The following is a 144179-nucleotide window of genomic DNA, read 5'->3' as shown; positions in this document are numbered from 1 at the left end:
TTTGGAAGTTTTCCTTCCATTTCTATTATTGGAACAGTTTCAAAAGAATAGGTTTTAATTCTTCTTTCAATATTTGATAGACTTCCCCTGGGAAGCCATCCAGTCCTGGACTCTTGTTTGTCAGGAGATTTTTGATGACCAATTAAATTTCTTTACTGGTTATGGACTGTTCAAATTTTTTATTTCTTCCTGTTTTAGTTTTGATAGTTTATACGTTTCTGGGAATTTAACCATTTATTCCAGATTGCCCAATGTGTTGGCATATATTTGCTCATAATACTCTCTTATAATTGTACTTCTGCAGTGTTGGTTGTGATCTTAACTCTTTCATTATGATTTTATTTTTTGGGTCCTTTCCTTTTTCTTTTTGATAAGTCAGGATAGGGGTTTATTATTTTGTTAATTCTTTCAAAGAGTCAGCTCCTAGTTTTGTTGCTCTGTTCTACTATTTTTTCATTTTGATATCATTTATTTCTGCCCTAATCTTTATTATTCCCCTTCTTTTGCTGGTTTGGGGATACCTTTGCTGTTCTTTTTCCAGCTCCTTTAGGTGTAAGGGTAGGTTGTGCATTTGAGACATTTCTTCCTTCTTCAGGAAGGCCTGGATTGCTATATGCTTCCCTCTTAAGACTGCCTTTGCTGCATCCCAAAGGTTTTGGGCTGTCATATTTTCATGATACTCTACATGGAAACCCTGAAATACTCCACAAAAAGTTGCTAGAACTGATACATGAATTCAGCCAAGCAGCAGAATATAAAATCAACATAAAGAAATAGGTTGCATTTCTATACACCAATAATGAAGCGGCAGAAAGAGAAATCAAAGAATTGTTCCCATTTACAATTGTACCAAAAACATAGATACCTAGGAATAAACCTAACCAATGAGGTAAAAGATCTGTACACTAAAAACTATAGAATACTTATGAAAGAAATTGAAGAAGACGTAAAGAAATGGAAGAACATTCCATGTTCAAGGACTGGAAGAATAAATATTGTTAAAATGTCTATATTACCCAAAGCAATCTACACATTCACTGCTATCCCTATCAAAATAACATCAGCATTCTACACTGAGGTAGAACAAACCATTCTAAAACTGTACAGAACCAGAAAAGACCCCAAATAGCCAAAGTAATATTGAAAAAAAAAACCAAAGATGTGGGCATCACGATTCTGGACTTCGAGCTGTGTTACAAAGCTGTAATCATCAAAACAGTATGGTACTGGCATGAAAATAGCCACATAGATCAATGGAACACAACAGAGAACCCAGAAACGGACCCACAAATGTATGGTGAACAAATTTTCAACAAAGCAAGAAAGAATAGCCAATGGAAAAAAGACAGTCTCTTCAGCAAATGGTGCTGGGTAAACTGGACAGCGACATGAAGAAGAATGAAACTGGACCACTTTCTAAACATGGTACGCAAAAATAAATTCAAAATGGTTGAAAGACCTAAGTGTGAGAGCGGAAACCATCAAAATCCTAGAGGAGAAAACAGGAAACAACCTCTTTGACCTTGTCTGCAACAACTTCTTACTAGACATGTCTCCAGAAGCAAGGGAAACAAAAGCAAAAATGAACTATTGGGACTTCATCAGGATAAAAAGCTGCTGCACAGTAAAAGAAACAATCAACAAAACTGAAAGGCAACTTATGAAATGGGAGAAGATATTTACAAATGACATATCAGATAAAGGGTTAGTAACCAAAACCAATAAAGAACTTACCAAATTCAACACATAAAAATCAAATAATCCAGTGAAGTAATGGGTAGAAGACATGACACTTATTCAAAGAAGGTATCCAGATGGCTAACAGACACATGAAAAGATGCTCAATATCACTCATCATCAGGAAACAGCAAATCAAAGCCACAATGAGATACCATCTCACACTTGTCAGAATGGCTAAAATTAACAACTCGAAACAATAGATGTTGGCTAAAATGAAGAGAAAGGGGAACCCTCTTACACTGTTGCAAACTGGTGCAGCCACTCTGGAAAACAGTATGGATGGAGGTTCCTCGGAAAGGTAAAAATAGAACTACCCTAGGACCCAGCAATTGCACTGCTAAGTATTTATCCAGGGGATACCAAAATGCTGATTCAAAGGGGCACATGCACCCTGATGTTTATAGCAGCGCTATCAACAATAGCCAAACTATGGAAAGAGCCCAAATGTCTGTTATCTGATGAATGGATAAAGAAGATGTGATGTATATATACAATGAAAAATTACTCAGAGATCAAACAGAATGAAATCTTGTCATTTGCAACAATATGAAGGGAACTAGAGTGTATTATGCTAAGGGAAACAAGTTAGTCAGAGAAGGACAAATATAATACAATTTCACTCATGTGTAGAATTTAATAAAACAGATGAACATGGGGAAAGGGAAGGAAAAGTTAAATAAGACAAAAACAGAGAGGGAGGCAAACCACAAGAGACTCTTAAATGTAGAGAACAAACTAAGGGTTACTGGAGGGGAAGTGGGTGAGGGATGGGCTAAATGGGTGATGGGCTTTAAAGAGGGCACTTGTTAGGATGAGCACTGGGTGCTACAAGTAAGTGATGAATCACTAGAAGCCACTCCTGAAACCAATGTTAGCTAATTTGAACCTAAATAAAAGAAAAAAAAGAGAAAACACCAAAACATAATAATAAAAATAATAAAACAAAAGCCCCAAAACAAAGCAAAACAGAAAATAAAACAGTGAAATGCAAGTATTTGGCTGTACATCTACATTATCTGGCTGTAAAGTAAATATTGATAATCATAGCAATGCAATACAACTGATTTTCAACTTTGAAAATTATGGGATGGAGAAAGCATGTAAAATTAGAAGACTATAAAAAAGTTTTGAAGACATAAATATGCTGGACTATGTAATATGGCAGCTGCTAACTATTGAAATTTAAATCTTAATTAAAAAATCAGTTCCACAGTCAACCCTAGCCACATTTCCAGTGCTCAATACCTCTTGTGTCTAATAACTCCCATCTTGGACCGCACAGGTCTAGAACATTTCCACTAAGACAAAATTCCACTGGACAACACTGGGAATTTGGGAAGTAGAGAGAGAAGTTTGGGGTTCTGACTGCATGAGGAGTCAGGAGACGCTGTACAAGCAAGAAATGGAACTGTAAGCATATCGTTTAAAAAGTCACCCAAGGAACTGACTGAAGCACTAAAAATGGAGGTTTAATTTTAATGTGAGGTGAATGGAGATGAGGGAGTTCTCAAGGAAGCCAAACCATCATCTCTTGTTCCCTGAAGCCGATAAAGAGTGTCTGAAATTAACAAAGAGCATGAAGACAGTATATGGAAATCCCGAGAAGAAATGCAAAACAAGGGAGCTAAAGAGGAAGCCTGCAGTCAGGTTGCAGAGGTGAGGGGCAGCCGGGAGGCTACTCTTCCCTCAGCTGCGCTGGTCCCGGTCACCCCAGCCCTTCCAGATGTCCATCCTCCAAAGTTCAGCCCACACATCATACTCCTCATATTTTATTATGTTTATAAGCACAGAGGACAATGTACCTTCTCAAGTCCCCATCCTTAGAAGGGACCCCATGCTTTGTTTAAGGCTCCGATGTCACCCTTTTGAAATTCCTTAATAATCTGTGAGCAAGGAGCGCCATGCCATGTTTTCATCTTGAACTGCACCCTGCAAATTATGTAGCCGTCCATTTATATGTTTGGCTCCTAACTGAACTATCAGCTCTTTGAAAGCAGGAATGGGTGCTTTCGGAGATTTGTATCCCCATGAACCAGTATAAAGCCTTCAGTAAACGACCACTTGCCTAACTGATACTCCTATATATTTTACTTCTGAGGACCATAATTTCTTAAAGTTTATTTTTATTTATTTTGAGAAAGAGGAACAGAGAGAGCAAGCAGAGGAGGTAAAGACAGAAAGACTGAGATAGAGAGAGAATCCTGAGCAGGTTCCATACTGCCAGTGCAGAGCCTGATGCAGGGCTCAAACCCACAAACTATGAGATCGTGACCTGAGCTGAAATCAAGAGCCAGAAGCCACCCAGGTGCTTCTGAGGACCATAATTGTTTATTCTAATATCCAAGAACACAATCCATCTTTCAGGAAAGCTATGGAGTCACGCTAACACTACCCATGAAATATCTCTGATTCATTCTCTGATGCCTGAAATGCCAAAATTACAATTTTATTCCTTTTTTGGTGGGTGGATGGGGAGGGGAAGCATTTCCTCCTCTCGCACTGTCAAAAGTCTCTGGGAGAGGCAATCTTTAAGTTTCACTAACTAACCTTAACTAATATGAATTTGTCACATTCCTTCAGACAGAACCTTTCAATTCATACTTTGAACACATAACATGGAGCTGTGTTACTGATTATGGGCTATGTCGGCGAAACATGTATACAAATAACTCAAATCACTTTCTGAGCTTCAACCATTGCAAATCAGTGAAAGTGAACATTTCAATGTCATATGTGCAGATCAGTGAAAGTGAATCTTTCAATGTTACATGTGCAAATATATCGATACCCAAAGTTTTTTGGGGAAAGATATGCATTATCTCTAATGAGCATACCATCTTCTAATTTCTGCCTGGAATATTTTTTCACCATTCCACCAATCAGATATAAAAACCTTTACCTGCTTATTTATCTTTCAGTGTATTCATAGGATGCATTCTTGACTGTTGATGTGCTAGACGATGTGTTACCTGAGGGCTGCGCAGCTAGGAAAGGAGGAGGGGGCAGAGACCCAAGTAGACAAAGAGAATCCGAGACAGCCTGGGATAGACATTGCCTAATAGAAGGAGTAGGAGAGATCAGAGATGGAAGAAAGGAATCTGGTTGGATCTACTAGAGATAATTTCTCAAAAGAGAGTGCACATGCTGATCCTTGAAGTACAAGAGAAATACTGACAGCACAGATGGGCCAGGAGATGACAATCCACGTAGTGGGTGAAGGTTCAGGAGATCAGCAGGTCGATGATGAGACTGGAGGTCCTCACTGAGCTGGTACAGCCCCATGAGGGGCATTTTGCAGGTCCATAGAGGTTATGGTTTGTCACAGTGACTGAGAGTTGCTCCTGGCATTTAGTTGACAGGGTGTGGGCATGGAACCTCACTGAGATACCACCTCACGCCAGTCAGAGTGGCCAAAATAAACAAATCAGGAGACTCTAGATGCTGGTGAGGATGTGGAGAAATGGGCACCCTCCTACACTGTTGGTGGGAATGTAAGCTGGTGCAACCCCTCTGGAAAACAGTATGGAGATTCCTCAAAAAGTTAACAATAGAGCTCCCCTATGACCCAGCAGTTGCACTGCTAAGAATTTACCCAAGGGATACAGGAGTGCTGATGCATAGGGGCACATGTACCCCAAGGTTCATAGCAGCACTCTCAACAATAGCCAAAACATGGAAAGAGCCTAAGTGTCCATCAACTGACAAATGGAGTTTGCTTTGCCATGTGAAATAACATATTCACAGGTCCTGGGGATTAGAACATGGACATTAGTCAGCCTACTAAGAATCCAGTGGGGTAGACTCTTTTTTCCTCCACCTAATTTTTTTTAAGATTTTATTTTTTTAAGCAATCTGTACACCCAACGTGGGGCTTGAACTCACAACCCCAAGATCAAGAGTCACATGTTCCACAGACTGAGCCAGCCAGGTGCCTCCTTCTCTCACCTAATTCTAATAGTTTGTAATGCACTGGTTTTATATTCCATAAGTGGCTAGATCTCACCCAGAATGGGAGATATGTTAACATCTTCCAAATGCCTAGCTCAGCGACTGACATCAACTAAACCAAAGCAGAGGAGTCATTAGGTTTCTCCCAGATCCCTATCTACCCCCACAAGTAAATCACCAAAATTTATCAATGTTATTTTCCATAATTCCCAAATCCATGTCCTTCTTCCACACCTGCCTGCCACCTCACTCCACCTTCAGACCTCATCCTCTGCAGAATTGCAGTACCTTTCCAGCCGGACTCCTAACCTCTCAGTAGATCTCCCTAAAGCCATTCTCCAAAATTCTGAGTCCTCAAACATGCAAATGTGTCACTCCTCAGGGGCTGCACACAGACCTTGAGAAACATTTGCTGAAATACTTATTAAACAGAACTAGTGATAATAGATATATTGATTTGAAAAAATGTTGTCCATAAAACAGATCCTAGAATCTAAGATCAGCTACATCCTTATTTGTGGGGGATTATTTTGATTTGAGTTTCACCTGTTTCTACCACACGGCTCCCTTTTGTACGGAAGCCCCATTCCTCTGGTCAGTCAGTTCATGTGTAATTCACTTGAGTGGAAACCACATATTGATGACATTACATTTCTAAGATTGAGGAGACAAATCAGACGAGTTTGTGACTGACTCCTCAGCCTGGACTAAACTGATCACTGCCACCAAGTGGCAAATGTTGTCATTGAAACAAACAAGCAAAAGGACACAGTCGCCTCTTATGTTCATTCTTTCCATCGCAAGCGGCGGATGAGTAAGTGAGGCCACGAAATATATTTCACACCTTCATTGGCCCAGTGGGGCACCGTTTAGAACAGCAGCTTGCAGGAATTTTATATCACAACAGGAAAAAACAAAGTAAAAATACTTGTCAGCTTCGCCATAGAAATTATTTTTAACTCCTACTCTCCTTCCCACGTTCAGCTTTGCAAAACATAGTAGTACCTTGTTTACTTGACATGAAAGGGAACAGGATAATCTGGAAGGTTATTTTCAAGGTAAACTCAAGCTACGTCTTTAAGAATCAATACTTATTTTTACAATTTAACCATCTATAATGGGCATGTCTGGATGCCTCTCTGCAGTAGAAGTTAGAATAAAACGGTATGTCTGTGTCTCTCAGTGCAGCGGTGACAAGCCTGTGTGGCTGAGGGCGGGCTCCTGCTGTGTCACATTCTCCGCTGTCCAGGGTCAGGCCCATCCTTGCCAGCACAGAAAATCCATTTTGTCCCTGCTTTGGGGTTTCCTGGCCACACCGGTGCTGACTTATCCTAACTGAGTCACATACAAAAACCTGAAAGCAAATGTAGGTGTTTATTTGAGATAAGAAATCCAACACATGATACACTGACATTAACCTGACTGCTCTTTTCTGAGCCTGTATCAGGGGTGGGGGTCAAGGGTGGGAGGGAAGAAGGGGGGAGGTCATAGATCACCCTTAGCAGAGAGAAACAGAGAGCTCTATTCGGACGAGATTTCTGCTCCTGTTCTAGTTCATGTCGCTTAGCAAATACTCCCTTTATTCTGAGATAAATTCCATGACTCTCTGTTTCTTGAGAACAAAAGGTTGAGCTAAAAATACTATTAAACATGAAAGTCATTAAGGACAGTGTTTTGTTTTATATATTCGCTTTTAACTTGGGAGCATTTGGGTATTTTTTGGTTTTGTTTAAGTTTTTGCTGTTTATTTATAAGTTTATTTCAAAATAGTAAGAGAATGTAAACTGTGTAATTTATTCTTTATAAAATAGATGTATAATTCTTATTGTCCAATGAGATGGGTAATTATTGTATATCTTCAATGAACATTTTAATAAAAGGTCAGTACTCTGTATTGTAAATAATTTATATCCATTAATTCAGTTTTGAAATTTGTCACTGCTCTTAACCTGTGTCTAATTCGTCTACTTGATCTGTCAAAGACTGTGGGAAGTATGTTAATTTCTATGGCATTTGGATATTTGCCAGTTTCTTTTTATATTTCCAGTAGAAGTTGTTTTATATGCTTTAAGTTCATGTACTTGGGCATATACAGGTTTTTGACTATTATTACACCTTTGACTATTACATCTATTAAAGGTAGACTGTACCTTTTATCTAAAATGACACTCCGGGGAAATGCAAATCAAAACCACAATGATATACCACCTTATACTTGTCAGAATGGCTAGTATCAAAAAGACAAGAAATAACAAGTGTTGGTGAGGATGTGGAGAAAGGGGACCCTCTTGCTTTGTTGATGGGAGTGAAAATTGATGCAACCACCATGGAAACCAGTGTAGACAGAGGTTCCTCAAAAATTAAAGATAGAAACACCGCACGATCCAGTGATTCCATTATGGGGTATTTACCCGAGGAAAACAGAACACTAATTTGAAAAGGTATGTGCACCCTGGTGTCTATTGCAGCGATAGCCAAGATATGGAAGCAACCCAGGTGTCCATCAGTAGATAAATGGATAAAGAAGATGTGGTCAATATATGCAATCGATTTTTATTCAGCCATAAAAAAGAATCAGATCTTGCCATTTGAGGCAACATGATTAAAAGGCATCAGTCAGTCAGAGAAAGACAAATACTATACGATTTCACTTTCATGTGGGACTTGAGTAACGAAACTAAACAGGTGGTTGCCAGAAAAGAGAAGGCTCTGGGTGGGCAAAATAAGTGAATGGAGATTAAAAGGAACAAACTTTAATATTACATGTCAACCATGCTTCAATAATTAAAAAAATTTAAGGAATTTTATTCATTAAAGGTAAATGAATAAATGACAGTTCGTCTCTGCTTTTGCCTTGGAATTTTTCTCATCCGAAATAAATATTGCTATTTCCTGTCCTCTTTCGTCTGCACAACTAATCTTAGCCTTCCTTTCTTTAATCCTTTCACCTGTATCTGATTTCATATTTGATTTTTTTCATCGTTGTTTGTAGCGTATAGTTTGGTACTTTATACAAACACACTTTAAGATTTTGTTTCGGCTTCTCTGTCACAACTGCTGTACCTGCTCTTTTGTCAGCTTGTTTCATGCTTTCCACGAGTCTGTGCTCAGCTGATACGCCAGGGTCCAGGGCTAGACATGTGACTGGCCCTAAGCCAATCAGAAGATTCCACCTGTTCAGAGCTGGTCCAGTCAGAGAGAGATACCAGCATTTGTACAGGATTCTCTTTCATGCTGAACCTAAATTTGTCAAAATGTGAGGTTAGAGCTGCTAAGACCACTTTGCGGGACTGAGAACAAACCAACACAATAGAAAAAAAATAGTTGAGAGGCAAAAAAAAAAAAAAGAAAAAGAACTCCCAAAATGCAGCTACACTTAAAGATAAATCTACTCTTAGGCCCAGCACTGTCCATACAACTTCCTGCAAGGATGGAAACGTTTTATGATTTGTGCTATCCAATATGGTAGCCACTAGCCACATTGTACCTATTGAAATGGGGCTAGAGCAACTAAGGGGGTGCCTGGCTGTCTTAGTGGTAAAGCATGTATCTCTTGATCTCAAGGTTTTGAGTTCGAGCCCCACATTGGGCATAGAGCCTACTTTAAAAAAAATTTTTTTAAGTGGGTCTGGAGCAACTAAGGAATCAATAAAGACGGTGCATTATTAACAGAGAAATGGAAACAAAGACTAAGCATCTTGAATGAATTCATAGAATTTGTAGCAGGGCCAAAGCTATAGCCAGGTGTCCTAAAATTGACTTCTATACTGTGAATATATGAGCTGAGGTTTGTAGCAATTCATTAACAAGGCAGAGATGAAGAACTAAAAAATAAGGCCCATACATGATGTGTAGATTTCTGACCATTTCCTTTCTATTTTTTTATTGCTTATGTTCACTGGCATCAAATATAAATAAGTCTTTGGAACTAAATAATCTCTAATTATACCAAGGATAAATAAATTGCTCTTATTACGTGTCCAGCTATAAAACTGATGTGCCAGACATGAGGGTGATCTGGCTGCAATATTTGTCACCCCACTGATTGCCAGTGTTCATTCAGCTAATCTGGGTAGCCGTGTGGCGGTCCCCTTCTTCCCCCACCCGACCTTGTGCATCCCTCCCCAGGCTGGGCACTCTGTCTGAGAGGATGACCTTTCTCGATAGAGGAGGATCATCTTTGGCCAAGAGTATATGAGTTGTTGTGCTCTCCTGCTAGAACCTTGTAGGAGAAGGTGGGGCAGTCGAGCTTCTAAGACTCAGCACATCCAAATAAAACACTGCATGCGGCAGTCTGCCTATCTTTAAAATAAAACAAAACTAAGGTACCAATTGTTTCTTAAGATATGCTTAGGGGTCCTGTTTAGAAAACTTGAAATGATTCTGATTCCATATTTTAATTCATAGTTTACAGTGAATACTTATTCTGACATTTAAAGTAATGTGATGTGAAGTGGGCTGGGACTGAACGGTCAGGAGAGAATTCTTGAGGCATTTCCAGTGCAAAATGGTGTTTTTATTAAAGCCTGGGGACAGGATCCATGGGCAGAAGGAACTGCACTGAGATTGTGAGGAGAATGATTATACACTTTGAAGTTGGGGAAGGAAGATTCCAAGAGGCTTTTGATACATTACAAAAGATTTACAGGATTCTGAAGTTCTGGCTATTGTAAAACTAACCTTGTTTTTTGTTTGTTTGTTTGTTTGTTTGTTTGTTTTTGCCTCTAGCAAAGCAATGATGTTATGGCAGTGGTGGGTTCCTTGAGAAATGCCACACTCTGCCCGTCTCAGGTATTTGTCAATGGGCTACAGGTTGTAAGGATATTAATTTTATCTGCATTTCTTTTGCCTTCGTTCTGTTCGTCAAGATGGAAAATGTGACTCTTGAAAACTAAGTAGTTCTGGAACAGCCTATCTAGGCTTCTTGCAAGTATCTGTTGTAAGGAGCTGCTACTGCCTCTCTTCCTGATTATACTGAGGGGTAGCCTGTCTGAACAGCCACATGGCTCATTTTCTCTTCTGTATGGGCATGGTCCATTATCTTTTGCCTTTTGCCTGTCTCTTGCTTGAGTCTATATTTAGAGATTTTAAAAATATTTATAATAATATTTTGGTATATTTGGGTTATAATTCTTGATAAAATGCCAGCTTTCAATTTTGTTCACACATAGCTAGCAACTCAGGAAATTTCTGGAAATTTTAGGAAATTTCTGAAGCCCAAAATATTCACCTATGACCTCTCAATGATTATGCTGTTACTGCCTCAAATATGCCTTAAATGGGTTGCCAAGAAGCCAAGAAATGCACATAGCAGCCAAAATTGAAGTGAGCTAAAGTGTAGCTGAGGTTTTTTGGGGTTTTTTTCTTCTTTTTTTGGACATGACAGTTCTGATTTAAAATTCTGCAGTCCCAAGTGAAGAGGATAAGATTTTTACATGTTGATAATAAGCAGGAAAAAAATTTTGAGACTCAGAGCCAAACCACTCAGATTTAGGCCCCAGCCAAGAAGGCAACAGAAAAGGAGAAACATGGACCCCAGAGAGACCAGACAGCTGGAGGGGCTGGTCTTCTCTGCAAGGACAGACCCAGAAAACACCCAGGACTGAGTCAGACAACCCTCCAGTTAATTGTCAGCAAGTTCTCTAATAAAATCTCCCTTGGAAAAAAATTCTTTTGTTATCAACATCCTTGCAATAAAATAATCTAATCCTACTTTTCCCTTTTTTTCCTTTTCTTCTTGAGATGGGACTATTGCTCTACAGTCTGCACTGATGGAGGAAATAACAGCAGAGCATCTGTCTGAAGTTCACTGCTCTCCACCTTGTACAACGCCTGGGCTGCCCTGCTTTAACATCTGTCCACACAGCAAGGAAGGAACCAGCGCTAGACTCACAAAACACACCTTGAGCATCACCAGCAAGCAGGAGGCAGAACTTCATTTCCCACCACAGGGAGAGTAGCTCCCCAGGTCTCTGCAGCCAAAGTCAAGCAGCCCTCCTAGTGGGTGGTCCCAGCATCTCTCTCTGGAATCTGCACATCCTGCTCCTGACAGGAGTTTACAGAGAGCCTCTCAAAGGCCCTGGGAGAAGGAAGGGGGAAATTCCTAGCTCTGTTTGAAAGACTGAGTCCAGACTGAGAAGAGAGCAAACTGAGCGTTGATGGGGGTGGGGGGGTGGAGACAAGGAAGGGGGGACATGGGTGATGTGTATTGAGGAGGGCACTTGTTGGGATGAGCACTGAGTGTTGTATGTAAGTGATAAATCATAGGAATCTACCCCCAAAACCAAAAGCACATTGTACACGCTCTATGTTAGCTAACTTGACAAATTATATTTAATTAATTTTTTTTAAAAAGGCCATGATTGACAGCAAGTGCATTGAAGGATAAATTAACATAACATTAAGCTCAATGTGGATTTCAAGATCATGTCAGTAAGCTTCACATCGGTAAGTTGTTTTTGAAATTAAGAATGCTGGAAGACAAACGCTATTAAGGTCATATTTGACCCAGAGAAAGAAAAAGTTTGGGGAGAAATTATATCTGGGATTAACTCAATCAGTAATGATAGCTTTTGGTAAATAAACTTAAAAATGTATATGAGAATGATAATATGTAAGTGGCTTTATTGTATAATTGTCATTCCAGAAGTTAAGATATAAAACCCATCCTCATATACAAGCATGCTTTGTAAGTTTCCATTATGCACGAATTTCAGGTACTATGGTTTAAATGACCCCCGTTGTGCAATGACACAATGGAAATTGCAGTTACGGAAGGAACTGTGAAAAATTACATGAAGCACAAACTGTTGGGAGCTTCTCAGTCCCCTGCTCACTATAGTAACAGGTATCTCATGGTCAGTGATCAGTCATGCCCCTTCTTCCATGTCTGTTAGTGATCAATCACTGCATCTGGGATTCAGTTCACTCACAGCCAGCAAGGTGTGCACAGAAAGGAATAATCAAAAGCCTCAAAACAAAAGGGCAGCAAAAAACCAAAAAGTAATAAGGCTGGAAGTAAATTTCCAATCAAATAAATGTAAGTGGAGTTAGCGAAGAAACAGCCAGCCATGGGAATGTGGACACTGCTCTCGTCCTAAGAGGCAGCCAGAGGGTTAATGAAAGTGAATTCACCCACGTAAGTGAGGACAGTAGGTGTGACACAAAATATGAAGATGTCCTAAAAGAAGTGATGTGGCCTAAATAAGTAAATAAAATTGCATTGTAGTTTGGAGTGTAGTTGCCATTTTCATGCCAGTTTTTGACCTCACAACAAGGGATATGTAGCATTTGTCCCTTCAGTCTAAGCTCCTGTGGGACATGTTGCACGTATTATCCTTCTGTGCTCAATAACTAGCCTGAAAGCCTTACTGTCTCACAGCCTAGGTTATCCACAGAGTCATTTCCTCTCATAGAATGCCTTTGCCACTCCCACTATCAGATTCCCAAATCAGAAACCTGTTTATCTTATACTCTTGGTCTCTATCACGGTGCCTATCAAATAGTATTTGGTAAATTCCATTATGAATGAATGAATGAATGAATGAATCCTGAAGTCTTGCCTCCAGTCACACCTCTGAGAAGCCTCCTCCTCCTCCACCAAATGGACCATAGACTGGACAACTCTCTCCCCTGCACCCATACCTTTGTATCTTTGTTGTGATCAGTACCCTGTTATCCTTCAAAAGTAAGTTGAAATCAATGTCCTTTTTAAAATTGTTTTTAATGTTTTATTATTTATTTTAGAGAGAGTGAGTGAGCCAGAGTGTGAACATGGAGGGGCAGAGAGAGAGAGAGGGAGAAACAGAACAGGAAACAGGCTCCAGGCACTGAGCTGTCAGCCCAGAGCCTGATGCGGGACTTGACCCCATGAACTGTGAGATCATGACTTGAGCCCAAGTCAGACGTTTAACCAACTGAGCCACCCAAGCATCCTTCAATGTCCTTTTTTTTTTTTTTAAATCCTTTTCCAGGTCTTCAATACCTCACCTAAAGTTCAAACTCCTTTGTTGGTGTTCTCTATGTATTCATTCCTTCACTCAACTAGGATTCATCAATCACTGGGTGTTTTATGAACAAGTTGAGGGCCCTTTTCTCAAAGAGTTACCCACATGGACCGGCTGACGGATGCACAGATAATTGTGGCACAATTGTGGTGACAAGGATGTGCACAATGTATTTTAATAGCAGAGGGGAGGGGCACCTAATCCATCTTGAGAAAGAGTGGAAAGGAAAGCTTTTTTCTGAGAAGGCAGTTGTTTGGACTGTTTTAAGGACAAGTCAGGATCTGCCCACCAAAGAAAGGTGAAGAGGAAAGGGGACAGGCATACCTTGTTTGCATATCCTTAATATATCAGGAGACATACTGTGTCAGGAGATGACACCCCAGCAGTATAGAGAGAGCTTCATCATCCCTACTGCTTGGTGGGATCGCATTACGGGGATCAACCAGTCCCCTACTGGTGGACGTTAATATTTCCCATGCCATTATCTGCGATTTTAAGTAATGCTGCAATGAATGACATTGTGCATATTTGTCGCATTTTGTATTTTTACCAGTTGTAACTCTGGGATAAATTCTTGACAGTGTGTGTATGTTAACTACACTGAGATTAAAATTTTTAAAACCTAGGAAAAAATCCCTAGAAGCATGATTGCTGGATCAAAGGGTAGACAGAGATATTAGGGTGCTAAACATTGCCAAATTGCCCTGAGTAGGGTTTGTGCCATTTGCATTCTCATTAGCAAGGTAGGAGACCAAAAGACAGTTTACAGGCAGTTGAAGAAAGAGTTGATGTAAAAACCCAGGTCCCAAAACTGTACTCCAGCAGCATGCAGGAGAAAGGACAAGTTCAAAGGTATAATAAAGTACTAGCAACTCAGAGCTGTAGAGGCTGAATCATAAAATCAGAGCATATATTTAAATGCATAATGTAGTGTGGAGCAATAAACAGGCTTCTTCTCTCACTACTTCTTGTCATGCAACAGAACAAATCAAATACACCACCTCTCCTGAAAGCTGTCGGGGGAGGGGGGTGAGGTCCTTATCCATCAAGTAGGAGTAGTGGAAGGAATTAACAGCACATTACCCCTTATTACTAATAAAGTATTCCTCCATTCCCCAACTGCGTTTTTCCATCCAAATGAATCTCACAGCTACAAAACTTTTCTGCCCCAGTTTTCCAGATCTTTACTTCCAATTAGGGAGACCTGTCATATTTATTTCTGCTCCTCCCCCAACCCTCAGGTCCTAATTTTCTCTGAAGCAGAAGTGGTCGGGACAGCTCAAAAGTTTAGCAATATGAACCAGATAACTCAACTCCTACACCTGATCTCACCTGCCTGAACCCCTCAAACTGTACTCTGGGTTTTTTCGTTTGCGGGGACAGGTAAAGAAGGCAGATAGCGTTGTTTTATTTAGTTGTGTATCTACATTCGGTTTAAAAAAAAATGCTATGTATACATGTAAATACAAGCATGACCTAGCCTGCTACGTAAGAAACAGAATATGACAATAGACTGGAAGCTTCCTGAGTGTTGCTGCTTGGTCCCATCTCCTTCCTTTCCCCAAGCCTCTTCTGAAGAAGATGTGTGTCCACATTTGCTGAGCGTTAGGTGATCACAGGGGCCACTTTTAACTCCTTTAGTCCTAACAGGTGAGCCTGCGTTGTACGGAAGAGACTTAGGCCCCGCACCCCAGGGCTGAGGTATGAATTTGTCCTGGAGCACTTGACTGTCCTTTTTCCACTCATCATTTTCAGCTCACGGTTGGAGGTCCTGTGCATCCTCACAGATCCATCAGGGCTTTGTGAAACATCTCCACCGTGTTTAGTGCAAGAATTAGCTGTGCTGTAGTGCGAGGGCTCTCCTTGACATCCAGCAGCCCAAGCTGCTGTGAGTGGAACTCTGCGGTTCATAGCTCTTGCCTCTGGTCTTGAGATAGTATCTCCCTTCCTTGTTATATTCCAAGGAAGGATAATAGCAAATCCTATTTCAGGTGCCACTATCCCTTAAGAGTTTAATTACCTCTGACAGTTTCAAACAGTTGGCAGTGGTTACCTGAAATTCTGTCTTGAAGAAGTTGAGATTTGTTTTCTAAGCACTTCAGGAATGCAAGGTCAATCTCTACTGTGAGTAGGTATGTGATGAGTGACGATCTCACAGGAGTTCAACCTTGACAACCTACGTTCCAACATCTGCATTTTTCAGATGAATGTCTATTTTTACTCTTCAAGGATTAGCCCTTGACTATCTAGATCTACCTTCAGAGCCCTAGTCATTATTAAGGTTGTAGGAATTTTAAAGACAAACATCTCTCTCCCCACCCCCTTGTTGATCTCATCCTTCATTCATTCCCGCCACACTCTAACTCATGCTCCGCTTATAAATCAGCCTCCCCAAACTCAAACTCCTTGCATCCCCTTGATTTCCTAATCCCAGTCCTAATTTAGGATTTCCTAAATCCTAGCAGAACTTATGCACTGCAGAAACCTTTATTATCTGAATATATGCGTCAGCTCAGGCCCTGTTCTGACCATTCAGTGACTAATTCTAATTCCAAGTTAATACTCATCACTTGGTATATTAGTTATTTGTCGCTGTATAACAAAGCCTCTAAAATTTAACAGTCTGGAAAAGCAATAAACATTTATTTTCCCACCCGGTGTCTGTTAATCAGAAATTTGGGGATGGGAGTGCCTGGCTGGTTCAGTCGGTGAAGCATGTGACTCTTGATCTTGGGGTTGTTAGTTCAAGCCACACGTTGGGTGTAGATATTACTTTTTTTTTAATGTTTTTATTTATTTCTGAGAGAGACAGCGTGAGCAGGGGAGGGTCAGAGAGGGAGACACAGAATCCGAAACAGGCTCCAGGCTCCGAGCCGGCCATCAGCACAGAGCCCGACACAGGGCTCAAACCCATGAACTGTGAGATCATGACCTGAGCTGAAGTCGGACACTCAATCGACTGAGCCACCCAGGTGCCCCAGGTGTAGATATTTACTTTTAAAAAATCTTTTAAAAAAAGGAAATTTGGGGAGGGTCAGTTGGGTGGCTAGGGATCTCAGGTGGGGTTCTGTTGAAACATTCTACTGTTGGAATGGCATCTGGGACTGGTCATCTGAAGATGACCAGATGATTCAGGTCAGGGCTGAATGCGACAGGAAACTTCAATTTCTCAGCACATGGTCCTCTGCAAAGGACTGCTTAAGCGCCCTTTCACATGGCAACCAGATTCCCCCACATTTAGTGGTCCAAGAGAGAGCAAGGTGGAAGCGTCAACATCTTCTATGACCTACCTCAGAAGTCACACGCTGTCATTTCCATTGTATCACCATTGGTATCCCCGGTCCTCTCTATTCAGAGTGTGAAGAAATTACACAGTGGGATGATGGAGAAATTACACACTTGATGGAGGAGGTCAGTGGAGGTCTTCCTGCAGGCTGAGTACTACCCCTGGCAAATATGTTTCCTTGGAGAGAGGTGTAGAGCCAAAGATCGCCAAAGCCTGACACTTGCTAGTTTGTGAACTATTCCAATGTAGTTGAGTCAAGAGCAGAAAGTAAGTTTTTACCTTTCCTGTCCACATTTTTGCAAGAAGTGTCATAGCTTTGGGGCTTATTGCCTTACATCTTTCTTGAGATTGCAAAAATGAAATTACATTTCATGATTAAAGAGTGAGGAGCCGCAGAGCGGAGAGAAACAATGGGATCATGGCAGAAAGTTGTTACTCAAACGTTCCTAAGTATTCCTCCTGAGAGTCTTCTGGTTCAGTAATTTTCCAGCGAATAAGCTCCATTCAATGAAAAATTTTCTTGCCCTTCTGCTTCTGACAGTAACTGTCATCATAGAATAATGGTAGACTACACTTTGTTTTGTTTTGCTTTGCTCTCTGGAATGCTCGATATGATAGCACCCGCAGAGTTTCTGGAATTTCCTTATAATCTTCTAAGGAGGTAGAAAGCCATAAGTCTAATTATAAAACAATGTTAGCCTTGTCATTGCTAGGTTAGCAAGCCAGAAATCTGGCAAAGTTCAACAAGGCAGTGGCTCAAAAATATTTATATAAAACTTTGTTTAACTGCCAAACTCCTGAAGAAGAAGGAGGTTCTTCAAGGAGCATCAATATGACCAAGGAATATTTTCTAAGTTCTCTCCTCCTGCTGAATAATCAAATTCAAGAGACACTTACAAGAGAATCTATCACCGGAATATGCCAGACATGTTTTTAGACTTCTAGGGGCTATCAGGAAAGCTAAACCTCACCCTCCTGGAGCTAACAGATTTCTGCATGGTGTGGGAAACCTCTTAGACTCATTGTGGGTTTTCATGATGTCCCCTCCTTTTATCACTTCATAATAAGACAAAATCCAGGGATACAGGGATTCAGTTTGGAAACCTCTTCCTTACTCTTTCTTTTCTACCCTCTGCCCCCTACTTTCCTGGGAACAGCACAGCCAGAGAGGACTCTCCAGTAAGCACCTGGCTCTAGAATGTTTCTCCCTACAAAGCTCACATATTTGGAGTCTTGTTCCACCTAACTCTTCCCCACATCCACTCAATGTGCACTGTGAGTCTGCTCAGACATTACTTTCAGATTTTAGACGCTTTCATCCTGCTAGTGTTGTAGGAAGCAAATCTCAGCCCTTGGTGATTTATGCAGAAGGAGTGTGTCCAGGGCTCCACCACAGCCTTGAGAGTCAGGAATACTGGTGACAGAGGACGATAACCTTCCCAAGAGTGATGCGTAAGAGTAGGGGAGCCAACAGCTTTTTCCAATAGACTCTCTGAGCTTACATCCACCCTAGGAGCTTTCTTCTTTTCCCCTTGGCTCCAGCCAAGCTAAAGATTCACTCAATTTTTTAATCCTATTTATAGGTATCAACTTTCCTCCTCTATTATCTATCCCTCAAATCATTGAGAACTCTTTGAAAAGGCACAGTCTAAAAGCAGCTAGGTTTATGAAGTAGAGCACTTTGTCTATTCCACCTTGAAATATCTAAGTTTCCTAAAGATATCTTTCTTTTTCTAGTTGGGGATAGTTTACATATAACAAACATTATATTAGTTTCAGGTTTACTACATAATGATTCATTTGTATATATTATGAAATCATTACCATAGTAAATCTAGTTAACATTTATCACCAAACACAATTACAAATTTTTTTTCTTGTAATGAAGACTTTTAAGGTCTACCCTCTTAGTGACTTCAAAATATGCATGTACAGTATTATTACCTAGAGTCAGCATGCTGTGAATTACCTCCCCAGGACTGACTTATTTTATAACTGGAAGTTTATTGCTCCTGAGACCCTTCACCCATCTCACCCACCCTCCATCCCCGCCACTGGCAACCACCCATCTGATCTCTGTATCCATGAGCTAATGTTTTTTTTTTCTTTTTTTTTTTTTTAAGATTCAATGTGTAAATGAGATCATGCATTATTAGCTAAAGATATCTTCCTATATTACAGATTAATGATCTTAAAACCTTCCACTAAAAAGCAGTCTTAAAGCACTTATGAATCACAAGGGGACTCCTGGGTGGCTCAGTTGGTTAAGTGTCCAACTCTTGATTTTGGCTCAGGTCATGATCTCATGAACCATAAGATGGACCCCTGCACCAGGCTCTGCACTGACAGTAGGGAGCCTGCTTGGGATTCTTTCTCTTCCTCTCTCTCTGCCCCTCCCCTGCTTGCATACATGCTGCTTAGCATTCTGCCCTCCTAACGAGGAGCACAAATTCCCTCCACCACCCTTCCCCTCTGTCAGTCCCTAGGGTCAAAAATGACTACAGTCTTTTTGAAATCCAAAGACAAGTTTCCCCTATGTGGGTCCTCATTTTTGAAATGGGACTAAGTTATCAAAACCTAAATTTTTAAAGGGAAAAATGAAAAAGTCTTTGAATATGGAAATTATCAAAACATGAAGGGTAAGGTAATTTGTGTTCCATTTCAAAAGAATTCTTAAAAATATGTTTACTACTATAGCAATTGCCTTGTAGGTGTGCCAGATGTTTTCTGACTGCCCCTTCACATCTGCTCCTCACTCCCCCAAACCTTCCTTTTACCCTGGCCCTTGCTTTGGGCCACAGGAATCTGCCCTCCATGAACAAGTCCATCAACCAGGCTTTCCTGCCCTCTGACTTCTGGTTGTGTCCTGCCAATGGTGGGAGGTACTGGCAGAAGGAGTGGAAGATTAGGAAACATTGTTCTCTCTCTCTCCCTCCCTCCTCTGCATTGGCAGTTATCTTCTACCAAACATCATGGCTTCCAGTGAACCCCCCGTCCCCTCTCCTGCCTCATTCTCACTAGATTCTGGGGACCTCTCCCTCCTTTAACTTATGATCCCTCCTGCTGATCCTGGGTTGCTTCACTGTCTCACAGGAAATCTCTACATCTGATGACACTCCTGTAAATCACCCATTCATCAGACTCTCATCAATGACCCCTTTTGAGGGTGCCATCTGTTTCCTGCATTGACCGTGACCAGTACTGTGCATGGCTGATTTTTTTTAGACTTCATATCAATGCATCAAGCATTTCACTCTTTTCCGAATGAAAAGTAAATCACAAAAGAAAAGAAAAATCAACCACAGGGTGCACAACTTTGCATAACTAATAAAATAATTTAGCATTGCCACAAAGAAAATTAAAGAAAGATGTTTGATTGTGTACCTTATTTAATGGAGGCAATAGAAAAGGAATGTTAAGAAAAGCAGGAATGTTTGTCAAGTTCAGGGTCCATGAAAAACACACATTGCTGCACGTTGCAGCCTCATGAATCATTCACAATGGACAGGAACATGCACATATAACAATTCTTCTCCTTTTAATGAAACATAAGAAATTGGCAAGTCTGGAAAATTAGAAATATACATATTCAATTATTTTATTAGACCTTATTTAAAGAGAAAATTTTCTATAATCAAATGTATTGTGCATTGTTTTCTAACATCTGGAACAATAAATAGCTTGTTAATAAAACTAATCAGAGACTTAACAGTTGGATTTTTACAATAGTCAGATTTGATCTTTTCTCTTTCTGAAATAGGTTTAAATCAGTTTTTCAAAACAGTCCGCTACTTTCTGGGATGTAGGAAGAATAAGAGGTTCTCAGAATTGAAAAGCAACTATTCTCTTTTATATAGAAAAACAAACTCAGGAGCACTGAATTGAATTATTCATAACTGGATCTCAGAGTCTTTACATCACATCATCATTATCATCATCATCATCATCATCATCATCATCATCGGTCCAGACTTGTCCTTCTCTTACTTTTTTTATTTCATTTAAAAAATAATAAAACGAATACCCATGTATCCATTACATACCTTTGCACCCACTATACTGTGCTAGCCAAGAACCAGAATATCATCACTGACCTGCCCCACAAGCTTTGTGTGCCTCCCTCATCCTCTCAGGACCCACCGGTCTCAGACCCCCGCCACTTGCTCAAACCCCTGCCCACATCTGCCCAACTCACCTCAGCACCCAGTTCCCAGAGCAGGGCCTCCCCTTGACTGTCACCATGGAACCAAGCTGACCACCTGCACACACAGGTTTCTAGCTCCTCCTTTATGGACTCAGATGAAAGGCCACACTGCGTGGCATGGGCTTTGGCTTCTTGAGCCACCACCAAACAGGCTAAGTGACCCCACACGAAAGTATAGGGACTTTAACTTCCATGGGCAGACTCTGACCAATGGGCAAAAGGAGCTGAGAGGGGCCAGAAGATAAATTCCTCTTCACTGTTCCTTCTTAACATCTTTGCTGCTGAGCAGGACACAATCCCTAGTGACCCACAGTGTCTCTCCATGACTCATCTTGAAATGGTGGCCAGTAATGCTGGGCAGCCCTTTAGGTGAGAGTCTGCTCAGGCGGCCATAGCAAAGTACCACAGGCTGGATTTAAACAGCAGACATTTATTCTCTCACATCCTGGGAGGCCAGAAGTTTGCTACCAAGATATCAGAAGGCTTGGGTTTTTTCCAAGGCCTCTCTCGGTGGCTTGTTGAGGGTCATCTTCTCCCTGTGCCTTCACGTGGTTCTTCCTCTGTGTACACATGTGTCTGTGTCCAAATTTTCTCTTATAAGGACACCGGTCATATTGAATTAGAGCCCATCCTAAAGACCTCAGTACTTCTTTAAAGACCTTATCTCCAAATATGGTTGGATTCTGAGGGCCAGAGATTTCGGACTTCCACATACAAATTTGGGGTGTGGGGGACACTGCTCAGGTCATAACATGCTCTCACCACCCCAGCAGAGATCAGTTCCTGAGCCTGGTGTTACTCATTCACTTTCTTTTCACTTTTCATTTAGATGAGATGCCTAAGTAACATTTTCTTCAGTTTTTACCTGTTTTAGAATGTTATAAGCAGTGTTACCCTATTTGTTGAATTCTTGCACTTACTTTTTCCATTCAACGGTATGTTGGTAAAATTCAGCTTTGATGTGAAGAGCTATAATTCATTCGTTTTCATGCTGTAGATTACTCCACCATAAGAATAAACCACCATGTAAACCTTATTTTGTGGGTGGACATTAGGCTGTGTTGTGCAGACAAAAGCAAATGGCCAGGCAGCACAAATAGGCCCCTGGAGACCATCTGTTTGGGTCACTCAGAAAAGTATAGAAGGAATGCAGTTTCCCCTGTTGTCAGGTTCATCTAGGGCAGTAGACAGAAGTCTAACAGAGCCCAACCTCAGAGCCTAGAAGAGAGTCCCTAAACCTCACGGGACTTTTATGCTACAAGATTAAAGAAGCCCAAGGGCCTCCCCTGGCATGACTGGTGGTTGTGTTTGCACCTGACATATTGCCAACCAGGGGCAGGATCTGCCCCATTAGCACTCAAGGTGAGGACCAACCAGCTCTTCCTTCCCCTTGCAGCACCAAGAAAATAGGATCTAAGCCTTGCATTGAATCAGATTTTATTGTCCTAAATAATGATTCGTAGCCAATTTCCAAGGAGCCCCATTCCTTTTGGGGATATCTGCTTGTAGGGGACGAGTCTTTGACATGTTAGCATTTGCCTACAAGTAGTTAACCATTTTATTCTCCAGAAGACATGTACCCAGGAAGGAAATTGCTGGGTCACGTGATATATGAATATAAAATGCTAACAACTTCTCACCAGCAATATACATGAGGTCCCACAGATCCTTCTAGTATATTCTCCTGGTATTTTCTGTAGTTATTTCATTTTTGCAAATCATTTAGGTATAGAAGAGTAGCTCTCTGTACTCTTCTTTAGATTTAGATTTCCCTGATGACTACGGAGTATCTTTTCATGTGCATACAGGCCATTTGCCTTCTCTTTTGTGAAATGCTTTTTGCTCATTTTTGTACTGACTGGTCTTTCTCTATGTAACTTGTAGGAAGTAGTTACCTATTCCTCATGCTAATCCTTGGAACTTATCCTCTCTCAATTGGTAGCCTTCTTTTTATTTTCTTTACAGTGTCTTTTGATAAACAGAAGCTCTTAACTTTAATGTAGTTGAACCTATCAATCTATTCTTTCATAGGGGGTCCTTTTGTTGTCTTATGTAAGAGATCCTTCCCCATCCCAATGTCATAAAAGTATATAAACTTCAAAGTGATGCATGGACTGAAAAATAAATCATAATGGAAATTAAACATTAGGTTTTTAAATGATAATTAAGTGTCATTCAATGAACTAAATGATAATGAAAATACTACAGGCCAAACCTTGTTAAATACAGCAAAAGTGATGTTCCAAGGGAAACTTACAGTCTTAAGTATTAGTATTTTAAGAGTTGTATAGTAATGAGCTAAGTACCCAACTTAAGAAACATGGCAGAAACCACTATTTCTCACCAATATCCCTTTCCCATCCTCCCTTGCAGAGAGGGTGGCCGCGATCATCATTTCTAGGCTAAGTTGGTTTATAGAGCTTCACTTTCACAGGCCCCGCACCTGAACCTACCAGACAGGTAATGTCAGAGTGAGCCCTAAGTTGGAGAAACCATAACATAAGGGTAGCCTGAGTCCCTGAGTCACTGGTCCAAGGAGGGCTGTCATGGAGAGGTGCCCAACCGGCAGCATCCACAGCGGACTTTGCATGAAGAACACATAAACTCTTCCTGTGTTGAGTCACTGATATACTTGAACGGTTTCAAGCATGAACCTAATATAAGCATTAAAGAACAACACAAACCAGAATAAACGCAAAGGAAATGGAATGAAGGAGGAAAAAGAAGAGCAGAGATCCATGCAATGGAAAACAAAGAAGCATCAGGAAGTCTCCACAACGGGACAGCTCTTCTTCCCTGAACTCTAGGAAAGCCGTCAGGTAACTGCTCGCCTCTGCTCTCACTCTCCTGGCCAGGGTGTTTTCACCTCTCCTCACTGTTCAGAATACTGCGTTGAAACCCTAGGTATATGACGCTGTCTGGGCTGGATTGGGTTGCTTATTCTTCTAACTGCCAAATAAATGTGCTGTATTTTCTCCCATTGCAGCTGCATCAGGAAAACAGCAGGGCAAAAGAGCAGAGCCAGAGGTCAAAAGTCAGAGGGTAAAGGTAAAAAGGGCAAGAGGAAGAAAGGCCCACGGAGCAGGGGGCAGGGGTACCTGGGATGCTCAGGACAAGGGCTCCCCATGCAAGGGAAGAAAACAAAAGCAGAGCATTGTCATTTGTGTGCCCCAAGGATTTTCCATTGGCAAGAACAGAATTCAATCCCATTTCCCATTTAATGAGTGTAGTCCACATTTTCAGGCAATTCTTCAAGAGTGCTTTTGATAAAGGTGCCCAGATGTATTCACAGAGGAAACGGAACCAGAAGGAGGCCCAGTAATACTCATTATTAACTATGATTTTCAAAGGACTTGGTTTTTTTATTTTTTTATTTTATTTATGTATTTATTTACATATCTGATATTTCTTCCTTTTAATCTTTTTATTCTTTGTTGAACTGCATCAGAGTTGAACATCTCCTGCTACTTATCTTTTCAGCATATATTCCTGGAGGAGCAGAATTCCTGCTTGTTTTCATAGATCAAGAAAGTAGAACCCCACAGACTCAGGTGAGCACAGGGTCACCATGAGCGAAGGACAACGTTACTGTAAAACCACATTCCCACAATCTCAGACAATAGCAACCGTGTTGGCTGTCTCTAACCCACAGCAATAATGTTCTCAGGAGTGCCTTCACTCACTCCCTCAAGACGAAGGCTCTTAGGAATATATACTGTCTACTCAACAGCTTTCATATTTACATGCTTGGCTTTCTCAGATCCAAAATACTCTCCTTCAACAAAATGTCATAAAACTGGAATGGTCCCCTGTCTTGCCTAAGTTTATAAGGAGTGTACTTTTGCCCCTACTCTCCAATGATTCATTTTTCTCTGCCTAATTTACAACTGCCTGTATGAGTCTTAAATGAGTTTTCTGTAGACTTGTGGGAGAGCTTATGTTCTCAGCAGATACTGTAATCCTGCAATGAAGGAAGCTGTTGTTGACGACCTGGATTTATTCTTCCTATAAATATGGTTAAGTTCTGACACTTGGTATAATGTTTTCCTTTAGAAGGAAAGCTAATGTAATGAAATTCTATATGTAATAGTGTCCAAAAAAACCCCCCATAATATAGGATTTTTTTTTTACAGAAAGCTTTAGTAATTTTTTTGACTGTACAGTCATTAATTTTTCCATCTAGTTACTTCAATAATATTTGCTCTACTGCCTACCATGTGAGTTAGACAAACTCTGCTTTAGGAAGGGTAATAATCCAATTGGGAGAGCCAAACATCTAACAGCATGAGTCAATGTTATAGAAAAACAGGAAAGACTAATTAATTATGACCAGAGTAGGATCAAAGAGAGCCTCATAGGGATGGACTCACCCCAGTGGCTGGATCTGGAAGGATGAATCCATTCTCAGGATTTAAGAATCCAAAACTAAGCGCTAAGTAAGGGGTGTGAGAAGAGTCTTAGCTACAATTAACTAGTTGTTAGTTAAAACCAACACCCAAACCAAATCTACACCTTGACATGTGTATTTTATGTTGTCTAAAGGCTGTAATTCAATTAATATCATTGAATACACTCTAAGGGGGGCATCCCTTCATTGAGGAGACATCTGAAAAAGGCACTTCCAAGTAAAATGTGCTACTCTAAACAAGATGAGTTTCAATGTTCTTCCAGTTATTTAAATGCCCTAAGAGCAAAAGGAGAAGCAAATCTTGAAAGGTCTTGATTTGATTCTTTTCTTCTCCAAACATCAGGTTCTAGATTTTGTTGTTTGCTTTGTTTTATTTTGTTTTGAATTGCTCTTCTGATCTCAATGCCCATGGCCAGTGCTTGTCTATCCACTGGCATTGCCGTGAGCACAAATACTATAAAATGCCAATTTAGTCAATCCACCATGATTGTCTTCTATTTTTTTTTAGGAATTTAATGGATTATTTCCTAGGAAATAAACAGAGGAGTATAATCAAATTTGGGGGTCATCATCAGGTGTTCAGGGTAGTGAGAGATCCAGGGAGGTGGATAATTAGTACAAAATACAACTGTGACACAATGTACAGATCAGAATTGAGTTTTGCTAGAAAGAGAAAGAAGGGGAAAAAGTAGGATCTCTGTCCTTGGGGTATTTGCAATGTACTAGTTGAACTGTACGGACTGCTGATAATGTAAGTTTTTATTTAATAGGGGCGAATAGCCATACATTCACACGGTTCCCCTAACAGAGGAAGGGCATGAACACAGGTGAGACACCAAAGGGGCTGGGAAATTCACCGTAAAATGTGTAGCCACAGTCCTACCCCAGTCCCGCGTCACAGATAAATGAACCGAGACTCATGTGTGGTCAGGGCAATTCACAGAAGTTCTTCCAGAAACAATATTCACAACCCCTGTGTCTATATTGGCTAAGCACCTGTTGGTCTGTGTGCTGACCCTCCGGCTGACACACTGCACATGCCCAGATGTCTGAAAGTCAGACAACTCCATAAAGCAGAGGAAAGTCAAGCCTAAAGATCATCTTCCAGCCCTGGGGTCCCTCCCACAGTTTCTCCCCAGGGCCGACCACAGCATTAGTTGGAAAAGGTATCCAAGGACAGTCTTTTCCAGCTTCTGCGAAGGCAATATACAACCTGGTCACTTTGTATCTACATAAGAGTTCCTTCTCATGAAAATGTTCAAAATGGGTACCATTCTACACGATTCCTTTTTCTTCTAACCACGTGAAATACAGAAATCGTTTGGGGGTACCACTTCAAACTGAGGATGAGGGGCGAAAGTCCTTCAGCCAAACAGGACATGGGGCAATGCTCAGATTTTGTTTTCCTACGAGATTTTGCTGAAGAAAGCTGCGGGAAGTAAAGAGAAAAGACATGTTGGCAATGAGTCAAGCTGGTTGTTGAAGCCAGACTGTGGTTCTGGATGTGCCCCCTCGGAGACAGGCTTGTATCGCTTGAGTTCTGACTCAGCCATAACTTCTGAGCAACTGAGATATGTACCAGTTAAAAACCACACTTAGAGGTTACACACAGCACAGCAGCTTTCTGACAGTGTGACAAAGTCATTATTTTGCTGCTTACAGACAAAAGAATGAGCAATTCCTCACAGACCAGCTCCGAAGATCTTATTTACTAGAGGTTAAGATGGTGGAAACACTACTACTAGAGTATTCCAACAAAAGTCTATATCTATTAAGCGCTGTGTGGTAGACTATACTAAGGGCCTTAGAAACATTATCTCCTTTAATCCCCGTAAGCCCATGAAGTAGATTCTATTATTATCCTCATTTTGTAGATAACTGGGGAGCAGAGAGATAAGTAACTTGCTTCAAGTCACAAAGCTGTAAGTGGTAAAGTGGGACAGCTGGATTATCTGACTTCAAAAGCTCAGCCCCCAGCTGCTTCTAACTACAACCAATTTCCAAAAGTCAAAGACTTTTAAAAGAGTACGAATTCCCGGCAATCTCCCCACTCGTATCCTGGCACAGCCTCTGCTGGAATTGACAAGAGAGATATTTATGAGTGAGAAAAATGAAAAGGCAATTTCTAAACTTCAGAGACAGTGTTCCCTTATATTAACTTTATTTTTAAAGTTCTTCCATGTTTCTCTAAAATACTCAAAATGTTTAGACTCAAGTATGTCCATATGGTGAAGGGATGTCTTAAAATGTGGTCTCTGTCACCCTAACATTAGAATTACAGGGTAAATCCCTCATAAGGGGTCTGCTCTGTAGAAGAACAAGAAAAACGTAATTTGTTTTCTGATTTTTTTCTCTCCTTTTAGTCATTCCTTCGCAAAATCAGAGGGCTTACAATGCTCTGCACAAGGCGAGAGAAAGAGATGAGAATATCCCTATCCCTGGAATTCAGGGAACTCTTTTTTTAAGGTTTATTTATTTATTTGGGGGGAGAGAGAAAGAGGCAGAAAAAGAGAAAGAAAGAGCATGAGCAGGAGAGGGGTAGGGAGAGAAGGAGACAGAGAATCTGAAGCAGGTTCCGAGGCGTCAGCCCAGAGCCCAACGTAGGGCTCAAACTCACTGAGAGATCATGACCTGAGCTGAAATCAAGAGTCAGACACTCAACTGACTGAGCCACCCAGGCGCCCTATCTCTTCTTTTTTGAATGCCTTTGATATTTATTTCTTAATTTCCTCCTACAGCTTCAGCTCCACAGTTTTTCAGAGAGATAAGTGGCTCCATAAACAACCGCTGTGTGTAAAATCTGGTTGTCAGTGTGTCATGAATGCTCAGACTGTGACCCATCTTCCCAGGAGCAGTGACTGCAGAGCAGTGGGTAGGATCCGGGAGAGAATGTAGGATTAAAACTCACAGTCTTGGTCACAGTAGCCTCACAGGTTTTAACCCCTGAGGTCTGTTGTAAATTGGCAGCACATGAAGAGGAACTTCATGAATGTTGCCATGGAATTCTAGAAGATGCCTAAGACTATAAGGGTACAACTAGAATCTTGTCCTTAATAACCCTCCACCACATTCATCTCTGTAAGGGGACTGCAGTAGGTGTCCCAAAGGTTCTCAAAGACTGTGTGTGACAGTCTCCTGCTGAGTGATGTAATTTTGTTGATTGTCAACAAAATCTCTGCTTTCCAAATTAGTAAGCCAAAGGCCATTACTGTAGGACTTTTGTAAGGTAACAAAATTCTCTTACACACACACACACAAGGGATCGGACAGACCTCACCTCCCTAAAACTGGAGAAAAACATGGCGCTCTAGAAAATCTGAATTTGATATCTCTTCTTCCTTAGGTTAAAACTCAAGTTTGTCAAAACTTTGTCAGACCAGCACATCTCTAGCAGTAATTGTGGTCAAAAATAAAACCTTGGGGCAAAACTTAGCAGTTGAGGTATTTCCAGAAAATTGTAAATTTTATAAGATCACCATTTTTTTTCCTTTTTTTTTTTTAAAGTCCTTCTAGGTATCACCATGTGCTATGGTCCTACTAGGTTTGATTCATCACACAAGTCCTTCACATATTTGAAGGAACATCAGAAAGGTCAGTGTTTTAGTGGCTCAGCTGTTTAAGCCTCTGACCCTTCACTTCAGCTCATGATCTCGTGGTTTGTGAGATCAAGCCCAGCTTGGGATTCATTCTCCCTCCTTCTCTTTGCCCCTCCCAGCTCTCTCTCTCAAAATAAACAAACTTTTTTTTAAAAAGGTCAGTATTTTTGTGTACTATTTAAGCCAGTTTTTAATCAATAGATTTTAAATACTCACCTTCCAGGTTTATTAGCATGAATGTATAAAAAAGTTCACCTTCCATATAATTTCCAAGGTAGTGGTTTGCAGTCTCATCCCAAAGGAAATGATGCAAGGATTTGATTGGGGATTGGAGCAAGATGGAAACGGACAAGTGTGTCCCCAAAGACTAGTCACAGACACGTGGAGACCTCCAAATGAGGCCAAATAACCATCTCATTTATGCCTCTAGTGACAAAAAATAAAAGCTGCATGATGTTTCTTCTTTGCTGATAATATTCAAATGTCAAAGAAATTCACTTAAGCTCTTCAGGGGATAAAATTACATGGAAGTATCTTAGGGCTTTCTGAGAGCCAACAAACAGAACAAATGGAAACTTGGTAACATTCATGGCCTTTGGGCCACAGGTGACAACAAATGCTTTGTTTTGAGGGCAGGAAAAGAAAAACAAAAATAACCCCCATAAAAATGATTCTTGATCTTCAGGTTTGGAGGGAAGCAAGGAGAAAGAAGCAGAGAGACAAGGGGCAAATACATAGCATGAAGGCTAAACACTCAATGATGAGAACAGGATTTCTTGTAAATCACTTGTTCTCAAGAGGACAATACCTTGCCCTAGACACAGTTTGGGACATGTGAGGTGCCTATGATGGGGAGGGTCACTACTGGCGTTCAACAGGTGAGACCCCGGTGCTGCCCAAGCCCTACTGGTTAGATCCAATTTCCCATCAGCACAGTGCTCGACTGCACCACCAAGTGTTCATGTAGATGGAAACCCAGTTTCGAATCATCTGGATCTATGATCTCATTTTATCTATAAACACACAGGGAATTTTTAGTCCAGTTTGAAGAGGTGTTGGAATTTCCAGCAATTGCTCCACAAATTGGAGAGAAACCTGTACAGTGAAGTGATTATGCACAAGTTGGGCAGAGCTAGATTGCTTCTATTGTAATCCCAGCTCTGCAGCTAGCAGTGGTCCACTGTTGGATGACTCCCCCATCTGTAAAATGGGAAGTACAGAGACACTCACCTCATAAAGTGGTTAGGGAAGTGTTCTGAACAACGCCGGGCACCCAGTAAGCACTACATGGGCACAGCTCTCACAGACTTCTGTTTCATCTACAGCTTTCTTAACAACTTGCCACATTCTAGAAAATCATATTACTGACATCAATCTGTTGCTGGCATTGAGTCGCCAATATAGTACACGTGTTACTGGTGTCCATTTGTACCTGCTGCATTCATGACGATATTATCTACAGAAGCAAGTATGTGCCTTGTTTCATTATTTCCACACATCTTGTAATATAATTGTGGGACAATAGTTACGTAAAATAATAATTATTTCACTATAAATTGTTCATTTTGGTTATATTTCATTTAGGACATTAAACTGATGTATGTGTATAGAGGCTGGTTATATTACCTATTAATTTCATTTTGGAATAGTGAAAGTGAACAGCAGATGATGCTTTTATGTGTGAATATAGGTTTTATCATCCATGATTTTTAGTTGATGATTATAGTTATGTTGTAAAATATTTATTACAAAAAGGGCTAGGTGTTAAGTTGGGTGTGGTAGAGTTTTAAAAAAATCACTTATTTAATGTTTCCTGTCTAAAAGTGTCATTCCACATCTTCATTTGTTGGCACATATCCACCATTAGATTACTATTGAGGTGAGCAGTTTCCACTTAATTTCTAAAAATTAGTATTAAACTGTATGTATCTCAACAGTAGATATATATAGATATAGATATGTAATACATATATATTTTTTAAGCAGTTATCTATTTTTCAAACACAATTCAGGAGAAAACCTCAAATAAAAATAAAGACGAGGCTGTAGCAAGTGACTTGAATGAAGGTAGAGAACCCAGAAACTTCTCTGGTCTTCCATCAGGGCTTGAGGGAACAAACACAACAACAACAAAGTCTGAGACACATCTATCTGGTGCAGTCATTTAAGTTTGGCACTGCCAACAGTTAAAAGACTGTTGGCTTCTGAAAAAATGCATTTTGAGGATGGTCATTTGATCGCAAGTGGCATTTTCTCCAAAGGGGGCCAACCTCCAGCTGAGACCTCCAGAAGCTACTTAACTCATTACTCAGCTGAACTACAACACGAAGAATCCTCCTCAGTCCAGGGAGGGAGAGGAAGTGTTGCCATCCCTTTCTCTGGGCATAAAGCCAGCTCAAGCCAACGGTAAAGTGGGCCAGGGCTGGTGCTCCTCGTCTCCAGGGCCCCATCGGCAGACCTCCCAGCCCGTGCTCGGCCCTTACCCTGTGTTGACAGCACCCGTGAATCACACATTCCAAGCCTCAGAAGCATGCCTTTCAGCCTCCTTCTGCTGAAGCCCCCTCAGCGGCTGACAGGAAAAGCGCCTGACCGAATTCAATCCCCTCGGCCCTTCCTGAGGCATTCTAAAAGGAAGATGTTTACTAACTCTGGGAAATCTCTAATTTGTTGGCTTTCAGGCAGTTCAGCAAAGTAAACAATTCCAGGGATGTATGCGCAGGAGGGGGATGTTTCTGAGTAAGGCGTTACCAGCCCTGCCTAGGAACATCTCGGAAATTTTCCCAAATGTAATGGTACCGTATCGCACTTCCTCAACGGCCCCCTGCTCTAATCCATAAAATCCCAACATGTTTGGGAAGGTTTATTTTGTTTTTAACGATAGCGCCCACACTGGCAACGGCCACAGTGGCCACCTGTAAATCTGAAAACGCCTTGAACACTCTTTTTCATTAACTTCACGTATGACACAAAACAGAGATATTTCAATTACATGTGACTGAGAGTAAGAAAAATATACAACTATATTTAAAACACTTAAATTAACAAGATAGTACTTTTCTGTTCTAACAAAATATCATACATTCAGTTTAAACAAGAGTTAATATCCAGACACACTTCTCCAAAATACCTGATGCTAGTTGAAAATGAGTGACCGTGAGACTTTTCAAGAGAGTTCTATCGAGCAAAGTCTGTACAATTTTGAAGAACTGCCTTTTTTTTTCTCTGGAAGACAGACATTAAACAGTCAAAATGCAAACTGATAGCTCTCTCATAAACCTAAGTATTGTTGCTTCATTTTTCTGCATGATACTTTGGCTGTTAGCAAATCTTATAGCTTCTCTCCCTTAAAGACAATAATGTATATCAACCCCCTCACAAATAATCATGAACTTCGTGTGTAATAAGCCCTACCTAAATGTGTTCACGTGTTTCTGCATTAACTGACCTATCTACGGAGACTGTTACGACAAGGGGATGACCAAGTGTAACAGGCCTACCCTTAAACCACTTCTTTCAAACAGCATGAAATACAAGCCACGTGTATTTTCAAAGTCAGAAGCTGCTACACTTAGGGATACGGTCCGTAGCTTGAAATATCAGTATAAAAATGTTTCCTCCATTGGCTTTTTTTCAGGTGAAGAATCTGGAGCACAAACCAACACATCTGTGTGACCGCGGCCACCAATTTTAGCCCCCCCCCACCCCCCGCCCACCCAACAATGACCTCATAATGGCCATACCATCCCTGGCCAAGGCCCCAGTTGACAGAGTGGCTCTGTGTTCCGACTCTAAGGAAGCAAGAAAAGCAGGCTCTACTCATTTCTCTCCTTCTGCCTCCACAAGCCAACACCTAGGAGCCTCTGGATTTGTCCCCATCCAATGACTTCAAGATTCTGAGAAGGGCAGTATACAACTTCCAAAAGAAAACAACAACAACAAATTTGCGTAAGGTCACTACGTAATACTGTGGATGAAAACCAGAAGAGGTTGTCAACTGAGGAAGCAAGGCACTTGGGAACAGGAGACATGGAAGAGTCCAGGGAGGGCCGGGCTCAGTGCGTCAACAGTTTCAGGCGGGTAAACCAGCTGACCAGCAGGGACGGTTCTGTGGAGGAGGACTTGGCGGCCGTGGCCGCCGGCTTCCTTCGGGTCCCGTCCTCCTGGAATGGAATCGTGGCACTGCTGTGGAGATCTGGACTGAGGTAGCACCTGCTCCCTCGGACGTAGTCTGCGCCACGGACCAGCTGCCTCTCCGCTGTGGGCCTTGAGAAGCGGTAGGTGGGAGAGGCGTTTTCTTCGATGATGGGAGGGATCCGCTCGTTGCTGAAGTACCGGCAGAGGGCGTCCTCTCCTGTTTTCAGACAAAGCCCACAAGTCCGTTAAAATAACCATCCACTCACTGTTCAGGGGTCACTGTTCAGGGGGAGGGCAGCCTGCTCAGACTTCCACCGCCCTCCTCCCAGGGATGGGCTATGGCTCACCGCAGACAGCCAGGCCCACCCCTAATGGATGCTCAGAGAGCAGAAATGAAGAGGTCCATCATCGTCAGGCACAGTCATTCCTGAGAGGCAACACAAGGGCAGAACAGAGGGCCTGCACTGCCTTACCAGTGTAAGAACTTTCATAACTAGAGGGAAAAGTCTGTATCATTCTATCACCCCTTCCCCATCTGTCCTTGTTCAAGGCCTGCGGCACATAGCACTTGCATCCAGAACAGTGGTTCCGACCCTGAAGCATCCCTGCAGAGAACTCAGAAAGGTAGGGGTGCCTTGGCTATCACCCTCCAAGAAGGGGCAGGCAGTCTTCACCTTTAGTGGATAGCGTTCAAAGGTTCTCATGCTCTGCAATCCTGGAGACACTTCCAAACCAGGAAGAAAGGTCCCAGCCTAAATGCCAACAGGCAGTTCCTGGGATGGGGGTTGGGAGACAGTTAAGAAACTGAATAGAAACCTAAAATGTAGGACACCTTGGAAACGTGTAGCATTCTCTTGACCCTGAGACTCCAACTCCTAAAACTGTACGAAGATCTATGTGCAAGATGCTTATTGAAGCATCGTTCACAATTGTGGGGTGGGGGTAGGGCACAAAACTAAGCTACATGTCCAACAAGAGCAGACTGCATAAACATGTCCTATAGCCACAAGATGGACTGCCAGATGCAAGTAGTATAGAAAATATCCTTGTTTTAAATAACAGCCAACTTTCACAGTATTGTCAAACATCTGTTTCTTCCATTTTGCACCTTTTTTATAAGTGTATGACATTAGAAAACAGAGTGATTATTTCTAGGTTGGGGAAGGGGATTACAGTTGAGTTTTATGTTCTTGTACCTTCTAGATGCTTTTCAATGTACCTGTTTCGCTTTTGTAATTGAAGCAGAAGTTACTTTCAAGAAGTGCCCTTTGTCAGGGAGCCCAGGTGGCTCAGTCGGTTAAGCATCCAACTCCAGCCCAGGTTACCATCTTAAAGTTTGTGGATTCGAGCCCCATATCAGGCTCTGTGCTGACAGTGCTGAGCCTGCTTGGGACTCTCTCTCTCTCTCTCTCTCCTCCTCTCTTTCTCTCTGCCCTTCCCTGACTCACGCTTTCTCTCTCTCTCTCTCTCTCTCTAAATTAATTAATTAACTTAATGCCCATTTTCAAAGAACCACATATCACCGGAGTCTATTTATGTGAAATGTTGAGAGTATGAAAATCTGTAGAGACAGAAAGTAGATTAATGGTTGCCAGGAGCTGAGTAAGGAGGGGATGAGGAACGACGGCTTGCAGGTGATAAAATATTTCCTGAGGTGATAAAATATTCTGGAATTAGTGCTGATGGACACACAACTCTATGAATGTACTAAAAACCTCTGAAGTGTACACTTCAACAGGGCGAGCAGATTTATGGTATGTGACTTCTCTCAATAAAGTGGCTTTTTTGTTGTTGTTGTGCAGATAGATACCTTTTCATTCTGAAATGATCACACAATAAAAATATGGAAAGTGAGATAGGAGGTCAGGTGTGTCTCCATTTCCCAGGCTTAATGTTCCCATCCCCCCTATTTCTCAATACTAAAAGGAAATAAAGGGCTAAATCCGGGATTAAAAGCCTAAGAGAATGGCAGCAACGATGGTGACATTTCCAAAGCTAAACAAAGGACAGGCTGCCACCTGCTGACTGCTCCACAGATTTTCACACGCCAATTAAAGGTACCTTGGACCTGACACAGATATCTTCTCCCTTTTCCAATGTACTATAATCCAAGTGATTCTGGTATCTAAGTAACAAACTCTACCAAGTCCCAGGGAGATATGAGGGGCTGACAGCTTTGGAAGTTGAGCCTCCAGAACTTTTTTCTTCTTCCTTTTCCTATCTAAGGTCCACTCTATTTGAACTTGTCACCTGTTCTTTGTGTCAGCAACGCGTGAACAATGCTAGGAAGTCTTGCCAGTGCCGATGATCAAATCATTTGGCAAAAAAATAAGAATTTATTTAAAAACACTTCTTTCGAGGCTGGTGTAATAACCATCATCTTCGATTACAATAGGAATTAACACAATTTATTTTCCAATGGTAATTACTCTCTGACACAGGAAGGATTTAAGGAGGAAAATAAATCTGTGTCTGTCCATTAAAAATCAAAGAGAGTCCAGTAATAACAGTCATAGAATTCAGGAGGAGATTGTTTAATGAATAATGTAGATTTCTACTTATTTACTTATAGACCATCTATCTCCACAGCCTTTTTTTTAAATGTTTTATTTATTTCTAGGAGAGAGAGAGAGACAGCATGAGCAGGGGAGGGTCAGAGAGAGAGGGAGTCACAGACCGAAACAGACTCCAGGCTCCGAGCTGGCAGTCGGCACAGAGCCCGACGCGGGGCTCGAACCCACGAACCGCAAGATCATGACCTAAGCGAAAGTCGGACGCTCAACCGACTAAGCCACCCAGGCGCCCCTCCACAGCCCTTTAAAACAACTTTTTTCAATGTTTATTTTTGAGAGAGAGAGAGCGAGAGAGATAAAGCAAGAATGGGGGAGGGGCAGAGAGAGAGATACACACCCAGAATCCAAAGAAGTCTCCGGGTTCAGAGCTGTCAGCACAGAGCCCGATGTGGGGGTCAAACTCACAAACTAAGATCATGACCTGAGCCGAAGTCAGATGCTTTAGTGACTGAGCCCTGCAAGTGCCCCTCCATAGCCGTTTTAAAGCACACAATGCCAATTAGGAGACTCAGAGTCACTACTAAGATTATATAATTCTGCTATTCCAGAAACAGGTAGGGCCTTAGAGATTCAGCACCCCTGACTTCATAGATGAGAAGATGGGACTCAGGCTGGGTCCTCTACTCGGTTATTACAGGACAGAGAGGAAGAGGGTTCCAACAAAGGCCTTGGCCCTTTTGACTCCTGTTTGGTGTTTTTTGGTTTGCTTAAACTTACCCTTCCTCCCATGACCTCGAGGTCTGGCAAAAGGGTCCACGATTCCCATCCAGCTCCCGTCTGCGGGCATGGACAAAGGCCGGGGCTTGCCTTCGGAGGAAGGGGAAGGAACATCGTAAGTTGGCAGAGTTTTGGGGACTTCAGAGAATCTTTCCTTTTACTTATAACTTAAGAACCACCCCCATCACACTCACATAACCATAAGCAAGAATGTTATTTTAAAATAAGTGTTTTGAAGCATCGTATTTCCATAGCAAGCAATTAGGACAGACGAAGGCTGCACTTAAGTCTGTGTGTCTACAGAGCAAAGCAGATCCAAGCTAAAACCCAAGCACCGAAAGTTAAAACTGTAACATGATCTCACTCTGCTGGGCTTTGATGCCAGGCAGAGAGTAATGATTCAACAAGGCTTCACTTGAGAGAGATGAATAAAGGTCTCATACTTAGAATTTCATTGAGGTTTATGTTTTCCTCAGATTACCCTTCAAGTCTGCCAAATTCATCTAACAGTTCCAAATAAGGAAGGGGGCGGGGAGGGAAGTAAAAACAAATGGCAGAACAAAACAAATGCTCAGAAATGTACCATGAGATGGTGTTTTCTCTCTCATTTTTGTGGGCAGAATATTGGTTTCCACCGAATACCCAGGCAACTGATCAGAATCAGCGATGGTAAATCTCCGTCTTCGGCTCTCCTGGTCCAAGAAGGAATTTGGGGACTCTGAACCCTTAGGACCAGGCAAGGGTTGTTTACACTTACTGAATCCTCCATAAAGACAACTCCCATTCTCATCCCTGGAAGACAGTGGGCAATAATTAACTTGCTTACAAAGATCCTCTCATACAGATGAATTACAGGAGATACTTCCTCAGTACATACACAGAAGACAATTTAAATCTTTCCTTTCCACTGGAAGAAAATAATGTGACTTTTTCTATCTCAGTTACCCCCTCAAATACACGGAAATCCTATTAAATGAGAGTAAATCACATGATCCTACTAAATTAAAAAAAATGAATTTTTTTTTTCCACAGATGTTTAAGCAGCAGAAATACACTTTTGAAGGAAGACAGCTCTGGCTTTCCTGTACCTCTATCCTAAAACTGAATCTCCTGTTACAGAAATCACTAGTTAGGGTAAAAAGAGCCATTTTTCTGATGCCTAATGTAGTATCTTTGCCAAGATCCAGCAAAGAAGATGCTTGATGCGTAATGGAATTGTTAGACTTGAAAATTATGTCCAAAAATACAAAGGCACCTTTATAATACCCAATGGAGGGTGTCTATTTTCTGAACTCAGTACAGAAACTGGCCAGTGTTAGATGAACAATTCCAACTTAATTCTTCTTAAATGTCAGCTTTTATAAAACTTGAAATTAATTTTACTTGAGTCTGAGTTACCAGCTAGTCAAATTTTTTGCATTTAGAAAATTCTATTAGGTGATCTTGCAAAAACTATTAGACAAAATACAGCATCAACTGAGTCCAAAACATACTTAAAGATCGGCTTTGCCTGCGTGGTATTTCCAGTGAGCTTCCCACCTGTGTGTACCCTTTTCCTTCCTATGAATCCATCTCCTTCTATACTTTCAAGCCTGGCGTATAACTTCACCATCCACAAAGCTTTCAAGACTCACCACACTCTCCAGAACCATTTGCAGGTTTCATTCTTCAGAAAACATCCTTCATTGATGGTGTGTATGTGTGTGTGTATACATGTGCACACGTGTGTGTGTGCATGCGTTTCCCCCCAAGCAGACAAAAAGCTCTGGTTCCCTCTCCCCTTCACTATGTGCATGAGCTTTTTCCTACCACTGCTTCTCTGATCCTTTGCTGAGACCCAGACAGGAACATTCAGAGTTGGGGATTGGGGAGGGGGCGCCCTAGTTTCTGCTGGACCGACCTATACCCCGGTCATCAGTGAAACTGTGTTCTCCGTGTGCAAAGGCAAGTACTCGTCACTTTAAACACACTTAAGATCCTGCGACCGCATGACTTTGGTCTGTGAAGACAGGCAAGAGTCCCCCCTACTAACCAGAATGCCTCTGATCACCCAAGAGAAGTTCTGTATGCTGTACTACATTCCGAGCAACCCAAAACCAGGGACTGGAAAATGTTCGTTCTACTTTGTGCCCAGCGAAGAGACACAATGGAATCAGATACTCAGCTTAAAACAAAAGCAAACCAACAAAATGCTCCAATACAAAGTAAAATATCACTGTTGAGTTCAGCCTGAACTTCATCTTATGAAAGAGTATAGCAAAATTACATATTTCTCAATTTATTCTTGAACAGTTGACTAAGACATTGGCAGTGCTCTGTGGGCAAGAGCCACATCTGTTTTGTGGAAGCTGATGATGCCGGCCCTATATTCAGTAAACGTAGGTTGAATAAATGAGCCAAAATCTCTGTAAATATGTTAACTGATATAAATTAACCTATACTTCACGCCTAAATGATCCCCTAAATAACAGCTAATATGACCATGTGACAATTAAGAGGGCACCAGCTTTTAGAACTTTTAATAGGCACAAACACACGTGCATGCGCAAATACAGGGCATCACACCTACATCCATATTTCGTAAGTCCTAGGAAGAACACCTCTCTCTCAGAAAAACAAACCTGTAACTTTAATTCATGTCACAAAAATATTATCTTCCTCCCCAGAGATGATATGCTGAATACCTAACCAAACATCGGCTTTAGGGATCCCCAAACAAGGTCCCAGGAGGAACCAAAACAATGTATTCCCGGAGCAGATGCTTTCATAAAGACCCCTCTCCCACCAAACTACACAGGTTCACGACCCAAGAACTCTGGATCTATGCCTCCACTTCCCTCTGAAGGATCACACATGTCCCCCCGGTTTTATTAAGATACGATGGACATGTAACATCACATTAGTTTTAGGTGTACAAAATAGTGACTTGATATGCGTATATATTGTGAAATGACCACCATAAAAAGTTCCATTAACACCCGTCACCTCACGTAGTTAAAATTCTTTTTTTCTTGCTGTGAGAACTTTAAAAATCTCTCTCAGTGACTTTCAAACACACAACAGAATACTGTTAACTATAGTCACCACGCTATACGTAACTTCCCACAGCTTATTTATCTTAGAGCTAAAAGTTGGGACCTTTTGACCTGCTTCATCCAGCCCTCCCACCCCACGCCCAGGATCACACTTGCAAAAATTACAATTTTAAGACTCTGCCCTGTCACCTGGGAGTTCAGCAGCTTCTCCCCTAGAGACCCTCACAGCCTCCACACCACCCCTGAGAATCTCCAGGCACACGGGGACATGCACACCAACAGGGGCACTGACGTACCGGGGTGAGTAGGGAACGGCTGGCGGAGGAGGGATATAAAGATCCAAGATGGCGGGTTTCTCCTTCTTCAGCGAGGTATCCATTGTGCTCTCAGGGGACTGGGTTGTCGTGGGTGGAGGTGAGGTCTGAAATGGAAGCCAGTGCAAAGGGTGGAGGTGAATTCATAGATTATTCTTGGTTAACTCTCCTTCCCCAAAAGCAACACCAGGGGCTGAGGTGACTTGTGTGTTTATGGCTCCTAGTAACACTCCATCTGTAGTCTCTGAGACACTCTGTTACCTGGGGGTTTTGAAAGACTGGAAGCACAGTAAAAAGTAAAGGCTCGGGAGCCAGGTTAGGAATTCTAGCTCTGAGCAAATCGCTGAAATTCCATGCCTCAGTTTCCTCAAAAAACAGCCACACTGACAATGGGTCCTGCACAGGGCTGTAGTGCAGGTTAACTGAGTGAGTTCATACAAATCACTAACGGTGTCATCACTGACTGGGAGCATGGACTTGGGACTCGGTCTGGGTACTGTTCTGGCTATTGCTCTTACTAGTTGTGTATCTCTGGGCAAACCACTCAGCTTCTCTGTACCTCATCTATTAAGATGGGAATCAATAGGGACAAGAATAGTACCAACACGGGGTGACTTAAATGTGTGTGTGTGTGTATACATACACAAGTTAATTTTAAAAATGTAAAATCCTTATAGCTTAATTTTCAATATGTTATTCGTCTCAAAGGACCTATTTTTTATAATCTTGTGTGAGACTTTCAATCTGGTCACTTCTCTAGGCCAAACGTGATGGCGCTGTTCACACGCTGATGCCAGATACAGTTTACCACCAGTAACGGATACCTGCACCAGAGGCGGTTTCCACCGCAGGTTTTTCAGGGGAGCAGGGGTGAAGTTGAAAGAGCCCGTGGGGCGCTTCTTAAGCAGTAATACGACTCCGGTAGGATTCTCTCTCAACTTTCTCACCAGGTTCTTCAGCTGCCATCCCACCTTCAAAGAAGGAAAATGAGGAAAAGGGACTCCCTCATGAATAATGAAAAATCAAATCTATGAATTTATTTCAAGGAAATCAGGACTGAGCAAATACACAGACCAATATGTTCATCTTAGCACTACTTAAAATTACAGAAAATTGGATATAAATTGCAAATTGAAAAAAATTCAAGCAAAATGGCTTTGGATTTAGTTGAAAGTTCTAGAGGGGAATATTAAGAGTCTTTATCTCAATGAACAAACTCACCACAGTTTGCTGATTAACCTGAATGACTTCATCACCAGCATGAATCTTCTGAGATCTGTCTGCAGGAGACTATTAGGAACAAACACAGAGACCCGTCTTATTTTTTAAACCTTCTAGTTCTTTCTGCTTCTATTTCTTCTTCCTTCTTTCTTCTGCAGATAAAGAGCAATGGAAATACAATTTTCTCAAGAACTATCACACAGTGCACTTATGAGATGACCCCCAGGACTACATGGTCTGTTGAGCCTGACACGCAGGCAGGCATTTGCCTTTCCCACTTGATGTGCGGTCGGCTGGTACAGATCACCTGTCATCTGCAACAGCTACGTTCCTCTAACCCCTCAGGAAGAGCGGGACACACTGTCGACACAACGACTGTTAAAAGCTGTTGGTTCGTCTAAAAAGTATCTTATAGGGGCGCCTGGGTGGCTCAATCAGTTAAGCATCTGACTCTTGGTTTCCGCTCAGGTCCTGATCTCACAGTTTGTGGAATCGAGGCCCTCATCGGGCTCTGTGCTGAAAGCACACAGCCTGCTTGGGATTCTCTCTCTCCCTCTTTCTTTCTCTCTCTCAAAATAAATAAACTTTTAAAAAATATCTTACATATCTATCAAAATTAGTTTTACAAAAACTGATCAACTGCTTACCATGTAAAGACCATCACTGTAACTCTGTCATCCTGTGTCCTTTTAAGCAATTATTAAAATTGGATCTTGTTTACCCAGCCTTATTTTACACATTTCACAACGCTATTAAAATAGAAAGACGGTGACAATAGAAAATGTATTTCTTTGAAGAAAATGAGTTTAAATTGGTTTCATTTTCATGTTGAAGTCAAAATGACTGTTTTCAGTATCAAAAGTCCAGCATTTGATTCCCCCAGATAATATGTGTGTATATAAATATCTAGATGTAATTTATTTGTCAGACATTTCACTCATAATATTCTTGTTCAATTAATAAAATAGCACTCTTTATGTTTAAGATATCCCCTATGAGCAAAAGCAAAGGGTAAACCCTTGATTTTAAATTATAGTCATACGTTATCTAGGCCAGAGTATTCTATTTGGTAACTTATATAACTGGCTAAATATTCAAACACATTTATAATTATTTTTAAAAAAATTTTTTAATATTTATTTTTGAGACAGAGAGAGAGAGAGAGAGAGCGAGCGAGCATGAGTGGGAGGTGGGCAGGAAGAGAGGGAGACATAGAATCTGAAGCAGGCTCCCAGCTCTGAGCTGGACAGAGCCTCGACACAGGGCTTGATCTCATGAGCTGTTGAGATCATGACCTGAGCTGAAGTCGGATGCTCAACTGACTGAGCCACCCAGGCACCCCTATAATTATTTTTTTAACTGCACTTTGGGGCACTTTTGGCTCAGTCAGTTAAGTGCCGGACTTTGGCTCAGGTTACGATCTTGCAGTTCGTGAGTTCAAGACCCACACTGGGCTCTGTGCTGACAGCACAGAGCCTGAAGCCTGCTTCTGATTCTGTGTCTCCTTCTCTCTGTCCCTGGCCTGCTCATGCTCTGTCCCTCTCTTTCAAAACTAAATAAACATTAAAAAAAAAAACAGCACTTTTGAATGAAGTCAGGAGGGCAGCAACTAAACCCGAGACTTCCTTGCTGGATCTTCTCACTCAGCTGCTGTGATGGGCTCCACAAGAAATGAGCAAGCAGCATTAAACTGTAGAAACATTCTCTTCGATTTATCTAGATCCAATGCAAGTCACAGGTACCTGGGACAGTTCTTTTTCAAAACATGTAACCTGCCACCATGACAACCAGTGGTGCCTTACCTGAGAGACCAGCCCCAGGGGTACATCAGGGAGATGATCTGTCTCAAATCTCTTTCTCTTGAGACACTTAAAGAAAAAAGTGAATGCGTCTAGGCTCCGTTTTGTGCCTGTGTGTCGGATGCTTCACCCTCAGTTACAGACCAACTTTGCTAAGTCTGATCAGAATCAGTCTAGCCCATGGGGTGCCTGGGTGGTTCAGCTAGTTAAGCATCCACCTCTTTATTTTGACTCAGGTCATGATCTCCTGGTTCATGAGAGCAAGACCCGCACTGGGCTCTGCACTGGCAGAGTAGAGCCTGCTTGGGATTCTTCTCCCTCCCTCCCTCTCTGCACCTCCCCTGCTTCCACCCTCTCTCAAAATAAATAAATATTTTAAAAAAGAAAGAGAAAGAAAGAAAGAAAGAAAGAAAGAAAGAAAGAAAGAAAGAAAAGAAAAGAAAAGAAAAGAAAAGAAAAGAAAAGAAAAGAAAAGAAAAGAAAAGAAAAGAGAAGAGAAGAAAGGAAGGAAGAAAGAAAGAAGGAAGGAAAAGAATCAGTCTGGCTCAGATAATCTTCCTGGCTAACAATTCACTTAAGGTAATCTTCACTTTATAAAAGATGACCCAGAGGCCAGGAAGTTCCTGTTTATAGATGTGCAATCTTAAAAAACAGGCCTAAATGACCTGAAGTGACTTTCCTTCCTAGGGATCCTCATAGATTCATTTCTCAAATGTCTTACCAGGTGATTAAGAGATGTGTTTGGCAGAACACTGGTAATGAGAAAGCTTGATACCAAAATTCTCCCTGGGGCAGTGGTTCTTGCCTATCTTCAACCATGAGCTAGACTACTGAAAAGTGATGCTTGTTCTGGTTTTCTGCAGAAGGGCGATGACCTGGACAAGAATGCATCCATTCTTCAGAGGCTAATCTAATTCCCACCTCATCTCAGAGGTGGGGAATAGAAGTATGGATGGGGTCCTGTTAAGACTCCTCTCAAAGTGTTGAACAACATCAAAAAAGAAGTCAGAGAATCACGAGATACTATTAGGCTGACCTTGGAATGATCCTGACTTCTCAGGGAACCTCCCCCCAAAATGGACTGTAGGCCTCAGATGGCCTGCTCTCATTGCTTCAGCCTAGAATCCAAGATGGAGAAATATAGGGAATGCAATGGGTGATTTCCGTCCACTACCACCCACCATACTAAGCTTCTACTAAAACATTCTGATTCTGAAGTCACAACCACCTTAAGTGCTAGCTGGAAAGCCTTCCTGGAGTTCGAGTGCCCTTTATGTGTAAAATATTCAGCATTTAGGGTAAAATACCCAGACTGAGCCCTGGAGAAGTGGGCTCTTACCTAACTTCCCACTCTCATCTGCAAGCTTTAGTAAGTGTTTACCACATCCCAGGTATTCTGTGAACACAAGCTGAGTGACTGAAAAGACTGAGTGACATTTTCAAATGGGCTGCCAGATGGAATGAGAGAAGTTTTCCCTATTTTGATCTTTAACAAGATGGAAACCACTTGTCTACAGGATGACTTCTGTTTGGTCCTGTATGGGATCGACTATATCCAGGTAAACCCTGAATCCCTGACCCAATCTTATGGGTCTGGTAGGAATTCTAGGAAATGGATCCTTACATTTGACCTTTTGTGTCATTCAAAAGCAGCTTGTTGTTTAGTCTGTCATTCAACTCTCATCCTTAAAACCAAAGGAAGGGGGTAGTTTGAAGAGAAGAAATGTGTGCCTTCTGGTAGTAACATGATTGTGAACTGTAAGCTGATCCAAGATGAAAACTGCTTTAAGAAGACCAGTAAAGTCTGGAACCACACAGGTCTGGTTGTTAAATGATGCAATCACTATCAAGTGATAGATGCAAAACTTCAACTCTTTAAAAACTGAAATGACCTTCACCGCCCCTCTGAATCCATCCAACTCCAAAACAATGAAATGAATGGTACACGAGTATGTTTTCGTTTATGGTTCGGCTGAAATATGCGAAGTCTCTCACAGGGATGAGGGATCAACTGCGTCATGAGTGATGTGTTTTCTCCTTTGCGCTGTCCCTGACCTAAAAACAGAGCTTCCTGTGCTGTTGCTGTCAATCAGGTGATGTGCTACAAAAATTCCTACTGCTTCGCAGTGCGTTTTCACCGCTGCTCAACAAAGAATGCTTAAGATACTACCATCTTCTTCCTCATTTGTCTGCCAGAACCACACAACTTATTTAAATTTCACTGACTGCCTTAAGCAATGTCATTTCTTTCCCACTACAAAAACCAAGCTTGCGTCACAAACCCTCATCAAAGATCATGCCATTTCATTTATCAAAAGATCTAGCAGCTAAAGTTCAAAATTCAACATGTATTTGCACCAGATTAGAAAAGCAGTTACCAAATTTCTTCTATTTTTAGGAATTATTTCCTCTTGTCTTAGTTGATTAAGTAGCAGATTAATTCCACAGACACATGCTTCCTTCATACAGATCCAGGAAGCTATTCAAACATTTTTAGCTTCATATCAATGTCAAAAACTTACCATATTGTAGGTTGCAAAATGAAAGCAATCAATTAGCTCTACTTTTTACAAATGCAAAATATTTGAGGGGCTCAAAAAAACCCTCTCATGTAGTAGCATTTCCAAAAGGAAGTTAGCAGTGTACAAAGACTCTCACAGTAGAAGTAGCCCTGCATTTTCTATTCAAAAGATCGGGGTGTGGGGAGGAACTAAATTTCAATATCATACCAAATATTACAAAACACAACTCTATAAAGAGAATCTACATTTTGTAAACAATCTTGAAATAGTTGCTTTGGTGATACATATAAATTCCATTAAACAGCAACAACAAACTGTATTTTACACATATGGCTACCAATTGTAGTTCCTGTAAGAGTAGTTTCCAACAACAAAGATATCACTGTTTTTATATTTATGGGTTAACACGGCCAGGGTGCAAAAGGAATAATTAACAAGGGTGGGGGGCAAAAACCGGGCAAGGTATGTGAACAACAGGAATAAAAGACAATTTAAATAATAAATTTACAACAGCTGGTGATAAGCAGTACGCTTAGCAACAGAAATAAACAAAACAGCACCCACACTCTCACTATAGATAATAAAACAGGAGGCATGCGTTTAAATGCAAAGTATAGGGACCATGTGTCAAATCTGTTTAAACACACAACAGCTTGTACGCTGAACAGGTATGCACTTACATTCTCGGTGGTTCCCGTAATCACGTGCAATCCATCATAGGTTGACTTGATGTACATGCCCTAGAGGAAGTCGCAAATATATGCACTCATTACTCCAACGTTTAGAAACATAGCCGCCAGGAAGACTTCATCTTATAAAACATTAAAGGCAATCCCCTCCGAACAACACTCATTTTTAAGCCTCTGAAACATTGTGAAACAAGATCCTCAAGCGGTGAAGGGGAGCTAACAAATGGAAACACTAGTGGAAGAAATTAGAAGCCAGATCTCTTTGGTATTTGAACCTGTGTCCCCGGGGCCCACAGAATTTTGCCACAACTCTGGGGACTCAGAAGGCATCTTCTCAGACAGTGGGATGAATGAGGCACTTCAAACGGGGACTGTTCTCTCCTGACCACCTCTTTGTCTGGTGACACAATATGTTCAGATAAATTTGCTATCGGCAGTCATTGTGGGGTGACTCATTTAAGCCGCTAACAGCCCAGACCAGGATATATGAACAAAGACTATTAAGAAACGCAACATAGGGAGTAAATCAGGAACAGGCACCCCTCCGTTTTAAGGGAAGCATAAAGACACACTCTTCCCCACAGGGCTGAGAGGCAAACGCAGGGGTGAATGCCATACCACGGAGGAAAGATTTCCACCGTTGGGTAGATGACATATAAAACATTTTTATTAAACTTTTATAAGATAAGGGGAAAGAGCGAAAAGCAGACTGGGCCAAGGATAGTTGGTCACCCTGGTATCGAATTTGCACTAATGTAGATCTTCCTTGGAAATCATTTTGACCCTGGACTTACCCGGCTCAGCAGCCTACACCACACTATAGGGAGACTCTCATCAAATGCTATCACTCAACGTGCATATTTATACCTGCGAAGAATGTGAGCTTGTCGCCATTTGGTTGATTGTTCTTTTCCTGAGGTCAGAGACTGCCTTGCTCTCTCCCTGCAACCACCTACACACTACTTCCTGCTTCCTCCTTCTCCCTTCCTCCTCCTGGGCAGTACAGGCACAGCCACCAACTACTGCACAGGAACTGTGCGCCTGGCACCTGACACCCATCGTCTCATTTAACACTGCCCACAACTCTGCCAGGCAGTAATTATTACCACTCACTTCTGACAGATGAGGAAACGAACCTGTAAAGCAGTTAGGACACCTGAGGGCTCGGATTTAAAACCAGCTCTCTCAGATGCAAAGCCTCTACAAGCTCATCAAGGAGGCTCACAGTTTCTCCACTTAAATTTCAGCAAATTGGTGCACCTGGGTGGCTCAGCCGGCTGAGCATTCGACTTCACCTCAGGTTATGATCTTGCGGTTCTTGAGATCAAGCCCCACATCGGGCTCTCTGCTGTCAGCACAGAGTCTGCTTGGGATCCTCTGTCACCCACTCCCTCCTCACGCTCATGTGTGCTCTCTCTCTCTCTCAAAGATAAACATTAAAAAAAATAAATAAATATAAAAATACAATTTTTCAGGAAACTAATCACACCATGTAGTAGTACCTATATGCTAGGTACTACTAGATCTGGCTACTGATCTAGGAAGCCAGGCATCTACCTGTTTGTACACTCAGGGCCTGTTATTACAGGGCTCATACATCATTTATGAAACAGTTCTGAACTTTTTTTAAGAAATCATTTCTCTCAACTGCCTCTTCTCACGTTCCTCTAAGTGCTAATAGAGACTTTCAGAGCAGATGTTGTTTTGTACCCAGAGATCATCTTTCCTTTGTGTAAATGTTTTATACCTCCTCACGCTAAGGCCTAAAAATGAAACTGTTAAGACAATTCCTTCAAGATACGAAAATACAGTTTAGAAACTGTATTTATTTTTATACTCTGAAGACATAAGACATATCAACAATTCAAGACGGCAAATTCCTAACTACATAAGGGAAGTCAATCTCATTTAATTCTATTCAGAATTACAGTGAGAGCAATAAAGAATCATTTAAAAAAAAACGTTTAATAAAAATGACGATGTGTTCTTATTTGGAAAGAAAACAAGTGTTTCTAGAATTCTCACCAGGCCTTCTCCAGGTTTAACATTTGGCAAGTGAACTTCCTCCAGACACGCACACTGGCTCATAACAGGATCTGTAGCAGATCGTATTGTTTTGTCACAGATGCCATTTAAAACCTTGACCTAGAGGTGGAGAGGCACAGAGGAAAGGTTCAATTATTAACCAAGTTTATCTCAGGCTGAAGTTTAAAGAAATGCACTTCGCCTACAGTCTTCAGCTCAGGTAGGCAATCATTTTAATAATGCTACTCAGTGAGGGTGTGGCCCTGGGCCTTCGGATCTGCAACCCATGGAAAAGGTTAAAAAGTCACTTAAGTCACTTAAGCTTTGTGTAAAGAGTGCAGCTCTCTGATGAATTAGGGCCACTGAAGAGCACAGACTGTACAGAAACCCCCATCCGGCAGTTACGGACAATAATCTATTCCTGGCCATCTGCATGGTGTTTTAGTGATCGCTCACATTCTATATGTACCAAATTCTCATAAGGTTAAAAAAATGTTTTTGCCTGCACCTGTTTTTCTTTTTTAGTAGATTTTATTTAAAAAGCAGTTTTAGGTTTCCAGAAAAACTGAGCATAAACTGCAGAATTTCTATATACTTCCCTCCCCACCCCAACACAATTCCCAATAGTTCTAACAGGGTTAATAATAACAAGATATAAAAACATGTCCCAGTGTGGTATGTTTGTTACAACTGATGAACCAAAATTGGTACCTTATCAACAAAAGACCATAGTTTACACAAGGGGTCGCTCTTTGTGGTATATAGTTCTAGGGGTTTCAACAAGTGCATAATGTCATAGATCCACCTCTATAGTTTCAAACATAATAGTTTCATCAAGAAACCCCCCTGTGCTCTTAACTATTCATCTCTCCCGCCCTCCCCCACTATGAACCCTTGGCAATCACGGATCTTTTTACTGACTTTATGGTTTTGTCTCTTCCAGAAGGTCAAATAATTAGAATCATAGAATATGTAGCCTTTTCAGACTGGCTTCTTTCACTTGGTAATATGAGTTTACGGTTCCTCCATATCTTTTCATGGTTTTATAGATCAATTTCTTTTTATTGCTGAGTAACAGTTCTGTTGTCTGGATGTTTATCTGGTCACTCACTGGAGGACATCTCAGCTGCTTCCAAGTTGTAGCTATTAGGAATAAAGCTGCTGTAACATTCTGTACAGGTTTTTGTGGATATAAGTTTTTAATTCACTGGGTACAACTGCTAGATCACAGGGTGAGCATAGGCTTGGTTTTTTAAGAAATCACCACAGAGTCTTCCCAAGTGGCTGCACCGTGTGGCATTCCCACCAGCAACGAACAAGAGCGCCACAGCCTTTGCCGGCATGTGGTGCTGTCATGTTTTGGATTGCAGTCATTCTAACTGGTGTGTACTGGTATCTCACTGTTGCTTTAATTGGCAATTCCCCTAATGAAACACGATGTTGACCATTGCTCCTATATTCATTTGTCAGCTGCGTCTCTTTTTTGGTAAGATGTCTGTTCAGAACTTTGCCCACATTTTAGCTGGGTTGTTTGTTTTCTTATTGTTGAGTTTAACAGTTCTTTGTAGATTTTGGATACAAGTCCTTTATCTGATATGGGTTTTAAAAATCCTTGCTCCCAGTCTGTGGTGTGTCTTTCCAATCTCTTAGCGCTGCATTTCAGGGAGCAGACTTTTCCATTTCAATGAGATCTATCCTATCAGTTTTCTTTCATGGATTGTGCCTATGGTGTTGTATCTAAAAACTCCTGAGCAAACACAAGGTCAACCAAGATTTTCTACTGTTATCATCCAGGAGATGCATAGATTTGTATTTTACCTTTAGGGGTAATCATCTTTTTAGTAGTGGCTCACATTCTCTAACCCCAAAGATTGACAAGGTAAACATTTTGAGACATGAAGCTCCCCATTAAGTGGTCTCCCGTGTAGAAATAACAGTGGTTCCATGTGGTTGCTTTCCTCCATCAGATTCATCTAACCTTTCAAAATGAAACCACCAAGGAAATCAGGAAATTCCAGAGTGATTTTTTTTCCATGGGGGAGAATCCAACAAGTGACACTTCTTACATTCCCCCAATTTGTTTAGCCTCCCTATTTATGGAAAATATATTTATAGCAGTTTCACTGCTAAATTCCTCAGCATCAGTAGGAGGAAGGCCTTATCAAAAGAGCCCAGGCTGGCTTATGTCAAAGGGAGGAAGTGATGATGAATAGTTACAAAATGCTCTTTAAACAATCACAGCACATCCCCCCTCCATCAGAAGAGTTTTGCCAAGGATTTTTTTTAATCAAAATGTTCCTAAGGTAAAATTTACAGATCAATGTAACCCTGATTAACAGTCTGGCTAGTAATTTAAGTATAATTTTACCTAATGAAATGTTCGGAGAAAATAGAGATCCCCCCATATACCCAAGTTAAGCACAGGCATTTTCACAGTAGTAATTTTCTTGTTAAATAACTTCTACTCTTCTCGTTCTACCTAAATTAATAGACTCAAATCCCAAAGAACCAATATTTCAAAGTATATCCTGAAGTCATTAGCCACAGAGTATGTATTTGAATTAATGTGAGTCCCATTGGTTTGGGGAAAGGAATTTTACTTCTAAAAGGTATACTTACTACGGCTAAAACTTTATCCTCCATTTCTGCTACAAGGCAATCCTAAAGAAGGAAAGAAGAAATAGAAAACTGTTAGAGAGCTGGAAAATTGGTATGCCCCTCCTCCCACAGCCCCAACAGCCCTGTACGGGATGCGGAGGGCACAGAGGGGGTGCCCAACTCCATCTCAGGCTCTGCTCTCCCCTGATCGAAGGAGCTTATCATCCAAGGAACCCATTTGACCGATTATTTCATCAGAAAAACCTATGAAAATAACTGAACTGAAATCCACCTGCTATCTATGGCGTGCAGAGAGCTGTAAGCCAGAAGTCAAGTCCAAGAAAGAAACCTGACAATGCCTCCCAAATGTGACCCTTGGCTCAGCTAGCACTTGGCCAACAAGCCGGGAATCTTTCAGTTCTAGGCCTGCTTCTATAAGAATAGCTTTCAAATAAAGGCTTGAGTAAACGTAGCCACAAAAGTTTATTTTAAGCACCACTGAGATTAAATCAGATATTTCAGTCCTTATTTAATAAATGAAAAAGGTTCAACAAAACATTCATTAACACACTGCCAAAAAAGTGGTCTTGAGGTATGCTATGATGACGTTAAATAAAGGGCTGTAGTGCAAAGCATTATTTATTCAGCTTAAGAACAAAAGACTCGGAACTGTATGAACCCAGCTGGCTGATTATAGGAGTCACCATTGTCCTGTCTAAAAGTGGTCACAGTGAAATGGCCAATGTGAAACTCTCACAGTTAACCTTCACAGTTAACTGGCCTACAGCAAAGGTTTCCCTCTACATGGCAGAGTACACACAGGAAAAAAGGAGACTGGGGTGCCTGACTGGCTCAGTCAGTTAAGTTTCCAACTTCAGCTCAGGTTGTGATCTCACGGTTCAGGTCATGATCTTGTGGTTCATGGGTTCGAGCCCCATGTCGGGCTCTGTGCTGACAGCTCAGAGCCTGGAGCCTGCTTCAGATTCTGTGTCTCCCTTTCCCTCTGACCCTCCCCGCTTGCTCGTATTCTCTCTCTCTCAAAAATAAATAAACATTTAAAAAAAAGAAAAAAGGGGACCAACTAGATTCTTAAGAGTTTATTTTGCACCTTTAAGTATAATCCCAAATTGGGACATCCTAATTATTTCATGTACATGAAAGATATTAATCAACTCTGTTGGAACTGTCAAAGATTTTCACTCCAATCAAAAGTCATTTGGGGTGCCTGGGTGGCTCAGTCGGTTAAGCGTCCGACTTCGGCTCAGATCATGATCTCACGGTTTGTGGGTTCGAGCCCCGCATTGGGCTCTGTGCTGACAGCTCAGAGCCTGGAGCCTGCTTCAGATTCTGTGTCTCCCTCTCTCTCTAATCCTCCCCTGTTCACGCTGTCTCTCTATCTCTCAGAAATAAATTTAAAAAAAATTAAAACCTAAAAAAAAAGTCATTTAAGGTAATTTTTCTACTACCACTAAGGAGATGGGGAGGGAGTTAGAAATGTATGAGAGTCTACCCTATGCTTTTGTAATCAGATTTTTGGTGTCTTCTTAAATTAAAAAATTCTCTACAAGATTAAAAACTGTGGTAAACTTTAATAGTTACTCTACTGTTCGCAAAATTTATACTGATTCTCAGGAAAAGAGCAGCCAAGTAAGAAACACTTAAAAAAATAAACTTGGAAATATATTTTTACATGCGTGAAGCTGATATAAATTCAAACTACAGGAGCATCTTCTGTAAAATAGAGTAGTTTGCTCTGCCTCCTCTATCTTGTGCGCAGAACTGAACCACCAACTACCACAATGGCTCATCCCCTATTTACAGCATCGGGAAAACAGAATTATTAAATAAGCATCAATTTTAGCAAACAGAATACTTACGTGGTCTTGTGCTAGAAATAAAAGTACTGTGTGTTTATGGTTTTTCATTATAAATCTCAAAATGATAATCACCCACCCACTGGCAGAGAGCTCTCCGTTCGGTACTCCAGGGCCCATGATTCAAGGTGGATAGGTGACCTCGTGGTCCCTGACACTTGATTCCTTGAGAGATCCAAGAAGCCACCAAGAAAAGGGGCTCCCTGTGGCGTTGGAACCAATGGGCGAGAGGAGCTCTCCTGCCTCCCCAAAACCGTTCAAGTCAGCGCGGGAAAGGGCTCGCTTTTTACCTTCCGCCACCATGAACATGAGTTCCCACAGCTGCTCCTACGGGGAGGAAGAGCTGCAGGCATGACTTCATGTTGTCTGGCATGAAGGCAATAGAATGGAAAAAAGCGTCCTAAAACCAAGTCACCCCTCCCGAGCCAGATGGGGGGGTGGGGGGAGCTGAGCTCTGTCACGTTCCTCGGTCACCTGGCTTGGTGGCCTCAGGCCAGCCTACCTGGCAGGGACCCAGCCAGGGCAGCTATCAGGTGCTCCTTCCCTCCACCTCTACCTTCTCACCAGCAGGGTGGCCCTGAACGACCTGTCTAACCGCTCCCCGCCTGCGCTCCTGTCTCTGTGAGGCCAGGAGCACGCCGCACCCTAACTCAGCGCAGAAGCAAATGGGACAACACATGTCAAGTACGTGGCACACACTGGAAGCACAACCAGCACTCAACAAATGCTCCCGTGGCTTTTTCCTCCTCTGTTTTCATGGCCATCCAACTTTCCGCTCAGTCTTCCTGGCCCTTCTACTGCTCACTCCCCGACCACCCCCGGTTTTTCCCAGAGCAGGACTGGCGCCTGCCACTGTCATCGTGTGTCACCGCTGGGACTGCAGTTTGCATGGTCTTGCGGCGTTCCGAGGACAGAATGAAGACACAGATCCCAACCCCCTCCCATCGGTGTCTCTTTGTCTGATATTACAGCCTGGAAACTGGAAACTGACTGAAGATCCACCCGTGAACTTGGATAGCACGAGGCGAGCTCACAAGAAGGATGCAGCCTCTTTCCACGGGAAAAGGTAGCAACGATTTACCCCTCACATCAGGAGACCAACATGTTCCCCTTCAAGGGAGGGATGCAGACAAGGTGACAAGAAAGAGGAGGGCAGATGGCAACACGTGGAGGAGAGAAAGGAGCGAAAGTACATGCAAAGGTCTCTCCTTGTAGACAGAGATGAAAGGAATAAAGTTCGAAGGAGATCATGTTCCTTGTCACTGGAAGGGAGGACACAACTTTCATTCCTGAAATTTCCCAGATAAAAGGAATACATGGAAAGGACAGGTTTCTTCCGGAAAGGTCAACAGGCCTTCTGCCAAGAAGTTCTCAAGAAGAAGGTGCTTCCCCGCCTGGGAGAGGGTGTGAGGGCTCCCTGCTTCAGGACGCAGGCAGCACCCTGCAGAGGGCACTCATCAGGTGTGTTGTTTCTCATTTCTGTGCACACAAATATGCCGTGTGTCAAAGCACCTGTGTTCTCCAATCGACAGAGAAAACATACGCTCACAGGAGCCAGACATCTTTTCAACCCATGTCCATAAAACTATAAAACAATATTCCATGTATAGTCACGCCTTGCCTCTCTTCATCCTTAAAAACTGTTCAAATTTATGTAAACCACAAAACAAACCAACCAAAAAGGAGCGGCATGTTTGTGAATTTCCTTTCCTTGCACCATCAAGTCGGTGTCCAGCAAACCAGTACGTGGCATGATTTTTAGATTTCCTACGATACGCGATCACTTCTGGTGGGCACTGTGCATGTGTTATATTTCATTTAATCTTCATAGCAGCCTTTCGAGGTAGGTGTTGTTACTTTAAAATATTTTACATGATTTATATCTAATTTTATACAGATAAAATTATATCTAATTTTAAATGTAATCACATAATGGTCTTCGTAAATTTAAAAAAAGTATTTCTTTCCTTCCTTGGGGTTGGACGGTGGGGGCAGCAAGCTGGTTCCTATACTCCATCCCTACTTCTCTCCCTGCTAAAGTAACCCAACTTTCCTCCCGAGTGCCTGCTGAACTTACTCCTTTGTATACAGGCTCTTGGATCGCGTGTGTGTTATGAACACGTACCTTCATATGTTTTCATATTTCGGGAGTCGCCATTTGTCTTTATATTCCATCTTTTTCCCGTCTTTTGTCATTTGACAATAACTTGTAGAAATCCTACCAAATCATCTGGTGAGGTCAATATTAGCATTCCCATTTTACAGACCCAAAAAAAAAAAAAAATGAGACTCCTAAATTTTAAGTGACTTGTCTGAGGTCCCAGGGTAGACAAGTGGCAGAGGCAGGATTTGAACCGGTGGCGGTCTGTCTCTGAAGCATATGCTCAATGAACACCAAAGGGAAAACAAAAACAAAAACAATACCTCGTGTGTCCCTTAAGTTTGGGTTAAATTTCTCCTGATAACTGACAAATCTGCATCAGCTTGTTTGTCAACAGCATTATCTCATTTGTTTAAAAACACACTGAAAAAATTTTTAACAAAACCATTTATCATGTACCAGGTGAGCTGAGGCCCACAGAAGCAGGGCCGAGCGTGGTGAGGATGTTCAGTGGACAGGACACCCTTCTCCTGAGGTGAACAGATCAGGATTTGTACCTCCCACCGGGAGATTTTTTTTCTATCATCATTTCACAACAATCAACAATGACTTCTGAGGTGTCGGGATGGCTCGGCCCGTTAAGCATCTGACACTTAAGTTTTGGCTCAGGTCGTGATCTCAGGGTTCGTGAGGTTGAGCCCTACATCAGGCTCTGCACTGACAGTGCAGACTCTGCTTGGAATTCTCTCTCCCTCCCTCTCTCTGCCTCTCCCCTGCTTGAACTCTCTCTGTATCAAAATAAATAAACTTAAAAAAAAAAATGACTACCGGGAAAACACCCCAGGACAACTTAATAGGCCCATTTCATCAGGACGAGCACAGAGTCACAGATTCCTCAAATGTCGCTGTTCCAAAGGAGGGTCCCTCCAGCCACTGCATCCATCTCAACCTTGCTGGACTCCTTCCCTTCTTAGCATTTCTCAACTTCATCTGACTTAGATGCTCCAGAGTTTTTGTTTAAAAAAATTAAGCGCTGTAACAGTTTAGAGAAAGTACAGGCCTATTAGCTCAACTATTTTAAAACAAAAGAAGGTAATCTTTGATGTAAAGGCCACTGCTCATTTTTCAGAAACCAATGGCAACAACACATCTAATGGAAAGCCCTTCGTCTCTCCCCAGGTCGGATGGGAGGAAAATGGCGAGAAACAGAAAAAGCAAAAAAGGTACTTTCGTGCCTGCGTGGAAACCCTCTGAAGGGAAGACAAGGGTAATGGGGGGAAATGGTGTTAAAAAAGCAACGATGATGTACTGACCTTCTGGACTGTAGTGGTGAGGTCCAGGCAGAGCTGAATGATTTTGTTCTTCGTTACTGAGAAATCGGTGATCCCTGTAAATGGAGCCCTGGAAAGCAACACACATCCTTTAAGAAAACGGAGGCGGGGGCACTGGGATCCCCACACTGTAGGCTGACAAGCAGAGCTGGTTTAAAGGACTCATTATGTAACGGTTTCCTCTCAAGCTAACACACAAAACAGGATTCTGAACAGAAGAGCCGCAGGAGTGCTAGATAAAAACACATCCGAAAATGAGCCAAGAGAATTCGTGTCCCTTCTGAGGTCAACTCACAGCCTTCAGACCAACGAAATAATCACGAGCATTTAAACGCAGTGAAAACACCTTTGGTGTGTTTCCACTCTTCCCCAAGTGGAGCTTAATTTGGTCCTGCTACTTATCTTTTCAGTAGCTTCCAGAGGGACCCTAAAATCCCCCCACTGACCCAGAACTCCTGGAGAGGCCCAGTGGAAGGGACATGAAGAGACAACAGCTCATTTCCTGAACTGACCCAGGGACAGTGGGGCACATGTGTAACGTACCGGTCCAGCCAAGCTAACAAGGCCTTTGCGGCTCCGATCAGCTCCACCACGGAGGTCAGGAGTTCTTTGGGGGGCTTGTGGGAAGTGTCCCCATCGTAAGCCGGACTTTTCCGCCGACTACTTATGTAATTCTGTAAGTTGTGGGAAGATGCTCGCAGTTTCAGAACCAAGTTCTTCATATTGTCGGTTTCAAGGCCGTAATTCTGTGAAAAATAAAACCAAAGGAAAAAATTCAAAATAATCAACAATGCCCAATCTCTGCTAATAACTCAAAAGCCCACCAAACAACTTGAATAACTCCTACAATAGCCGCAAAATCTTCCATGATTTGCTCACATTGCGGACCTCACCCACACCTAGTCACACCAGCCTCTTCTCTGTTCCTCCCGTCTCAGGGACTTTACACTTGCCGGCTCCTCTTTTCAAAATGCTCCTCCCGCAAATCTTTGCAAGAACAGCCCTTTCTTATATTTACATACTAGCCCCAATGTTCCTCCTTGAGGCTTCCTTGACTGTGTAGAGCAGTTTCTCAGCCTGAGCCCTACTGACATTTAAAGCCCAGAAGTCTCTGTTCTGGTTGAGGTGAAGGGGCAAGGGAGGATTCTGGTACATTTCAAGAGGTTCAGCAGCACCACTGGCCTCTACTCATTAGCCATCAGTAGCATCCTCTCCCTAGCTGTGACGGCCGAACATGTCTCCACACATTGCCAATGCCCCCTTGCATCTCTCTCTCTCTAGCACATCACCTATCTGCCACCTCTCTGACCCACCCTGGTCGCACCATCTTCCTCCGGCAGGGACACAAAGTCTGAGAGAGCAGAGTTCTGAGTGCGGCTTACCGCCGTGTCTGCAGCACAGCAGACAGTAACAGCAGCCATCTGAATGGATGAATTTCCATCCGGTGAGATGCGCTTGCCCAGAAACAGAGCAGCACTGACTAACCGTCAATTCACCTGAAAGGTAATTTCTGTCTCTCGAGCTTCGAACCTGTGTTCTTTCTGGACTATGTTCATCTTACTCTGGTGCTTTGAAAAAAATGAATTTCATGTGATAGGTGAAGAACAAATCCCAGAGGACAACACATAAATCTGAGATGACTTTGGGGAGAGGACGGATGAACGTCTGTATTCAACTGCACATACATGTCCCAAGCTGGTGGTTCATTATTTTGACAAAAAATAAAGATATCTCTGGGGTGTACTATACTGTTTCAACAGCATCCCAAAGTGAGACCGTGGTACTATTTAAAAGCCAGGAATAATATGACCAATATACTTGCTCTACACCAGGGACTGAACAAAGGGCTCAACAAGTATTATCTCCGGTAAATAGCACGAGAAGGTGGAAATGATAGTATCTCTAATTTACAGGTGAGGAAACTGAAGCACAGAGCCATTAAATACATTCTCCAAGGTACACAGTTAATCTGCAGGGAGGTGGGATTCCAATCAAGGCAGTCAGCAGCGAGGTTACAAGGTTTTGATCGCCATGAGGCATGTTTCCCTTTTGTGCTCCTTCCCTGCCCAAGACAGGGCAGAAAGAGAAGATAGAAAACAGGCTGGGTTACAGATAAGCAAAAGGAAAGTAACCAGTGGCCCTGATTCTACACAAATTAACTAGCTGCTTACCTCCCTCCAAATTCTATCCTGACCTGCTCCATCCCCTGATGTTCAAATAAATGTTTGTACAGGGGCGCCTGGGTGGCTTAGTCGGTTAAGCGTCCGACTTTCGCTTAGGTCATGATCTCGCGGGTCGTGGGTTCGAGCCCCGCATCGGGCTCTGTGCTGACTGCCAGCTCAGAGCCTGGAGCCTGTTTCAGAGTCTGTGACTCCCTCTCTGACCCTCCCCTGCTCACGCTGTCTCTCTCTCCTAGAAATAAATAAAAATTTAAAAAAAAAAATTTTTTTTTTTAAATAAATGTTTGTATAGAAATAAAAGTTCTAAGTAATTTCTGGTGACATCATCTACAGACACTATAGTTGGATTTTCACTGCAGTTAAATGTTCCTGAAGCTTAAATTTATGTTGCTGTAAAATAAAAAGTGCTTTTTAAAAAAGTTTAGATAGGAATTGTGAAAAGAGTGAAGTACAATAAAAAAATAAACTAAAAAAATAAAAATCTTCCCAGATCCATTAACTGGAAGCTGTCTTTCGCAAGCCTTGAAGTTTTCATAATAAATTCATAATTTCATAATTTTTTGAAATAAAATTTCATAATAAAAGTGTTTTTGTATTAAACACTAATATTCTATCCCACTCTTATATCCTTCATATTTTTTTCTGTCATTTTCTACAGGCTAAAATATGACATTATCCTTCAAGAGAGAAGACAAAACTACAAAGATGGATTTTCATCATGCATTTTCAATTCAGAGAATCAGAGATTCACAAGTGAATGGATAAAGGGCCACATGGCAAGCTTGTTTTGAAGGACTTGTGACTGATTAAAGGGAACTGTCCCCTTATTCAGTCAATTATCCAGCCTGCCAACTTCTATCAAGAGTTCTGAACCAAAGCAAGAAAATCAGCTTTCTATAATCAATGTCACCATAAATTACTTGGAACTCTTATTACTGTGCATGACATTTACTTCGTGAATTCAAAGAGGACTAAATGCATTTTAGTGTTGCAAGAAGTTTTAAATTTCCATCTCCTACAAATCTACCACTTTTAATATTAAAACAAGGGGGAGTGTGGCTTCTTGTTAACTGGTTCTTTTCATTTCCACTCAATAGGCTCTGATTCCGTTTTCCCAACCAAAACAAATCACAGGACAAGAAGGATAGATAGATGCAGCTATAATGGAGTACAATTTTAACAGGATAGAAAGAAGCAAAGGAAGAGAGGAAAATTCCTTCCCTTTCCACTCCATTCCACAATTAAGAAGAGAACAAGAAACTGATTCTAGTAACTCAAGAGAGTCTCTAATGCAGAAAAATAATCAGGGAAGGATTATTGACTTAAGTGCCCCACAATGAAAGACAGAAAATGAATCATTTCTGAGACCAGATTTGATTATCTCCACTAATCTTTTCCCTGAAACTTGTCTCCTTCAGAAATTGCATTAAAAGTATCAAGATATACACTAAGTAAGAAATGAAAGGAGTCTCTGAAAATCTATACACCTAAAGAAACCCGTCCACCAAGATCTCACTTCATTAGAGGTGAGCCATCAGGGATTATTTCCGGGTCTGGTTAGAGAAATCACACTGCAGACAGGTCAGAAGGAAACAGGCAGATTCTCACTCCTCTGGTGCCTGAATTATACATACTCTAGCTAAAGATGAATCTTATATTTCTCTTATACCTCCCTTTCCCATTCCTCCTGACCCTGTTCATGATCTAACATGTGATGAAGGAGTGCCAGAGACATACATTCTAAACCATCTCACTGACTTGGGTCAATTAAGTCACAACCTAAGAAATATATTCCACAGTCTCCCTAAAGGCATTTTATTATCACCTCACGAGCAAGATCAAGTTAAATACAAACTGACAGCAAAGATTACTCTTCCTGCATGATTTCTGCCCCAAAAGAAGGATAACATTCTTTAATGACTTGCCATAGATGGGTAACTTATGAACAATGAATAATCTGAGGAGTAGACGTGTGCACAGAAGCACCTGGGACAGGTAAATACATTACAGGCATTTCATTGAATCACACATTTGGGTGGCAGCACTTAACGTGTGTACGGATTCCAACTTTGTTCACTTTCTCAACCTACTTCAACCTTAAAAATATAGCTGTGCCTGTATCGGTCTTGACAGGTTGATTTGCCAAAGAAAATAGGTTGCAGTTAGAGTTCGTTACTCTCAATCACACCCTCTGGACCAGTGCTGCAGTGATGAAAATTTCTCCATCTGCACTGTCTAAATATGGTAGCCAGTAGCTGCTAGCCACCACTAGCCATGAGCTCTTGAGATGTGCGACCGAGGAGATGAATTTGTTTTTCATTTCATTTTCATTTAAATAGTTGCATGTAGCTAATAGCTATCCTACTAGAAAGAGTAGCAGCAGATCTACTAGAAAGGCCCTACTAATAGTCTGCCCCTGATAGGTGGAGAAAAATTGGGTCCAGACTCTGAATTCAATCCTGAGAGTGATCTTGGGTCTACCTCACGATACGAGTCACTTGTACGCCGCACATCGCAAAAGACAGGGGGCTTCTCCCCCTGCTATCCGTGACCACCTATCTGTGGGCCATCTGCTCACCGGGTCTGGAATCTTTACTAATAGCTATTCCCTATTTTAGGTTTTTATCCATTCTATCTGCCCTGTTCTTTCCAGAATTTTCCAGTGGTTTTGTTTTTTCCTCCCCCTTTCTTCTAAATTCTATTCATTTCCTGTCCATCACAAAACCAACAACCCACTAAACTCAGTTTACATGACAACCTCTTTTAAATAAGCCTGGGGCCAACTACGGATATACGTTAACTGCCTAAGGGAGAAGTTGTTAAGGCAAAAATTATGACCAATTTATATATACAAAGATCTACACAGTGTAAATGCATTAAATAGTATAATCGATATGTGTATTACAATAAAAACATTTAAAGGGGAGATTAGAGCAAGATGAAAAGATATTTTAATAATGCTCTCTAATTGCCCCTCCCCCCAGAAAAGGCACACTCATTTGAGAACCCTTGTGTCAAATGCATTCACTGGCACTCTACTGCAGAAAGCATGTCCAGAATGAGTTTGAGGTCAAACTTTGTCTACAAAGGAAATTAGAAGGAAATTGTAGGAGATAAAATGCAGCTTTAGGTTCTGGCATTCGTCCAGCTTTGTTCATTTTAGTCCAATATCTCAGGAGGTAAGGAAGGGGCAAAGGCAAAGAAAGGAGGCAGCTGTTAGGTTTATTATCTGGCCGGCTGTACACTCTGTACCTCTAATCAGCCCTTCCTCCTTACCTCTCCTATTGCGGGTTGCGGAGTAATTTGCCTGTCCTCAAACCCCTTCCTCAAAGTTGAAAGAGACCAATCAAATTAGCAGAGAAGATGGAAAAGTGATCTTCCCAAAAAGTGTAACAAAAGTAAACTCCAACAGGCTTCCCTGTATAAAAAAACATGCGGCTTTAAAAACAAGGCTCTAAGATACCTTCTGGGCTGTGCAAAACACACGTTAGCGTAGAGCCGCGTCTAGGGAGTGTTACTGTACTGACGGGGAAAACAGGCACCCCCGTTTCCGCGGAGGCTGCGGAGTAAGGAGTGTGTCGCAGAGCCAGGATCAGAACGCAAAGCTCCTGCCTGGCAGCCAACACTCACACCACTTGGCCACGGCGTCTCCCCTGTGGCAGCTCATTTATCAACCACAAATAATTTCCCCCTTACTTCTGTAAACAAGAGCAGCACATCTCAGAGCAGGAGACAAGGCTCTGTCCATTTTAAGAAGAATACGCACCAGGCAGCAAGAGTTATATAATCAATGGAACGCGGACCAGCAATGGCAGAATAATCGAGAACACATTCTTTCCCACCGTTCTCGGTGATGTAATTGTATATACCCCTGGCTCAGGTTCATAGCATTACTTAACCCAGCCTGAATGCCGCGGCCTGGTTCCAAATCCTGACAGCTCGGGACACTGCATCCTTCACATGGCATCCTAACAGACACACGTGGGTCCCCGCCGTGTGGCAACCAGTGTGGAGGCATGATGCCCTCACAGATGTTGTCCGCGCACACCTAAGACGGCTACTCAGGCAGCCACGGGTGGAATGCGAGAGTCAGAACCTGGCAGGATTTAACTCACTCCATGTTCAAGTCAAAGCTCACTCATCTGCAAAGGGTACCAGAGTTCACATTTCTTCCCTTCTAGTTACCACTCCATTAGCTGACTTCAAGAGCACACACATCAATTATTTAAGTATCACAAATACCTGTGAAACACGGAAGAGCTTCTGATAGTAACAGAAACACACATGAAATCAGAACCTAGATCTCATTTCAGTTTAGAAGATGATGTTTTCATTCAGGATTTTCTCCATCATTTTATTCTCCACAGAAGATAAGAAAATGAAACTAACAGACTTTTTTCTGTAAAAGGTAAACTTAGTTTCTGTGACAGGCAAACTTTTCCTTAAAGGGCAAAATAATAAATATATTGGGCTTTTGGAAACCACACAGTCCCCTGAAAGTATGAAAAAGCAGGCACAGATAAGAAATAAATGAACGGTCATGGCTGTGTGCCAATAAAACTTTATTTACAAACGTGGTGGGCCAGATTTAATGTGTAGGCCACAGTTTGCCACCTCTTTATCTAGAAAATGATTTCTTCCTTTTTATGTTACCTTCAGCTCATGCTTCATTTCAATGGATCATTAAGAAAATGGGGGCACCTGGGTGGCTTAGGCAGTTAAGCATCTGACTCTTGGTTTCCGCTCAGGGCATAAACTCACGGTTTACGGGTTCCAGCCCTGCCTCAAGATCTGTGCTGACATGGGGCGCCTGGGTGGCTCAGTTGGTTAAGCATCCAACTTTGGCTCAGGTCATAATCTCACAGTTCGTGGGCTCAAGCCCCGCATCAAGCTCCGTGCTGACAGCCAGCTCAGAGCCTGGAGCCTGCTTCAGATTCTGTGTCTCCCTCTCTCTCTGACCCTCCCCTGCTCATGCTGTCTCTCTCTCGTTCTCTCTTTCTCTCTCTCAGAAATAAACATTTTAAAAAATTAAAAAAATAAAGATCTATGCTGGCAGTGTGGATCCTGCTCAGGATTCTCTCTCTTTCATTCTCTTTCTGCCCCTCCCCCTCTCGAGTGTGCTCGTGCTCTCTCTCACTCACTAAATAAAGAAGCAAATAAGAAAACGATGCTGAATCACAAACATTGAAGATTTCAGAGAATAAGGTTCTAAAGAACATCATCATGGCACAGATCTCATGAACCAACCAGTGCACAGAGAAGGTCGACAGCCTCCAACACAAGTTCCTGGTGTCCAATTCGCGTGACCCCCAGCTCTTCAAGGTCCTGATGGGAAATCTGCAGCAGCTGCTCTCCGTTTATCTTCTCCCGTTCGAACTTGTGGACATACTGCTGCAGGCAATCGTCTAACCCTACCAAAGAAAAGCAGAAGCCATTTTGTTTCCTTTACTCAAAAATTTGCCCATACTTAAATCAACTTCAGGAATCACCAGTTATGCCCCAACTACTTGACTGTCTATACAGTGTATACCCCACCTGCAGGACACCCCAGGTGTCTCCTCATCTTCTCATTTCAAACAGATCTGCAATGTGCAGCTTAAAATTTTCAAATGGATTCAGTACTATTTTATGACAGTTACCTTCCCATTTCCATTTCCTTTCAACTAAAATAAACACTAAACCTTGCTGACTTGGAAATGTGAATTCTGTGGACTAGATACTTGTCTGTGAAGCAGTCTTCCTTTGGGACACCATCTTCCTCCCAGCCCATGTCGCCCCGCGGACCTGCCAATCAAGAGGCTTTGCTGCAATTGTTGGCCACAATATTCTACCCACCGGCCAGTTATAGGTCATCAAGGATGACCAGGCAGAACCAATCAAAACCTTCCTTGATATTTAATATATGGACACAGGAAGAGAGTTCTTCCTTTCCGGTTGGAAGTCATAAGGATACAACGTTGAGGATGCTGCCATTTTTCTCATAAGTTTCCTGAAAATACATCCATTTGAGAGAAAGAAGATGCTCTGATAATATGCTATATGCCCCTGGATCGAAACCTGCTTAAATTCTACCCCTACGATTTTTCACTTAACTTGAAATAAATTCCTTTTCTAGCTTAAGCTAGTTTGTGTTGGGTTTCTATCCCTTGAGACTGAAAAAGTTCTCATGACTACAGAATCCAAAGGAGAAAATACCAGCAGTGGTACCAGAGAAACGCAATGTTAATTAAAAGGGGTAGCTTGTGGGAATTTTTCCAGGTCAAATACTACTGCCAACAGTGTTATATTTTAATGCTTTTTTTTTTTTTTTTCCTGAGAGACAGAGAGAGAGACAGAGAGCACATGTGCATGGGATGGGGAGAGAGAATCCCAAGCAGGCTCCATGCCCAGCACTGAGCTCAACTCAATCCCACAACTGTGGAGATCAACACCTGAGCTGAAATCAAGAAGGCGGATGCTCAACTGACTGAGCCACCCAGGCACCCCAATGCTCTTACATAATGACTAAAATAGGTAAGCCTAACAAAACTTGGGTTCCTTTATTCCTGTATAGAGAACTTTCTGGTCAACTAGTGTCAGTGGTTTTACTGGACTAAAATTTTGTATTGAATCAACTGGTCTATTCAAGCCTAATAAGAGCCACCTTAGCATTTCCAGCAATGAGGCTTCTATAAATTCAATCCCAACACAAAGGATGAAAATTCAATTTCACTAGAATAAAATATGTGGAAGGCATTCTGCCGTGCTCTGCCACACACACACACACACACACACACACACACACATGCACGCACACACTTACTTCATTTACCCCTCACCACAGTTGTGCCATGTAGGTACTCTGGACTAGGAAAAGTCGACACAAGGCCCAGCACTTACTTTTGGCAAAACTAATGTCATCTATGGATCTATGGACCATTATGGGTCTATGGATCACTTAGCCTAGCTGATGTGCTAGGCTAAATGATACATCTGCCCCATAAACTTTCACCATTTGTCTCCCGATAAGATACAGAAACAGAAAGAAGAACAATGTCCTTAGAACCGTTTGGGACTATCAAATACAGGAAGAGGAGGCAAGAAAAAAGTATTTTATGGTGACCAGCTGGAACCCACTCATCTTCCCTCCAGTGACACACACCTACCAGCAGAGGGGCTCCAGCACACAGCAAGCGAGGTTAGGGACGGTGACATAAATAAACCCAGCTCCACTTTGGCGGCCTTGAGCCACAAGTGGCCCCTGTGGCATGTGAGTCAGAGAGGCAGTGGAGGCCACGCAAGTCAGCAGGTATGGAGGCCGACGTCCCCCCTGTCCCCCAGGCTGCATCCCAACGCCCCGCCACCCAGGACCGTCTGCAGAGGAGCGGTATCTGTCTACAGTAAACAACAGCGACAAGGGGAGCCTCCTTACACCTCTAGTCTCAATTTATAGATGACTAACTTTGGGCACATGGGGGTTACATAGCCTGTCTCCAGCCACACAGCTGGTAAGATGCCAAGAGAAGGAGTTCTGTGGCCATTTTCTTCAGCTGCCCTATAGGAGGAAAGGCCTCGGATTCAAATCCAGGCCTTTTGACACAAGCTCTACTCTTTCACATTCCACCCGGGAAACAGAGTTAGACAAATTCCTCTCCAAGCATCTTCCCAAATAAGCAGTAGGGTCTACAGTAAAGTGCTGGATTTCTGTGAGTGTTCTTTAAGATGAGCAAACATTTCTAATAAATTTTAACTTGAGAAATGAGCGATGTCATGCTATATGAGTTGTACGTGATGCCAAACATCACATGATCACAACTGAGCCCATGGTTCTGAAATTCGCTTTGACATACAAGTGCTTTGATTACAAGCATGTTTGCGGAACAAAGTATGCTCGCAAACCAAGGTGTTACTATAACCACAAACATTAAGAGAGAATCACAAAATCTTAGAGGCACTTGAAGGTACTGTCATTGAATCCAAACAATTGGAAATGTACCAACAAAGGTCTTAACTACTATGAATTTCACCATAAATCACTTAGCCGGTTCTAAGCCAGGTCACAACCAAAATCCTGCCATCTCCTCTCCTTCAGGATGTCCTCTGCTTTTGCCTATTTTTAAAATTTAAAGAGAATTTTTAAAAATTTTTTAACATTTATTTATTTTGAGAGAGAGAGAGAGAGAAAGACAGAGAGAGAGAGAGAGAGAGAGAAAACATAAGCAGGGGAAGAGCAGAGAGAGAGGGAGACAGAAACTGAAGCAGGCTCCAGGCTCGAGCTGTCAACACAGAGCTGGCCGCGGGGCTCAAACCCATGAACTGTGAGATCATGACTTGAGCGGAAGTCGGACACTTAACGGACTGAGCCACCCAGGTGCCCCGAGAATTTTTGTTTTAATTATCATCAAAGTTGAGGACAACCATGTTATATATTTAAACTTCGTTATGGCTGAACTGTGTTGCCCCAAAATTATACGTTGAAGTCCTAACCCCAAGTGCTCAGAAGGTGACTGTATTTGGAGATAAAGTTTTAAAGATGTGATTAAGCTAAAATGAGATCATCAGGATGGGTCCTTTTCCAGGATGACTGGTGTCCTTATAAAAAAAGAAGACCCACATGGAGGGAAGGCCAGGTGAAGACACAAGGGGAAGACAACCACCTATAAGCCAAGGAACGAGGCTGCAAAAGAAATCAACCCTGCTGACACCATTATCTCAGACGTCAGGCTCTAGAGCTGGGAGTGAATACATTTCTGTCATTTCATTACCCGGTCTCCAGTGCTTTTCCACGGCAGCCCTGGCAAACCCACACAAATGTAACAGCATTTTATTTCATATTCATCCACATGTCATAAACTCTTTTTAAAACAAAGCAAATGAGGACCAAGGACCGGCAGACCTGAAATTCATGGTTACCATACCAAGCAAGTCCACTGCTCAAAACACACGCATAAAACAGGGACCCATGTCTGTTTCCATGCACAGAATAAATGAGTCCATTAAAGTTAAAGTGAAGATGCCGTGCATCACCGGTGCTGATTAAACTTCATCCAGGAAGAATGAGTAGATACAAAGATGAGGCCAGATTTCTCTTTTAATTAACTGAAACATTTCACTGAAGACACAAGATTTCTGAAGCTGCTTTAGAGCCTGAGAAGATATTTTGGACACAGAGAAAGCTGAGATGGGAGGTCCCATGTGGGCTCCAGGTGGGACAATGGCTGCAGGTATGATCAGAGATGGAGGACTTGAAGGATGCAGAGCACAGAACATTTTCCTGCAAAGGGATCCAGAATGTCCTGGAGGATTCTGAGGGAACATAAGGGTCCTGACCTCAAATAATCAAAAGATCTCTGACATATAGGAGAATTATCAAGAAGAACCGCATGCTGCCACCTAACTAAGAACAGTATCTATAGTGGCATAAAGACTTCTTTTCAATGAACACATATATGTGTTGAATATGCTAGATTTAAAAATTGTCTTAATGTTTATTTATTTTTGAGACAGAGACAGAGCATTGGCATGGGAGGAGCAGAGAAAGGAGACACAGAATCCGAAGCAGGCTCCAGATTCGAGCTGTCAGCCCAGAGCCTGATGCAGGGCTCAAACTCACAAACCACAGATCATGACCTGAGCCAAAGTTGGAGGCTTAACCGACTGAGCCACCGAGGCGTCCCCAAATATGCTAGATTTTAAATAATATTGCCTCTAGCTTTATTATTCCAACATGTTATAGCCTATTCTTCAGTTATCCCACTGAGAGAATACAAACATTTGTAAACAGCTAAATTAAATATTACATAGCCCCACAGAGGGGAAAATCCCCAATTTAAAGTAAACTGGTCTAATCGTTTCAGAATTTGCAATATAGACTTTAAACTATTTGTCACATGTACCTGTTTGCCGGTTCCTTGCTTAAAGGAACTTACAGAATGTCCAGCAGCACCGAGAGAAACACGTAATTAAATAAAATTAGATCAAATACATTCCGGTTATACAAATTAAGCACATAACTCAATGTGAAAGAGCCAGGAAGGGAGCCCCTGAGGAATGCAAGCCCCAGCGAAGGAGGCCCAGACACCCTCCGCTGTCACCAGGTGGGGCAGTAAACACTCTAACTTTCAGGGAAATACCACATGTGTAAAGGAAAGAAACCTCTCACCCTAGATGTAGAGCAAGACGGGGCTGTAGTTAAGAGCCTGAGCACCAATATAATCCCACTTCTTGCCACAAAAGCAAGTTACTCAGTGCCCTGACCTGTAAAACAGCAACAATACTCCTGCCTACTGCACATATCTGTAACGAAAATGAAATGTTTATAAATGAAATATTTATAAATGGGCTTACAACATGATAAAGCACATAATAAATAGTCTATATCATTAAATACAAAATTGTGATTTATTCAGGTCCTCAATTTCCTAAGTGTTCAGAATAAAAGTTGCTAGAGAGACAGAGAAACCCCCAAAGGCCCCCTTGGGAACACTATAAATTGGAGATGAGATCTCCACAGCCCACGTTATCATCTTCTGCAGAAAGTATTCCCAATATGGGAGCCTGCCAAAATCATCAGTTCCACCTAAAAGTGTTTTCTTATCTGTATCAGAACAGAAGCACCATAGCAGAGGTTTCCTTTTGTTCACTGTATAGCACTCAGCATCTAGAACATTGCTGACCCCTGATAATCTTTGTGAAATAAATAAGTGAATGCATGAAGGAAGACAGTGAACTTCACAAAAATATTAATGTCACACCAATATCCAAGCCACCTGATTTTATTTTCCCATGCAGGTGAGTAACTCAAGATAAGGAAACTATGGACTGTGATATCTACAGGTATTTGCTTCAAGTCTCAATGTTTCAAGGTTAAAGGAGGTCATTTCTACATTAAAGAAAAAATCATTGTCCCATACTAAGAATTCTTTTTTATTAATTAATTAATCTCCCTAAAACGTGGCAAGGCCTATGTTTAGGAAGATTAAGAAGTTAGAGTATATGCTCCATCACAAAAAATGTAGAGCTGTTCTCTTCAAATTTTCTGTAGGAGACTAAAATCAGGTCATTGACTACATCATCTTCTGTTCTGTACATGCGGCCCACCGTAAGGACCCTTCAATGGCTATGCTTTGGGCCTGTGCTCAAGTCAGCAAACACTGTAATTCTACAAATACAGAGTGGCCTTACAGCATTTTACATCCAGTACTTTTGATCACTGAAGTATGTTTTAACCAGAGGGTTTTGTTTTGTTCGATCCAGAAACTCGTCTAACTAAAGCTATAAACTTGCGTCTCAGTCAGGACTTTTAAGGACCACAAGTGACAGACGATTCAAACAGAATCGGGTACACTGTGTTCTCCAACCAGGAGAATCAATGACAGATCACACAAATTCAATTTAGCTCACTGAATTAACATGCAAGGCCTTCAACTATGAAGGAGCTGAGGGCTCAGGAAGAGGTCAGTTCTCCATGATCTGAACCAGAGGAAAGTAAACAAGACTTGGGTGATACGTTTATACCCAATTAATTCTCAGAATTCTCAACACTTTTACAAACATTAACCAGTAAAGATCTGACATCTAAGCTCTTCTGACTTCTCAACTTGCTGACCCTCATGATCCAGTATGTTATAATGTCTCCCAAACACAGCCCCTTGCTAAGGATTAAAAGAAAAAAAAATCAGCTTTCAAACCAAAACTCAATACAGTTTGGCTTCTCTATGGGCATAATACAATTAACTGAGCAAAACTAATTCCAGAGCGCTCCAGAATTTGGAAGCATGGTTTAAGAGTGAGACCTCCAAATGCCCTTTTAGGAAGTGAGCCATCCAACTATATCCCTTTGGAAGGACTTTCTTTTGTCACCCTTGTTTTGTTGAAGTCTGCAGGCCTTAATTTTAAAAGTAGCTGATAAAACTAGTTTAAATATAGCAATCTGAGTTTAGACAATAACACCATGTTTGAAACACAGGGGTGTGCTCACGTTCAGCTATGTAATTTTAAAGGATTGAAGAATTCTTTCTGCCTGGTTGGACAGACTGACTGGCCTTCCCTAAAGAATCAAAACTACAACCAGTGTTGGGACACCTGGGTGGCTCAGTGGGTTAAGCGTCCTTCCACTCAGGTCACGATCTCGTGGTCCACGGGTTCGAGCCCCGCGTCATGCTCTGTGCTGACAGCTCAGAGCCTGGAATCTGCTTCAGATTCTGTGTCTCCCTCTCTCCCTCTGTGCCTCACCTGCTAAGCACTCTGTCCCTCTGTCTCTCTCAAAAATAAACATTAAAAAATAAATAAATAGGGGTGCCTGGGTGGCTCAGTCAGTCGAGTGTCCAACTTCAGCTCAGGTCATGATCTCACGGTTTGTGGGTTTGAGCCCCACGTCGGGCTCTGTGCTGACCACTCAGAGCCTGGAGCCTGATTCCATGTCTCTCTCTCTCTACTCCTCCCCTGCTCATAACCCCCCAGAATAAACAAACATAAAAAATGTGTAAATAAAAATAATTAAAATGGAAGACTTGGTGTCTCTAAGCAACGATGATCAGATCTTATGAGAATCGCTTGAAAGATGTATCACATTCCTTGTTAATGAACAATCACAACTTGCCTTGTGATTTTTTTTAATGTTTAAACCTTTAGCTTTTCCTTTGGAAACGTCTATTTCGTATGTTAGGTTTTAAAATATCCCTTCAAAAGGTTCCCTCCATCCCATGTCACTGTCGCAGCTAAACTCTCTCGCCTAGGTTTCTACGATAATCTAGAAACAGGCTGACATGCTCAGTCTTCTCTTCCCCCACAATTCCTCCTCCTAACTCACCCTCCAAAATTCCCTGTAAGCAAAACCACCCTGCCCTTCACAGATCCAAGTCCGTGAGCTTCGCATGGCTGAGCCCTGGAGGGTCTGTTCTCTTACAACCTTCCCTAGACTCCCCCTTTCCCAGGACATTCGTCCTTCTGGTGAGAATGTAGAAAAATGCCCCTTTTGTGAAGTTTCTCCAAAAGGAACAGAAGCGTTAACTCACAGGTTAGCCAAAGAGCGCACGGGCCAGATTCGGCCAACTGCCGGGTTTTGTGAGTTGGGTTGTACAGGAACACAGCCAGTCTTCCGTGCTGCCTCTGGCTGCTTTCACGCCACAGTGACAGAACTGAGTGGTGTGACTGAGATCGAACGGCCCACAAGGCCTAAAATATTTACTACCTGGCCCTCTACCAACCCTTGGTATAACTAACAGCAGTGACGACTACAAAGTGATGATAAATCTGCCAAGTGGAAAAATAGACTAGACCAGGATTTAAGTGAAAAACTCATTTTCTAGAATTACACTGAATTAAAACCAGAGAAGATGTTAGCTCCCCTCCCCTACAAAAAATCCTAAACATGCTTTAGAAGACCACTTACAACTTTTAATCCACTCTATTATCTCCTTATGGTCCATTTTTTAAAAATATTTATTTTTGAGAGAGAAAGTGAGCAGGGGAGGGATGGAGAGAGAGGGAGACAGAATCAGAAGCAGGCTCAGAATCAGATGCGTGGCTCGAACCCACAAACCGCGAGATCACGACCTGGGCTGAAGTTGGACGCTTAACCAACTGAGCCACCCAGGCGCCCCCAATTTTTTCTGAGGCACGATAAAATTCACTAATTTTTAGGGTACAACTTGGTGAGTTTCAACAGGTACATACAGTCACGTAACCATACCACAGTCATGATATAAACATTTCTATCACCCCAAAAAAGCTCCCTTTGCTGGTCAGTTCCCTCCCCACAGGCTCTGGCAGTCCAGGGCTTTTTCTGGCTTTACTCCATGGCCTTACTGCGTTATACTGGCTAAAAACCACTTAGTCCCAGTTCTTGGGCTCCTCACACATGGATGAACTGGCTTCGATTGGAACAGACACCCAGGGGCGCCTGGGGGGCTCCGTCAGTCAAGCACCCACTCTTGATCTCAGCTCAGGTCATGATCTCACAGTTTGTGAGTTTGGGCCCAGCTTCCAGCTCTGTGCCGACAGGATGAAGCGTGCTTGGGATTCTCTGTCTCTCTCTATCCCTCCCTGACGCATACTCGCTCTCATGCACTCTAAGTAAATAAAACTTCTAAAAAAAGAAGAAGAAAGAAGAAACTGACACCTACCCTACTGCTCATAGCTCTGATTTTCTCAGTCATCTTTCCAGGTTTCTGGTTCAATGCAGTTTGAAGAGAAGCCACCACAACCCCGTGTCTGGGAAGTGAATTAGAAGACCTCTCATTCCTTCCAGGTCGTATGTTCCTACAACGTCTGAGCTAGCGCGGGTGCCTTCACTTTCCACAGCAGAGTACAAAGAAGGAAACAAGCTGCCCCGAAACTTCAATCTCAGACCTCCCCTGAGCTAAAAACAATTAGCAAGTGAATGAACTTGGTCTTGGGGAAAAACACGGTGAGGTTTTCTGCCCTGATTAGAGTCCGAGCCTATGAAGCCCTGCTGAGGCCTCTGCTGCCCTCAAAGCAGAAGCTGCGTGAAATCCAAACACATGGAAAGAGCCAGCAACCCTGAAAGCCCAATTAAGAACCAACCAAGTCCTTCCACTGCATTGATGGAGCGGAGCAACTGACCTTGAGGAGGAGGGACTCTCGCTCCTGGGCATTTTTTTAGAGGAGCAAGCTTCCAGCCCAGTAATGCTGAACACAAAATAAAGGTTTGTGCTCTTAACCCTTTGGGAAAGGCAGGTCCCCACATCACTAAAGAGGCACCAAATACACAGCAACAAACCCAGGCTTCAATTCCTTGCAAGAAGCAACGCGCAGAGAGCAGAGGGCAGTCGGTATTCTGTTTCTGAAGCAAACCCTGCTTCCTTGCGGGAGCTCCCGCCTCCTCCTGAGACTCATGTCACTCTAAAGACGTCAGAAAATGGAACCAAGAAACAACCACTCCCTGGGTTTCACTACATACGCAGACACTCCGTTACCGAAACAGAACTTGGAACTAGCAAATATATCCAGGCCAGGATAATTTAAGGAAGTAAAAATAGCAAGACTACCTTAGTTCAAGGATTCAAGTTACCCAGAAAACAGTCAAGCGACTGGCCTGCCTTCATTTGAGGTTTCTGCGCTGGTAAGTAATGCCTTCCAGCTGGCAAACGGCACCAGGAAACTGCGTCAAAGCTGTGGGCCCTGCAGTCTGATCCTGTCTCCCAGCCCCCCTCCCCATCCCCAACAGCTCCGGCACAACCTCAACCCTGTGAAAGGGACCCGTCCCGCCACCCCTTCAGCATCCTCAGCCCAGCCGCGGAGAGAGGTGCCCAGAGTGGGGACAGGGGAAATGAAAGAAGTCGGCATTGTCTGAAATCCTCTTTTTTCAGGAAATACTTACGCTGATCTAAATCATTGAGCTGACAAACGCAAATTCTGATGCAAGTCAGAATCAACCAAAGAACCAATGGTCTAAAGAGGTGGTCAGAATTCAGAATATAAGGACGGCCCAAGCGTCCAGCTTTAGTGCTCATCCCTTGCCTCTCTCCCCCCGCCCCAAAAAAAAGGATCACAAACATGAAAGGTAACACCGTGGGCAGGGAAGAAATCTGATGCTGCCTTACATGCTGAGGATGTTGCCATGGGTCTGTGCGTCTACATACCATATACAAATACATCCTAGTAGAAGGGCAGCAAAAAAATGCAAAGTAAGTTTTTAGATTCTACAACCAAAAACAAAGTTGTGGAGATGAACACAGAGGATTCCATAATGCTCGGGGTGCAAAACAAAATGTACTTTCCAAGGTTGGTTGGTGTAATTCAGTAACCAAACCTTTGTATCTAATTCTGGAATGCTTGGACCAGAGTGGGGGTGAGGGGGAGTGGAGGGGTAACATGTAAGAGGAGAAAACAATGTATTTTTCCCAGGGTAAGTTGTGATACTCCTCTCCTCCAACACAACTTATTTTGCCAAAACTATTCATTATATTTGCTCTAAAACCAAACATTGGCTACAAATATTGAGACTGGCATGCTTATGTGGAGGGAAGAACTGAGCAGTTCTCCACACAATGCACACAGCAAGTTTAAGTTGACAGCACTGGGGAGAATCAATTTAGCACACGGACTAGGCGGTGGCCCGGAAGGTGGGCTTCAGCTCTGCCCATTGCTTGAGTGTCAATACTGCCCAGGGGAAAAGCTCCCCCGTGCAAAGGTGAACATCTATCGGTCACTTCCATTCCAGCCGGGCCATCAGGATTTCCAGGGAAAAACTGCCATTGGTCTAACCCTCTACCAACACAGCCATCAGCGTTTCAAAAGTGCACAGTCCAAACAGCTGGGCTGCGTGTTCAATTAAGTCCCTGGGTTAACAGGAGGCTGCACGTTTTACAGAGCACCTGAATGTAGGAAACACTTCATTGATCCTTGCAATGACCCCAGGTAGGATGCTGGCCAAGTTATAATTATCGCCACTCCATTGATGGGAAACCAAAATGAGAGAGTGGGCTCCCTGGGACCTTGTTCCAGTTTAAAAACAAAACAAAAAAAAATAGCAGGGCTAAGGGAGAACCCCGACCTCAACTGGGCACCCAAATCCTTGGGGGTCTGAGGTAGTCAATGAAGAAATGGAAGAATGGAAAAGTGATTTAATTAGGAACATTAATTCACAGACTATGTTTCAGGTACTGCTGAGCACTGCGGAAATGCTACAAGATACAAGTGATGTTCAAGTAATTGAAGACTAAAAAATTGTAAACAAAGCAAGGAAAGGGCTATTATTAAGCCTATTTTACAGGCCAGGATCAGCAGCATGGCTGAGTAATTAAGGAATAGGGCCTCTGAGGCCAGACTGCCCGGATTCAGTTCTGCTACTCCCCAGCTGTGTGACCTTTGGCAAGTTACTTAACCTCTCTGTGCCTCCGTTTGTTTAATCTACAAAATGGAGAGGATAACTACCTCCCTCATGGGGTCATGTGGTTATCTGGATGATTAAATATTCTTAAAGCACCTCCAACATAATGACAGGCACACAGTAAGTGCTGTTTAAGTGTTCGTGAAAAAAATTTCTAAGTTCTTTAAAAAAAAAAAAAAAGGCAAGAAACTGAGGATCAGGGAGCTTTTAAGTAATGGACCTAAAGTCACACAACAAATAAGAGGCAGTGTTGGGATTTAAACCATTGCCGGCCTAGCACTGTCAAGGAGAGCACAGAAGACTGTCTAGGAAACCCTTCTGGAACCGGGGTAGCTGTGGGTCTAATGGCAAGAAGCTGACGTCATCAGCAGCTGATGGCTTTTTTGTGCAGGAGATGGGGGTAAAGAGGACACTCTGATACAAGGAGGGTGGAGAAAAGCCAGAAATAGCTACAAGGGCAAGGGAGCCGGTTATGAGGCGCTGTCAGTCTTTCTTGATTTTTGAAATGACGGCTTTATTGAGAAATAATGCCCGGACCTTACAATTCACCCGCTGAATTCACAATTCACTGAGTCTGGGTATATTCAGAGTCATGCAACCATAGCCACAAATCTTAGTCCATTTTCAACCCTCCCTGCAAAATAACCCCATAGCCACTGGCCGTCACTCCCTGTTTCACACCTCCCCCCACCCCGACCACTGGTCAACCACTAATCTGTTTTCTAAGTCTATGGATTTGCCTGGCTATTTCACATAATAGCTTCTAGACATTTCCCATACATAGAATCATACAATATATGGGTTTTGGTGACTGGCCTCTTTCACGTGGTATGTTTTCAAGGTTCAGTAAAGCCTTCTTGACACAGTTTAAATGCCACATCCTTGCTCCAAACCCTGCTGGCTTCCCACTGCCCTGAGGAAAAGTCCAAGCCAGCAAAGTCCAGTCTGGTCTGTCGGCCTCCCGCCGGCTTGTCCAAGTTCATCTGGCCGAATTCTCCACCAACTACTATGCTGGCCACCGGTTTTATGTGCTTCTTCCAGCCCTCAGGCTCCTTTCCGCCCCCGGGGAGTGCCTGAGTGCTGCTCCTTCTGCCTGGAATGATCTTGCCTCCTCGGCCTCAGCTTCATCGCAGGGAGGCCTCAGCCCATCCTGGTACCTAAAGTAGCCCATGACCCCTGTGCTTCCTGTGGATCCTGCTGGCTTCCTTCGTCAGACTTAGCGAATCCGTGAGTTCTTGTTCGTTAGCCCTCACCTGCCTCTCTCCCTCTCTGCAACACAGGGCCGGGCCCACGCCCGTCTATTCCCCCCGGCACCATGCACACTGCCTGGCACAAACAGGCACTCAAACAGTGGCCGGACGGAAGACACAAAATGAGGAAAATCCGGGTTGAGGATGAAGACCACAGTTCAGCGGTGTAAACCCATGAGGCTGTGCATCCCCCCAACCTGCCAGCATTCTTTCTGGTGAACTTGCCGAATCCCCCCCACCTCCCGCTCCCATTTTTTCATTAACCCCCCTGTGACAAGAGCTATAGATATTCCCCCCGGGGAAACCGAACCAGAAGCTCCCGGCTCTTGCAGCTTACAGTGCGGTAGGGGAAGAACCCTTTAGGTTCTTCTACACAAAAATTCCCAAAACTGTGTCATACTTATTTATGGCTTGACGGAATGTCAATTCTAGTTCTCTGAGTGATTAAAGCTTTCTCCTCGTTCTCCAGAAAACCCAGTTTTTACTACGCTCTGGGGCCTACATGTGTTACTTGAGTGATGTTCCTATCATAGGCTCTCTTGTCTTATAAAGTCACCTTTGTGTTGTGTGGGGGGCAGAGCGCAGGGGCCTGGGCTCTGTTCTTGCCAGCTGTGTGACCTCGAGCAGACCGCGTCACCCATTCCCCAACGTGGACGGGCAGCGGCTGAAAGCTTGACCCCGTGGTCCCACCAGCACTGCATTTCTACGATCCTGTGATCTCAGGACACTACATCCTTCTTCCCATCTTCAAAATCGGGAGAACACCCATATCATGCAACCCCCTAATGACAGAAAAGTCAAGGGCTCAGATATCAAAGCCAGCTTTGATCAAGAAGGCATGTAATTGGCACTATTTGTATACAGGAACTGACATGAAGAGGTAGTGCTTTTGAAAGTAATATATTACCAGATGGTATGAGCCCAGAATTATGGCAGAATTTTAAAGATACAGTACACTTAGCAAAAAGGTCTGGTCGTTGTGCTGGTTCCCCCTCTAGGACTAACTTGCGATGCGGGGTGCCATGGCCCCCGGATCCCTGCCCTATCGCCAAGTGGGCACTGCCTGCTCCGCCCTTCCTCCCCTGGAAGGCGAGAGAGCTGACCTGGAGAGCACTCTGCACTTTTCAAAAGAAAAGAAAACCCTCCATGAGGGAATGTTCATATGCACATACGGGACCAGCTGCAGACTGTGAACACACGCCCCAGAAAGTCAAAGGCCGGGATGAGCCACGAAGCCTACGGGACCACCATTGGCTCAAGAGAAACATCCTGGTCTAGGAGCAAATGCAGGTACAAACCTCAGCGAGGTCTGCGTTTGGTCTTAAGACCTGCAAACCTGATAGCTTTGAACTCTCAAGCCTTTAATGTGAAATACAACCCGACTGATGCCTTACTGAATACTATCGATGAGAAGAGCTTGAGTTTTCTGTGACACAGACTTAAGAGAAATGAACTTAGAACTGGCAAGAATAAAGGTATACAATTACACATATAAAATGGCAAACAGTTAAATGTCACTTACTACATGGACCTCCCCTTTTCAAGATGTGTATGTAAAACCTTTAGGGGTGCCTGGGAGGTTCAGTCAGATAAGCATCCAACTCCTGGTTTTGGCTCAGGTCATGATCTCACGGCTCATGGACTGGGGCCCAGCGTCGGGCTCTGCGCTGACAGCATGGAGCCTGCTTAGGATTCTCTCTCTCCTTCTCTGCCCTTCCCCCGTGGTGAGTGTGCTCTTTTTCTCCCAAAATAAATTAATTAATTTAAAAAGCAAACCTTTAATTCTCCTCCTGTCCCCATGAGTGTGTATTATTATAGTCTCCCACTTTGGAGACACAGCGGGGGACCCAGAGAGGGGAAGCGACCTACCCACGGCCACACAGAGCCAGAGCTCGGGGGCTGACGCCAGGCTCTCCAGCCTTCATGCCCATGTCCTGCCTCTCTGTGCTCCAGTGTAGACTGTTCAGCCATGGTGCTGTAACTGATCTAAGAAAAATATGGTTTCATATGACAGGAAAGAACACGAGTCAATGCCGCGGACTTACTTTACTGTCTGTGATCACCTTTGTAAATAGTGATGGCAATGTAGGGACAAATGGCCCTCCCGCCTGGGTAGGTCAGATGAGAAAACTAGAAGCTCCTGCAGGCTGGTCGCAGCTAACACCCTGACCTTATCAACTCATGGCCCACGTTTCCTGTAACAACACTCTAAAACACAAGGGAGATGGACGCCACTTTTTTTCTAGGAAATCGATAGAATTCTTTTGTAGCTCTTTCAGTCTCGAATGGAGCTCTAGAAACTGGCCCTTTAGGCCAGTGGTGACCATAGAGGGTAGTGATGCACCAGAAATCTGACCACCCTTAAAGGATGAAATATCTGCCGAGGTCACGGGACCCTCTGCCTATGTTTCCCGAAGTTACTTTTCAAAAACTAGACCATAAGGGCACCTGGGTGGCTCAGTCAGTTAGGCATCCAACTTTGGCTCAGGTCATGATCTCATGGTTCGTGGGTTCAAGCCCCGCGTAGGGCTCTGTGCTGACTGCCAGCTCAGAGTCTGAAGCCTGTTTCAGATTCTGTGTTTCCCTCTCTCTCTGGCCCTCCCCTGCTCATTCTGTCTCTCACTCTCAGAAATAAATAAAACATTAAAAAAAAAACTAGACCATAAAAGAGGCAAGCTTTCTCTTTCCAGGACCTGATAAAAGCACAGAAGATGAGGCAGTGTCCGTCAGGTCTTCCGTACGCCATGAGCATCCCAGAAAAACCAAAGGCAGAGAGAGACCACACTGCAAAGAGAAAGTGTCGCTGTGGGTACCGGACCACATCCACCCGTACCTCCTGCAGGCTACAAAACAACAAAGGAGAAAGAGAAGAACAACTGTGAGCGGTGTACTCGTGGGAGTGGAGAACAGGCCAGTCACAGGGCTCGTGCGCTGCCTTGCGTCTCAACACACAAACGACAACCCCGGCAGCAGCTGCCCTACGGAAGCGCACACAAGAGCAGCGACGCTGTGGAAACGGGGAAACACCACAGGACCAGAGGCTTCACTGTACGGTGCTCTGTGGCCCAGGCTTGACCCTCAGGGAAAGATTCTTGAACCTTGGGCGGGGGCAAAGAGCAAGGAAAAATAGGCAAAGCTATTCTCCCCTACTTGTTATTTTTTCATTGGGGGAAAGAAAATGTGGGGGGGTGGGGGAGGTTCTGTGAGAAAGAGTCAACCAGGGAGAGCAAACAAGACAGGGACGCAGGAGGCAGGGAGGAAACAAGGAGGGAGGCAGGTTCTGCCGAGGATGAAACACAGATTCACTGGCTACTCTGTCTCCACTGAGAGCCACCATGAACCTTGACCATGGCCACCAAGATGCATCCTCAGGGGAAACTACAGCTACTGAAACATCTCCCAAGGCACCTCCTATCCCATCCTCCCTAAACACCCCCACCCTGCCCCAAAACTCCCAGCCCTCTGCCTGTTTCGAGTTTGGGAGAGGCATCACTATCAACAGAAGTCTTCTGTTTCAGACTTCTGAAAGAATGGCATTTTCCCCAGAATAAAGAGTTCATTCCACTGGAGCCGATTTAGATCTATTTATTTAGCATCACCTAGGAGCTGCTCCGTAGGGGAGGTACAAGTGCTTTCAGGGGTTCTAGTCAGCCAAGCAAAAGCCATAGGTCATGTTCCCAAGAGGTAACCTCTTGAAGTGATTTTTGCATGAGGCTGACTCCCAGGAAAATCGCATGTCAAAAATGATACTCTTCTATTGGAAATGAAGTCTTTAATTTGAAATTTCTTTCCATTATATATTTATTATTAACACCATATGTAATATAGTATAATATAGGATACACACACACACAATCTGCCAAAATGTACAAAATGACAGATGTGGGCACAGAAGGGGACCAGAACAATGGTTTAAAGGCAAATCTCAGAATTTGATCTTCTAAGGAACATAGGAGATGTTGAGGGTATGGACTACACTAGATGTTCATCTTCCTAAAAAGTCTTCTTTATTAGTTTTTTAAAACTATTTTTTAATGTTTATTCATTTTTGAGAAAGACAGCATAAGCAGGGTAGGGGAAGAGAGAGAGGGACACAGAGAGTCGGAAGCAAGCTCTGTACTGACAGCAGCAAGCCCAATGCAAGACTCGAACACACAAACCGTGAGATCGTGGCCTGAGCCAACGGACTGTGCCACCCAGTCTGGTTTTTTTTTTTTTTTAATTTTTTTTTTTACTTAAGTTTTTAAATTTCTTTTTAAATTTTTTTAAATTTTACTTAAGTTTATTTATTTATTTTGAGAGAGATAGCAAGAGAACCAGTGAGGGAGGGGCAGAGAGAGAGGGGAATAGAGGATCCCACTCAGGCTCTGCTCTGACAGCACAGCCCAATGCAGGGCTCGAACTCACAAACCACAAATTCATGATCCGAGGGGAAGTCAGCCGCTTAAACAACTGAGCCGCCCAGGTGCCCCTTCCTAAGAAGTCTCTTGCCAGGTCTTTGCCTTGCTGCCTCTCTCAGGTCTTCCATCTCAGCTCAAACGTCACCACTCAGTGAGACGCTCTCTGACCATCCAATCTAAAAAGTTCATCTATGCGTCACAGTTGTGTCTGTCATGCTGCCTTTTTACTTCCTCCTTCAGATGTCACTACTTAAAATTACCTTGTTAACCAGGCCTCCTGTCTGTCTCCTCCCTGTAAACCGTCTGCACCGCAGAGTTAGGGTTCTCATTTTTCTACCTGCATGATCTCCAGCTCTGAGAACAGGTTCTTGCTCCTAAGAGGCTCTCAGTGAGTAACTGCTGACTGAATCGAGAATGAATGGACCCACACACCCCAAAGCTACAGGACAGTATGCTGAAAGCACGACAATACCGTGGTCTTCTTAACCTCCTATGGGTCTAAGGACAGTTACGTGACCTGCAGAACTCTGTTCTCTCGGCTTTAACTAAGATAACATGAAGTGCTATTTGCAAGTGCTTTATAAATAATGGACTGCCTTATTATCATCATTGAAGACATTCTGAGTCGGTATTCATAGTGGCATCAATGAAAACGTTCAATGGGGAAAAGTCCTAAAATAAGAGTGCTAATCTGGAAAGAGTGAACTTTCTCATCCTCAACCCCAATTTGCAGCTCTGGACTTAGGCCAGCTCCCTCTCCAGTGTGTGATGACTTGTTTGCACACTGTAGTAGAAAGCATGGTACCAAGACCTGGGTTCCAGTCCCTAGTCTAACATCCAACTTCCTTCGGTCCCATCCCACCCCTTATATATAAAAAATATAAATGACCAACCCCCAGATATCAGAGCACTACTGTTAATATAAAAATGCAACAGTAGGCTTCACACAACAAGTTACAGCTGACCCATGTCAGTCTGTGTTAGGATTCTGGCCCGAAAGGCCACATGGGCATGTCGGGAAAAGTATACTCCTACTGACACGGGGGCAATGACAGAAGTCCCATTCCCTAAGCAGCGGCAGACACTAATACCTCTACGTAAAGCCTTCTAGGACCAGTCACACGTTTTCATGCTTCTGGAGTTTTTTAGGGGCATCTGGGTGGCTCAGCTGGTTGATGCTCGACTCTTGATTTCACTCAGGTCATGATCTCACAGTCACAAGACCAAGCCCCAGTACGGAGCCTGCTTGGAATGTTCTCTCTCTCTCGATCTCTCTCTGCCCCTTTCCTCCTCGTTCGCACACTCTCTTTCTGCTCCTCACCGCTCTTTCTCTCTCAAAATAAAATATAATTCACTTGCCACAAAATTTACCTTTTTCAGGTGTACAATTCAGTGGTTTTAGTATTTTCACAAGGTTTTCTGACCACTATCTGAGAACATTTCCATCGTCCCAGAAAGAAACCTCATACCCATTAGCAGTGATTCTCCATGTCCCCGATACCCAATCCCTACTCCCACTCTCTACGGTTGCCCATTCCCGACATTTTCTATTAATGGAATCACACGATATATGGCCTTTTATGTCTGGCTTATTTCACTCAGTAGAATATTTTCAATGTTTATCCATGTTGTTACATGCTACAACATGGATAAACATTGAAAACATTATTCATAATTGCCAGTACAGTACTTCATTCCTTTTTCTAGTTGACTAATATTCCATTGTGTTGATCTACCATATTCCTTAATCCTTCATCAGTTGATGGACACGTGGACTGCTTCTGCTTTTTGGTAATTATGAATAATGTTGCTGTGAGCATCTGTGTGCAGGTTTTATGTATACGAATGTTTTTAATTCTCTTGGGCATATACCTCCTATTTTAAAGAATTTGAGTCCTTTGGTAACTCCGTGTTAAACTTTTTGAGGAACTGACGAACTGTTTCCCAAAGAGAAACATTTTACACTCCTACCAGCAATTTATGAGGATTCTAATTTCTCTATTATCTTTGCCAACACTTCTTATCATCTATTTTTTTAATTCTAGCCATACTGATAGGTGTGAGGTAACATTTTATTGTGTTATCAGACCAAATCTTCGAAAAGTTCTCAAAACCAAATGTTAGATAGCAGGGGAGAAATTCAGATTACACCAGCGCAGTGTTCTCAGACTTCATTCATTCGTGAACCACCTACATGACTATGCCCAAACTGGGTGCCGTTTCTACTATTATGTACTTAATTTTTAAAAACCAATTCATTTTGGGGACACCTGGGTGGCTCAGTCAGTTAAGTGTCTGACTCTGGTTTTGGCTCAGGTGATGATCTCAGGGTTCATGGGATCAAACCCAAAGTTGGGCTCTGTGCTAACAGCACAGAGGATTCTCTCTCTCTCTCTGCCCATCCTCCACACACATGCATTTTCTCTCTCTAAATAAATAAACTTTAAAAGACAAAAACAAAACGAATTCCTTTTTAAAAGAACTTTTAAATCACTGTTATTTATAAATTAGTATCACTTGCCATTAATAGAAAGTATCAGAAACACAAATGTAATGAAAACAAAGGTAGCTGGATAGAACGGTCTCCCAGGGCCTGTTGCTTCATGGAAAGATGGAAAATGTAACTGGCAGGTGTTGGAAGACATGCTGTCTACAAAGTCTTCCCTTGACCTAGTGAGACTATCTAAAATCATGTTCACTACTATCAGGGACTCTGCACTTTGGAAGACTCTACTGTAACACTTCCTGAAATACCTTTCCTGAAAGAGGTGGTCAGAAAAGGAGTTCCATTGTGATGGTTATCCTGGGGCGGGGAGTTAAAAGAATGCCCTAAACAGAGTCACATCTTGGTAGCTGGTTACACCTGGCTGAAGGGTGTCTCTTCCTCCCAGTAACAACCTTTGTTCAGCAAATTTCCAATAAGTTGGTCCATATTCTAGCTGCAAGCAGCTGGCTCTTCAAGTTTCAACAGAAACAGCTTTCAGATCAAATATAGGGAATACAAATTAAAATTAAGCGCACCTGCCTTTGGGTAGGCAAGCCCAGACAATGCGAACCACAACCGTGACAAAGTGCCTGATGGGCCTGACTGACAGCACTGGCCCCCAGTGTAATAAAAAACACAATGCCTATTTGTGTTCAAATACATTCAGCCTTCCTCACCCAGCCTGACACACGTACTATTTATACACAAGTTAGATGAAAAAACAGTCAGTGACAGCATATTTGGGCACCTCTGGATTTGAAGCCTAATTATCATCTGTCATCACCCAAGCTTCATAAAATACTAAATAGCATATTACGTTAACAGAAAAACAGTGAGTATGAAATTTGAAGGTATACCATTGCCTCTCTATTTGGGCACCTCTACTTAGCCCTCAGAGCTCAGCTCAAACATCCTTTCCAATGGGAATACTTCCCTTGCCCTCAACACAAAACCCCAATTAGGTATCTCATGGCACCTTTCTTTAAATTTAATACTTGCATGATTGGAATCAGTCTCCCAAACACAATCTCCATGAAGACAAGGAACAAGGTTTGGTCCATCATCATACCCTCAACAGCTATGACAGCCCTTGGCAATCCAGAGTTATTTGTGGAATGAATGAGTGAAAAGGATGTCAAAATTTTATCACATATCGTAAGTGTTGGCTGTGTTTCGAATGACCACTAAGAAGAGGACATTTCAGAAAGGCAAAAGGACACAAGGCAGGGACATTTTAGTACATTTTAGTAACTTGCTCAAAGTCACACAGCTAACAAATGGCCAAACAGGAATAACGATCCGGTTCTTTGTGAGCAGAAGTTACACAAGTGTTATAGGGAACACACAGGTGAAATAGGCCTAAAAGAACAGACAAAAGTTAGGTGAAAGGGGAGAGCATTATAATACAACTACTTATAAGAGGTAATGTGTATTGACCATTCTCCATGTTCTAGACACAGCACTAAAGCATCTACCATTACTTCATTTAATTCTTCATGTAAACTCTATGAGGTGAACATGATTATTGTTCTCATTCTGTAGAGTAAGACTGTGGCTTGACAAGAGTGACCCAACCAATGTGAGGCAGCTGGTAAGTGTCTGTGATCTGAACTCCAAGCTCTTTGAGTGCCTATCAGAGCACTAGGGCTTCTAAGAAAAGTAAGGAAATTAGCAGTCTGTGCATTTAGGAAGTGTCCCACTTTATGTCCAAACAAGAGACAGAGTGTGATGAGTTGAGATGAAATGATAGAGCCCCTGCTTTCTAGGAGCTTATAGATCGATGTAAGCCAATGAAGACACAGCTGGTCTTCAGAATGTAGGGTCTGGAGCCATGTTTCCTAAGTTCCAACAATGATTAGCTATGCAGTTCTGGGCAATCACTTCATTTCCCTGTGTCTCAGCTTAGTTCACTACAAAATGGCAGCAATAAGGGTACCTCCTTCATGGTGCTATTATTTTTTTAAATGGGCTAATATAAATAAAGTCACTGGGACCAAATAAGCACAAATAAACATCAGCTATTACTATGTTTGGAACGAATGAAGATCAAGATTAGATGGGGAAACGTACGGCCAAATCAAAGAACTATGGAATAGAGAGGAGTTCGATAGTATCTGAAGAATGTGGAAAGCGGACAGGAGCTGATTAAAGTCAGAGAATCTCTCAAGAAAAAAAAAAAAAAAACCTCTGAGCAATCTATTCATGCAGTGATGTAAGCACAGCAAAGATGGGGACTGTGGCATCATAAGAGAAAGAAATGGACAGAATCAGAGATGAGCCAGAAATGTCATATGAAAGGCAAGAATTATTTAAAGACAACACCAACGGGTGAATTAGGCTAACTATAAGGATTCAAACTCTAGGGTGCCTGGGTGGCTCAGTTGGTTAAGCACCCAACTTTTGGTTTTGGCTCAGGTCACGATCTCACAGTTTGTGAGTTTGAGCCCCACATGGGCTCTGTAGTGACAGCACGGAGCCTGCTTGCGATTCTCTCCCTCCCGCTCTCTGACCCTCTCCTCTCAGGTGCACATGCTCTCTCTTGCAAAAATAAATATAAAGACATTAAAAACAAAAAAAGAATTCAAACTCTAACCAAACATTGAACGGCAACATGAAAGGGCAAACAGATCTGAAAAAGGAGAGGAGAAGTGAAGAAAGAAGATGAGGTAATGCATTTCCTCCTGCACCTGCTGAGTTGACTGTCCCCATAAGTGAGTCAGTGAGTAGGCACAGCCTGTGGGTGTCAGGAGGCTCCAGACCAGGCCCTGTGGAATGGCTGGCCCAACAGGTCTACATAACACACGGCCCAATGGAGTCACAATTATTCTGAAGAATCCACAAGATCAATCTTATCACCTTCTTCCCTTTTATGAGGAAGTTCATGTTAAAGAAACTAAGAAAATTGCTGAAGATGACACAACTAGAAAGTGGCAGAACTAGTCTTGAGACTCAAGTTCATCCAATAGCACAAGCCACTGCCTCCCCATTGGGAGGCTCAGACAGTGAGGCTTGGAGGATGAGCCAGCTCTACAAAGAGAAGATCAGACTGACAAAACACACTTGGCCTTTCCCACCCCCCAGCCTGGGCATCACTGTCCGCTTGGCCAGCCCTCCCTTCCATTCTCTGATTCAGCAATTGTGCTTGTTAGTCAAGAGCCAACAGTAATCCTCTCAGCTCCCAACAGTCATAAGCTAGCCTCCTTCCCAAGTAGAAGTGATCACCTCCCTCAAACTCCCATAGGTCTCGTTGTCCACCCTACCTGCCTGGCACGTAGGGACACGCTTCCGCTTAGGTATGCAAATGTGGCCGCCATATGCCTGCCCTCTTCTCCCACCACTGATGATCAAAGCTGATTCCATGACTATGTCTTCCCTGGGGCCTCTTCCTTCTCCTCGGTTCTACTGGACTTATCTTGGAAGCTGCAACCTCAATCAGAGATGAACATTCTGGAGACAGAAGGACTGTTGTTTGGTCACGGCCATTCCTGGGGCTGAGGCACCCTGCTGTACCTTCTGACAAATTCTGAGCACTACGGTTTTCTCCTCCACTACCTCCTCTTTGAACTTATAATTTACATTCCTATGAAGAAGTCACTCCATTGTTGTTCACAGTGCCTTACATATGGTAGATGTCCAATAAATAGTCATTGTCAAAGATCATGAAAAACAACCTTTCTATGGTAACCTCCAGCAACCTCACCCCACACTTTGGAACCCAAAGGTAAGTCCAGAGGCTTCTAGTTAAACATTATATTATGGCCTGGGGATTACTTTCTTTCACTCTGCAAAAGCAGCAGCATTGCCAGTAGAAGTAATGATGTTGTAATTTTTTTTCATATATGAATGGTTTCGGAAGGTTTGGAAGGTTAGGAAGGCTTGGAAAACATAATGTGAGTCCTTTCTCTGAAATAAAATTAAGATAAAACCTCTGAAATAAAGTACATTCAGTTGACTCACACAGGACTGCCACCAACAGACCCTCACCCAAAGCCTACCTACTCTCATTTCAGGAAGCAAGTAAATTAATTTTTTTCCCAGCCTCCAAAGACACAAGGTGAGTAAATTTAAGAAAGGCGCTGTGGGAATGGGTATGTGGCTAGAAGCATCAGTTACCTAAAAGCCAAGGGCAGTAACTTTGAAAACATGGCATTCTGGGGGCCAGTGGGTAGGACAGTCATAGTATCAATACATTATCATTACGGTAATCACTTGCTTCAATAACTATGCAAAATTCATCCCTTCATAAGGAAGGAATATTGAATGCACTCTGGTTTATCGGCAGAAAGTAAATAATTTGCTTTAGAAAGATATTCATCCAAAATCAAAGGGAAAAATAATATAACCAGGTGTTAAATGAGGAAGCTCAGTTATCAGGAAAATTTACATATGTGGAACAGCTCATTCCCTCATCAAGCCCAGTAAACAGGATATATCCTATCAATTCTCTCCCAACAATTACAGAATGTCCACTTGCTTATCTTTTTTAACTCTGCAAACAACCTAACTGCAAGACACAAATGGCTGATGAGGTCAGCTGCTTGACGCCCAGTAAAACCTGTTTTTACATCAAGAACCCATTTATGTCAAAGCATTCGATGCATTTCAAAGAAAGATAATTCATTAAGATTTCTTGAATCTATCATTGAACTGCCAGTACATGAAGAAAATGATTATAATATTATGACATCATGACTTCCACTGGAATTCCTGGGCAGCTACTAGCTTTGGGCGGGGGGGGGGGGTGGTGGTGGAGAACTTCTTAGAGCTTCTCTGTAATTTTTAGTGCAGTTTCAAAATATCTCTAATAGAATAAGGTGGATACTAGCTATTGATAATTAACCAGGTCAGCAAAGCTCGGGCCAATCCAAGGTAGCCTGAGGGGCAAGATCACCTCACACGCTCATTCCCTTGTCTTCCATACACGCACCAGTGAGCTCCCTTCCTAAACACCGGCCATCAGCCCTATGTGTCATTCACACTGCTCCTCCTAAACCCAAATACACTGGTGTGAACCCCACCCCGATTTAGCCCCTTCGGTGGTTCCCTAGCACTCACAGGACGAAACCAAACTCCCCAACATCACTCAACACCAGACATTGTCCCGAGGCTCCGGGGATATAGCCACACCTGAAGACAGTTCCTACCCTCATGGGCTTCCGTCCTAACAGGACACAGGCAATGAACACGCTGGCCTAGAACAGGTCAGGCGGTAAGTGCTAGCACTCAGGCTCAGGCAGGGAAAGGAAATAATGAGAGCAGTCAAAGAAAGGAGCGAATAAAGTCCTGAAGGAAAAGGCATGACCACTAGGCAGGCAAAGGTCTCCCCCAGTTGGCCCGAGGCTTCCTGGACAAGCTCCTCCCCTACACTCTGGGGCAATTCCAGCCTCTGAGTTAGGATTCCTTCTCCCAACACACTGTACTTTCTCACATTTCCCTGCCTTTGCTTTGTTCTTCTGCCTGCTTCTGTACTCCTCTGTGATGTCGCAAATTCCTCCTGCTCCTCCAGGATTCAACTGAAGCTTCTCCACCTTGATGAGGCCTTCCCTGCACCCCTGCACAGCAGCCCCCCACCACCCCCCCCCACCACCCCCCCCCGCCCCGGCGCAGCAAGATCAGGGCCCCTCCCTTCTGCCAGCTGGCCCATGCTTTTTTGTTCATGTCTCTGATTCCTCAGTAAAACGGAGCTAGTTCCTTAAAGGCCCAAGGATGAGACTCACCCCAGCATCACGTCCTTCAAGACAACTGCACCTTTAGAAACTCAGTTCATAAAGGAGACACATGTCCTCTTTTTATAACGCCATCTTGGAAAAGATCTGCCCACATAGAAAGCATAAACCTATGGATGCCCTTTTTTTAAAAACTCTTTTTGTAAAACTGACATTTGTTTTGTTCCTGAAAGCTGCAGGATTTAAAAGTCTTTTGGGGATTTTTTCCCCCTCTAAAATTATCTGGACACCTAGCCATGTATCATGGTACAGGAAGTGGCCGTAACTCTGCAGTTGGAAAAACATTATGCTGTGAAAGAAGAAACCCTATCTGCCAAGACACAGAAAGATTGCTGAAAATACAGTGAAAATGTAGCATTGCACACAATGAAAGCAACTTACACTCTTTTATAGCCTGGGATCATTTTCGCAAAACTAACTTTCTTAGGAGGATAAACTATTTAAAAGGAGGGAGGAATGCATACCCTGCTTTGGCTCTTGTTTTTCTATAGTTACACTCTGGACCTTTAACACTCAGTCTACGCCTCCCTCATCCTCATGGTACCCTTCATATGGCTCTCGATAAAGGAGATGGATTCAGGGTAAGAAATTCTGCCTTTTAGGGCAGACCCCTCCGACATTATTTTATGGTTCCCATTTTGTTTTCAATGTTGGGCAAATCAAAGTTGTAAAAGGGAGAGCTTCCCATTTCAGTGTGAGGATGCTGGATTCAGAGTCGGGTTTTTGCAGCAGAAACATGAGCCGGATCCCATGAGGACCAGCCTGGACCACGCAGCCGGCTGTGCCTCCTCAAGCCCAAACTACAGTTCTGAAACAGAGCACCCTTTAAAAATAGCAAAAGAAAACCTCAGCTGCTCCATCCCCAACTCAAGCACCAAAGGAAAAAAAGGGGGGAAAATCGTTTCCATATTTCACATAAACACAGATCTCACTGCGGCAGCGAGGAATGTGTGAGTCAAACAAGGGCTGACAATGATTAGCGCACAAATGGAGATCCTGCTAAAAATTAATACAAGAATGCACAGCACAGAACTCCAATAACAGACGCCCCTACTGTGAAATGCTGGTGTTTACATGTTTCAAGATGGCTTTTTAAAACCTGTCCTTTTCCATGGGATCCTAACTTTTCTGTTGTTCAAGAGGAAGCACCTGGAAGAGACTTCCAAATGTAAAACTTGTGCCAAAGTAATTTGAGATTCTGTACTTACAACTTACTGTAACTGTATATTGCTCCCCTGGCCCCCAGACTCCTTCGCGTGGTGGTTAAGGTTAGCTGTGCCCTTGAACGATCTTTGGTTTACTGCACTAGCCGTGGTCACGGTGGGGGAGGAAGAGAGGCAAATAAATCACAGAATGGCTGCAACTCCGGAGGGTAATTTGGGGAGAAGTAAACTTTCTCTGCGTTGAGAACCAAGAGCCAGAATATCTGGTGCTGGAGCCATCTCATTTCATGATAAAAGAACACAGAAGAAAAATAAACAGATCACAAGCACCATTTCCTGAGCCCTTCTGTGTTCTGTAACACGAGTTGGGCATTCCACTCTTTGTGCCTCATTAATCCTCCTAAGAACCATAAGATGTATTAGCGGCCCCGTTTTGCAGATGGGGAAGCAAGATCTAAATGCTCAAGGTTATACTGCCTGTAAACACTGGACTGAGAATTCCAGTTAGGGCTTTCACTCTGGCCCAGACCGGCTCTGCCCCCAGAGCAGATGACAGCAGGTGAAGCACCCATCCTACAGTGACCTCCTCAGACAAGTCTCGTGAACAGAATGATTGTAGGGAAACAGCTTTTCCCTGATTAGTTCTCTATATGATCAAACTGGCTGATGCTCAATAAATGAATGCAGAAGGTCAATCTAGTGTCTGAGGAACCCATAGTAACTGTCATGTGAGCGTGTCCCTGTCGTCCACTGTCAAAGAGATGACACTACTGGGCTGTAACTAGCAATTCCTTATCCAACAGAAGATAAACCATGTTCTCAACCTCAGTATGTCCCACAAAACCCCAGTTTCCTGAGAAGCCAGAATAAAATAGTTACCTGGGTATATGCCATCCTATCTAGAGACTGTCATCTCTTTCTAGAGCCGTGACATGGCCTCACATCTTCCTTCTACTACTTATTCGATAATGGTTCCTATAAATGATCTAAGTGACCCTGAAAGTCCATCTCTCCTCAAGAATTTCACTCTTTAAGGCAGCAAACAACAACATAAAATATAAAAGACCTGGTGCCCTCAAGAACAAAGATTAGGAAAATAGGTACATATTGCCACATGCCCTTCATGACTACATCATCTTTTTAGATTTTACCAATTTATGCATGCCTACGTTTTCTTTTTTAAAAAAAGACTACCAGGATCTGGTCACTTTCAGAGCACCGGAGAAAAAGAATGACAGCAGGTGGCTGGCAAATTGTCAAGCCAATAAGGCCTCTTCCGCCTTTGTCTAAACAACATGTACTGAGGTCATAAAGACAGCATTCCAGCAGCGACTGCTGCTCCCAGGACAGTTGCTACTGCACTTCGGGGAGCGGCCACAAAGGCCAATGGTCTGCAGGGGTTCGGCAAGCTCAAATGTACCACACAATTTTAGTGAGATCATCATCAAATGCTTCCCATGGTGTCAGCACCTCGTGAACATATGAAAACAATGACCCACCATGATTTCCCTTCCAAAGGGTTCCCCTCATCAATTCTGGGTCCTACATCTCAGCACTGAAATCCAAAGAAGTGACCTTGCCCTTTGGATTAAAAATCGACCAATCCCTCTTAATCAGGCTTTGCAAAATTATGAAACAAACTTTGGAGGAAGGTCCAAGTTCCACATTCGCCCTATGCCTTGGGGATCTCAAAGCCTGTGTATCAGGCCATCTTTCACTCTACTACGATCTTGACATTTTTTTTTTTAAATGACCAAATGTTTGTGTGAAGCCCAACTAGTGACACAGAAATAAAGTCTCATAGCGAGAGATCAGTTCTCTGTCATCAGGCTGACCCAAGATACTTTGCCAGGTGCCGGCCAGCCTGCCGTAAAACATCCTGAATCCACCTGTCACCACCGGCGTGGGGGACCCTGATACCCCCCTGCTCCTAAGAGGCCCCCAGATCTGCATACAGCCATTCCTAAATCACTGTGATTTGAATTAAGTCTGACTGTATCAAAATTACTTCTAAAATGTATGAGGTCTATTTAAATAAAGTGATGTGGAAAGATCTTTAAAAGAGTATTGAACTTAAAAACAAAGATATGAATCAGATTCAACCTATCCATGAATCCATTTATGGAAAAGAAAATAAATGATCCATGAATATGTATAAAAATTCATGCAAATACTAGGAAGGGTTCTGGAGGTGCCCACACTCAACTCTAGAAAAGAAGAGGGTTTAGTAGAGAGAGCGATGGTCTTTTCTAGTTATCTAGAGTTATGTTGTTTACATCTTTTTTTTTTTACAATAAAGTTATTTCTGCAGTATTATGGGACAAACAAAAATCAAATCTGTAGGCAACAGAAGGACAATGGGAGGCGGGAGAAATGTATGAAAACGAATCACATTCCTTGGCTCCCAAACGTCTTCTCCGAGAGGACTTTGCAAGAATGACCTCGTGCTTACCCAGCTGCTCCAGGAGGCATCTCTGCCTGCGTCGTGATCAGCAGCTGTTTCCTATCGCTCGTTATCTGCTTCCTCCAAGGCCGTGAAAACTGCAAGGCAGCTCTGTCTGGTTCCAGAAGCTGAACTTATAAAACTGAATCCACACCTTCACCCGAATGGCGTCTTGGGAGGAAGGGCAGGAAGGCTCCAGGCAGCAATGTGCTGCCTTGATATTTCTGGGTCTAGGGCAGAGTATTATTCCCGAGCCTTTGTCAAGGAGCCTCGAGGCACCTGACGGTCCACACTAGTGGTGGCCTCTACATAGTCTCACGCCGTCCCTCATACTCAAAGACATTGAATGTTCCTTGGCCTAAAAGAAAACAGAGGGTGACTGATAAACTTTCCAGCGCTTCTGAAACGGGCTGGAAAAGGCTACCAACGTGAGCACAACTTATTGATTTCTGCAGCTGGCCGTGATCTCACCCTCCAGCACTTCCTGCGGATAGTCGTTTTCTAAATCTCTTCACCTAGAAGGCCCCACCCCCACTCCCCATCAGGCTGGCAAACTCCCCTTTATCCCATAAAACCATCTGCAAGTGTCCCTTAAACTGTGTGCCTGTGTGCAGACACGAGCTCGCGTGTGTACACACACACACACACACACACACACACACACACACTGCATTCTGTGCTCCTAGACCTGTACCCTATATCCATTACCAAACATCATGACTCGTGCTGACATCTCCCCTGCTGGACTGGGAGCTCCTGGGCACTGGATCCCCACAGCTGAGCCTGAGCCTGAGTCTAGCACATCACAGGTGATGAATATGGGCTTATTGATCTGGACCTCAGCTTAGACAGGACAAGGACTGTGATGCCTGACACTGCGGGGGGGGGGGGGACAGGCTATAAATGCACAGGACTGGGAGCCAGAATGTGAATAGGGTGACTCTGGGAGAAGAGGATCATCAGAAACATTCCAGGCTGGGAGGACAGGGAATTGGGTTCTTACCAGGTCCTGGCCCTGCATCTCAGCCATGTCACTTTCTGGGTCAGTGTTTCTTTTTTTTTTTTTTTTAATGTTTTTTAATTTTATTTTGAGAGAGAGAGAGAGAGTGCGTGAGCAAGGGAGGGTCAGAGAGAGGGAGACACAGAACCTGAAGCAGGCTCCAGGCTCGCTGTCTGCACAAAGCCCGATGCGGGGCTCAAACCCACGAACCGTGAGATCATGCCCTGAGCCAAAGTCAGACGCTTAACCGACTGAGCCACCCAGGCGCCCCTGAGCCACAGTTTCTTTAACTGTGAAATGAAACCATGTATTCGCTCAAGTGAACCTGCATGTGGACAGCATAACCTAAGGTTATCACTGTCCCTCAAAATTACAGCTAGTGATGGAAAAACACATGGAAATCAGAATGCTAGAGCCACAGTCTGAAGAAAAATGCCCCCCTCGGTTACATTCCCAGGAGTCAAAAAATAGCCCAATGTTCCTAATAAACAGGCCACCTTCTAGTTCACAAACCTAAACAGGATTAGCAGCTTAGCCCTGTTCAACACCTCTTACTTCTTCACTCCCAAGGAATCCTTCTGGTCTCCCTGATCTCAAACCTATCAGGATTTGCACACCCCTCCTTCCCTCAAATAAAAACTTCAGAACAAAAATAAACTGCTGTGATTCTGAGGCAAAGACATCTGTTGCAAATTTAAGCAGCAAAAGAATACTGACAGCAATCCTGGGTCTTTAAGGCTTGTAAATAGACAGTAAATTAGCCACGCAGGCCTGCTGGCTCACCCGGCCCATTGCTTCAGGCCTTTGGGGGGGATTTTTGGCTTGGTTCCCCACCCCTGCTTTCTTAGAGAGCAAACCTGCCAGTTCCACCAGCAACAGTGCTACCAATCAGCATGGATTTTAACTCTCTTTTTATCAGATTTTCCATGGACTTTTTAAATCTTTTAAATTCAGTGTACAAGTTTGAAAACTGATAGCATCGAAAGTATGCCATGTACTAAACCATGAGTAGTGGATAGCATCTCCCTCCACAGAATTCTAAAGCTGTAATGGGGGATGGGGGGCGCCTGGGTGGCTCAGTCGGTTGAACGTCTGACTTCAGCTCAGGTGGTGATCTCACAGTTGGTGGGTTTGAGCCCCTGCATCGGGCTCTGTGCTGACAGCTCGGAGCCTGAAGACTGCTTTGGATTGTGTCTCCCTCTCTGTCTGCCTCTCCCCTACTCTCGCTGTGTATGTCTCTCTCAAAAATCAACATTTAAAAAGATAAATAAATAAACAAATAAAGCTGTCATGAGATGGGGGAGTGGTATAGATACATTACAAATATTTTTTTAAAGTAATACATTAACGAAAATACTTAAACAAATACAAGAAGTTGAAAACTGGTCTAGAAGAAATTATGCACCAGTTTCTCAAGGGAGAAAGGGACATCTTTGGCTAATACAGATTTATCCAGTTGTAAGGCACCTTTTCTACATCCGTCACTGCTGAAATCCTGTGCCAGAAGCAGGTACACATGGATTAAACTACAAAAACACCTCTTCCCTTTTCTCAAAGAGGCCTTACCAACGTCTACTTGCTCCATAAATAAGCAGATCAGGGGAACTTCAGCTCCTTATTTAACACCTCATGCCTCCCAAACCTGACATCAGGTGTGAGTCTTGCTCATAAGCCCAATGACCCTGTGTTTCATGTCACTCAGGAGCCTCTCTGAGACCTGCGGGGGGATCACCCTCTGCCCCTGCACAGGGAACCTAAAAGTCCTTTGGGAAGCTTGTGACTTTCTAGGATGTGGAAGTTACAGGAAGCAAGTGTGGACACTAGAGAACAGAAGTAAATCAGCATCCTGATAGCTGTTCCCACAGAGCTTACAGGAGCACATCTTACGAAATAACTTCTTGGCTCCCAAGAAGACACCGGGCTGGTTTTCTTAACTGGGCTTGGTGAGACGGAGCGCCTTCCACTGGGGCTGCTGGGCCAGATGATGACAGAGGACGATTAGTCAGTGGAACACATACTGTACTGAGGACACACCAAGGATTGCTGTCACCCTACCGGTTGTCAAAAGCCCCACTAAAGCAGGAAATGTAGTAAGTCATGGACATTAACTGTGACACAACACTGGCTTGAGAGGCCAGCCTTCCCTCTGACTTAATGCTTGTGCTCCGCAGATCACTATTAGCAGCTGTCAGCTCTGGAACCATCGGTTAGGGGAATAACCTGGGGGAGACATTAGGAAATCATCCACACCTGGGGTGCCTGGGTGGCTCAGTTGGTTAAGCATTTTTAAAAAACTTTTTTTAATGTTTGTTTATTTTTGAGAGAGAGAGATAGAGCGTGAGCAGGGGAGGGGCAGCGAGAGAGGGAGACACAGGATCCAAAGCAGATTCCCGACTCTGAGCTGCCAGCACAGAGCCCAATGTGGGGCTCAAACTCATGGACTATGAGATCATGACCCGAGCCAAACTGAACCATCCAGGTACCTTGAGTGTCTGACTCTTCATCACAGCTTGGGGTCATCATCCCAAGGCTGTGGGATGGAGCCCCTCATTGGGTTCTGTGCTGAGCTTAAAGCCTGCTTGGGATTCTCTCTCTCTCTACCCCTCTGTCTCTCTCCCCAACCTGCGTGCTCTAAATTAAAAAAAGAAAAGAAAGAACAAAAGAGAGAAAGAACAAAAGAAAGGAAAAGAAAGAAACCATCCACATCTTAAAGTGTAAGACGTAGAACCGGCATCTCCTCTATCCTATGCTACTTCATATCAATACATCCCCAAAGAATATATGATCCAATCTTTTTGCCCTTCCTCTCACTGAGCTGTAACTTACCATTCATAAAAGACAGGGTGTCTGTGTTTAATTTGAAACGATTTAGAAATCCCTGTGGTCTATGCAACAAAACAATAGCTAGAGTTTTATCAAGTGCTTACTATGTGGCATATAGTTTATTTTACCACTTACTGTGGTACTTGCTTCACCTGCATTATCTCACTTACCCCTCAATACAAACCTTATAAATTTAGTAATAGCATGACCCAAATTTAAAAATAAGCTAGTTGACTACAACAATGTATATAACGTTGACAACATCACACATCTAGTGGTTAGGTAACGGATCCAAACATCAGCAGTCAGCCCTGGTCTTAACCACTATGCAATATTATAGCAGCCACAATTGTTTTAGAATGGGGAATGGCCCACACACAAACACACAAATGTATACAACCATTGCGGGGGCGGGGGGGGGGGAGTGAGGAGAAAAGGGAGAAGAAGGCAGAGAACTATGAATGGAGGCATGAATACATGTTCCCTTCAGGCAGAAGCTCTAAGAGTTAAACAACTGTTCCTCTATTGCAGGGCAATTAACTTCAGGCATGCGCTCCAACCTTCACCCAAAGCAGACACAGTCCATTGAGTGCCAGGATTTTTAAAAGTCGATTCCAACCTTGTTAGAGAGACTTGAGGGTTTTACCTTCCTCCCTATCAAGTGTTTACCAAAGACCTTTACTGTCAGGCCCCAGTTTGAGAAGATAAAACAGACACCATCTCAGACCATCTCAAGTGCAAATGTCAATCCCATCATTTGGCTTTAAGATGAAAATGATCTTCTCATAAAAGAGAATAAGAATGTTAAAAGAATGTTAACTGCATGGCATCAAACAAACCAATAAACAGACCAAAGCAACTCTCTTCCTAACATCTCACAGCAACAATATGTCACGTTCATTATAATTTTGGATCTGTAAAAAGCAAACAAAACCAACAATTACAATAATAAGATCTATAGTACACAGGCTGCTTTGATAAGAAAGAATAGTCTTATAATGTCTTTACAATAATATACAGTTATTACCAAGATGATAATTATCTACCTTACTGCACAAAATTGTTTTCAGATCTGCTGATGACAATTAAGTCATTATAAAAGACAGGTTTCATCTCACTGATCACTTCCAGGAAATCTACCACAATTGCATTTAATAAAATAGATTATCTTAGATCCTTAGATTTCACCTTGAATTCCTAAGGTTGCTTATAAGCATTTATCCTTTTTCTTTTTCCTTTTAATAGTCAGTCTTAGGAAATGTTCCTTTTCTCCTTGATTAGAACATGATTTTAGGAGATGGAATTTCTATGGCAGAAATGAACTGGAACGGTACATTATCTCAAGTTAAAGTTAATTTTAAAGCTGAAACTATGGAAAAGGGACTAACAAACATGCTACCTTAATAAAATATTTTTGCAAAACCCATTCTAGAGCTTAAAAAAAAAAAGACCAATGAGAAACCCAAAACACCCATTGGGATATGAAGCCACTGATGCAAAAAGAAGTCACAAAACAGAATTCCAGGTCGCTAACACATACGAGAGAAGGATGTTAAACTGGTTAAACTAATAGATAATCAATGTCCTCCAAGCCATCACATACTCAGAAATTACCGCGGGGGATGTGGGGGACGGGGGTGGGAATAGAAGCAAACAAAAAACAAAAAAAACTGGATATTTTTTAAATGGTACCTATTAAAAAGCTAAAATTTTACCTTGTTAAATTATTTTTAAAACCACGTTGCACTGAATTATAACTGTGGACTGCTAAGGATGGAAGCTTTCCCAGAACGGAGTATATGTTTAACCCTGGGAATGATGTGGCAATGTCAGCCACCCACAACAATCTGGGCAACAATGTGAGGCAAGAGCGGGAGCAGCCACACCCTTCAGAGGTGGGTTCTTACTTTGGTTTTCTCATCCAACCATAATCAAGCCCTATTAGTTTTAAGTATAATCTGTATGTTCTTCCAGAGTTCAGGACCTCAGAGATGAACGCCCATGCGGCGGCTTCTGGATCTGGTATAGCAAGTATGATTCATCTGGGCCTGGGTCTGAAATGTTCTGAGTATGTATTTTCAAGGTTTAGGTATAAATTGGATCACGCCCAAAGTCAAAGGGGAGGAAGAGAACAGTGTATCTTAATGGTGGAACATCCTTCTTGGGTTGGGAAGGAAGAGATTTCCTATCTGTTGAGTGAGATTTCTGACCACTTCTGGATAATAAATCCCTACAAATGCTAAACTGTGCCTTGGCTCACCCCTGCTGGAGTGAAGACTGAACTTATAAAGACTACATTATACGCTGGGCTGGAAATAATCACTAATCATTAATCAGCCATGGGCAGCAGATTGGAAGTGATAACATACAGAACACCCACAGCTTAAGGTGTGACTCGAGGCCACACTCCCCCGAAGCATTTACTTCCTCTGAGACTCAGTCTGCCCCACCCAACTCCCAGGCTCCATTCCTCTCCATTCCTCACCGCCTTCCCTTTTCTCTCCTGCCACCAGACTTCATTTTATCAAGTCCGTGTTTCAGCAGTGCCTTCTTGTGTTAATGAAGAGTTTTTACGTTTCCTTGTGCTAAAAGTCTGATCAGTTTCACAATTCACAAATCAAGGAAAATAAATACCCAGGAAGTGAATTTTCATATAGAGCATTTAACTGAGGCTTCTTGAAATTCAAGGGCTCCCCCAGTGGAGGGACAAGTTCACTCTGGGTCATAAACCCAGTATCATGCTTGTTCCAGAAGAGTCCAGTAAGTGCCTAACAGGATCATGAATCAAGTAACATATAGGATCCTTAAAAAAATATAAGCACATATATATATAGTTATATATATATATAGTTATATGTATATGTGAGTATATATATATGTGGGGGGGGTGTGCATGTGTGGATGAATATATAGAAAGAGAGATACTTATACAGATATTTCATATGTATACAGGCACAGGATCTTCCTCCAGAATGGAAGGCCACTCAAAGATATGAATTCCCTGCTCAGAGGCATAAACAGGGCCCCCGTGATCTGTTCCTCTCCCCAAACACAAACCTCTCCAGGCTCATCTCTTTCCATTCAACCTCCCAATAGATCCAACACAATCAAGTTCTTTCAGTAGCTAGTACTTAAATGTCTGGCTCTCTCTTGCCTTTCAGTTTTCTGCCAAATATTTTCTTTCCCCTCCCTAATCCAGGCCGGGTTACCTCTTGCCCATACTACACGTCTCAATTTGAAAGCAGCTTCCTCCAAGAAACTATTTATGCAACACCCATTCAAACCCAAGTTAAATACTCCTCCTCAGCTTGCCTAGGACACCCTGTAGTTTAAACGCCTATGGATTGCTTTGTGTGTTCCACTCAACAGAAAAGGCCAAAGACACCAGGGACCTCTCTTGTTCACTGCACCTAGAAGAGACATTACAAATGACAGACATACAATAAATATTTGCTGACTTAGATGTAAAGTTATTTGGTTTATCTATTTGCACCAATTTTCCTGCTAACAAATGGCTTCCACCTATGGGCTGTAACAGACATTATTTATATATTATTTTATAGCATTCTGAGTATGTTAGGTAAATCTTACAATATATGAAGGTAAATCATCAGCAACAAGGAATTATCCCAAGGTTTTGGATCAGTCCATAACAAATCTTTCCTACCTAAATGGGTTAACTATGGAATATCACAGAGCTCAGGGAGACAGCTATTCACTCTCATTTCCAAAAAATGTGGGGGAAAAATGGGGAAGGAAGAATTTCGGCTGAATAATTCTTCTCTATGGAAGCCACAGTACACAGTCATTCACTAAATGAATAGCTTTGTTAGTATTAAAATAACAGACTGCCTATCTACAGTGTACTCTTACCCAGCTGGCATAACACATCCTAATAGATCAAATAGCTAGTCACCAGTTACCTATTTCAAAATTTGGGTATAGATTTTAAGGAATTAAAATAAAATGCATTCAGTACTTCAGTCATACTGAGAACAAACCAGAGCTGTGTTCTTTCAGGAAGAGGACGGTCTCTTGGGACATCAATTCCTCTTTTCCAATTTGTTCTTGGATATACTCAAGACTTTTTCTGCCATCAACGCACTAAAACTAACTTGTCCAGCCCACCAATGTCCTTCGTGCAGCTCACTCAATAGGCTGGTCAGTTCCGTCCTCCCCTTACCAGCCTGGCCCAGCTAACTACTTCCTTCGGGAACACTCTCTGCACTGGCCACCAGGACCACCCTCTCCTCACTTTCCTTCTTACTGGCAGAAACTTCACAGCTATCTTCCTGGTCCTGGTCGCTCATCTTCCAGACTTCCAAAGGCTGAAATACCCCAGGTTTCCTTTTCTCTTCATTCGTCTTCTTTTGCTCACTCATTTGGTCTTAAACCAGTCCCCAGCACCCCCACTAATCCAAACATATATATCCGACTGCCTACTTCACCACGAACACACACTGCAAATTTTGTATCGGAGTATTCCCCTACCCATCTCCTCCTTCCAACTCCCCAGACCAAGCACTTGATGAGTATCCTCTCACACCAATATCCAATCTCCCAATCAATGTTATTGGCCTTTCAGAACATCCAGAACATGGCCACCTCTCATGGTGGCCACAGCTACGAGTGGGTGCCAGTGTCATCTGTCACATGATCAGTGTCCTAGCATCCTGACTGTTCCCCAAGTCTACCCAGGCCCACTACAGTCTTCTCAACACAGCAGCCACTGTAACCTTAAAATGTAAATCTGATAGTACTCCTTGGCTCAAACTCTTCCAGTGGCTCACCAAACACCAAATTAATGCCAAATATACACACATATATATATAATGATCTCTAAGGCTCCACACCATCTGGTCTCTACTCTCTGATCTCACCTCGTGTAGCTCTTCCCTTTGCTCACTCTGCTCTAGACACACTAGTCACCTTGCCCAACCAACATGTCAGGCACGCTCCTGTCTGGGTACGTTTGCCCTTGCAGTTCCCTCTGCCCAAACATCCCTCTACCCGTAAGTCTCAATGTTCACTGAAATCCTTCCCTGGTCACCATAGTTAAAACTGCACCCCCATTCCCTTCCTGCATCCAGCTATGCATCCCATCCCCCTACCACATCTGTGTGCTACAAATTTTCCTTACATCCCATATACCCCCACTAGAAGAACAGCTCCAGGAATATAGGAACTACTACCTACTTTGCTCACTGTTGTATCCTCAGTTCTTGGAACAGTACCTAGAGCAATGCAGGCATTCAATTAATAGTTGTTGAATGAATGCACGGTGACTATGAAGCCTCACCAGAGTTGGTGGAAATAACAGTTAACAGGACATTCTAGCTAACAGACCAAGTATGAGTTAATGCAAAGAGAGTTCTATTTCTCCTCATGTCACCTAGTAATACAGTACTTCACAAAAATCTCATTTCTAGAACTAAAATAATGTGAAAGACAAGTGGCTTCATTTCAGAATACCAGGTAAATGGAGTTAATACTAAGAGAAAAGTCATAGATAGGAAATTAACAAGTTTAAATTGAAATATCGGCCATATAGAACACTGGGATAGGCGGTCTAAAAAAACTTATCTATCACTTTATAGCTGATCCTATTAAGTAACTTTACCTGAAGGAAATCACAGAAGAAATCACACCTACTTCTTGAAGTTGGTTGGTTCAACGATGAACAAGAAAATGGGCCATATCATATCTGCCCCCCCCTCTTTAGTGCCAGGCCCTTAAGAGCCCTACACACCCTTGGCTCTTTCCAGGTTGGTCTTCCTACTCACCCACTTGCTTTGGCAACCCAAAGAAGGCACTAATCTCAGGGAAACGAGCTCACCCACCCACACAGCAACTGCAACCAAGCATGTCAGCCAGGACTGCTGATCTCACTAAGCATTGGACAAAACTTGAGAAACTACTCCAAGATGAATTTTGCATTTATCAGTGCTGATTTTATATCTCCATTTACATGCTGTCCTTGTAGGGCTCTAATCTTCTCTTTTATTTTGCATTCCATACCTTCTAATGAGTGGTACAGAAATAATTCGGGGTGTCATATTCATGTATATTGCATCATTTCACACTCAAGTATGGGGACCTAAATTTCAGCTAACACTCTCCAATTTTAACACGTTTCATGTGCCAAGCTGCATGATATTTACACCTCATTAAAACATGAGACAATCATAGTGCTGTAAGAAGAGAGGGCACTGTGTTTTCTTAAGGGTTTGAATCATCCAAGACGTTGGTACATCACGTGAGAGGCATCTTCTACAAACTTGAAGAGCTTTTGAGGCTGGTATCTACATGGTGTGCTCACCTTGAACCTGCAAAACCATTCCTCCCAGAATTCAACACATTTTACTGGTGCTTCCCTGTGAGGTCACTGAGCCACAAAACCTGGACACTGAAGTCCCTTCTACCACTCCCACGAGACCCTGCTGAGACTTCAGATCACTCTTGGGCAGTAGCTCTCTCACCATCCTTTTCCCTCCTTCTGTTCCCAAGGCCTCTGTTCTAGGTCAGGCCTCCTCGGCGCTCGCTGAGGACCCCAAATGTCCCCTAAAGCTGGTCTCTTAACCCCTAATCCCTCTTCCTCCTCGAAGCCTTCGCAGTGCCAAGAGGCCTCCATTCAAACCCCTCTATAATTTCCCCAGTGAATGAAGAGCAAAGTTCCTAAAGGTCAGTGGCTCTCAAACTGTCATTCACAAACCACTTGCAAAAGACACCCGGGGCTGCCCACTACAAATGGGGCTCTGGGCCCCCACCAGGCACCTACAACGTGAGCAAACTCTCTGGCAATTAGGGCCATGAACCATCGGCCCTTACCAGAGACTCTCGTGCCCACTAACATCTGATGCTCTTGAGGCTCGCATGGGTTGGCACACCTGGCTCTGCGGGACAAACCGGCCCACGCAAGACTGAAAAACAAAACTAAGGGAAAAAAAAAAACCTAAAAAAACAAAAAAACAAAAAACCCTAAAAAACACAGGCTAGCTGTTTGATGGTAACAGAGGGCTGGTAAGGCAGCCAGGACTTGAGGGGTCAAGATCCTGGAAAGACAGGAAAAGGAGTCCAACATTCTCTCTCTCCTGTTGTGCGCTGTGGCTTTTCTAATTTCCAAGCATCCTGAAGACTAGAGGCCAAGCAGAAAGTAGCCATGGCTCGGAATACAAGAGAAAACGCATTTGATTACCTTTGTATGTAAGAACAAGAGAATAAAAGCCACCTCTAACTCTATCATCCGGAGACAACAAATGCTGGCACTGTAAATGTATTTCCTTCCAGTCTCTTTTTCTACTGTATATTCTCATGATCTCAGAATTTTAACTTATGAACTAGGACCTGAAATCATGAAGTGATTATCCAAAGGCTACATCATCCCTATTAAATATACTTGAAAATCTATCTTTCCCCATTTACTGTAGTCCAAACAAGTTATTATTTTAATTTTTTTTTTAAATTTCTGAGAGAGAGAGAAAGACAGAGAGAGACAGCGTGAGCAGGGGAGGGTCAGAGAGAGAGAGAGGGAGATACAGAATCTGAAGCATGCTCCAGGCTCTGAGCTAGCTATCAGCACAGAGCCCAACGCAGGGCTCGAACCCACAAACTGTGAGATCATGCCCTGAGCCGAAGTCAGATGCTTAACCGACTTAGCCACCCAGGCACCCCCCAAACAAGTTTTTTTAAAAAAAAAAAAAAAAAAGGAAGGAAGAAAGAAAGAAAGAGAGTATTCTCCAGAATTTTTTTATTGGTTGGTAAATTACAGGTTAAATTTAAGTAGGTCAATTCAAACCCTACTTTTAAGAACATAGATGTTTTCCCCTTGCCCTCGTGACTCATTACCAGCCAACTTATGTGGTGAGAGGTCAGGTTCTAGAATCAAATGTGTCTTAATTCAAAGCCCATTTACTTAGGACACACACTCAGAGGGGCCAGGGTCTGGTTTCCTTAACTGTAAAATGAAGACCGTAAAAGTGCTACTGTCAAATAAACATTTTGAGGACTAAACAAGAGAATTCACAAAAAGCCCCAGCAAAGTCCTAGAACATAGAGAATCTCACTAAATGTCACCTGCGAACTGCTGCCTCCTTTCCAAACCATGAGCTTCTTGACAACAGGCTTCATTTATATCTAACTCATCTTTTTGTCCTTAGCATGAAGCAGAGTAACTGGTATGAAAAAGGAAATTGATCAATCAATCAATCCATAGATAAATTTTTTAGTCTTTTAAGAGGAAATTAGGGTTGAAATAAATACTTAATGAACAACTTAAGATTATCTATAATGAATATATTATGTGTCTGTATACACGTGTATAGTCTGTATGCTTATGTGTTAATATACACATATATGGATTATTTACTCACAAAGCAAACCAAAAGGTTAAAATATTCCATAACTGTCCCTGAGAATTTTTAATTTATTTATTTCTGAGAGAGAGAGAGAGAGATAGCATGAACAGGGGAGGGTCAGAGAGAGAGGGAGACACAGAACCTGAAGGCTCCAGCAGCAAGCTGTCAGTACAGAGCCCGATGTGGGGCTTGAACCCATGAACCGTGAGATCATGACCTGAGCCGAAGTTGGACGCTTAACCGACTGAGCCGCCCAGGCGCCCCCATCCCTGAGAATTTTGTAGATTGTGTTTCGGAGTGAGTTTCACCCCAGTCTAAGAGTAGTGCTTTTGTTTTTTGTTTTGTTTTGTTTTGTTTCCCAATTCAGAGCGCCATGAAAAAGAAAGACCTTAAGTCAACTGATGACTTACTAAATCAAACAGGATCCCACAAACCAGCACAAAAATTTGGAACATATACCCTATTTTAAAATCCTTCGGTACAAAGGAATGAATTTATGTATGAATGAACTCTTTCTGTACAAACAGAAACAGTTCCTGTCAGAGGCCAATACCGCACAGCCAATGGCAAAATAAACTCAATCAAGAGAAACCACATTCCTGTTTCCACACTGCAGAGTAACTGCCTAATGGTCTGCTACGCCCATTAAGGCACTGGCATTTCTGACCTAACAATACCTGCATGGGATTACATATCGCAATGTTGGGAATAACGGAACTAGTTAAATAGCAAAACGCAATTATGGGTAACAAGCAGATTTACTAAATAGCTGCAGAAGTGGAGCTAACTGTATTCACATCTTATAGGTGATGTTTCTCACCTGGGCAACTAACACCTGACCAGAGCGGTCCGCAGAGGGAAGCATGACAAACTGGCCCACCGACATACTTTCTTTGTCCTGTTCCAAAACAAAAACCAAAACACTGTAAACGGTTTTCTGAAAACTGGGCAATGTCACATACAAAGCCAGATCTCCAGCTTCATAATGAAAACAAGAAAAATCAACAAAAAAATCAGAAGCTCTGGAAACCGTAGGTCTCGCCAGCCCAAACTGGGCAACCAGTGTGTCTCTGGGTGGGAGGCAGTCTCCACAGCTTTCCGCCTTCTTCTCACCTACACGCCTCCATTTCCATTCCCGACACTGCCTGCCTGGCCCCCGTGGTCAGCTGTGGTCTGTAACTCTTGTTCTGAGTCCCACTGCCCGTCCTGGCCTGCAGTGTTCACTTCTGTCGTGTCCCTTCGAGTCTGGCCGCTCTTGGCCTTCCACGAGTGCGGGGCTCCTAAACTCCCCCTGCGCGGGTTCAATGTCCACCTACTAAACGAAAGAGCTCTTCCCCCCTCGGCTGCAATGTATTTGCTGCTCTGAGTATTTCTCTCGTCTGCTTTTCCTTTCCCTCACGTCTCTTTGCATCTGCCTGCGCTGTTCAAAGCCAAAATCTCAGTGCTAAGTGAGAGAGAACACCCCTCCACCCTCTCTTCGGATGGGATGGGGGAGGAGGTTACATGCTGTGCCTTTATTAGAGCAACGTCTGGAAATTCCACACAAAACCTAAACAGGTCCCTTCAGACCATGAAACATTCCTCTCTGGTGTTTTCCTAAGGCTGAGTGCTCACAGAGGGACTAAACAAAAGACCCCTCCATGCCCGGGGGGAGGAGGGGGAGCAGCTGGCGAGGTGCCCACTCTGTGGAAAGGACACTCACAGACAGAGGTACGGTAACTCACCCACTGAAGTACGGGACAATCGTCCCTACCAGAAAAGCTCTTTCCTTACTCATCACTATGTATTAGTCAAAAACCAACTGTAGATAGAAATTATGGGGGATAGTCCGCCTTAACTCAGTTTTTTTCCTGTGTGTACTCTACATGAGTGGTATAGACCAATGGTCCTCAAATTTTAGCCGGTCCCAGAATCTCCTCAGGGACCTGGTACAACGCGGCTTCCCGGGTCCCACCCCCAGAGCACCTGATTCTGTGGGGCTGGGATGGGACCCAAGAATTTACATGTGTGAGTTCCCAGGTGATACAGATGCTGAAGATGTAAGTTCAAGAACAACAACGATGAGATGCTGAGGGAGCCACGTGGATGGGGCCGGGAAAAGGTCTTGGGAGATCTCAGCTTCAAAATGTCAGGTGTCAGGTCTGGTGTTCTTATGTTTACAGGTGCTCATCATGTGTGATGATTAGATGGCACCCGATAAGAATGGAGAGCGCCTGGGTGGCTTAGTCGGTTAAGCGTCCGACTTTCGCTTAGGTCATGATCTCGTGGTTTGTGGGTTCGAGCCCCGCGTCGGGCTCTGTGCTGACTGCTGGCTCGGAGCCTGGAGCCTGCTTCAGATTCTGTGACTCCCTCTCTCTCTGACCCTCCCCTGCTCACGCTGTCTCTCTCTCTCTCTCTCTCTCCTAGAAATAAATAAAACATTGAAAAAATTTTTAAATAAAAAAAAAAGAATGGAGAATCTTCTCACCTCCCAAGTGGAGGTGGTCCTCACAGGCGAGCATTATGTAAGATCCTCCAACCTGGCCCAGGGGTCCTCACAACCCAACCACTTCATAACACAGGTCTCTAGACATCTTCCTCACAAGGAGTATTTGTGTTTGTTTTTTTCAATATTTATTCCTAACAATTTTGGCCCTGGAGCAGACCATTGTTTCCGCAGACACTACTCACAGCCATGTCACCTGGGCATGCAGGGCTCCAGCTGGAATCCTTGTTAAGAAGGTGCTCACAACTTCAACAGGTATTACATGAAGTCTGGTCCACTCGACATGGGAAGCTAGCTTTGTTGTCTCAAAGATCATATTCTAAGCAGTTTGACTCGACTCGCTTTAAAACACTGTAATGTAAAATTACTCTGGGAACATGAAAGGCTATCTGATTAACATAGGATAAAGTTGGAAACACACACACACACACACAAAAGAATAAAGTTGGAAACACACACACACACACACACACACACACACACAGATAACTAAATCCAAAAGCACTGAAATTTCCCCTCTGCTGCAAACCTCTGAAAATAGGAAGTAGAATGTTTCCTTTCACTAAAAGGTTTTCCTCAGGAAAGCATGATTCAGATGATCATAATCACCACCTTTTCTGACAGATAACACGTAGGGGTTCTCCTCTAAAATGGCTGTCAGATTTTCTTCTTGGGGGGAAGGGATGGAGACTAGGTGTGTGTAGTAAGCTTCCAGGCTATTCTCATATCCCTCATATTCCAGGCTATCCCTCATTTCTCTGCCATTCACCCTATAATGCGATAAGTAATACAGTAAGTGTTTTAAAATGAATTCCATTCTTACCTGTTGAAAATTACTCAAAACACCATCTATTCAACCAAAAATACGAGGGCTCTCTTTTCTAAAGCAAAATTAGGACAGCCTTTCAATGGAGCAAAAAGACTTTAAATCACATCTATCTACGAGATCCTTTGACTCTAACAGTTTTGAAGTTTTCCTATAGAAAGCTTTCTAGCTTTTACAACCTACTGACATGCATTCTAAGGAACTGTTTTGCTCTAATAAACACAACTGCGTTTGCCCTTCTGATCCCAGGTTAAAAACTGTTCAATCAGCCATTTGATGTCAAAGAAAACAAACTAGGCTATGTCCACTCTCACAAAACCCCTATTCATAGATGAATAAACAGCTTCAGAAACTGTAGCTCCCAGCAAAATGTGCCAGGAAAGAACAATACTGGGAACAAAGCATGTGAATGCAGAAAGACAGATTTCGTCCTCCATTTAAATGACAAGAGAGTAATCAGGATGAGGGGAGGGTAGGAGCTCTCCTAACCCCAGGAGGAAAAAAAAAAAAAAAAGAAACCACTAATATACATCATGATTTCAAATGTAATTTCAAAATGATCTACCAATGAACCAACTCCGTCTAGAACTTGGCTTCTCAAATGCTGAAGCCACTGGAACCTTAGTCCAAAATACCATCATCTCCAGAATGCCTTCCAGCTGGCCTCCCTGCATTCACTTCTGCCCCAGATCCAAATCAGATTTGTCACTCTCCTGCTTTCCACGACAGCTAGGAAAAACTGCAAACAGCCGACCAAGGCTGAGGAGACCCTCTGTGATCTGGTCTCTGTGTTGTCTGTCAGCCCATCTCTGCCCATGACCCCGCCATCCTTGCTCTTCACGAGGCCACCACACTTCCTTTCCTCAAACACGCCAAATTCATTGGCACCTCAGGGCCTCTGCACGGGCCGTCCTCTCCCCACTAATTTTCCAGTTGCTGGTTCCTTCTCGTCATTCATGCCTAAATATCGTCTTCTGAGAGAGGCTTCTCTGAGGACACCATCGAAAGAAGTCCCCCACCCAGTCACTTCCCTTCACACCTCTACTTTACTTTCTTCTCCGCACTTATCAGTAGCATTTTCTTGTTCGTCTGTTTTGTCATGGTCGTCGTTTATCAACCCCACAGTTAAAGCAGGGGCTGAACTGCAACACAGCTGGGTTTCCAGCATCTAGAATAATATGTGGAACTGGGTAGGTCCTCAGTAATTATTTGTTGAATGAATGAAGAATTTCTTTTTACAACAGGGTGGAACTGTCAGCATAAGTATTCCTCCTGAGCTGTTGCTCTTAAGCTCTTTCCAAGAAAGCTACCACAGAACTGATCTATGATTCCACCTTCCTCGAAGACTTACAAGGTCCGCAAAGGAAGTGAAGGAAACTGTCCAAGGAGAAGACAAAAAATGCAGCTGTTTTAACAGACCACCTATATACCAATAAAAGGGAGCCTGGAATTGTCACAAGTTATTAGTAAGCATGCGAAAAGTGACTCTCAGCCACAGCAGTGTTAAATACTCAAACAGAAATAATTCAATTATACTATGTATTAACTTGGAGTTATATGGATTAATCATTAGTAATAAGCATGCGAGCATTTACACGCCTCTTTTATGTATAACTAAAACCCTATGTGTTGGTTATGATCAGTCCCACTTTACACATGAGAAAACTAAGGCAGCCTTGAAGAAGAAAAGTTACTTACCCAAGTTTTCAAGCCAGTTAGCGTTAAACACAGAATGTGAACCCAGTTTTATTTTACTTCAAAGCCTATACGTTGTTCACTATAGCTGCTTGACCTTCTCTCTCAAAGCAATTGAAAGGAAGATACTGTGAATAATCAAAGGCAAGCAGGAAATGTGTCTCTGTGTGTGTGTCTATGTGTCTGTGTATGATTCTACCAAATAGAAATGTTAAGTGCACCACATGGACAAAAAAATGCAATATGACACTCAAAATAAAAATTAGGAGTCTCAAAAAAGGAAATGATGTATTCCATTGCTGACTTGCATTCTGAAATACAACACAATCAACAAACTACAATAAAATAAACAACTAGCAGACAATGTCTCAAATACTTACAGGTCAGGTTCAAAATATGCAGGGTCCTGCTTAAGCTGTGTAATTTCAAAAAGAAAGAAAGGCCTATGTCCTCTGAGTATAAATCCTAAGGGGGAGAATCAGGGAACACAAAAGTCAGAAGCTCTCTGAAGCTGTTCCTTCCCACACTTGTAGATTAGGAGAAAACAGAAAGCACCCACTTTGGCCAGAGGAGAAGCCAGGTCTGGACAGAACAACAGAATAGAAGCCTGTGGAGTCTGGTCCCAATTCCTGGCCTTTGACCTTGGACAACAGATTTAATATCTAAAAGCCCAAATGTCCTCATCGGCTACAGAGGTATGCCTTCACTGCACATCTCTCGGGCTTGTGAAAAGACACAAAAAAGAACAAACATGGAGGACTGTGTAGAGTTTATGTAAATAAAACTTGCCTTATTTATTAAAGGCCGAGATGATGGCTAGGTCTGGGGTGAAAACTCTCGAAATGCCACAAGATAATAAGAATAAAGAGGGAAAGCAAGGTGAGAACACGAATGTCCCAGAGCCAACCCAAGAGGCTAGGAATGGTCAGTCAACACTGGAGGCGGTGACATAGAAGCGTGAGGCAGAGAAGAGAGCCCCCCGCAGCAGATGATGTGAACGCAGAAAGGGAGGCTCCCAGGTGAGCCTCGAGCATGAAGAGGTCACTCCTGAACTCAAAGGAGACAGATGAAGACACTTGGCCTTGGCACAACACATGCTTTTAAATTATGAGAACTGCTGTAGTTATTCCCTAAATAACGTTTTGTGCCATTTTCTACCAATTATGAAACCTCCCCCCTCCCCCCGGATCTGCTAATCCTGGTCAGCCCCACGTGGTCAGAGACTATAGGACTGGCCGCAAGCCCACCCATCTTTCAATGTCCATCTGGCGATCCCGACGACAAACTTGAACCACAGTGCCCACCAACCACTTCACAGCTCCCTTCTTTTGAAAACGACAAGAACAAAAACAGAAAACAATGTTATTAAGAGGACCCTTCAAGTCCCAAAAGATAGGTAAGCAATCTCAGGGGAAATGTGTCACTTAGTTTGCAGACAATGGCCTGCTGCTGTTGCTAGGTGGTGCCTATAAATAGAGGCACACAGCCTAACACCACCTTTTTGCTTTCATTCAGTGGCCAAGTGCAGCATCCTCAAATGCAGCCTGGCCTCCCAGGACTTAAAACTGACCGAGGTCCCATGGGATCAGACAGCAGAACCCAGCAGCAGAGTATAGAAACGTGTTCGCAGTTCTGTGCTGGAGAGGTGCTTCTCCAACGGTAAAGAGCACACCAGTAACCAGGGGACCCTGTCAAAATGCAGATTCTGATTCAGCAGGCAGGCCGGAGCCCCTGCATCGCTAACAAGCTCCCGGGTGATGTGGCTTGTTGCTCACGGACCAGGTGCCAGACAGCAGTCAACATCCGACAGCATGAGCCAGCTCTAGCGCCGTGCTCGCTGGAAGTCAGTGACCGTTTTTAAAAAGTTGAGAAAATATGGTTGGGATTTCATTACCCAGACAAGCTTCATGATACTGGCAAGAGACATCTACCGCTCGGCCAACCAAGAATCTTCCTGATCAGCTGGTTAAGTTCTGCCCTGGCTCCTCTGAGCGGCTGCCAAACGGTGGGGAAATCTCTTCAGGACTGACTGGTGCCCCTGAATGGTAGGAGTCACCCCTCTAACAGACCTGACCGCTCAGAGAAAATAATTTATGACCTACAGCTATAGAATAAAAGGGAGGAAGCAATAAAAACAAGGAGTGATAATTTACAGAGAGCTTACGTAAGACCATACAATCAGGGGTAGGACTGGGATACAGCCCCAGAGTCTGGTTCCAGAGCCCACACTCACCCCAGACCTCCACTGCCCTGGTGCAGGCCATGGACATGATGAAGTCATGGAGGAGATGAGAGTGCATGTTGAGCACCGTCACTTACAACTACGGGCTCCTGAGCAAGTTCTCTCTCTCCCTCTCTCTCTGCTTTAGTTTCTTCGTCTTTGAAAAGGGTTAATACTAGTTTGTACACCTCATTGGGTTTCCTGAGAATTGAGTCTAAACAAAACACTTAGCATAGTGCCTGACACATAATAAGTGTTTCAAGAAATATTTTTCTATTATTACTATTAAGATAACTCTATGGGGGCACCTGGGTGGCTCAGTCGGTTAAGCATCCAACTTCGGCTCAGGTCATGATCTCATGGTTCATGGGTTTGAGCCCCACATCGGGTTCTATACTGACAGCTTGCTGCTGAAGCCTTCAGATTCTGTGTCTCCCTCTCTCTCTGACCCTCCCCCTGCTCACGCTCTCTCTCAGAAATAAATTCTAAAAAAAAAGGAAAAAAGATAACTCTATGGCTGGATCCCAGGAAATAGACTAGATCCAGGAAGAGTGTGCAATAAAGAGAAGGGTTTCTGATCTCTGAGACAGACATACAGCTCTTGAAAGTGAAAGACCTCCCTTTTTCCCTGACCACAGTGGCTAAAGGGAAAAGTATAACCTAACTGAAATCAGGGTTACAGGAGGAACCGGCCTCTGTATGGACGTCAGCAGCAGGGGCCTAATAGGCTAATACTGGAGTTGACCTACAAGGTACCCGATCTCTACAGATAACACTGAAATTCCAGCCCCTCTGGACCAAACACTAAGAGACATCACAGGGAAGAGCAGTGTGCGTGGCCTGATTACAGAGAAAGAGCCAACATCCTGAACCCCACAGGCTCAGTCAGACCTTAAGCAAGAAACCCCCTTTACTCTTGGTTGGTGACGGGGACGTGGTGCCCGTGCTATGAGCCAGAAGCTGGCCAGAGAGGCTTCTGTTCTGCGACTACAGCCGGGCATTATAGGCGTGCTCACTCGACACACTTACTGGGAACCTGCCCATCTCACGCCAATCAACGAGCAACAGCGCTTATGGGACAAACCAGTATTCCTTCTCCTTGAGGCAGACATTCCCCAATGGCCTAAAAATAGAAACACAACTTGGGCAGCTGCATTTTACACTTTAGCTCCTAATATTTAAATCAAGCTTAGAGACAAAGACTTCATATAACTTAACAGTTCTGACCAGAGAAAGCTTACCACGAATGAAAATAGAACACCACTTCTAAAACAGGGCTGACTTGATAGAAGTCGGAAATTATGACCCCGTATCCTCCTTTGAGAACTAAGCTATAAAGATCAGTACATATAAATCACTGTGTGTTAGACACCACTGGCTGTTTACCTGTGCCTATTCTCCCCTTCTTCCTTACTGAACAAACTCCAATTTTTTTTTTTCCGGGCCAAAATGAACCCAGTTGAAAAAAAACTACAGTGACTGGCCTCCTTTGTGGCACGAGGGGGGTGCACGACAGTTCTGGCAACTGAGATGTAAGCCACGTCACTGGATGGAGCTTCTGGGAGAAGACTTGGCTCCCATCAGTCTTTTGCCTCCTGCCTGGAACAGAAGACATGATTCTGGAGGTGGAACTGCTGTCTCACGCTAAGGCATGAAGGATGAAGATGAAGGCCACCTGAGGTACCACGTGCTAAGAATGGCTGAACAGGACATTAGAAGTAGCCTGGGCCTCTGACAGCACCTTGGAGGCCCCGTCTACTTCTGAATTCTCCATCTCCAGACTTCGTTTACACAGGAAAATCATCTCTCCCATTTGGTTAAGCCTCTGTAAATTGGGTTTTCGGTTGTGCACACCTGACCCTACTCTCACCTGATACACATTGTAAAAGATCATTTGCTTTGCAAAAGCCTTGACTGAATTATTCGAAAGGTGAGGTGCCATGAATTATGAATTAATTTGATTTACAAATAATCCTCCTGACATATACCAAATACGTAGGATGAGACACAAATATACCCGACAACTCTCCTCCACTAACACGACTTTAAGAACTCACACCATGGGGATCCTGGAGATCTGTTCATCAATGTGGTGAAGATTCTGAGAGTTCTCTAGGAGTGAGATTCTGGGAAGGAACCCCCTGAGAAGGGGAAGGAAAGCCAAAGCACCCGGGGTCAAATGCTGCTGTCCCTTCCTCGCTGTGCAAGATACTTAACATTTCTGTGTGTTGGTTTTCTCAACTACAAAATGGAAATAAGAGTTCCTACCTCAAAGGGTGGTCATGCAATAAATATTCAATGAGTTAGTACTCGTGCGATGTGGAGACATACTGCTAAGATTTACTGAGGATCTACTAATATTATGATAAAATTGGGATCAGTATAGCTAAGGACAAATACACATAAAAATTATAATAAAATAATAATAATAAAAGCCAAGTGAGTTAATACATTCTATATGCATAAACCTTTTTCCTGCTGAATCGCATCAACATGAAAGCAAGCTGTAAATTGTGGCCAGGTTTAGACAGTGTTAAGCTCAAGGTTTCCTTCAGGGCTCACAATCACCATACCATCCTCATGCAATACCCAGAGTGACAAAGTCTACATGAAGAACTGCTTATCAGTAAGTAGGATGTATTTATAAAGTGGGGGGTGGGTAGAGATGTTAGCAAATACAACTAAAAATAGACGCATAAGCAAACAAGTTTGCAAAAGCCAGCGGTTGATTGAAAAGTCAATACTTTCACATCATTACTATGAGAAATATTCAAGTAATGCATCATACAATTTGGGAGAACGTAGCCTTTTGTCTAAGTGTAAGCCACACTTGGTCTTTTTATCTTTCCTAGATTCTAACACGGAAAGTACACAGGTCATTCTATGAGGCTGTACTTAAGTGTCCAAAAGGGCACAGGCATTCTGTATAAAGTTGCCACATGCTAACCACAGGTATGTAACTTAATCAGTATCCAGAGCTCCTGATACCAAGGTATTGAACTGCTGATAATTGCTGTTTCAGGTCAGTAGGAAACTTTCCCTACAGGAAAGCAATCTCAAGTCATAACGTCAGGGCAACTGGATACCAAAAACCTTTTAATCTGCTCCTCCTTTTTAGATGCTAAACAAACATAACAGGATGTGAATTTACACGTCTCTTCTCCCAATCCCAAGAGGGACCAAAAAAAAAAAAAAAAAAGACACCAATCTTGAGGGTGTGAAGATCTCACTCCATAATCTTCCTGTGTGCCTGTTACCATTTTTTTCTAGTTGTACATTATCAAGTAGGTTGGCAGAAGCTCAAGAAAGCCAAAGAGCGATAAACTGTAACCCCTTCTTTCCTCCAGAGCAGTACCATCCAGCTTAAGTATACTGCAAGCCACAAATGTGAGTCACATGTGTAATTTTCCATTTTCTTAGGGGCCACAATTAAGAAGTGAAAAATAAACAGGTGAAGTTAATTTTAATCATAAATTTTATTTAACCCAATGTATCCACAATACTCCCTTCAACATGAAGTATTTTAAAAGTTGAGATAACTTACATTCTTTTTTTACACGAAGTCTTCACACACACGTAATTTTACACTTGCAACACATTATGATTCCGATCAGCCCACTTTAAGGGCTTAAGAGCTGCCTGTGACGAGTAGCTACCTTCCTGGACAGAACGGCTCTGGAGGTCAGAAACTGCTGAAATCACCCATTTCTTACACTGCTTCTGTAATGGACAGACCAATCAACTCTGTCTTGGCAAGTCACCAGCTGGGGAATCTGGTGGTGTCCTGAACAGGGAAACACGCCCCATTTCAAAACACGGTCTGGGAATTTATAGCTTTTAAGTTAATGTTTTGTGTGCCAAGCCCTGGCAATGCTATGTGCTCTTTCCCCGGGCAAACCTAGTCACCAATGCACAAGTATGTGTCATTCTCATCCTCGTTTTAAATAAGAGCCCTGGAAGCTTTGATCCCTGGAGAAACCTCTTCTCTGGAGACAGTGTATCCCTTTCCTGCTCCACTGGGATCAGGCTACCCCACTGCCACATGCCATGGGTCCCCGACGTGGAGGACATCCATCCCATTCCCACGTGGTCTATGTGTCCTTCGCAGGCATGAGAAATGAGATGTCAGATGGCCAGTTTTCGTCATGCCCCAGCCATGGGTGAGACCGTTTGAAAGATGACCTGATCTTACCAGTATTACCTACCTCACAGGCTTACTGTGATGACCAAGGGCAATAACAGAGAGAGAGTTCTTAGCAAACTGTAAAGCGCTATACAATTCTAGTTATTATTACTGAGAAAGGACACCATTCCTCACCTGGAAGAGCAGATAGAAGAAAGAAAAAAAAAGAAACAGTAACTTGAAACAAAGAGATGTTAAGCTATGACGGGGGCGAGGAACCCATACAAACAGTGGTTGTTCTTGCGGGCTTTGTTTCTTTGGAAGAGGAGAAGAGGCCTGGGGAACCTCGATCACTCTTCCCTGGAAATCTGGGGAGGCACCAAAAACTAAGCCGTGACGCTGAGGGGAAGAGCTGCTCCCCCGCTCGGCCACCTCTTACCGCCCCCGCCCACTGCTTTTCCTCGTCCCCAGTACCGTACAGCTCAGGACAGGGGTTCCCAACAGATCGCCTCTTCCCGGGGTCTCAATGTGGCCTAGACATGCAGCGCCACAGGGTCCTGGCGCCTTGGAGCAAAAGTCAGCGAACCCCGCGGGGTCCGGCTCGAGGCGGCTCGGCGGCGGGAGCGCCCCCGCGTTGGCTCCGGCGCTGCCGGGTCGCCTTCTCCAACACAAACAGAGAGGCCCGGCGAGCCGCCCCGTCTCCCTCACCTGTGCAACCGCCCCGGGCCGGCGGGCGGCATTTATGAGGCCCGAGGGGAGTCACCCGCACAAAGGCGCCTTGTGGCTCTTCGCTCCAGGACTGGCAGCCTGGGAACCGGGCATGCACCCGGGCGGCGACGGCGCCCCCAGCCCCGCAGAGCCAGCCCTCCCCCGCAAGCCCCGAGAGCCGCACCCCCCAACCCTCACCCTCCACAGAAAGGCCGTCTCCACTCCCCGGCTTCATGCTGGGGCTCCCCTCGGCTTGCCACAGCTCGCACCCCCTAAAGCAAGCACAAGAGCTAGGGGTGCACAGGCCACTCCGAAGAAGTTTGCATGGTCACCGCGCTGCGCTCTCAACGCGTCTCGCCCGCGGGAGCGGCTGAGCACCCCCAGACCCCGGCTCTCCCCCTCCCCCCAGCCCCATCCCTGGCCGGAGACGCGGGCCTCCCACCAGACCCGCTCACCTCTAGTCCAGTCCACCACTTGTTTGGGGCTCCACTTGGTCACGGGCTCCATGATCAAGGGCTTTGCTCCCGGCTGGGCTGGAGTCGGCGGTTCAAGTCTGGCTACCAGGGCGGCTGCCCCTTCCCGGGAGGGCGCGCCCCGCGGCTGGTCCCCGCGCGCCGGAGCGCCCCGTCAAGGCTGCATGGCCGCGGTCAGCGGGTCATCCCGGCGCGGCTCAGCCTGGACAGCGCGGCCCCCTCCCCGGCAGCCGGGACCGCCGCGCGGCGCCTCCTCCAGATGCCGCGGTCCAGCTGCGGCTCCCCTCCTCCCCCCGTCGCCGCCGCCGCCGCCGGGAGCCCGGGCACAGCGGCCGCTCCGCTCCGGGATGACGGCCGCTGCGGGGCCGCGAGGCCGCGACCCCAGGCCCCCCGGCCTCGGCTCGGCGCGGGACCCTTCGGGCCCGGCTGCTCCCCGCCGCTCGCCCGCGCCGATGGCCGGGACGGCTTCCTCGGGTGGTCCGGCCGCGCGCCCCGCTCCCCCTCTCCGGCGGGCGTGCTCTCCCGGGTGTCCGCTCCGCGTGCGCCGGCGGCCCCAGCCTCCCCGGCCGCAGGTCCCACCTCCCGCGCCTCCCTCGGGGGCTGGACTCGGGCTGGGAGGAGCGCGGGGCCGGCGCGCTCGGGTTACAAAGTTTCGGCTCCGGTCGCTGCTCCCGGAATAAAAGAGGGGCGGGGCCGAGGACGCGGTGAAACTCGTGGGAGGGGGCGGTTCCGCCCGAAACGGGCGACTCGGATTACTTTCCGTCTCGAAGCCCTTCGCTCGCACAGCCGGAGTGTCCCGGGCCCTACTTTCCTTTTCAAGGGGCGGGTTGTAGATCGTGCGCGCATCCCCGAGAGCCCGTTGGCCTGGGTGAGGCCCGGGTCCTATTGGTAGCAGAACAGTCTGTCTCGGCCTGAGCAACAATACACTTAAAAAAAAAAAGTAGGATCTGCATGTTCTGTTCATTTTCAGTGCTTCGCATCAGTATGGCTCTGCGAGTAAGCCTTCGTTTTACATTTCTCAAGGCAAAATTATTTATACTTCGGGGGACACTGTGACAATTAAACTCATTTTTTTAAATGCCTTCAACGCCAGTCCGATGTTGTTTTGTTCTCCAAAGACAGCAAGCTTACCAGGAAATTGTGCTAGTCACTTCATTCCCGGCTTTATCCCATTCTAATCTGCAGTGAAAGACTTTGGCCCTCGGTGTATATGCGTTTTCATCCTTTTACTAATTTTGAAACCAAGTCTTCCCTGTGGAACCTTCAAGGCCAGTGTCTAAGAGCAATTATCTCTCATTTTAACTCTGGACAGGGGCCAAGTTCTCAGGTCCCATGAATCTTGCCCGTAAGATGGTCCTCGGCAACAAAAGGGCCAAGGCATTTGAAGGTGCCCAGCACAGAATGTTTGTACGTAGGCAAAGCCAGAAGAGGTGGGAAGGGAATGGCCTCGCTTCTGGGGCCCCTGGGAAATGGAGCTACTCGCTTCATTCTCAGCTTTATCCCACTCTCATCTGAAATGAAAAACCTTGGCCCTCTGTGTATCCACTCCTATCCCCTTCTGTTTTTCTACTTAGGTCTTGGGTGCAGTCAGGGGCCATGGGGCTGTCACTCACAGCAAGCACCCAGGGAATGAAGGCTAGCCCCCACTCCAGCCCTGAGCTAATGGAAAACAATCACTTTCTGATATGCCATAGGCAAGACTGCCCTCCTGTTATGGAGTATGAGGTGCCTGGCAGGCTGGGGGTGGTGTGGTAATGATTGTCCGGCAAGACTCAACTCACTTCTTTTTGTGATGCTACTGCAGTATTTCAACTTCGCAGCTAAAATGAATCATAATAGATTGGTAGCTTTTAGCATTATTTATTGCTGTATTATCATATTCATATTTGCAAAGTGAGCTAATGCTCATTTGGATTAGTCATCAATCTTGAAGGAAAGGTTGCTAGCCAGCCAAAAACAGCACAAAAAATAAAAAAGCGAGTGCACAATTGCAGAGACTGACATCAGGAGGGCCCTTCCACATTTCATGGGACTCAATCAGAGGCCAGAATGAACCCCAAATGGAGGGAAATTCCTCAATCTGAATATTTACCTCTCCTCCTTCAAGCCTCCCCCTCAACACCCTCCCCAGCTGAGTGAGCTCACAGACATTCTTTTGGCACTCAAGGATTCTTACCTTCAATTATGATTATTTATTCACACCTTCCCCTTGGAGACTTAACCCCTTGAGGGCAGAACCTACCCGATATTATGTAGAGCTTTCTCTCCTCTCCTTCTTTCTCCCACCTAGCTGGTACCACCTCACACACAGTCGAAGGTGTGGTTAGTATTTGTTCGTTCAATAAATATCTGTGAATGCCTCCTACGTACCGGCAACTGCTTTCACTTAATATTTGTTGAGTTAGTGTGATATGTACTATTTATACAGGTCTGTTGGGATGCACATGTTGGAAAGGTGGCTAGCAGCAGGTCTACGCATCTGTCGTTCACTGTGACGAGCTGGAATTAGAAGAAAAAAACATTTATAAAAGTGAAACAACATCAGACCGACCTTCCATGTAATTTATCTATAGAACTGAGGAAACACAACAACACAGATATGCAGTTATCAAATACAATGATTTTTTTTTTTGAGCAAGTGTTATTGGCAGACTAGGAAAGTTGGAAAAGGAAATGACAACATCCTAGTAGAGTAAATGACCTTCAAAAAAGATGACCTTTTAAACTTAATAATATCACTTGTTAACCATCTTTACGGCAGAATGTAGGGAAAAGGATTTTGACATTTGTCATTAGATTCACTAGGAAATATAACCAATCTTATTCACACCTTCCATTACTGCGACCACTGTATGGTGCCGTCTTTAATTATGATGAGGATGACCACAGCCTCCAAGCCAAGATATTCCTGACTCCTAAAGAGGAGTTATCAGGGACACCTGGGCGGCTCAGTCAGTTAAGCATCTGACTTCAGCTTAGGTCCTGATCCTACACAGTTCGTGAGTTTGAGTTTCGCATCGGGCTCTATGCTCAAAAACAAATAATAAACATTTTAAAAAGTTAAAAAAATGTATGATGCTAAAGGGGAGCTATCAAATTGGGCCATGTGGTCCCTGTAATTATGGAGAAAAGTCAAGTGTTAATGATTCTGCCATAGAATTTTACTTGAGGTTTTTCACAATGTTTTCAAATTCATTTCCATTAGTCATTACTGGAAAGTTAAAAGCTAAAATTCTCAAAGTCCAGCAAGATTTTGCAAAATTTCACCCCACTGAGTTAACACACTGAGTGTACTCAGTACATAAATACATCATGGCTAAAGAGGAAGGCCATGCTAAGATCTCTAACCCAGAAGACCAATTAACTATCTAAATGAATTAGCGTTCTGTTTACACTTCAAGTCCTGAAGGCTAATTACTATTTAAATAAGGCCTTCTACTTTAATTACAGCTGTTAGCATGTGAAAGTTTTGGGGAGACCGCCTTCCTGTCTGAAATGCAAATTGAAGACAATCAAAGCCACTAATGGCACATAACAAAGGCAGAATTTTAGGTAAATAGCCTTGGAAATTGACATGTATACAGAAAGATCATTTATAAATTGGCCAAGTTTTCTTCTCTGCCAGCTGTAATCTGCAGCTCTGCTATCACACTGCGTATGCATGCACATTACCAACATGCAGCCACACCATCGTCTTCAGAAGCAGAATTACTCATTTGGGCCTTGATGTCTACAGTCAGTTCACGACACATAACAAGCACCTGAGTAAATCCTTTTCTAAATTGAACTGAATTTGTAGAACTGATAACTAGAACCCAAGTCGGTCGATTTCTCTTCCAGCTCCTTCATTTTTCTGACTTTGGGTCTGCTTACACATGGAGGTCATTTAGTCAACCAATGAAACATTTATTCAGTACTTCTACGGCACTAAACTAGGCATAAGGAAGAATCAGAAACAGACGCCAGTAATATTTACAAGATTGAAGGCATCACGCAGGGCGACTGGGTGGCACAGTCAGCTGAGCATCTTACTCTTGGTTTCGACTCAGGTCATGAGCTCAGGGGTCCTAGGTTCGAGCCCCGCATGGGCCCCGTGCTGACAGGGCAGAGCCTGCTTGGGACTCTCTGTCTCCCTCTCTCTCTGCCCCTTCCCCGCTCAGTCTGTCTCTCTCAAAATAAATAAACTTAAAATGTAACAAAAAAGGCATCACATGATTTTCTAAGGGGGGTGGATTTCTTCAGTAGTTTTTATCAGAGGAAAGTACACTGGTAGACCCAAACAATAAAGTTTTAAGGGTCGATATGATATTAACATTTTGACCTAGTCCATATTTTATTAATTTCTCTTTTTTAATGCTCATTTATTTATTTTGGAGAAAGAGAGAGAGAAAGTGAGGGAAAAGGTAGAGAGAGAATCCCAAGTAGGCTCCATGCTGTTTGCACAGAGCCTAACACGGGGCTTGATCCCACAAACCTGGGATCATGATCTGAGCCGAAATCAAGAGTCAGTCGCTCAGCCACTGAGAAACACCCCCCCCATCTTCTTAATTTCTTAATTTGAGAACTAAGGATGGAACACTTTGGATTAGCGGTTATTACGATAATTTAGTTGATAAACAAGGAAGTAGCGAAAATAAGGAAGCTCTTAAACAGTTTATTAATCTGTAAAGACCCCATCTACTTCCTCAGTCCAAAACACTGTTTCTATAGTAGGAAAGAAAAAATAAATAACGCAAGCTACTCCAAAAATGCAGCTTTATCTTACAATCAGATGTCCTCTTAATTATTCTTTTCTTCCCATCCCATTGCCTTTACTATTTTCAGAACATTCCAAATTATTTAGTGTTTTCTTCACAAATAATTGTCTCACGTATGTCTCTCGGGTTATCTGTTATCTTGAGCAATCCCATACAATTCTGCAAAATGCTGCCTGGGAAATATCCCACATTTAGAGCTAAGCATTCTTATCTATGACATTACCTCACTGCAAAGTCATCAGTTAACTAAATTACCCAGGCTGCTGATGCTCTTGTCTTTCGTTCAACTCCATTTGGTCTGAATTCTTCGCACCATGGTAATGTAGTTATCTTCCTAAATACCCAGGCTCCCCATCAGATAATTCAGGTAGTGAAGTCCTCAAACTTTTGTTGTTGTTGTTTTTAAGTTTCACAAGTGCTGCCCTACTTAACTCGAAATCTTTTGATCATTCAGTTACGTTAATTAAGTCATCTTACAGTAGGAAAGCTGATATTTGGCTTTCTTTTACTAAACCCCATCTGTAACTCAGAGATCAATGTCAATTGGATAAATGTTCAAAAACTTCACCTATTTTAAATCAGACTTGGAGGTGTTGACTAAACTTTTCTAACACAAAAGAGACACGGTGACACCGTTAAATCCTATTTTTCAGGATTTATGGCTGTATTTTTGAAGAGCTGTTACATGAAGCAATATCCACACAAGAGTTGAGCTTCCTTACCCACAAGGGCCAAAGCAGCAGCTAACAAAGCAGGATGCTATAGACAAAGAAGGAACCATCAATCCTGCATTTTCCCCACGGATTTATGCTCCTTTTCATTCCCACTATCAGATTGCAGAGTGTCCAAAAAAAGAACAGAATGCCATTGGCAACATGTTCTTATAGTTTCATTTTAACTTTGTGGGACTCATAATCTCTGAACAAGTACACAAAATACCAAGAGTTTCAGACTTTGTGATTTTTGTTCAAATATAAACTCCATGTTGATGATAGACAAAAGTTTGGGGTAAAAAAGAGAGAGAGAGAGATTAATGTAAGTCATTTTGAACCTAAAAATAAAACAGTAATTAAATTAAGCCAAGTACACTTTTTTTTTAATTTTTTTTAATGTTTTATTTATTTCTAGGAGAGAGAGAGAGAGAGAGAGACAGCTTGAGCAGGGGAGAGTCAGAGAGAGAGGGAGTCACAGACTCTGAAACAGGCTCCAGGCTCTGAGCTGGCAGTCAGCACAGAGCCCGACGCGGGGCTCGAACCCACGAACCGCGAGATCATGACCCAAGCGAAAGTCGGACGCTTAACCGACTAAGCCACCCAGGGGCTCCAAGCCAAGTACACTTTTAACATGAGAAAGAAAACACAGGTTTGAATATCGTAAACGCACTAACCCAAGATTTTACAAAACTTTGAAGATGCTAACAAAAAGATAAAAATAACTGTTCATTTAGTATTTTGTATTTTTCTAATTTGAGTTTGGCCTAACAAAAGCATTTATAATGGCATTTCAAATCAAATAGAAATGTATATCCGGGTGTTCTAGACTATAATTTCAGCAACTTTAATGAACTTGGAATTCAATCTAAAAGAAGTTTGCTCTTTCATTAGGTAGCTACAATTGCATACAGAGGAGGGGAATTTCTTCAAGTTTTAATCTACCCAGGGCATTTAAATTTCACAGCCACTACTAAACACCACAACCAGATTTTCACTAATATAGCACATTCATTCCTCCTATTTGGATCCTTCGTCCTTTGCGCCGGTAACAGGACCCTATTTCCGAATTTTCCACAACTAGTCCCTTGTATTCAGAAATACTATAATCATTTGGGATGGGGGAAGGGAAAGAAAAAGAACACAGCAGAAAAGGAGGAAGTGCTTCAGTCTACTTCAGCATCAAAAGGAAAAGGACGAAAATAAATACCAATCAGCGTTTTCCTGCACGAGTCAAATGATTCCATAGGATTTTTAAGAACACTCCCAAAGACCTAATTGAACAGGAAAACTCACACTTGCTGCCAACAAGTCAGCAAAATGGTTGTTCAAACCCACAACCGACTCCCAAGTGGTAGCGAGAGGAACTGCTTTATAGTATGCATTGCACTCCCAGATCAAATCTCTTTTTTTTCCACTGGAGCTCCATGTAAGTTTTTCTTTTAGTTACAGAGGAATGAGGTTAAATTCATTTCTTTTCAGGGCGCCTGGGTGGCTCAGTCGGTTAAGCATCCGACTTCACCTCAGGTCATGACCTCACAGTTCAGGGGTTCGAGCCCTGAGTCAGACTCCGTGTTGACAGCTCAGAGCCTGGAACCTGCTTCAGATTCTGTGTCTCCCTCGCTCTCTGCCCCTCCCCCACTCTCCCTCCTCTCTCTCTCAAAAAAAATAAATATTAAAAAAAATTTTTTTAATTCATTCCTTTTCTACTTTTTCCTCCTTCACCTGAGCTTTGTCCCAGAGAAATGGCTGTGGGGGTGGAGAGAAGAGTTTCCAAGAGCTGGAAGGTCCTCTCTTTAGAGGCCAGTAGAGCCCTTTGGTGGCTAAACTCACGATATAGGTACCGGGGTCCCAGGAAATCCCTGCTGCTGGGCAGAACCAAACAAAGCAGGTGGCCTGCACAAGCCCAGACGGAACCGGCAGGCTCTACTTCGGTCCCACTCCACGTAATGTCCCCTGTGGATGCCACACAGTGGTCAGCCACAGGAAGCGGGGAGTCAGAACTCGGATGCCGGCCTCACCGGCCAGGACGCGGGTAACACAAAGAGGCCAGGTTTGCCTTCTGTATTGCCCTCCCTTCCAAGGGCCAGCTCCTCTCCCACTGCGCCCATGTTCCACGGTTCAACAATTTCATCTCTGCCAAGATGCTGACCTAGGAAGAATGTCCTCTTCTCAGAGACTTCACTTTTTGAAGGGAAACTCTGTGAGGCCCCAACTAACTTTATTATTTCAATTTCTTAACCAGTCTATAGGCAGCCGTGTAACTTTGAGCAAACCAGCCTCTTTGGGTCTATATATGGAAAATTTAGATCTAAAAGAACTTTAAGAACCCTTCTAGTTTTGGGGTACCTTGGAGGCTCAGTCAGTTAAACGTCCGTCTTTTTTTTTTTTTTTTTTAGCATTTATTCGGTTTTGAGAGACAGGGAATGAGTGGGGAAGGGGCAGAGAGAGAGGGAGACACAGAATCTGAAACAGGCTCTGAGCCATCAGCACAGAGCCTGATGTGGGGCTTGAACCCACAAACTGTGAGATCATGACCTGAGCTGAAGTTGGATGGTTAACCGACTGAGCCACCCAGGTGCCCCTTTTAAGTTTATTTACGTATGGGGAGGGGCAGAGAGAGGGGAAGAGAGAATCTGAAGCAAGGTTCTGCACTGTCAGCACAGAAACCAATTTGGGCCTGAACCCACAAACTGTGAGATCATGACCTGAGCCGAAACCAAGAGTCCAACACTCAACCAGTTAAGCCACCCAGGTGCCCCCAGTTAAGTGTCTGACTCTTGATTTTGGTTCAGGTCATGATCTCACCTTTCCTGAGATCAAGCCCCACATCGGGCTCTGTGCACTAGACAGCACACAGCCTGCTTGGGATTCTCTCTCTCTCTCTCTCTCTCTCTCTCTCTGTCCCTCCTCTGCTTGCTCTCACTCTCTCTCTCAAAATAAATAAATAAATTATTTTTTAAAAAATCATTTTAGCCTCAAATTTCTTTCTCTTTTTTTTAATAGTGAGGTATCAGGGGTGCCTGGGTGGCTCAGTCAGTTAAGCATCCGACGTCGGCTCAGGTCATGATCTCATGGTTCATGGGTTTGAGTCTCATGTCGGGCTCTGTGCTGACAGCTAGCTCAGAGCCTGGAGCCTGTTTCAGATTCTGTGTCTCCCTCTCTCTCTGACCCCCCCCTGCTCACACTGCCTCTCTCTCTCTCTCAGAAATAAATAAAACATTTTAAAAAATTTAAAAAAACAGTGAGGTATCAGTGTTGGGACCAGATGAGGGGGGAAGGCAGTTTTCCACCAGGGACCTGCCTGATTCCTTCTAAGTCTGCAGGGCCGGCCACAGCTGTATAGAATCACTTGGTGACATTGGCTGAAACAGGAAACAGAGCACTGCTAAGGGGAGAAGAAGGGGGAGACTCGGAATTCTGCATATTATTTATAGGTTTGACCACAGAATGAACACAAGCAATTTGTCAGAAGCTCTCAATAATGTAACGATAGCCAACCGTACTTCAGTTGCCATACTGAAGATTTCACTTCTGCCGCTATTCAAATAAAACAAGTAAATAAGTAAGTAAAAATATTAAATGCACAGAGAAGCACTTGTCACTACCACTAGGCATCCGATGCCAACCCTGGGCCCTTGTCAACAGTCGGGCTGCCCAAGAAAGAAACGTTACCTGGTGTAAAGTGAGGTGCTCCAAAAGGCTTCCTCATCTCCCTCCCTCCCCCCCACACACTGGTCTCCCCTCCCTGTTCAGGAGGTCATACAGGCAAATACTGTTTACATTTTCATTTCACTAGATTTTTTTAAAACAATTTATGTTTTATTTAGTTCTGTGGCTTTTTCAATTTTTCCCCTCAGATGAAAACATATCCACAGAATGATATCTAATTAAGTTACTATTTTTATAAAGATTGAAACCCTGAAATTCTAGAAAAAGAAAAAAACATGTACAGGAATGTTTTAATACTAGCTCATATCCCTTCACCGAGTAATGGTTCACCAAATCATTTCATCTCTCTGGAGTCAGACCAGAAAGAATCAAGCCATCTATACAGTCTCGCTAAGCTTGATGTTATCATAAATTTAACCACTGCAGCACTGCCTACCATGGTTTAAAAATCAACATAAATACATCTGAGGTTCATCCAGAAGAATTCCCAAATACAAGAATGGCTTTAATCAACACTTGATTTTTTTTTTCATTTCACACTCACCGTGTAAAATATTGTTTTTCTGAGACACCGAGTTTCCGTCCTCCTCAGTCAATGTCTGAGATTGACTAGAAATGTCTGAGACATTCAAGGCACTGAACTCCTCCACCAGTGCAGAGGGAGAGAAAGTGCCTCTCCTACTCCCCCTTTTCTCTTTAACATCCGACTCCATCACCAGCTTCTTCTACTTAGGGCAGGATCTAGGAGTAGAAATGAAATCTCCACATAATGGACAAGGTCTGAAATCTGACTGATTATCTTTTACGTGATTTTTTTATTTCTTCTTCTGAGAGCACTTGTCTCTCTGCAGTTACTTGTTGTAAAACTGGGAACAATTCAAACAATGGCATTATCTTCAGTTACTAATTAATCCATGAAGGAACTTAAAAGCATTCCCTTCTGGGAAAAGGGGGGTCCTATATAGTTGACAAGAGTCCTTTATCTTCAAAAGTACAGCGGCTAAATCATTGTCAATCTCCAGGAGAGCTGCCATAGTTTTTAGGGCCTCCATAAAGGCTTCCCACAGAAAGCTGCCCAAAGGGGGAGTCCAGTCACAGGGAAGAGTCGGGCTTGATGAATTCTAAATTGGCCATTTCGGTCTTTAAGAGGTGCTGTCATCAAACACAGGCCACAAAGGAGAGCCTCTCATCTGCTGCAGTCAATTATGCAGATATTATAGACAAGGAGCCACAGAATTAGTCTTTTGCCTTCATCTCTCTGTATGTTATTTACGTCCTCTGAACAAGAATACAGCATCTCTCACCAGGTTTTGGAACTACAGTGTAGCTGATCGCAGTTTTAAAGGTTTATCCCTTTTGTGCAGCACGTATGAACAGACAAGCCTAAGGGTCCCATATGGGAGCTTTGTTTCTATAGACAAAGGACGTCCCGTCAAAAGTAACTTCTTTGAGAACCCGAGGGGATTTTACTTTAACCCTGGGTCGTGAAAGTCCAGTCTCCAGTCATTTAGATAAATCATGTTCAATACAAATATGAAGTCATAATAAGTGACCTTAAACCCGCCAGCTAATCCCATAACTGAAAAAAGAACTCTCCAATGTTTTCACTAATGGAACCCTAAAGAGGAATGACACATAGTAGTAACAAAACCACCAAAACAGTAAGAAAAAAATTAAGCTCAAGAAACCTACATTTTCAAAGATTCTTTGTCCAAAAATAATAACAATTTAAAGGGGGCTATAAAATAAGGCATAATATACCAACATAATATACTGATGCTGTATATAAAACAAGGCAAAGTTAATTTTGAAACATCTCTGATGCATACCATTTAATCTGTTCTTAAATGTATCAGAGTAAAAATATTTTATAAGAGTAATTGTGGAAGGTTTTTTAAAGTTTATTTATTTATTTTGAGAGGGAGAGGGAGAGAGAGAGGGAGGGAGACAGACAGTACAAGTGGGGAGGGACAGAGAGAGAGGGAGAGAGAACAAGAGAGAGAGAATCCCAAGCAGCTCCACACTGCCTCAATTTCTTAAATGTATGGATCATTTGAGGAATCTGTCATAATCTATCAGATAAAGAGTGGAGGATTAAAAAAAAATCTTTTGAAGTATGTCATCAATAGCAAACTACACTTCAGTGAAGTGGTAATAGCATTTATAGTAAAGGTGGGATAACGTTTCTAATGTTAAGACGGTTTTATTACATAGTGTATCTGTGAAATCTATTTGTTGACAAAAGGAAAAGACTGGAGATAAAATTCTATAATCTCTCCACGCAGTGCCCACCAATGAGCAAGTATGAGAAGAGTTCTACAGAAAAACAAGCTGAAAAAAAAGGAAGAAAAACAAGCAAAAATCAAAACAATAACCACACACACACACACACACACACCAGAATTTAGTGTGGGAGAATGGATATTATTAACTCTATTGATGACCTGCAAATGCTGAGAGACTGTAACATGAGCACAAGGTGGGCAGCCTTCTAAGGGCCAAAATAAATAATATGGTGCTCATTTTCAACACTTGCGAAGCTGCTGCCTTCCTGTGGGTGCTGCAGAGCCAGACGGGTCCATTGGTTTTCTTCCAGAAGCTTTCCTATTGGCATCTAAAGACCAGTCTGATGAACATTGTTATTTCCCCCCTGCGTCCAACTAAATCCTTCTCCACTAAATTAACTCTTCAGTCAAGTTATAAGATTCTTCTGTGCTCTTCTGTGACAGTCACTGTGTCATTTCACTTTCGTTGTGGTCACTGGACATAAGAGAGATGCTTAGGGACTAGCTATGATGCGTTTTAACCATTCAGATCCAAGACAGCTTTAAAACTCTATGATTATCTTGTTATCAATTCAACAAGGAGTTGAGTGTCTACCATCAGCTTCCACTGTTCTAGGTCATACAAAGAAAATAATGTTTTAAAACTTTGATAATGTTTTCTGAGGCACCTGGATGGGTCAATTGGTTAAGCATCCAACTCTTGATTCTGGTTCAGGTCATGATCTCATGGTTCATGAGGTGGAGCCCCATGTCGGGCTCTGTGCTGACAGCATGGAGCCTGCTTGGGACTCTCTCTCTCCCTCTATCTCTCTGCCCCTCCCCTGCTTGCATGCTCTCTCTCTCTCTCTCTCTCTCTCTGTCTCTCTCTCTCCCTCAAAAATAAACTTAAAAAAATAAATAAGCAAAATAAAAATTAGATGCTTTCTAAAAGATACATAACCCAGCCCCCAAAATGTCACAGCAGTAGACAACATCACCACACTGGCCTTGTGTTAAGTACCCGGGGGAACAGTATAATAATTCAACCTCCTGGCTAAGTTGTGTCACAGAGATGGAAGCTATGCAAGCTCAGTGAAATCAGAAATAGGCAAACATTTCAGCAGGAGAAAAGTTTAATGCCAGTTCTTGTATCAGCTGTGTGAGCTACAGCCAAATTGACTTACATCTGTCCTGAAAGAAAAAAACTCTAGAAGATAAAAAGGGAAAAATAATGAACAGAGGAAGCAGTAATAATGCATAAATAAATTGGAGACATAAAGCTTGACTTAAGCCTGGAATTCCACTTTTCATAGAAAAATGACTATTGATGGTTTATGAGTTATTGGTTCCTTGGGAAAGAATTAGAATTATTGAAATAACTTCAATGCAATCTTAAGAAAGAACAAGCTGGAGGCATCAGGCTCCCTGATTTCAAACTATACTACAAAACTATAGTAATCACAACAGTCTGGTATTAAACAAATGCATAAAAACAAATGCATCGATGGGGCACCTGGGTGGCTCAGTCGGTTAAGCATCAGATTTTGGCTCAGCTCATGATCTCACGTTTCATGGGTTTGAGCACCACGTCAAGCTCTGTGCAGACAGCTCAGGCTTGGAGACTGCTTCAGATTTTATGTCTCCCTCTCTTTCTGCCCCTCCCTTACGCATACTCTGTCTCTCTCACTCTCAAAAATAACCATTAATAAAAAAAAATAAAAACAAATGGATCGATCAATGAAACAGAATAAAGAGCCCAGAAAATAAACCCATGCAATAGGTCAATAATGACAAAGGAGCCAAGAATACACAGTGAGGAAGACATCAGTAAATGCTGTTGGGAAAACTGGACAGCCACTGCATGCAGCTAGACCACTATCTTACACTATACACAAAAATTAATTCAAGATGGATTAAATACTTGAATGTCAGACCTGAAACCACAAAACTCCTAGAAAAAAAACATTGACAGTAAGCTCCTTGGTATTGGTCTTGACAACGATTTTGGATCTGATGTAAAAAAGCAAAGGCAACAAAAGCAAAATAAGTAAGTGGAACTATACCCAACTAAAAATCTTTTGCACAGCAAAGGAAACCATCAGCAAAATGAAAAGGCAACCTGCTGAATGGGAGAAATATTTGCACATCACGTATCTGATACGGAGCTAATGTCCATAATACATAAAGAACACATATAACTCAATAGCAAAAAGGAAACAATCCAATTTAAAAAATGAGCGGGAGAGCTAAAGAGACATATTTCCAAAGAAAGCATACAGATGACCAACACATACATGAAAAGATGCTCGGCATCACTAATCATCAGGGAAATGCAAATCAAAACCACAATGAAATATCTCCTCACACCTGTTAGAAAGGCTATTATCAAAAAGACATGAAATAACAAGTATTTGCAAGGATGTAGAGAATAGGGAATCTTTGTGCACTGTTGGTAGGAATACAAATAGCTGCAGCCACTATGGAAAACTCTATGGAGGTTCCTCAAAATATTAAAAATAGGGGTGCCTGGGTGGCTGAGTTGGTTAGGCATCCAACTTCAGCTCAGGTCCATGAGTTCAATGGACCACACATCAGTCTCTGTGCTGACAGTCCAGAACCTGGACCCTGCTTTGGATTCTGTGTCTCCCTCTCTCTCTGCCCTTCCCCCACTCACGCTCTGTCTCTCTCTCAAAAATAAATAAACATTAAAAAATGTTTTTAATTAAAAACAGAACTACCATATGATCCAGCAATTCCACTTTTGGGCATTTGTCCAAAAAACATGTAAACACTAACTCAAAAAGATATATGCACCCTCATTTTCATTGCAATGAAAACTGCATTATAATAGCCAAGATATACAACCTAAGTGTCCATCAATGGATGAATGAAGAAAATGTCACACACACACACACACACACACACGCATGCATACACACACAGGAATATTATTCAGCCATTAAAAAGAATGAAATCTTGCCATCTGCAGGAATATGAATGGACCTGGAGGGCATTATTCTATGTGAAATAAAAATAAGTTAAAGAGGAGCGCCTGGGTGGCTTAGTTGGTTAAGCAACTGACTCCATCTCAGCTCAGGTCATGATCTCATAGTTTGTGAGTTTAAGCCCCACATGGGGCTCTGCACTGTCAGTGTTTGGAATTCTGTCTGTCTCTCTCTCCCTGCCCCTTCCCTGCTTGCACTCTTTCTCTCTCTCAGAATTAATAAGTAAACCTTAAAAATTCAAAGAGAGAAAGACAAATACTATGTGATCTCACTTATATGTGGAATTAAAAAAACAAGTTCATTGATACAAATAACAGACTGGTGATTGCCAGAGTTAGGGGTGAGTGGTGGATGAAAGAGGAGAAAGGGGTCAAAAGATACACAAAAGGTACAAATTTCCAATTATAAAATAAATAAATTCTGGGAATATAATGTGCAGCATGGTGACCATAGTTAATAATACCATGCTGTATATTTGCAAGTTGATAAGAGAGTAAATTTTAAAAGTTCTCATCACAAGAAAAGTTTTGTAATTATGTATGATGACAGATGTTCACTAGATATTGTGGTGATCATTTTGCAATATATACAAATCTTGAATCATTATTTTGTATACCTGATGCTAACAGAATGTCAATTGTACTTCCATTTAAAAAAAAAAAAAGAAAAGAAAAGAGGGGCACCTGGGTGGGTCAGTTGGTTAAGTATCTGACACTTGATCTCAGCTCAGGTCTTGATCTCATAGTTGTGAGTTCAAGCCCCATGCTGGGCTCTATGCTGGACATGAAGCCTACTTAAAAAAAAATTGTTGAATGATCTTATGTTTAGAAATATCAGGGAGGAGATTGAAGGGTATGTTTGTAACCAGAGTGGTTACTTTGATGGGCCCAGTCAGGCAACAACCATATTTCTCCCTTGATCAATTATTTTGCTTAACCAGCTAAGCCACCCAGGTGCCCCTTTCTTGATCAATTAATTTGGAAATTCAAATGAGCCTGGTACAAACAGCTCTCAAATAATCATAGTATTGGAGAGGAGGCATGAAAATTAAGGTCAAAATAATTTGCAAGATGGTAAAATGAAGCATCACACGTAATCTGAACTTTTTGCCTTCTAACCTCCCTTCCCCACCCCATGAAGGCTGCTACTCTCTCCTCCGAGGGCCCACGTCCCCAACAGCATCGTGCCTGGCCCACTGTGTTGGCTTGGGCATTCAGCAGCCAAACAAATAGATAAAAACCCCATCTTCTTGCAGTATGCTCTTTAATGTCGAGGGCTCAAACAATATATAAAATACACGAGGGAAAAATGTATATATATGACAATTCAATATCAGTATCTTTTAATGGAACTTTTTAACAATGGGGAAAGTCTTTGATACTAACCTACACATTTACCCTTTTCTCAGAATTCTCCTTCCCAATGAGCCGGGGGATTGGATCATATCCCAACTCTTTTTAGTCATGGGTTAAGGGCTGCTCCCAGGGGAGTGTTAATTTCTTGGCACAGAGCAGGCTCCTTGGGCCAGAGAAAACCTTCAGGCAAAGGGATATAGATGCTGGTAGTAGGTCATCGGTCCAGCTTGCTCTGAAATGGTAAGGCTGAGAGAAAAGGCTGGAGCAGAGTTTGCTACAGTTTATAATTATATATGCTACATTATAGGATACATTGCTAACAGGCACACTACCAGCCGGGCCCCTATGGCTCTTCTCTGGCTGTGGGCCTCCATACAGAGGAAGGTGGCCTTAGAGCTAAGAGGACATGGCCATCTGGAACCCATGGAACTCCCTCTAGGCCATGCTTCATGAAATCCCAAAATTCCTGCCTGGTAAGAGTAGAACTGTATCCCCTAACTAAAAATGCATTGGAGTCCTAACCCCCAGTATCTCAGAACGTGACCTTATTTAGAGACTAGGTCTTTATAGAGATAACCAAATTGAAATGATGTCATTAGAAGGGACCCTACTCCAATATGACCAGTATCCTTAACAAAAGGAAAATCTGGACACAGAGGTAAACACAGGTAGAAGGAAGATGACGTGAAGAGATATAAGGAGGGGATGAACATCTATAAGTCAAAAGGAGAGGCCTCATAGTCCTCAGAAGGAATGACGACCCTGTTGAGATTCTGATTTGGTGGACTTCTGGCTGCCAGAACCATGAGACAGTAAATCTGTCTTGTTTAAGGCACACTGTTGTGGTACTTTTTATGGCAGCCCTTACTTAGTACAAGAAACAAATACACTGCCCACATAGCCCCAAGTCTATGGTCAGTGCCTGTGCAGGGCTCTCCCTCAGTGTGTGAACAGGCTGTCAGCATGCCCTCCCTAGTTCTAAGGGGTAGCAATTTGAAGGTCACATGCTTCCACGAAAGCCCTTCAAGTATGAGATAGGGCTAGGAGTGAGAGAGAAGTGGGTTAAGTCAGAGCACCCTCCAAGACCACACTGTGCCAGAATGCAGTTCTGAAGAGTCGAGGACTTCTATATTCAACCCTGGTCTCCCAGGTTGTTAGAATGATATTTCGGTGTTGGGAGAGGTATTTAACCTTTAAAATAAAACAGCTACCAGCAACCACTCTAAAAAATGTGAAAGATAGTGAATTTTTATAAGAAAAAAACGTTGAAACCACCCAAGGAATAGAACTTTGCCAGCTCCCCCAGATGCCCCTTCTTTGTACCATACCCCAATCAGAGCCATCCTCCTTCTAAAAGTAAAGCACTATCTTGACTTGTAGAATAATCATTTCCTTTGTTGCCTTTATTACCGAAACATTCATCCCTAGATACTATAGTTTGGTCTTGTCCATTTTTTTTAACCTGATAAATCTTTTAATCTACAATCTACTTTTCCCTGCTTTCTATTTCTTTTCCTTACAATGTATCTATTCAACATTCCAGGTCATTTGGCATGGAGTTTCCCACAATCTCAACGATGGTGACTGCATTTTCATGGCACAGTTTAACACATTACTCTGTCCTCTTCATTTTCTACCAAATGGTGGCTGGAACCAGAAACTTTATTAAACTCAGATCTAGGTGTGATTTTTGGAAATTCTATTAAGCGTTCTTGTGTTTTTTCATTAGGAGGACTATCTCGTTTTCATTTTTTATGTCAGCAACTACTGATGCTCTATGCATAAGTCTATTCAATAATTGGAATTATAAAATAGTGGTGTTTTAGTGTTGCCATTTTTATTTATTAAATGAATTAATTATATATGATGATTCTTCTCCTCTCCTGCTGTTCAGTTACCTAGTGGTATAATTTATATAGGTAAGGCAGATAAATGCTTTTTTTCCCCGTTAAGCAGTTTTCAAAATAGTAAATTGCTGTTTTGTTTTGTTTTGGCCAATTTTAAAAGGAGACTGATTTATTTACTTTTATTATATCCCTTTTCAAAATCACAGATTTAAATATATTTGATAGGTTTCAGTCCTTTGCAATTCTTATCCTCATTGATGCTCAAATGTTTCCATCTCTGGTCAGTGAGAACTTCAAATTGGCTCAGAGTCCTTTGGACATGATGCCCATGTCATTTAATCCTCAAAGCAATTCTATGTTGTAGATAGTATTTATTATCCCTAGTTTACAAGTATATTTAGTGCAGTTAAATAATTTGCCCAAGGCACTTGGTAAATGATGGAGTTGAAATGCAAATCTAGGCAATCTGTTTACAAAGCTTGACCTCTTAATCACCATGATAACTCTCCATTAACAAAAATATAGCTAGCTTTAACTTTACCATTTTTAACCATGTCAGGTAACATTCTATTATACACTTCTATAATTAATTTTCAGGTGAACTTGTTGCAGACTTCAATGCAGCCAGGCAATCAGCATAGAATTGCCATTGTCCATTATCACTGTTAGATGACATTTTATTGATGGTCACGGTTTGGTATTGACCAAACCCAGAAGCAAAGCAGTGTGGTGGGCTCAGCATTATAGTGTAGGTTACAGTTGAACAACAGCAATTCCCAGAAAGTCCTGGAGCACTGTTAGATTTCAGCCATTTCTTTCCAAGAGGCCTAAATTCTAAACTGGAGCCAAATTATAATTCTGTTCTCCGTCTTGATTGTGATCTATAACTTTAGAGCAATAGACAAAGGCAGCAACCATAATAGCAACATAGAGATTAAACGAAGTCTGTTATGGGTTGAATTGTATCCCCCCAAAAGATATGCTGAAGTCCTAACACCCCCCTCACCCTGCTACCTGTGAATGTGATCTTATTTGGGAATAGGGTCTGTATAGATGAAATCAAGTTAAGATGAAATCATTAGGTTGGGTCCTAATCCAGTAAGATTGGTTTCCTCATGAGACAAAAAGAGACAGAGGCTGAAACGCATATGGGGAAGAAGACCATGTGACAATAGAGGCAGACATTGGAGTACTGGATGCAACTAGAAGCTAAGGAACTACAAGGTGTGCCAGGAAACATCAGAATTTAAAAGAGGCAGGGAAGGATTCTCCCTACAGGTTTCAGAGACAGCATGGCCCTGCAGACAGTTTGATTTCAGACTTCCAGGCTAAGATCAAAGTAAGTCAATAAATTTCTGTTTTAAGCTACTCAGTACTTGGTACACTTTTTATGGCAGCCCTAGGAAACTAATATCAGATCATTCATGGGTCATCATTTTCCCTATGAGGAAATCAAAAGCCAGTGAAATAAAAAGATCTGTCAAAGACAATACAGACTATACAACCAAGACTAGAAAGCAGATCTTTGGACTCTTTTTCTAGTCTTCCACAAATATACTGCCTCTCAATGCAAGCATAAGAACTCATTCATTCACTCATGTCCCAAAGATTTAATTATTTAAATATTTATTGGGGTGCCTGGGTGGCTCAGTTGGTTAAGCGTCCAACTTCAGCTCAGGTCATGATCACACGGTTTGTGGGTTCGGGCCCCACATCGGCTCTGTGCTGACAGCTCAGAGCCTGGAGTCTGCTTCAGATTCTGTGTCTCCCTCCCTCTCTGACCCTCCCTTGCTCATGTTGTCTCTCTCTCAGAAATAAATAAAAAACATTAAAAAAAGTTTTAAATAAACATTTATTAAAGATTTATCAAATGATGGTCACTAATATAACAAGAACATACATTGGTCCAGAAAAAGTTTTGTTCCTCATGGTGCTTAGAATCTAGTGGAGAAGACAGATAATGACTAATAATAATGATGATAAAACAATTTCACAAGCATATGTACTAAATGTAATAATTTAATATTCTGATAAAGGGAACAATAAAATAAAATAAAAAGCCACAATAATAAAATATTTGCACAAAAAATTAAGTCTAATATCCTTCCATTTGTTTTGCTAATAAGTCAAAAGTTAGACACACTGTTATAAATTTATAAGGACTAGATCAACAGAGGGTGATTTTGCTCCCTCCCCACCCCCCCCCCGCCCCCAAGAGGATACTGGGCCAAGTCTGGAGACATTTGTGGGCATCATGACAAAGGGGCTGGGCCAGGCATGCTACTAAACATCCATCAATGCACAGGACAGTCCTGACAACAGAATCACGCACTTGAAATGTCAATAGCGTCCAGGCTGAGAAACTCAACTAGACTAAAATAGAGGCTATTTTCTTAACTATGCTCCTTCAGTTTATCACCAATTCCTGATTAAAAAAGATCTGAAGACAGATATCTGAACTGACTGTAAATCCATCACAATTTATTTATGATAAGCCTATAGAAAAATGCGTGTATTTCTCACTTCATACTCAATAAATCCTTCCGTCTTCCTAATAATGTCATAGCTATTATTTTATACAGATACCTGGTCTTCGTGAATTCATGACAATTGCTATCAAGATTCTAGCAAAATCTGGGGCGCATGGGTGGCTCAGTCAAGCGTCCAACTTCAGCTCAGGTTACGATCTCACAGTTCATGGGGCTGAGCCCCATGTCAGGCTCTGTGCTGACAGCTGAGAGCCTGGAGCCTGCTTCAGATTCTGTGTCTCCCTCCCTCTCTCTCTGCCCCTCTCCTGCTCATGCTCCGTCTCTCTCCGTCTCTCTCTCTCTCTCTCTCAAAAATAAACATTTAAAAAAATGTTTTTAAAAATTTTCTGACAAAACCTGATAAACAGCACCCTTTACAGGATGCTATCTCAATCAGTCATCTCTGCCAGTGTACACTATGTATTTCATAGGCATCAGAGAATATTTCTATGTTCTCCATTGTTTACCAAGCCAAGTAATTTGCTTCTTATATAAACCTATACATTATAGACATAGGAGACTTTAGATTCATTAGACACCAAAAATCAGCAGTTGAAGCTCAGACAGACACGTGTGAAGTGACCATCAAGGATCAACCCCAACGATGGGATGAAAAGCACGTAGGAAATAATCATATGGATATTAAGTAGGAAATCAGTAATGCATTCCATACAAAAACACAGAGTCAAAACCAGAGGAATTGGAACTTAAAAATGTATCCTAGCTGAGTAGAATAATCAAGAAATTAAAAGGTTACTAAAAATAGGTGATTCCAAATCCACTATAGGAATGACAGGGCAGAATGAGGTGCATTCCAGAATGAAATGGGCAGGAGGCCAATTCAAACTGGCTGATCTAGAGCTAGGGATTATAGTTTAGGGTCAACGAACCATGGACCTATTATGCGCCAGGCCCAGGTTAAGGTAGCAAAGGACAGGGGTGTTGCATGGAAATGTGATTGTGGAAGTCTAGCACAAACGATTTTAAGCAGAAAGATGCAGTAAAAAATCATAGAATAATCTACACTTTTTAAGGACCCCTCAATGAGCAGATCATGATTGTAATTGCATTACCATATTCATCTAATGAAGCTTCAGGATCAGGTAAATGGAAAATTAAGGAAAGACTGACTTTCAAAATAAGCCTTTGATTTATAAAGTGATGATAAGTATGATTAGCAATAATAATAAGTAAAACATATGCTTCTAAGGGAACAAGACATTATTTTATTTTCTCATTTAGTACTCACATTAATCTTATGAGGTAGGAACTACAGATAACTCCAATTTACACGTTAAAAAATAGGTGTTAAACAGGTCAAGTAATTAGGGCAAGGTTATGTAGGTAATAAGTAATGGACTAAGGCTCTAATGTAAATCTTTCTGACTCTAAACGTTTTGTGGTTTTTTTCTTTTTGTCATTAACTACATATTTTGTTTTTACATACACCTGTAAAAAAAACAACTCATGAGCTAGGGTGCCTGGGTGGCTCAGTAGGTTGGGTGTCCAACTTCAGCTCAGGTCATGATCTTGGAGTTCCTGGGTTCAAGCCCAGCATCGGACTCTGTGCTGACAGCTCAGAGCTGGGAGCCTGCTTCAGATTCTGTGTCTCCCTCTTTTTCTTTTTAATAGTTTATTATTAAGTTGGTTTCCATATAACACCCAGTGCTCATCCTCACAAGTGCCCTCCTCCATGCCCATCACCCCCCTTACCCTCTCCCCCTCCCCCATCAGCCCTCAGTTTGTTCTCAGCATTCAAGAGTCTCTCATGGTTTGTCTCCCTCTCTCTCCCCCCTATTTCCCCCTTCTTCTCCCCCATGGTCCTCCATTAAGTTCCTCCTAATCCTCCTATACATGCAAACATATGGTATCTGTCCTTCTCTGCCTGACTTATTTCGCTCAGCATAACACCCTCAAGTTCCATCCATGTTGCTACACATGGCCAGATTTCATTCTTTCTCATTGCCATGTAGTATTCCATTGTACAGATAAACCACATCTTCTTGATCCATTTGTCAGTTGATGGACATTTAGGCTCTTTCCATGTTTTGGCTATTGTTGAGAGTGCTGCTATGAACATTGGGGTACATGTGCTCCTGTGCATCAGCATTTCTGTATCCCTTGGGTAAATTCCTAGCAGTGCTACTGCTGGGTCCTAGGGGAGTTCTATTGTTAATTTTTTGAGGAACCTCCACACTGTTTTCCAGAGGGGCTGCACCAGTTTACATTCCCACCAACAGTGTAGGAGGGTGCCCGTTTCTTCTCATCCTCGCCAGCTTTCTATGCCCCTCCTCCACTCATGCTCTGTGTCTCAAAAATAAAATAAACATTTAAAAAAACAACTCATGAGCTATATAAGTGGTGATAGCTGTCCTTTTTCCCAATCCTCACTTCAAAGACAACCACTATTACCAGTTCTTTATATATTCTGCTAGAAAGTCCATAAAGCAACTCTTGCTCACTCTTTTTATTTCTAACACAAATGGTAGCACCAAGCACACAATATGCTGCACCTCATAAAGCTATTTTTCTTAACTACTAGATTATATTGCTTATTTCCAAATGTTGAGCTCTTCTAATGAGAGCTAAATGAATGAATTTACTACCCACTCCCCCAAAAAATCACATATAAGTAACATTGTCAAGAAATAGCGATCTACAAGTACACCTTCAGATAACCACCATCTTGGAGTGTTTAGGTATGATTGTGATTGTTAGCAATGATCTCTTTGGTTCCTTAAACCTTATCATGATGATTTAATGTAGTGATTATCCAAGTGTGGTTTGGGGACTGATTATGGTCCCGAAGACCTTCTCAGGCACTCTACAAGGTCAAAATTCTGTTCATAATAAAACTAAGATGTTATTTGTCTTTTCTTGCAGTGGAATTTTCCAGAGGCTGCATGATGTGTAACATTGCAACCGACTGAATGCAGAACTAGATATGAGAATTCAGCTGTCTTCTATTAAACTAGATATTGAAGGTATTTGCAAAACTGTAAAACAATGCCATTCTTCTCATAAATTCTTTTTGTTTGGGGTAGTTCTTTTTTATTAAAAAATGTCATTTCAGTTAACATTATTGCTGTTATTTTTAACAAATCATAAATATTTCACAAGTTTCTTGGTTTTAATTTTGATTTTGGGTAAATATGGGTAGATATACCTCACATAAACCCCCATAAGAATTTTTTAGATTTTTCTGATCATTTTTAAGAGTAAAAGAGATCCTAAGACCGAAAAGTTCTAAGGACCACTGAAGAGGTCATTTAGAGGTCATTATAAATAACATATAAACCCAACTCTACTTAGAGAAAGATGATCTGAACATGGAATTCACAAGAGTAGGAAGAGAAAATTGCTGTAAAAAAAAACAACTGTTCCCTAACTGCTAAGAGTGGCCCAAGAATATTGTATTACCTAAAAATAGAGTTTTTTATGCCACATAAAAACTAAATGAACTTTTTTTTCCTTATTTTAAAGTGAGAAGGGACCAGGATTAGCAGGGAAGAAGCCCAATACTTAATGATCTATGGTAAAATATTTTATAGGTGACATAGCAATAAAACAACAGAACTCAGCTGTTCCAAGGAAAGAAAGCCTCCTAATATTTCTCATAGAAGCAACATTTGATGCCAAATGTCAGCACAGAGGAACAATTTTTACAGCCCCTTCTGATAATACGATTAGAATGAAAACTATAGGAAACAATTTCCAAAAATAGGATGGATTTTTTTCAGATTTTCAAAATTGCAGCTATTAATTCTTGCTGAGATGAGGAAGTACACCCTCAAAGGGCCTGACTGGTGAACTGATTTGCACACAGGTCCTAACTGACTGCACACAGAGATAAACTGCAGCCCGCACCACCAAATGGGAAGGACACAAGTTTGTCCCTCTAGGGCCTCCTTTTCTCCTTTACCTTCAGTCTTCCTCCCCATTTCCCTTCCCTTTCTACCCAGAGTTCACTTCCCCATCTCCCAGGACTCTCAGCTTTCTGAACCCAAGTCTGGCCTCTGCCTTGACCACCAGGTAGCTGTGGGACATCTCCTTCCTGAGCTCCAATTTACTCAGTTAAAAAATGAGTATAATTAAAATGTGTTGGGGGGCGCCTAGGTGGCTCAGTTGGTTGAGCATCTGAGTTCAGCTCAGGTCATGATCTCTCAGTTCCTGGTTTCGAGCCCCACGTCAGGATCTGTGCTGACAGCTCAGAGCCTGGAGCCTGCTTCAGATTCTGTGTCTCCTTCTCTCTCTCTGACCCCCCTCCCCTCCCACTCATGCTCTGCCTTTCAAAAATAAAAATGTTTAAAACACTTTTTTAAATAAAGTGTGCTGGGAGGGTGGAACTTAAATGTTCTCACGGGGGTGGGGGTGGGGGGTGAAGGACATATATATGAAGTGAGGGAGGTGTTAATTCACTAATGAGGGAATCCTTTCACTGTGTACACACACATCAAATTACCATGGTGGGCACTTTGAATATCTTACAATTTTATATGTCACTTATACCTCAGTAATGCTGAAATTTTTAATAATGTTTTTATTTAAAAATGGGGATGATGATGGGACCCCTGGGTGGCTCAGTTGGTTGAGCGTCCGACTCTTGCTTTTGACTCAGGTCATGATCTCATGGTTTGTGGGATTGAGTCCCACATCCAGCTCTGTGTTGACAGCTCAGAGCCTGCTTGGGATTCTCTGTCTCTCTCAGCCCCTCCTAACCTGTGTGCGCATGCTTGCTCGCGCTCTCTCTCTCAAAACAAATAAACATTTTTTAAAAATGGGGATGATGAATAATGCCTACCATACAGGGTTATTGAGATTAAATGAGAATACTCTTCATAAATTATATAGCTCCAAACAAAATTGGCATATTATTAATATTAACCCCTGAAAATCCCCATCATTGTAAAATATTCATATTAGGCATACCCCAGACTAGGTAGGGTCTTAGAGATGAACCAGATACTCTGTGTGTCCTGAAGGTAAGCCACAGTAGAAGTTAACTGTAGGGGGTACCTGGGTGACACAGTCGGTTAAGCAGCTGACTCTTGGTTTTGGCTCAGGTCATGATCTCACGGTTGATGAGATCAAGTCCCATGTCAGGCTCTGGGCTGATAGCAAGAGGCCTGCTGGGGATTCTCTCTCTCCTCTCTGCTTCTCCCCCATTCACATGTGTGTGTGTGCGCGTGCACGTGTGTGCATGCACTCTCTCTCTCTCAAATAAATAAACATTAAAAAAAAAAGAAGAGAAGTTAGCTCTGGGTCAGTGGGTGGAAGTGGTGAGCCAGAGGATTAATATGTTGCGTGTGACAGACTTCCTCTCCTCTCTTCTCTTCCTAATTACTTCTCCTTCAACACACCTGATCACAACTCAAGATTAAGGGGAACCAACTTTTAATTTCAGTGAATCCTCTTATTCTTATATGACTGTCCCTCAACTTTGGCCTCCCTTCCCTTTTGCAACATTGCATTGTTTCTTGCCCACCCTCCATTGGGATCCTCAGCCCTCTAACTCATGCTCCTTCCCTTAGCTCTGAGGGCCAGAGCACAGTAGGGGAGGAAGGAGGAGACGGTGTGGGTCCAAGCACATAAGCAGGGCTTCGGCTTGGGGATATAGGGGAATGCCATAGAAGGCAAAGGAATCCCAAGTACTCTGTGAGTAAATGCAGTTAGATTTGGTAATGATGATGACAGAAAGGAATGATAGGCTTTACAGGGAACATTCTGGACTGATTACAAATACACTGAAGCGAGTAATTAAAAGCCTATCTTTTTGTAAAAAATATAATAATAATTAACACAACTTATGTAAAATGCTAAACATTTATGCTTAATTACCATGCACCTCTGTGACACTTGTGTATATCACTAGATGTGTGAGCTCACTTTTATTGTTTTCTCTGACAACATAACACGCAGCCACAGCTGGGTGTCCATGACTTACCATGAGGTATGGTCATTAGTTCTCTGTCCTGAGCAAGACCCAAAAAGGCCATAAAACACCAGCTGAGCCTGCAGAGGGTAGCCACAGAGGCAGACCCTTGTTAATCTGTGTGTGTGTGTGTGTGTGTGTGTCCACCTCTGTATCTTCCATCTCTCTCTTTTGACCTGCTTCAGTTTAAAGAGAATGAAGTCTTGAATATCTGCCCACAATAACTGCATCCGAAGTCATGATCTGAGAGTTATTCAAATGGCAGCAGCAAATTGAAACATTCAAACAAAAAGGTCTTGCGTCATTTTTAGCTATAAAGGAATCTAGAAAGACTGTTCTCATTCTACATCTCTTATTTTTTCCCAGAAACCTATTGAAATGAATGACTAATTGGCACAAATTAAGCTTTATTTCTTTTTGGAGGGTATATGATGACAATGACCTTATTACTTTTTGTAAATCATCTTCCGTGGGGGGGTAAGGGTGGGGGGAATGAATGATGAGAAAGATTTTTCCCTAATAATTTATGTGACAAGTTAAAAGCCAGGGGGAAATACAAAAATAAATAAAATCCAGCCCTGATTTCAAAGATGTTACACCATAGTACAAGGGTCAGGCTGCTGTGGGTACCTTTAACGTGACGGAAGGAGAAATGGTGCCTTTGCCCATGTAACAATGCAGGAGAAACTTCGGGACAAAAAGTTTTATACTTTCATTGAGGTTTTAGGTTAAAAGACAGAAGAGGAGGGCAAAACACGCCTACATTACAATATGTTATCAAATTAACTGAATAGACTTA

The 144179-nt window shown here is 42.8% G+C and overlaps 1 protein-coding gene across 3 annotated transcripts; it reads right to left on the bottom strand.

The window, feature by feature from the left end:
• Positions 1 to 32015: 32015 nt before the first annotated feature.
• Positions 32016 to 117583, bottom strand: CNKSR3 (CNKSR family member 3). Of its 3 annotated transcripts, none has more exons than XM_039234086.1 (13): positions 117293 to 117583; positions 63549 to 63712; positions 56665 to 56867; positions 56104 to 56191; positions 50837 to 50878; positions 48218 to 48337; positions 46184 to 46243; positions 41183 to 41251; positions 40786 to 40932; positions 39944 to 40068; positions 37196 to 37404; positions 36613 to 36702; positions 32016 to 33539 (listed from the first exon to the last, which is right to left on the bottom strand). In XM_039234086.1, the coding sequence occupies exons 1-13, from the start codon at positions 117342 to 117344 to the stop codon at positions 33241 to 33243; spliced, it is 1668 nt and encodes a 555-aa protein (XP_039090017.1). In that variant the 5' UTR covers positions 117345 to 117583; the 3' UTR covers positions 32016 to 33240. The 3 variants fall into 3 exon arrangements, with proteins under 3 accessions (XP_039090017.1, XP_039090018.1, XP_039090019.1); XM_039234087.1 differs by lacking the exon at positions 117293 to 117583 and adding an exon at positions 88699 to 88716; XM_039234088.1 differs by lacking the exon at positions 117293 to 117583 and adding an exon at positions 72867 to 72884.
• Between the last annotated feature and the right edge of the window lie 26596 nt (positions 117584 to 144179).

Source organism: Hyaena hyaena, unplaced genomic scaffold, assembly GCF_003009895.1.
Source record: "Hyaena hyaena isolate Hyena2069 unplaced genomic scaffold, ASM300989v1 scaffold_81, whole genome shotgun sequence".
Lineage (NCBI taxonomy): Eukaryota > Metazoa > Chordata > Mammalia > Carnivora > Hyaenidae > Hyaena > Hyaena hyaena.
Note: the sequence above shows the minus strand (reverse complement) of the source record. Positions and strands in the feature narration are given on the sequence as shown.

What these genes read in the sequence shown, in the direction of transcription:
- CNKSR3 (XM_039234086.1), bottom strand. Translation starts at nt 117,344, where the DNA reads ATGGAGCCCGTGACCAAGTGGAGCCCCAAACAAGTGGTGGACTGGACT. An exon ending in TTAAACCTGGAGAAGGCCTG is followed by an intron (nt 46,244 to 48,217) that starts GTGAGAATTCTA and finishes GACTTCCTCTAG; the next exon opens with GGCATGTACATCAAGTCAAC. An exon ending in TCGAGGTCATGGGAGGAAGG is followed by an intron (nt 33,540 to 36,612) that starts GTAAGTTTAAGC and finishes GTCTGAAAACAG; the next exon opens with GAGAGGACGCCCTCTGCCGG.